The sequence below is a fragment of the Phocoena phocoena genome, chromosome 5 (genome assembly GCF_963924675.1).
Source record: "Phocoena phocoena chromosome 5, mPhoPho1.1, whole genome shotgun sequence".
Lineage (NCBI taxonomy): Eukaryota > Metazoa > Chordata > Mammalia > Artiodactyla > Phocoenidae > Phocoena > Phocoena phocoena.
This window is the reverse complement of record NC_089223.1, coordinates 109104262-109226894: the sequence shown is the minus strand read 5'-3', so window position 1 is coordinate 109226894 and position 122633 is coordinate 109104262. Positions and strand designations below refer to the sequence as shown.

The following is a 122633-nucleotide window of genomic DNA, read 5'->3' as shown; positions in this document are numbered from 1 at the left end:
AGTTAACAGAACAAGAAATTAAAGTGGAATAAATGGAAAAAGACCAGGGCCCAAGGTCCCAATTAGCGGGGAGGTCCAGGTAGGCTTGGGGTGAGGGTCAGGCTGACATCAGTGCACATGAATAACGGGAGGAGGAATGGCAGCTAGTCAAATGAAGAGGTGAGGATGTGTTTCTAGCAGAGGCTCCGGCATGTTCAAAGGCCCAGAGGCATAAGAATTCATAAGTCTCTCCTAATAAAGAGATTATCAGGTAGAAAGTTAAAACTTGATATCAAAGAAAACTTAGCATAACAATTTTGGCTCTCTGGTGAGCATCACATTTTGAAGTCTGGTGGTAGATGGATGTAATGGAAAAAGACCGCTTGCTTCTGTATATCCAGCAGTACTGGGTGGGCTGAAGCAAATATAAGTGTGGTTAACAAATGAATCCTAGGAAAAAGGGAGTTAAGGTGGCAGTAGCCAGCACTAAAACTTTTGGTCCTTCGTCTCAAGCAGGGAAGAATTTCAGTGAAGGTAGAAACTGGTAGGTACGAGGCAAACCGACACTGGTGATACGAGGGCAGAGAGCAGGCTCAACATGGGCAGAGCATTGCTACTATTACTGCTGGGCTGTGATTCTGCCAAGACGTTGACCTACATTTACTGAGTACTTACTGTATGTCAGTTGTTAATGTACAACTTTACACATTTGTTCCATATAAGTCTCACAAGACTCTTACCACAGAACTATCATCTCTAGGGACTTCCCTGGTGGTCCAGTGGTTAAGACTCCAAGCTCCCAATGCCGGGGGCTCAGGTTCAATCCCTGGTCAGGGAACTAAGATCCCACATACCACAACTAAACCCATGCACCACAACGAAGACCCAGCACAGCCTAAATAAATAAATATTTTTTAAAAATTAAAAAAAAATGATCATCTCTAGTGGGACTGTTAAGGCTCAGAAGAGTTTAGGGACTTGGCCCAGGTCACACAGCTAGCAGAGGGACTAGAGCTCAAATTGTGTTCTGTTTGGCTCTCAAACACTTCTTTCTACTGGAGGTGGTCTAATATGACATGACAGATACAGGGCTAGAATCGAGTTCTTCCTTTTCTCTCTCAAATTTGTTCACATTGCACCTCTCAGATCGTTTACCATTTTCTATTTAGCACGGTACAGGCTGTTGGTTGGCATTCTTTACCTAGTGGGAGACAGAAATCTTCATTTTTTGAAGAGTTTGAGTCATGTCATCAGTGACCCCTTCTTTTACTGGGTTACTGTAGTATTTTGTTAATTTTTTTTTTAAGCTGACATTCTTTTCTTGTTTTATTTATTTATTTATTTATGGCCACACGGTGCGGCTTGTGGGATCTTAGTTCCCCAAGCAGGGATCGAACCCGTGCCCCCTGCAGTGGAAGCATGGACTCCTAACCACTGGACCACCAGGGAATTCCCAGTGTTCCATTAATTTTGAATGTAGAAGTATTAAGAGGCAGTCTGGAAATTTCTATAGGTTCCAGATATAGTCCTCCCTACCCCATTATATGGCAGCAAATTAATTCCTATTCACAATCAGGATAAATCCCTTTCTGACTTATTGGCATAAGGAGCCCCAAGCAGTCAGCTGGTAGTCATAACTTCCAATTCAGTAGGAATGATATTGTGTCCCTCGGTGGAAGCTTGCTCCTTTGGGGAGTAAGACCCTAAAATTCTGTGAATAGGTTAAGATGGAATGCTGATCCCGTCTTGATTTTCAGGCCTGGCTATGGGAGAAAAATGCTGGTTTCGGAATCAAAGCATATGTTGCATCCTGTAGGACAGTACATCAAAAGTCACTCTGTGTCTTCACCTTTCTATCAGGCCAGCTGCTTTTGGGGGTGACAGGTCGTGGTAAGACCAGTGAATTCCCACTGCCACACTTCTTTTGCCGTGAAATGAGTTACTTGATCAGAAACATTGTGGAAATCCCATGGTAATTCTGTAAGCCCATAGATGGTGGTGTTGGCAGAAATGCTACAGGCAGGGTAGGAAAATCCATACCCAGACTGTGTGTCTATTCCACTGAGGACAAACTGCTCCATGGCGAAGGGTCCAATGTAATTAACCTGCTATCATGTGGTGCCTTGTTTCCCCAAGGAATAATGTCATATTGAGAAACCAAAGTAGGTCTCAGCTGAGGACAGGTTAGGAATACAGCAGTGCAGCCATTTCAGCCTTGGCGAGGGGATGCCCATAGTATTTAGCCCAAGCGTAGCTTCTATCCTCGCAAGTAAAGCAAATCTGTACACAGGCCATTGAGCAAATACTGGGGTGACTAAGGAAAGAGGCTGACGTTCACAGATGGCTCACCTGAATCAGGTGGGCAATTTCCACTGCAGATGCCCTGTGGTGTACGTTCACATGGAATACAAATATCTTCACAGCGTCACCCTGTGAAATCCATTCAAATACCTGTTCTCTAAACCTTTGTCACCAGTTTCCAATCCTGTTCCTTCCAAGTCCCTGGTCATTTAACTAGCCGTTAGCTACTTGCCTATGAAGCTGTGTAGGCCTATATCTCTTGGGAGTCTCATTGTCTAGACAAACGTATGGCTTGAAGTTCTGCCCACAAAGACTTCCCTTCACCACTAGACTAGTCCTACAGCAGTCCAGTTGGTGCCATAATTTTGTCTTAAAAGGAGGCTGGTTTTTTCTTCCTTCTTTAACTGATCAGAGGAAAATAGCCCATGAGGCCATGGATGTGAACTGAGGGAAGGTGGCCATGCAGCAGGAGTGGCCGTAAGAATCCGAGCCACCTGTTCATGCAGCTTGCTTCAGGACAGCTGAGGCTGGTACCTTACATCCTGTTCACATTTAGTGACAGACTGCTTCTGGGCATGTGCAATCTTATTACTCGCTTCGGGCATCCAACGTCTTGCAGTGCACAGCTCAGTAGCAGGCTAGGAGCTGTTCTCAAAGAGATAAAAGGTTTTTTTTGCAGAAGATATGGCTGTGCTCCCGAACCCTAGAGAGGTCTGTAATTTCCAGTTGAGCCCCGCATGGCATTCGCATTTGCCACAGACACTGCAGTTAGACTTGCTGGGTCAAAAGAGCCCTAGGGGCAGAGCGGTTTGCACCACAGCCTTCCTCGATGTAGAACCTTCTCTTGCTCTGACTGCACTGCAAATTGGCAGCCTTACCAGTCACTTGGTAAATGGGTCAGAGTGGCACAGTGAAATGGGGCGTATGTAGCTTCTAAGACCCCAAAAAGTCACCAAGCATTGTACGAGGTGTTGTGGAAGGTGACCTGGGGGGAGTGACTTGTCTTTCATTTTGGAGGCTATCTTGCAACATGCTCCAGACGCCTGAAGCTCCAGAAACCTGAGAGGTGGTTACACTCCTGAATTTTCATGGGGTTTATATCCACCTTCTGGCACTATTCCCATTGCATCCATCTGGTTTTTTTTCAATTTCCATCCAGCATGGTATAGTATGTTTCTTCTTTCATCCAAAAGAGACTGTTTCTTTACTTCTGTTTCCAGATCTTCAACTCATTTTATCTCTAACTTAGAATCATTTAAAACTGAATCAACAAACATTTGCTGAATGTCTATTATGTGCCAGGCATGGGTGTGGGAGGCACTTGCCTTAGTTTAAGAGAGAACATAGTTCCTGTGTTAAAGGAGAATGTCAATGATAATGCTGACAAGGGCTATGGCAGAGAAAAGTGGAAGGTGTTATGGAAACACACAGGAGGGGGAGTGGTCAGGAAAGGCTGCCAGAAAGAGGTGATCTTTAGGCTGAGTTCTAAGGATGAGTGGGGTTCAGTCAGTGAAGCCAGGAAGGGATCGAACGGGTTTCCAAGTAAGGGGAGAAGGACATGCAAAGCCTGGACATGGAGAAGGGCAGCCCCTATAGTGATGTACAATCAATCTTCTTTTACTTTCAGTTACCCTTCTGGTTCCTACCCATTCTCTATCCCACTTTGGTTCCCATTCCTTCCTAAACTATCACTCAAAAGATTGTGGTAAGTTCTATGAAGACAACTTAGGTTCACTAGATTTTGGGGAAAAACACCTTTTCAGACCCCTTATTTGCTTGGGGACATAGTACTCAGGGTCCTAATTAAATAACTCAGCTTTGGGCTTCCCTGGTGGTGCAGTGGTTGAGAGTCCGCCTGCCGATGCAGGGGACACGGGTTCGTGCCCCGGTCCTGGAGGATCCCACATGCCGCGGAGCGGCTGGGCCCGTGAGCCATGGCCGCTGAGCCTGTGCATCCGGAGCCTGTGCTCCACAACCGGAGAGGCCACAGCAGTGAGAGGCCCGCGTACCGCAAAAAAAAAAAAAAAACAACTCAGCTTTAAGCTTTGACCTTTCTTGCTTAAACATCTTATTCCTTCATCTCTCCGTCTCCCTGTTATTCTTGACTCTGCAAATAATTACCTATCAGTTTCTGATAATAAGAGTTAGTCTAGAGGCACAGTATCCTTCATTCTAGTAAAATCACTCAGGTTTCAATAGGACGCACATATTAATAGGTCTTTCCTATTGTTACTATGCAAGTCATAAAACATTAAGTCCCAAAAGAGCAGGATTTGAAAGAAATTGGAATATAGAAAAAATTCCATAAAAACGTCATTAAATATGGGACAGGCTTTCCAAACTAGTACAGTGTTTTACAGCTTTCCCAAGGGTCATTCTGAAATGACTCCACTGTAAGAAAGGCTAATAAGTTTTCCACTAAATTAACTTAACGTGTTTCTATTACGTAGCTATACAAGGACAGGAGCTTGGGGATATGTGAGTTGGGAGACAAGAAGTACTAAAAAGACTCAAGGTAAAATCCCTGACCTAAAGCAAATTTCAATGTAATAAAGAATTGAGAGAAACATATACAAATTGCTTTTTATTTATTTCTAAAGAGAATAGGCTTAACCATGATTTAATATTATAAAGCCATAGCCTATTAACTTTAAAAGAACCTAATAATTATATTTACAAATTACTTAAACTAGCACACATGTACCAGCCACATCATCAATAAAGTGTTACAAGCAAGGAAGAGGGGCTTCCTGGTGGTGCAGTGGATAAGACGCCACGCTCCCAGTGCAAGGGGCCCAGGTACGATCCCTTGTCGGGTAACTAGATCCCACATGCATGCCACAACTAAGGAGCCCACGTGCTGCAACTAAGACCGGATGCAGCCAAATAAATAAATAATATATATATTTTTAGAAAGTGAGTGTATAAGCAAGGTAGAAGGGTAGGTTATACATATTTCTGTTTTAACGATGAGAGTATAATCATTTTACGTCTACCAAAAAGTATATTTCAGAATCTAGTTTTAGACAATTATAGTGTAAAAATAAGCATACACATCACTACACCCTAATCAAATTATCAACAAATTAATTGGCTATTGAGCGAAAATAATAGGTACCTGAAAAACAAGAATAGTCACTTGACTAAAACCATGAACATGTCTGAGCAGTGATGATGCACTCATAAAAACTGACTGATCACCAGCTGTAGGGTAGTTTCTGTCCGTTGTCTGACAGACTGTCTGTGGCATAGCACCTGTCGCTGGAGGAGGCCATCAAAAAGACGTGACTGCCAGTTGACCCTGGCACCTGGAGGCTCCCCACCTGCTCCCCTAGCCTTGGATGCTGTATTCTGCTTGCTTTCCCTGCTCCCAGCAGCTGCTCCAAGGATCCAGTCTTGAAACACAAATACAGTGTTGAGGCTCCCTGGACTGTGTACGTGACTGAAGCCAGTTAAGGTCTCTATATAAACTTTTAAGATTCTGGCAGGTAGGTGTGGAGTCCTACTGGTTTTGTGGCCGCCCGAGACAAGCCTTGTAAGTAAGTTCCCTTGCTTATTAAAACTTCCACCTACCAATCTGGCGTGGCTGCCTCTTTCTTCGGCCTCTCCCTACCCTCTGCATATGTGGAGGCATGTTTCAGATTTCACCCAAGAAGCTCCCGAGGAGGTGGCAACCGAATTATCTGTATACACGCACTTCAGGGAGTTTTTGCAAAATTACAAACTTGCACAGGAACCAGGTTTCTTAGGAGAACAGAAGTAGAGTGTCAAGTAATCTTTAATAAAACAGTGATTTTCATTTGTGACTACCAATTTAGCAATCTGTAACAACTCATTTAGTGGGTTACTGGTAAGCAATGCTTTTTGGCCCCCAAATTGACATGAAAATCTACAAAACTGTTTATCGTTTACTAATGGGAACTAAAGAAAGGGCTTTCATTTTTGGATCAGCTCATGACCCATGAGAAGGCAATGCGTTAACAGCCTCTGTGTCTCCTAATCGAGGCTAACTTCTCTGCTGCTCATAGGTATTACAAGAAGGCAGGAGGAAGAGGATACCCAAGTTTTTGGTTGATGCAGATTCCATCTCTGAGTTTAGAGATAAAAGATGAGTGATTTGGGCTTCCCTGGAGGCGCAGTGACTGAGAGTCCGTCTGCCGATGCAGGGGACACGGGTTCGTGCCCCGGCCCGGGAAGATCCCACATGCCGTGGAGCGGCTGGCCCGTGAGCCATGGCCGCTGAGCCTGCACGTCCGGAGCCTGTGCTCCACAACGGGAGAGGCCGCAGCGGTGAGAGGCCCGCGTACCGCAAAAAAAAAAAAAAAAGATGAGTGATTCATAAAATATCTACCTACCATTTTTATTTTTCAGGATGTCTCTGTTTCATGTGCCAAAGAATAAGGTTTTGTTTTTTTTTAAATCTTAAACTGTCTTCTTTCAGTGATTAGCAATTCCACCTAAATAATATCTTCAGTGTTGTTTTCAGCTTCGTTAGTTTTCATCGTCTTTTGGCCTTTAAAAGTATTTTTAGTGTCTTCAAATGTTACTTTGAATAGAGGACTCATAGTTTTCTTAACAACACTTTGCTAATATGTGCATTTCATAGCCTCGTGGGTTGACTACAACAGATTCAAGCTATAAATGGCTTTCAAACAGGTTTTAGCACACAAATATACATTAATGTATAAATAAAAAATAGAATTCTTTTTCCATCAATGCTCTTGATTTGTGCTATGGATATATTCTTTAAGAGCAGTATGTAAACTATAAACCAAATTGTATGTTCCTATTAAACAACGGTTCTAGTAAGGGATTAGGAGATTTTCACATCACCTGGGATACTCTTAAACTGCCGACTTTAATGACAGTTTCAATTAGTTGAAAAGGGGCTCAGAGAACTCCTGGTAAGCATGCCCCTTCCTCTCGTCAACTTCCCGCCTCACAAAACAAATGGCCAGAGACTTGCTGCCCAGGAGGTGACGAGGATGGTTACCTGTATACTCCCCACAAGGATCGATCCCCTCAGGCCGATGTTCTTGCTGATGTCAGTCTTCACATTCTCTAACTGAAGTCTGGCCGTCTTCAGAGGACAAAGCCTTGCAAGGTGGCTGTTTCTGATCTCAAACCCGAGGTGGGCATCCCTCTGCTCCTCATTTGTAGACATCCAGATTAAACTTCCCTCAAATCTCAATTCCAAGCATCCCATATCCTGACCACCACTTCTTATCCTTCCAGCTCATTCCCTCTGGTATCCATACCCTAACAGCTCTCTGACCTCAACAGGACCTCCAAACTACTAAGCCCATGACCTTTTTCTATCCATCACTCAGTATGTGCCCCTTTCACTTAAATGACACAGTATCTTCCTTGTATACATCCTCAATTCCCTTGCTCTTCTGTTCCAACTTAAATCCAACTTTCCACCAGGTAGTGAATGTGGCTAGAAGGAAGAGGCATGCTAACTGGGTTCACTTGAAGTTCATGGCTCACATTGCAAGAAGGGCCCTCGGTGCTGCTTGACTGGTCAGTCGCATCTCTCACTCTCCTAGGCGACTATTTCTTGGAATCTCACACTCTTTCCCCTTTCGCAGCTGATAACTCCAATTGCTTCTTTTATAGGGAAAATCAGAGTGATCAGAAGCTAACTTCCACATTCACTCATTGCAAAGGTCCCCCCGGGACGGTTTCTTCCAGACAGCCACATGGCTTTAGGGCTCTGCTCAACTGTCACCTTTTCGGAAGGGCCTTCCCTAGTTACTATCAAAACCAGCATTCTTTTTTTTTTTTTTTAAGACAGTCATGTTTAATTACCTCACAACTGAAGCTGCCTTTGGGGCCAAGGGACAGGCTGTGAACCCAACACTCGAGCTGCACTCTAACCCTAGGTTTAGTCAACACGATTCTTTTCTCTACACAACAAGGTACAAACACAATATTATCTAAAATGCTACAAAGTTACAAAACTCCAAACAGAAAACGTATAGTACTGACTGTACAATAAAAGCCAAAAAAACAATGTACACGTTGCCAAGGTAACCTGCACGACCCACCATGTATACCAACACAACGCGGCGGGGGTCGGGGGGGGGGGGGTGTTCTGTGATGACCCGACAGACTCTCAAGTTACGAGTTTCAGAGAGAAAGGGAGACATGGGTGTGTGTGTGTGTGTGTGTGTGTGTGTGTGTGTGTGTGTGTACAACATAAGTACACGTGAAAAGAACCATTTTGGGTATTTGGCCCTAGAGGTCAGAAAAGGACTCATGCAGGGGAGCACGGCCAGGCTAACAAGAACGGCAGTTGCGTAAAAGCACACTTTTCCCGTGGGACCCTGCAGGCCACCAGATGGGCCCCAGGTCATCTGTGGAATGGGAAAACATGCTCCCAGGCTGGGGCTGTACCACCTCCTGGAGCCCCCTACTCCTCCCTGCGGCTCTGCCACTAAACTGCCTGTCAGGAACTAGAAATGCGTAAGCTTTAGCCAGAAGACTGGAGGGCATCTTTATAAGCACGCCCCCAAACCAATAACGCTCCTGCAGCCGGAACTCTGCCGCCAGGGGAAACGTGGCAATTACTGCCTTCACCTTCGAGGCCTGCCCGGGTAAGGGATTTCTTTCCAACCGATCCTCCTTCGTCTAGAAAAGTGACAAAAGTGAGTTGGCGGGAATACAAGTCACAGGGCAGAGCTTCGGTGGCCCTGCGCACCGGGAGGAGTTGAAGCTGGAGCAGCTCCTGGGACTGCGGCGGCTGGGGGACCTGAGCCGAGGGGGACGCGACCTTCTCCTCCTCCGTGGGGGGGGGGGGGGGGGGGCCTGCACCACATGGGAGGCGGTGGCGGCACTCTCCTTCCTGGGAGGGCTGAATCGCCTGGGGGGTGGCCGAGGCCAGGGGGCCAGCACAGCAGCGGCAGTGATCTGCTGGCCATCGATGTGTCCTCCGTCCGCGTGCTTCAGCACCTTCTCAGCTCCATCTGGATTCTCACACTCCACATATGCGTAGCCTGTAGACAGATGGGGGTGCATCCTTTCTACAGGCACGTCAATCATTTTAATTTTCCCGTAGGTGGAGAATATCTCCATATGATCCTCGGTCACATTCCTGGTGAGCCTTCCAGCGTGCACTTTGGTGGGTTTAGGGGAAGGGCTCCGCCGTTTCCTTTCCTTTTCATCTCTTTTGGGTGGTTTGGATTTGGAGCGGGAACGCCGCCTGCTGTCATGCCTGCGCCGAGAAGGGCTCGGAGAGCCAGGGGAGCTGCTGGAACTTCCGGAGTGGCTCGAGGCTGAAGAGGAGCTGCAGCCGCTGCTGGAGCCCGTGCTAAAACCAGCATTCTGGATTCCTTATCTGGCTTCATTTTTCTCCGTTACATTCACCACACCCGACATGTAAACGTACTGTCTTTCCCCCAGTCCTCCACAAGCTCACTCTGCAGTGTAAGCTCTGTGAAAGCAGGGATTTTATGTGTTTTGGGCCTAGAACAGTATCTAGCAAGGATTAGTACTTATAAATACTTATTAACTGAGGAACAAACTATCCAAAGACAAAACATTTCATCTTTCTTAAAGCAGAAACACGATACTTTGCGTTGTAAAATTACAGTACTCGGTTGCCCTTGGAGTACTGCAGTCGATCCTCGCGGCCCACAAGAGTCCCCTCCCGGATGCAGCACGGTGTGGGGACGGCTGGGAAAAGGTGGTGGGTGTGCAGAGCATCTGACGTCTACTATTGGCTCGGCCGCTAATTAGTAACGTCATCCGGGGTGAGTCATTTAACCTCTCATTTCTAGCAGGGAATGCGAGAGAGTACTTTTATTTTTATCCAAAGAAAAGAGGTCCACCAAACACAAACCGGTAGAAATCACTCACCACGCACATCGAGAGCCTTTTTCCTTCCAAAGTTCATCAATGGGACTTTCACAGTGTTTATAATAAAATTTTATTTACAAGCTAATGGATCATGAACAGTTTTTATATAGTAAATAAGCTGTTAGTAAATGAGTTTTTTTTTTCCATCAGAATAAAATCACTCTCAAAGTTCAAGATGGTAATCTTAAAGTCAATTCAACAGGATAGTCACAACGTTATAAAAATTTTCTTGCTATGCATGTGCAGGAAAAAAATGCCTAATTTAACCAAGAAAAACAAATTAAGGTTATGATTAGTCAATAATCATATGTGTTTTGAAAGTAGTGGTTTTTTAGAATACAAACAGAATAAGTACTTGATAATGTCCACAAATTAATGAAAACATATTCACATATATTACCTAGTGAAATGCGGTATCACTGCATTTCCCCAAGCAGTAAATTCAATACATCCTATATGTAAAAATACCACCAACACTCCCCGACCACAAACACACAAACACCAAGCCGTATTGTCAAGCAAAATATTTTTAATTAGTAGGCTGATCATAAATAAATCCACATAAAAGATTTAACAGAATTACAAAGAGTTTTGTGTTTCTTTTGTGGACTCAATTCGTAATATGCGTTAGTCAACCTCATTCTCTAACTGCCACCAAAAGAGTTGTCATCCAACAATGCAGCACAGTTTAAGCAATTCATATTCTGTAGTTACATTTTTACATTTTCTTTACAAATGTAACATTTATGTACATTATATATATATTGTTTTCTATAGTTCATGTACTGAAACTCTATTGTTTTTACAGGGAAAATACTGAATTCATTTAATGAATATGAATCATTCCTTGTTAAAAAGTAATTCATAGAAACAACACGGTACCACGGCCTTTTGGCATCTCTTGTCAGAGTTCAAGTCCAGAAATGTTATATTAATTATAAGAAAAGGGAATTTATCTAATATTACATTATGACATATCATCCCACGTAACTACGTAAGTTTGCCGGCTTGCAATGAACAGAGCACTGTACTGCTGCACTACTGCAAATGTGTGGAAACCAATTCAAAATATACTTCGCGAAACAGCATCATCTTTACCATTAATTTAGGATGAAGAAAATCTGTCAGGTTATTTCTTCCTCTTTACCTTTTGCCAAAGCCTCAGACCAGGTGCTATGCTACACATTGTCTCTTGTAACAACAAATGCCTACATTTCAACTCTCCTATGTGCTTCTCTGACAGATTACACTTTACCTAGGTTATAGACCATTTTCTTCTTATTCAATTTTATTCCACTTCACTTACAAATCTGCTGCTGAATGTGAAGCAAAAATTCATAGTAAGAGAATGCGGCTTCTGTCCGGTCTTCAATCAAATGTTGAAAAAATTCTGTTTTGGCAGGACTCTCATCTCTGAAGAAGAAAAAGGGGTTTTTATCTATAATGCATACTATTAAAAAGAATACTTATACATCAAAAAAAATGACTAATTCATAGGAACTTGAAAATGAATAGGGGATGTTAATCAAGTAATAGCATTCTACCACTGGAAGGTATTTTGATATTATTATTTAAAATTTGCTTTTGAAGACAAACAATTTCACAAAGACTGGACAGGATAAGACAATTTCATAATTACGTTATAGAAGTACTTACTTTACCACGTGAAGAATTGGGTTTAATGGTCTGTTGTCTCTAAGCCAGGTTATAAAGGATCTAGCTCTTTCTGATGAAAGGGTGTCTAGCTCTGGAAGATGTGTCTGGTAAAAAATGTAATTAGGAGATTATTTCCTTTCTCAGAGACTTAGGCAGTGTTAGGACTCAATCATGACTGCCACTATCACCAACCAACTGCCAGCACTCGACCCCCAGCCCAAACAGCAGCAACCAAACACGTGAAATTTACACTGTCGATACATCTGGTTATGTTTTTCTAAGTCACAGATACACGTACTGATAAGTATGTGACTGACATTTTACCTGAATACTATACTTTTTTCCAGACAAGTCAATAAAACATACACAATGATTAGTATCTCACATATATTGTTACACTTTGTATGTTTCTTCTAAAGGAAGTATTCAAGAGAAGGGGGCTATCACTAAGCTCCAATTTCACTTATAAACAACTATACATTATACCCTATTCTAATAATAGGCATTCTTAGGGAATTTTATGTTTTCTTTAGTTCTTAAAATTTAAGGGCAAGGAATTTTAAAGAATAGTGTGAATGTGTAAATATATTTAAACACTATATGCAAGACTATTTTAGATACCTAAAAAGTCTATTCTTTGCGCATTATTCTCTCTTCAGGTTGTATTCTTTTTAACAGATGCATAGATATTATTTATTTAATGCTACAAGTATATGTGTACATATAAATACTTCCATGAATATACCTATAGGATATATTCTTAGGAGTAAATAATTTACTGTTTTCTACACTGTGTGATTTTAATTTGAACAGATATTGTCAAACGATCCTCCAAAAGACTGTGTAAATGTAGAGTCCAATCAATAGTATTTGACAGGCCTGTTGACCTATTCCCTCTGCATTACTGCCTGTTATCAAATTTAAAAAAATTTTACCAGCTGGCAAAAATCTGATAAATGAAAGAAATGCTACACTGTTATTTTGTTTTCTTAATTACAAATGAAGTTGAACACTGTTTCATATGGCCACTACTGTATCTTCTGCCCATGAATTACCTGTTCAAATCATTCCTCATTTTTCTTTTCTTATTTGAGGGAGTGTGGGTGTCCTTTTCTTAAAGATTTGTAAGAGAACTTCTTATCCTAGAGAAATAAGCCCCTTCCCAGTCATATGAGTTACCGATAATCTTCTGATTTGGTTGTCTTTTGGCTTTATTTATTTTACCAGATAGAAATGTTTTATTTTTATGCTCTCAGATTCTTTAACCTTTTCTACCACTGACTTACAAAGGCCTTACCCATTTTAATATAATAAATATTATTTTTCTAATATTCCATTTTTTCAGTGATTTGAAATGCAATCTTTACCGCATTCTATTTTTCATGAATTAGATCCATTTCTGTACTCTGTTCTGTTCCACTGATATGTTTATTGTGCCAGTATTACAGTGCATAGATACAGCTATAAAATAAAGTTTACTATTTTATTTAGCAGGACCTGTTTTTCACATGATTTCCCCGTTGCTGATAGTATTCTCTCTTTTCAAACTTTTCCTTATTATCCTCATTTGTTGAGTCTTAGAAATGAACTCTGGGATTAATGTGTCAAATTAAAAAAAATAAATCAAACAGCAAATGTGGTAAGAATCACATTGACTTTATATTCATTTAGGAGAAAGGATATATTTACAATAAGGTAGGCCTTTTCCATTAAGTATAGAGAACTGCTTTCAGAATCATATTTCTTTGGTACTAACACACATACAGTAAAGGCCTACTGAAGAAATTATGTTTATTATCAGCAAAATAATTTCAATTAGAGAAGTTAAAGCTGTTGGAAAACAGTCTGGCAGTTGCTCAAAAAGTTAAACTTAGAGTTTACCATATGACCCGGCAATTCCACTCCTAGTTACATACCCAAGAAAGCTTGAAAACAGATGTTCACACAAACACTTCTACATGAACTGTTCATGGCAGCACTATTCACAACAGCCCCAGAGTAGAAATAACCTAAATGCCCATGAACAGATTACTGGATAAACAGAATGTGGTATATTCATACAATGGACTATTATTTAGTCATAAAAAAGAATGAACTACGGATACATACTACAACATGGATGAACCTTGAAAATACTGTGAGAAGTAAAAGAAGTCAAACACAAAAGGCTGCATATTGTGTGATTGCATGTACTGTATATGAATTGTCCAGAACAGGCAAATCCGTAGAGATAGAAAGTAAACTAGTGGTTGCCACGGGAAAACAGAAAGGAAGAACTGGGATTAGGAACCAAGATGGCAGAGTAGAAGGACGTGCTCTCACTCCCTCTTGCGAGAACACCAGAATCACAACTAGCTGCTGGACAATCATCGACAGGAAGACACGGGAACTCACCAAAAAAGGTACCCCACATCCAAAGACAAAGGAGACGCCACAGTGAGATGGTAGGAAGGGTGCAATCACAGTAAAATCAAATCCCATAACTGCTGGGTGGGTGACTCACAGACTGGAGAACACTCATACCACAAAAGTCCACCCACTGGAGTGAAGGTTCTGAGCCCCACGTCAGGCTTCCCAACCTGGGGTCCGGCAACGGGAGGAGAAATTCCTAGAGAATCAGACTTTGAAGGCTAGTGGGATTTGATTGCAGGACTTCAACAGGACTGGGGGAAATAGACACCACTCTTGGAGGGCACACAGAAAGTACTGTGTGCATCGGGACCCAGGGGAAGGAGCAGTGACCCCAGGGGAGACTGAACCAGACCTACCTGCTAGTGTTGGAGGGTCTCCTGCAGAGGCGGGGGGTGGCTGTGGCTAACCATGGAGACAAGGACACCGGCAGCAGAAGTTCTGGGAAGTACTCCTTGGCGTGAGCCCTCCCAGAGTCTGCCATTAGCCCCACCAAAGAGCCCAGGTAGGCTCCAGTGTTGGGTTGCCCCAGGCCAAATAACCAATAGGGAGGGAACCCAGCCCCACCCATCAGCAGTCAAGTGGATTAAAGTTTTACTGAGCTCTGCCCACCAGAGCAACAGTCAGCTCTACCCACCACCCATCCCTCCCATCAAGCCTCTTAGACAGCCTCATCCACGAGAGGGCAGACAGCAGGAGCAAGAAGAACTACAATCCTGCAGCCTGTGGAACAAAACCTACATTCACAGAAAGGTAGACAAGATGAAAAGGCAGAGGGCTATGTACCACATGAAGGAACAAGAAAAAACCCCAGAAAAACAACTAAATGAAGTGGAGATAGGCAACCTTCCAGAAAAAGAATTCAGAATAATGATAGTGAAGATGATCCAGGACCTCGGAAAAAGAATGGAGGCAAAGATCGAGAAGATGCAAGAAATGTTGCATCTAGAAGACCTAGAAGAATTAAAGAACAAACAAACAGAGATGAACAATACAATAACTGAAATTAAAACTACACTAGAAGAAATCAATAGCAGAATAACTGAGGCAGAAGAACGGATAAGTGACCTGGAAGACAGAATGGTGGAATTCACTGCTGTGGAACAGAATAAAGAAAAATGAATGAAAAGAAATGAAAACAGCCTAAGAGACCTCTGGGACAAAATTAAATGCAACATTCGCATTATAGGGGTCCCAGAAGGAGAAGAGACAGAGAAAGGACCCGAGAAAATATTTGAAGAGATTATAGTCAAAAACTTCCCTAACATGGGAAAGGAAACAGCCATCTAAGTCCAGGAAGCGCAGAGAGTCCCATACAGGATAAACCCAAGGAGAAGCACACAGAGACACACAGTAATCAACTTGGTAAAAATTACAGACACAGAAAAATTACTGAAAGCAGCAAGGGAAAAACGACAAATAACATACAAGGGAAATCCCATAAGGTTAACAGCCGATTTCACAGCACAAACTCTACAAGCAAGAATGGAGTGGCATGATACACTTAAAGTGATGCAAAGGAAGAAACTACAACAAAGATTACTCTACCCAGCAAGGATCTCATTCAGATTCGATGGGGAAATCAAAAGATTTACAGACAAGAAAAGCTAAGAGAATTCAGCACCACCAAACCAGCTCTACAACAAATGCTAAAGGAACTTCTCTAAGTGGGAGACACAGAGAAGAAAGAACCTACAAAAACAAACCCAAAACAATTAAGAAAATGGTCATAGGAACATACACATCAATAATTACCTTAAACATGAATGGATTAAATGCTCCAACCAAAAGACACAGGCTTGCTGAATGGATACAAAAACAATCTATATGCTGTCTACAAGAGACCCACTTCAGATCTAGGGACACATACAGACTGAAAGTGAGGGGTTGGAAAAAGATATTCCATGCAAATGGAAATCAAAAGAAAGCTGGAGTAGCAGTACTCATATCAGATAAAATAGACTTTAAAATAAAGAATGTTACAAGAGACAACGAAGGACACTACATAATGATCAAGGGATCAATCCAAGAAGAAGATATAACAATTATAAATATATATGCACCCAACATAGGAGCACCTCAATACGTAAGGCAACTGCTAACAGTTATAAAAGAGGAAATCGACAGTAACACAATAATAGTGGGGGACTTTAACACCTCACTTACACCAATGGACAGATCATCCAAAATGAAAATAAATAAGGAAACAGAAGCTTTAAATGACACAGTAGACCAGATAGATTTAATTGATATTTATAGGACATTCCATCCAAAAACAGCAGATTACACTTTCTTCTCAAGTGTGCACGGAACATTCTCCAGGATAGATCACATCTTGGGTTAGAAATCAAGCCACAGTAAATTTAAGAATACTGAAATCATATCAGGCATCTTTTCTGACCACAACGCTATGAGACTAGAAATGAATTACAGGGAAAAAAACGTAAAAAAACAAACACATGGAGGCTAAACAACATGTTACTAAATAACCAGGAGATCACTGAATACATCAAAGAGGAAATCAAAAAATACCTAGAGACAAATGAAAATGAAAACACGACAATCCAAAACCTATGGGATGCAGCAAAAGCATTTCTAAGAGGGAAGTTTATAGCTATTCAAGCCTACCTCAAGAAACAAGAAAAATCTCAAATAAACAATCTAACCTTACACCTAAAGGAAATAGAGAAAGAAGAACAAACAAAACCCGAAGTTAGCAGAAGGAAAGAAATCATAAATATCAGAGCAGAAATAAATGTAACAGAAACAAAGAAAACAATAGCAAAGATCAATAAAACTAAAAGCTGGTTCTTTGAGAAGATAAATAAAATTGATAAACCATTAGCCAGATTCATCAAGAAAAAGAGGGAGAGGACTCAAATCAATAAAATTAGAAATGAAAAAGTTACAACAGACACCGCAGAAATACAAAGCATCCTAAGAGACTACGACAAGCAATTCCATGCCAATAAAATGGACAACCTGGAAGAAATGGACAAATTCTTAGAAAGGTATAACCTTCCAAGACTGAACCAGGAAGAAATAGAAAATATGAACACACCAATCACAAGTAATGAAATTGAAACTGTGATTAAGAACCTTCTAACAAACAGAAGTCCAGGACCAGATGGCTTCACAGGTGAATTCTATCAAACACTTAGAGAAGAGCTAACACCTATCCTTCTCAAACTCTTCCAAAAAATTCCAGAGGAAGGAACACTCCCAAACTCATTCTATGAGGCCACCATCACCCTGATACCAAAAGTAGACAAAGATACTACAAAAAAAGAAAATTACAGACCAATATCACTGATGATTATAGATGCAAAAATCCTCAACAAAAACCTAGCAAACAGAATCCAACAACACATTAAAAGGACCATACACCATGATCAAGTAGGATTTATTCCAGGGATGCAAGGATTCTTCTATATACATAAATCAATCAATGTGATACACCATATTAACAAATTGAAGAATAAAAACCATATGATCATTCAACAGATGCAGATAAAGCTTTCGACACAATTCAACACCCATTTATGATAAAAACTCTTCAGAAAGTGGGCAGAGAGGGAACCTACCTCAACATAATAAAGGCCATATATGACAAACCCACAGCAAACATCATTCTCAATGGTGAAAAACTGAAAGCATTTCCTCTAAGATCAGGAACAAGACAAGGATTGTCCCCTCTTACCACTATGTAGTATTCAACATAGTTTTGGAAGTCCTAGCCTTGGTAATCAGAGAAGAAAAAGAAATAAAAGGAATACAAATTGGAAAAGAAGAAGTAAAACTGTCACTGTTTGCAGATGACATGATACTATACATAGAGAATCCTAAAGATGCCACCAGAAAACCACTAGAGCTAATCAGTGAAATTGGTAAAGTTGCAGGATACAAGATTAATGCACAGAAATCTCTTGCATTCCTATACACTAATGATGAAAAATCTGAAAGAGAAATTAAAGAAACACTCCCATTTATCATTGCAACAAAAAGATAAAATACCTAGGAATAAAACTACCTAGGGAGACAAAAGACCTGTACGCAGAAAACTATAAGACACTGATGAAAGAAATTAAAGATGATACCAACAGATGGAGAGATATACCATGTTCTTGGATTGGAAGAATCAATATTGTGAAAATGACTATACTACCCAAAGCAATCTACAGAATCTATGCAATCCCTATCAAAGTACCAGTGGTATTTTATATGGGACTAGAACAAAAAATCTTAAAATTTGTATGGAGACATAAAACACTCTGAAGAGCCAAAGCAGTCTTGAGGGAAAAAAATGGAGCTGGAGGAATCAGGCTCCCTGACTTCAAACTACACTACAAAGCTACAGTAATCAAGACAATATGGTACTGGCACAAAAACAGGAACATAGATCAATGGAACAAGATAGAAAGCCCAGAGAGAAACCCACGCTCCTATGGACAACTAACCTATGACAAAGGAGGCAAGGATATACAATGGAGAAAAGACAGTCTCTTCAATTAGTGGTGCTGGGAAAACTGGAGAGCCACATGTAAAAGAATGAAATTAGAACACTCCCTAACACCATACACAAAAATAAACTCAAAATGGATTAGGGACTTAAATGTAAAACTCTTAGAGGAAAACACAGGAAGAACACTCTGACATAAATCACAGCAAGATCTTTTTTGATCCACCTCCTAGAGTAATGGAAATAAAAACAAAAATAAACAAATGCCACCTAATGAAACTTAAAAGCTTTTGCACAGCAAAGGAAACCATAAACAAGATGAAAAGACTACTCTTAGGAGAAAATATTTGCAAACGAATCAACAAAGGATTGATCCCCAAAATATATAAACAGCTCATGTAGCTCAATATTAAAAAAAAAACAATCTAATCCAAAAATGGGCAGAAGACCTAAACAGACATTTCTCCAAAGAAGACATACAGATAGCCAAGAAGCACATGAAAAGCTGCTCAAGATCACTAACTATTAGAGAAATGCAAATCAAAACTACAATGAGATATCACCTCACACCAGGCAGAATGGGCATCTTCAGAAAATCTACAAACAACAAATGCTGGAAAGGGTGTGGAGAAAAGGGAACCCTCTTGCACTGTTGGTGGGAATGTAAATTGATACAGCCACTATGGAGAACAGTATGGAGGTTCCTTAAAAATCTGAAAAGAGAATTACCATATGACCCAGCAATCCCACTACTGGGCATATACCCAGAGAAAACCATAATTCAAAAAGACACATGAAACCCAATGTTCATTGCAGCACTATTTACAATAGCCAGGTCATGGAAGAAACCTAAATGCCCATTAACAGATGAATGGATAAAGAAGATGTGGTACATATATACCACGGAATATTAGTCATAAGAAGGAACGAAATTGGGTCATTTGTAGAGATGTGGATGGATCTAGAGACTGTCAAACAGAGTAAAGTAAGTCAGAAAGAGAAAAACAAATATCGTATATTAACACATGTATGTGGAATCTAGAAAAATGGTACAGATGAACCGGTTTGCAGGGCAGAAGTTGAGACACAGATGTAGAGAACAATCGTATGGACACCAAGTGGGAAAGTGGCGGGGTGGTGGTGGTGGTGGTGGTGGTGGTGGTATGAATTGGGCGATTGGGATGGACATGTATACACTGATGTGTATAAAATTGATGACTAATAAGAACCTGCTGTATAAAAAAATAAATAAAATTAAATTAAAAAAAAAGAAAGGATAACTGGGGGATATAGGTTTCTTTTTGAGGTGAATGCTCTGAAATTAGATACTGGAAATCGTTGTAAACATTGTGAATATACTAAAAACTAATGCCCTGTACACTTTAAAATGGTTAAAATGTGACTCATGGGAATTTTATCTCACAGAACAAATTTTAAACAAGTACACAAAATCCACTGACCATTTTCTGTGGTATTGATGCAAAATTCGGATACCCGAGCACATCCTCTATAAAGTTACTGTCACAGCTTTTTCCAATCCAAATGTAAAAAACCTAAAAATAACAATAACAAAATATTAAAACTCCCTAATCAGAAACCCAGTATAGCTACTTTTCTCAAAATTATCAAGCATAAAAGAGGCAAAGTATACTAACTCAAATCAAGTAGGAACAAACATGAAAGTAAAAAAGGAAACCTGTAACTGGCACATTTGGAATCTACATTCAGGAATCTAGAGTGGTTCATATCTTCTCTGCTTAAATGTCAAGGCTTCTCATAAAATATATTTTATTGCTTTCCTTACCTTTTTCCCAACAGGAATGTAATGCTTCAACCAGGATAACTGACTTTCTCTATATCCTACCCACTAGTTCCATCATTTCAATTACTGTCTCTGGACAGTAACTAATGCCTTCCACCCCTACCCTATTCCTGCCCCACCCCATACTGTGGCTATCAGAATCCCTTTCCTGCTCACAAGGCATCATTTATGAAGCCATCTTGCCCATTCTGACACGCTTCACCACCACCCTGTCCAATGACGTCTCCTGAACTCCTAATTATTAATGGCATTTCAGACAACGGATCAAGTTAAACTAGATAAATTCTTGAGATCCCTTTGAATTTTATGATTCTTGATGGTAAAATCGTTGAAGACAGGAATTTATCTCTTTACTTCTCTTAAATAAATTGACCACCTGTGCCAGTTACCAATTTACTGCCTTTGAGTTCCTAATCCACCTTTCATTGCCTGATCTGTGATAACAGAGCTGGACCCTCTAAGTGTTTCTCCTTTTGCCAGCTGGAAGTGTTAAGCTTTTGTCAGTAGTGGGTGCTTACAGAGCCACAGTCCATAAGGAAAGCACCGTCTCGTGTCAGTTTCTCTGCAGACAATTTCTGAAGAGGTGGCTGAGGTACCACTCTGTCATTAACATGTATTGCACCCTGAAAAGAAAAAGATGGAATGTGAATGTACTTACATTACTATTATTACAGGCTGGAAGCTAATGGCCACTAGCTCTTTATGAAATACTGAAAAATGATACTTGAGAACTTTGTAGGATGCAAAAAATTACAGCTGACCTTTGAACAACATGGGTTTGAACTACATGGGTCCACCTATATGCAGTTCTTTTCAATAAATAAATAAATAAATACTACAGTACTACATGATCTGCAGTTGGCTGAATACAGAACAGAGGACACAGAGGACTGACTATAAAGTTACACACGGATTTTCAGTTGCACAGGGGTTGGTGGCCCTAACCCCCTCGTTGTTCAAGGGTCAACTATATTGATAATACATTACCACCTTGGCTGTAGAATCAAGATGCTCAGATGTATTTAAATTAGAAGATTCTTGAATGTATTCAAATTTAAAAGATAAAAACATGAATAAGTAAATGACCTGTCCATTTCCTTCCCTTCTGGGATCAGGATATGTTAAAACTATGACTACTAAATCTGCTGCAAAGGACTTTTTTACATTCCTCCAGTAACAAAATACAGAGATGATTCCAAATAGCAGAGTTTTAACACAAGGAAGAAAAAAGACATTACAGATTTGCATATTAAAAATACTGTTGGGGCTTCCCTGGTGGCACAGTGGTTGAGAGTCCGCCTGCCAATGCAGGGGACATGGGTTTGTGCCCCGGTCCGGGAGGATCCCACATGCCGTGGAGCGGCTGGTCCCGTGAGCCATGGCCGCTGAGCCTGCGCGTCTGGAGCCTGTGCTCTGCAGCAGGTGAAGCCACGACAGTGAGAGGCCCACGTACCGCAAAAAAAAAAAAAAAAAATACTGTTGGATACCAGATTTGGTTTACAATAATATAATCAAAGTTTCACTCTGATCACATCAGAAACAGTCAATATCTTCAAAATATAGATGAAACTGCCCACTCTATAGCATACCTTTGCAGTAAATGTAAGCAAACCCACAAGGTGAATTACTTCCCATATGAAACTATTTTTGAAAACTCTGTAACTATGACAGTATCTAATAGTTCTATTGTCCAATCAAATCCATAGTTAGTGTCCTTATTTAATGTATTATTACCACAGGGGAAAAACAGATGGAAGAAATTGCTAATAATACATTACTACCTTAGCTGTAGAATCAAGACACCCAAATAAATTTAAATTAAAAAATTTCAAACACATTGAAAAAACAAATCATACCTCATCTGTCAGTCTGTCTATCCTGTATAAGTTGGGATGAATCATTTTCATTAGATGAACAAGTGGCTGACACTTTATCTGACACATGGCATATACACGATCATCCAGGCGTGTGCTTGTACCAGTTCTAAATGCTTTCTACATGGAAAAACGATACACATTTTTCAGTAAAACATAAATATAGTGGACAAATATTAAAACAAATATATACCATCAGTCATGGAAAAAGCACAGCCTTCAAAGCAGACAGGCTTGGATTCAATTTTCAACTCTGACATTCAATAGGTAGGTATGTGAGCAAGTAACTCAGCTTCTCAAAGCTATACTGTCATCATAAGAAAAACAGGGAAAATACTACTCACCTCTCTAGGCTGCTGTAAGGATTAAATAAGATGATGTATATATAACACCTATTGTGGTGCCTAAGACTTGGGAAGATGTTCAATGAACAGTAGGTCCTTTCCTTCAAGTCTCTTTCCAGGAGCACACACTACGAGTGCGCTATACGCACACCATTATTCAAGCTGCTCCCACATGTTAAACTGAGAGCATATGGCTGTATGAGACTCATCATGTATTTGTATACCGTCATTTCCCACTCACATTTTCCTGTTCAAAACTTTTCCAATGCTAAGCTGTGTAATTGGCTAATCAAATATTTAAAACCCCTCAGAAAACCTAGGTTTCATTTTTCACCTATGTATCAAGAATTTCAAAAGACTTTATTAAATCTAACAGTATATAGAGAACTACCTGTTTGAGAAGGGCCAAAACATAGAGAGGAAACAACTTGAGGGAGCTGGGTGCTATCAACCCAGAGTGCTGTAAATTTGAGACAGTTGAGCCGTATGCAGATAATGAATCCACCACAGCGTTCACTAAGGCGTCTCTTGCATCCGATAGACTTGATGAAATTGATCGATCCACAGCTATAAAGCAACCAAAATGAAAAAGAATTTAATCATTAGATGCCAATGAATACTATGAGATACAATTTACATGCAATATTTAAGAAAGCAACAAAAATTCCATTTTTAGGTTAGAAAAATACATTTCACTTGCTCCCTCAATTTAAAAGCATCTGGGCACTTCCCTAGCAGTCCAGTGGTTAAGACTTCCACTGCAGGGGGTGTGGGTTCAACCTCTGGCTGGGTAGCTAAGCTCATGTATATGCCGTGCAGTGCAGCCATTAAAAAAAAAAAAAAATCTACTCATTAGACAATTTTGGAACTAAATCTGAATAAATCTGACAATCAGAACAAATCTAGATTGTTTTGGACCTTTTTGTTTTAATCTTTTTAAGTCTAAAAACACTTAATTGCTATTGATATTAGAGAAGATGTACCATCCATCTACTTCTGAGAAAGCTCTGGGTATCTTTTCATTACTCAAACAATAGTCACGTGTATAAAGCATCGTTCTTTTCTGCATAAACAATGCAAGTTCTGCAATCTGAATTATCCCTTACGATCCTCTAATATCTTCTCTGTCAAAGCATTCCTTACTCAACAAAAAAAGAGGGCAAACTAAACACAGGTTCTCTAAATATAGACAATGAAGAGCCAGGTATCAGTGTGGAACTTATTTTCCTCCAGGTACATATTTTAGTAAAACAGAGATACAAATGCCCAAGTATTAAAAATAAAACAATTGTTGAAAAATAGTTATAGTATAATTAATTTGAAATATAGGATAAAAATGATAATTAAAATATTGGGATCCTTAGTAAATGTTATTAAACTTTTTCCCAAAATAAGTACTAATGTTTACCTTTCTCCAGGACTACATGGAAAATAACAAGGTTCATTTTACCTCTACATTCATCTAAAAGGTAAATTCATTAAAAACAAAACACTGTGTTATACTAATTCTCCAAAGGAGTTTTTTAAACTTACATATAATAAAATTTACTTTTCAGAGTGTCATATATGTATGTCAAATGCATAGCCATGTAATCACTGCCACAATCAAGATCCATCATTCTAAAAGTATCCCCTGTGGCTGCCCCTTTGTAGTGAAATCCTCCCCCTGCTACCAACCCTGATAATCACTATCTATTCTTCATTCCCATAATTCTCACTTTTCCAGAATGTCATATAAATGGAATCATACGTATGTAGTCTTTTGAGTCTAGTTTCTTTCACTTAGCATAATGCCTTTGAGAGTCACACCCATTCACATATCAACAGTTCGTTCCTTTTTATTGCCGAGTTATATTCCATTATACGGATGTACCATAATTTGTTCACGCATTCACCATTTGAAAAACGTCTGAGTTGTTACCAGTTATTAGTGATTATGAATCCCACACATAATTTTTAAACTAAAGAATTAATAAGAAATATAAGAACAGTCCAATTCACACTGTTGCAAATGAAAATGTAAAACATATACTTTTTTTTTTTTTTTTTTTTTGCGTTATGCGGGCCTCGCACTGTTGTGGCCTCTCCCGTTGCGGAGCACAGGCTCCGGACGCGCAGGCTCAGAGGCCATGGCTCACGGGCCTAGCCGCTCTGCAGCATGTGGGATCTTCCCGGACTGGGGCACGAACCCGTGTCCCCTGCATCGGCAGGCGGGCTCTCAACCACTGCGCCACCAGGGAAGTCCAAAACATATACTTTTTAAATAAGGGATTTCTAGGGTAAAAAAAATGCCCAGGTTTCAGTTTTTAGGACAGGAAAATATATTTCACCTGTTGCTTCACTTTTTTACTCACCCATGTTTGCCAGGAGGCAGATGGAAGCTTGTACATCAGCCCCTGCGTACACATCTGCTAGCGAACTGACCACTGGCAAGCAAAGTGTGTGCACTCTAATTCTCCGCTCACCTAATGAAAGGATGGATCCATGTCATTGCAAAATACATTAGACCAAGAAAGAAAGAAAGCAGACAGGTTAAAATATTATTCAAGCTATTGTTTTGATTGTATTAAATCACCATTTAATTTTGATTTTGAAACGCAAAAACAAAGTTTTACAATAAACATGTTTTAAAGAAAATTAAACATTCTCCAAATCTGAACAAAGACTATGAACATATATTTTTTATATAGTCGAACATTAGGTTCTGGTTTTATCTTAATATCACTCACTCTAAATTATACGCAACATAATAAAATGTCAGAAAACTTAGACTATGAAATAACAAATGTAGGCCTGAAGTGGCATGCAGAATTTCTTATGTTATGGGGAAAGAAAGAATGCTCAGGATGACACAGGTAGATTTAGTATGAGTTATTATAATAGCATGATCCTGGGAATACAAATCTTCCACAAGTCAAAAAAGATATCTTTAAAGATTCAAAAATGAATATAAAAAAAAGAATGGAACATATATTTGATTAACTAATACAAATTCCATTACTTCCCACTGGTGTTCATTCTTTCTCCCTATTCTCCCAGCACGTGAAAGGAGGGGAGAATTACTGTTGCAGGTTATATTTCATTTCTGTTAACATTACCCTTGCTTGATGTATATAACAGGGCTGTCTGAAAGCACACTAAGGAAGTATCCGTCAAACTTTCTTCAATTGACAGCTGTACTGCAAATCCAGCATCAGGATTGATGTTGGCGAGGGATAACAAGTCAGTGGAACGGACAAAGAAGTTTCCATGAAAAGTGTGCATGGAAAGACCTACAGAAGAGAAAACTTGTTATAAAAGATGAGGTAACATTAGTATCTTTACCTCAGGCTAAAGCTACTTTCTTTTTTTTTTTTTTTTTAATTGCAGTATGCGGGCCTCTCACTGCTGCGGCCTCTCCCGCTGCAGAGCACAGGCTCTGGATGCGCAGGCTCAGCGGTCATGGCTCACGGGCCCAGCCGCTCCGTGGCATGTGGGATCCTCCTGGACCGGGGCACAAACCTGTGTCCCCTGCATCGGCAGGTGGACTCCCAACTCCTGTGCCACGAGGGAAGCCCTAAAGCTACTGCTTAAAATAAAAAATATCTCTGATTTTGAATCAAAAGGATAACTGGGGAGTAGTATTGGATTGTTGGTGGAGGTTCTAAAATATCAATTCAAAAACACCAAGGCAGGTTATATAAAAGGAGGCTACACATTTAACTTGTATTGACGATCTTATAATATTTTCCTATAGGTAATTTGAAGTCAGACAAAAAAGACCTAACGTACAAAATTAAACAAATGATGGTTACTATACAACTTACTTAAGAATAAAAATAAGGGATGAGAATCCCTCCAGCAAACATTCACATAAAAGAGATAATGTAAATTGAAGACCATTTGAATGATTAGGAAGGCAAAGATTATTAATCTGACGATTTTCACTTAAGATCTTCCCTATTCCTCAAATTCTTCTGAAATCACCTCCAACGTGGACTTTCTCGTGGGTTCTTTCTAGTAAAGCAAAACATTACCTTTGCCCACTTATTCAAATTGCTTAAAAAATTGGGCAATTATTTAATAACTATATTTAAAACAGGGTATAGCTAACTGGACCAAGCAGAAAATCGTTTATGATTATTATAGGTAGTCAAAGGTCATCAGTATATGAATGCTTATTAATTTTGACAAAAGTATATAAATATAAAGTATAATTTATATAATTTCATACCTTTAGTACACCTTATTCTCATAACAGCTTCAAATCCAATTTTTCTTGTGAGGTATCGTTTTAGATCTTTTTGTAACTTTTCTGCTTGTGAAGGATTGTGAGTATAGTGGAAAGATGGGTAATAATAGATGCACCCTGCAGAATACTTGGACATGCAAGCTTTAGAAAGAAATATAAGTATTAGCTACAGAAACAATAATATTCTACTTGTCCAATAGCAGTGCACATTCTGTATTATGAAGAACTCTAACTCGTAGTGAAAAAAAAATAAAGTGGTCAAAATGGGGATAATACATGTATCTGAGAAACATAAACATTTGTAAAATATATAATAAATTTACTGTTGAGCAGAATGGTAAAGGAATTGTATTTGAAAAAAACAACAACAACCCATAATAGCATTTTATATGTGTATAGTGCTTTAAAGTTTACGGGTAATTTTCATAGACACTATCTAATTCACATCTTTCTCCCCAAACTATTGAGAACTCTTAGTAAAGAGTTTAGATTTAATTATATGCTAAAAATGTTTATGTAAACAGATAAACACAATGGTATCTCCTTACCTAGAGAAGCGAGATCAGAGTACTGTGAACTTAAAAGGAACAGATCCACTGCAGTCTGCTGCCCTGAGCAATCTAAAGCAAGTTTCTTATAAAAATCAGTTGCAGGGCCAAGATGCTGTACAACCTAAGTCAACAGGTCATAAAGTAAGAGCTAGAAACCTTGAATTATGCATATATTTCTGTCTGTTAAAATAAGAAGAGGATATCCTCTGTCCCCCTATCAAACTAAGGAGTTTTTAAAATGTCTAGGTAGTTGGCACAAATTTCCTATGAGGATAATAACAATCGCTAACATTTATAAAGCACTTATGTGCCAGCACAGATATTTAATATAGATTATTTAACCCTCATAATAACATATATCTCATAGAGTTACCAACATTTTACAGATGAAAGAACTGAGGCCAAAAAAATGATTATGTAACTCGACCAGTTACGTTGTCATTCAGTGGCAGATGCTGGAATATAATAAACCCAAGAAGTCTGGCTCCAGAGTGAGTGCTGTTACCCATTACTGTACGGATACTTTTACATAACAACATGAGAATAACAGATTAAGGAAAGTTTTTCCTGTTGGTATGAGGACACTTGAGTTGAGGAGGTGGCACCGGAGAAGAGTTAAGAATGCAAGAGCCGGGCTCCAAGTTCTTAATTACTATGCTACATTGCACAGCAAAATGTTTCAATCTTCTTAACTGTAGTGTATGACTATTATATCAGAGTTTAAAACGGAAGAGATACTTAAGCTTTTGAGTCCCAGGCAGATAGAGAACATTTCTAGAAGTTAAATGAGAAAAAAAACCCTAAAACTGTATCAAAGAATCAGTAAACACTTTGCTCTGTTCAAAACACCTCAGTATTTTGTAATGGATTACAATATAGTGCTATTCTTCTTTAGCAAATTGGTAAAGAATAAAAAAGCAACAATACTTAATGGTGGCTAGAAGATGAGTCCTTAAGAGTACAGGTTGATAAAACCCCCAGTAAGTAGAATACAATAGTAATTTAAATACAGTTTACACTCATTGATCCAATTATTTCACTTCTAGGAATTTATCTTATGGAAAAAACGAACACGTGGCTAAAGATTTATAACACTATTAAACGTGTTTACTTCATACTCATAACTAGTTGTAATGGCATTTTCATACATATATAATTTGAGGTCAGAAAAAACTTATGTACAGAACAAAAATGATTGTCCCAGTTCATTTATTATTTGAAATAGGGATTAAAATACCCTGACCAAATCTTCATGTAAAACCCTAGTAATATTCAGCCTCATATTCTTTTTCTTTTAATAGTGAAAACACTGGCGACAACTATTCAACAGCTAGCAGGCAATTAATTAAATCGAGTTTTTCACATTTACTAAAAAACATTTTTTAGGAGAATTTTTAGGGACCTCAGAAGATGCTATGTACTCTTCAATGAAAAAAGTCATTTAAAAATATAGAATAATGTATGATACCCAGTTATGCTTATTTGTATAACTAAATGCTATTATCCTGACAGTGAGATAATTGACTTATATTTGTTTCCACTTTCCAAGTTTTATACAATGATTTATATTACCTGTATAATAAAAAAGTTTGTTAGTATGTGCATGTTAAATTATAATATCTCAGATTTAGTAAGTATTATCACTTGTGAAATAGAAGTGGAGTCAGAAAATCAAGTCACATCTTTACCGTAAAATACTTAATAACTTTTGGCAAGACCATTTAATCTGTTTCCCCATTTGTAAAATGAAAGGGTTAGAGTAGATAATTTCTAAATTTCTATGACTTGTAAACAAAGTAATAAAAAGAACACACTGCAACACAAAAACAAAACAATAATTGAATTAAACTCTCTAAAAAGAAAACCAGTTTTATTATTATTTTTTTTTACTATCAATGAAGTAGAAAAATAGAAATAACAAACAATTACACAGTCTATAGACGTAGAAGACACGATCTTAAATATGACAGAGAAACTAATATAAAATACCTTTGTGCTTGATCTCTGATTAGGATCTTCTCTGGACTGCAGAAGTCCTGCCCCCAAGGAAGGTAACTGTGTCTGAAATACAGACACACGGCCACCTGTTGGAGACATTAATTTAAAGGCAGCCTGGAGCGCAGGACCCAGGGCACTGTGTGTTTCTCTTGTATTGGTGAACATATTTGGTAATGCATTCAATAAGTCTTTTATAAGCTGGGAAAACAAAGATTAAAAATTGAATTACTGAGAAGGCAAAGCAATATTATTCTTTAAAACATTCCAGAGTATAGTACGTGCCACTGCATTTTGGAGGACTGTAAAGTGAGTAGTCAACAGATATCTACCTACATTGTCTACTGCAATGTTAATATACACCAAGTAAACACATGTTCAGCATTTTAGTAATCAGTTGAAGTAAGAGAAATACTTTAAGAAAAAAATCAATCTCACCTCTTTACTTTCATACAGATTCACAAGTAAGCTATCCGGTGTAGGTAGAAAAACATCTATAGGGAAAACATATATTTTAACCAAATGATAAATAAGCCAAAAGAATTTTGAATTAAAAAATCTTAGTTTTTCTAAGGCCATACATGTTAACGGGTACCATAATATTGCTTTATTAAATATATATATACGCTGTATGTATTATATGTGTGTGTGTGCTCGAGCATGTGTAAGTACACACACATGGGTGTAAAAAACTTAGATCAAGTATTTTCCAGGAAAACAGTTATTTTAAAACAAATACCAAAGTAGGCTAAATTATCCATATAGCATTACGACAAGATGTACTGTAAAATAAAGTAGGCTTAATTCCAAAATTCTGTTTTATTAATAAACAGAGTTTTATTTTATTCACTGCTTACCATCTATATCAGATACAATCAACATCTGAGGCTGTGATAATCCTTCTTGTAAATTGTAGAAATGAATAGTGCTATCAAAGGTCATGAATCCTATTCTTGTTCGTGAATCTCCAGGAAGCCTAAAGAAAGAAATGTTAATTTTAAAAACTATTTTTCATTCCCAATTTTATCTTTTTGGCTTTGCATAGTCCATTGAATTCGCAGTCACTCATCTTTGTTGCACTGGCTCCTATTTCTAGGGCTATATTCTCATATACTTTTCCAGCAAGCTAACTCTTCAGTCTTAAAAACTGTTTCTTGGGGCTTCCCTGGTGGCGCAGTGGTTGAGAGTCCGCCTGCCGATGCAGGAGACACGGGTTCGTGCCCCGGTCCGGGAGGATCCCACATGCCGTGGAGTGGCTGGGCCCGTGAGCCATGGCGGCTGAGCCTGCGCATCCTGAGCCTGTCTTCCGCAACGGGAGAGGCCACAACAGTGAGAAGCCCGCGTACCGCAAAAAAAACAAAACTATTTCTTTGCAGAGGGTCTTCCATTGCCACACATGCTGAAGTTATGTCCGAATTAAGCACTTGAGACTTAAAAAAGGGCAAATGCTTCAATCAAGGATAAAAATATGAAAACTCCAAGTTACTAACAGAATCTAAAAGCAAATCATTTAATGTCTATGGATGTTTTTAATCTTGAATGTCTCAATGTTACCAGTTTATTCACAGGCCAAGATCAGTGATATGCAATTATGGTGGCTACAGCTAGCACTCAGTAGAGCAAGGACTCTCAAACTCAAATGGAAGATGGGGGAAAAGAACCTTTTGGAATAACCTAGTACTTCTGACAAAATATTCATACATAACCACCCCTACACCTCTACACATGTCAAGAATCACTGCAATAGGAAACTACTCTTACTAACAATCTTAAGTCATATTTCTTATGAATGTTGGAGTAGAAAGAGAAATGTATAAACAACTTTGTTTTCCAGAGATTTGGAAGGTTCATTTTTTAAGTTAGTTACGGGTCTCCTTCATGACTAATACTGGTAGACACACAGGTAGGAATTAAAGCCAAGTATAAGCACCCTATGCTATACTCTGTTTCCACTTCCACAATAAAGCTCCTTACTAATGTGCCTGTTCAGTTTCTGGTTTCTTGAAATATTCAGCACAAAATCAATTCCCTCCTTCCCTTTATTTGGCTCATTCTCTCATTAGCACATTTTAAACTATCTTATGAAAAACTCCTTGCTCAGGCATAAATTACAGCTAGATTTCTCTCATTTCTCTTGACACCCTGGCTAAGCTGAATTTTCTGAGTCCCAGTGCTCAGATCTGCTAAGTCAGAGGGATAGTTAGATGAGATCTAAATTCCTTACCAAGTATTAAAACTTTTATGGTTTTAAGAATCAGATATCAAGTCATAAATCATAATAATCTAAGTAGCAGGATCTTTATTCTAAAGTAGCCAGGACGTACTCTTTTAGTGACAAACGAATGAAATCAAACTTAATAAAAACCAACCCCATAAATAAATTGCTAATAAACACTTCATACACGCACACATACCACACACACACACACACACACACACACACACACACACACACACACAATGAGCAAAAAAAATTCTTACTTGTCTAGATTTTCTAACAGTGACTGGCACAAAATTGTCAAATATCCAGCTTCCACTGCATTATGAGACACATCTAAAACAAACAAGTAAACTGCTGGTTGAGGTGGACGAAGCTGAAAGGAATAGAAATAATGTAATTTATTTAGTAAGTATAATTTATTCTTTTTATATCACAACTACTACTGGATATTTACTGAGTGTATTCAGAAAAAAAAAAAAAAGAAGATATGCCAATCAAGAATCATATAGGTCATATGCTAAAAATTAAAGATTACTTCTTACTTCACCACTTCAATTAGACTGATTCCTAAGGAGCCAGAACAGAGTTGGGAATATAACAAGTTGTGAAGAAGAAGTTGAGAGTAAAAGTGACCATGAGTTAAAATGGAAAATATATTAATATGGAAATAGACAAGAAAACAGTAGTTGGGCAGATGTGAAATTGGACACAAAGGATCATAAAAAAATCACAGAAATAAAGAGGGAAATGGGTCAAGCACCAGGAACTTCATACACATTAGTTGTCCCTATTCACCTTTTCCCACTAGCAACATTTTACATTTATGCAGACAACAAAGGTTAGAAGTGAGGACACAGAAGAAATGCAAGTTATTATACAGATATTTTAAATGAGTAGAAATAATAAAGAAATGAGCAGAACTTAGGCGAAGAATTTGTTTTTGTAAGCAGAAAAGAAGAATGAGATCTGAAGAATCAGTATAATTAAAAAACAGGTAGAATTTTATGATGAAGTGGAAAGAGAAAAGTCAGATTCAAGTTAATATCCATTTATCTTGATATTTGTACTGGGTGAACCAGTGAGATGGTGATATCTTTAAGAGCCTGAAAATGGCAGTTTTTGGCAAAAACACGAGTTTTTCTGTTTAAGGAAAATTGTAAAAAGAATATTTATATTCATTCCACGCAAGTAATCAAATCAAAACGACAACAAACTGTAGATGCTAGTGCTCATCATGCAGCATTACCGATGTTTCTTAGTGATATAACTGCATTCTTCTAGGAGATCAAGTAATCTTTACAAAGAGCTTTCTGTTTATTAAGTATAAACTTTCAGCACTATTTCAAAAAATTCATACTATGGACAATTTGAAAATTTAGACAAGAATTCACTTAACAGCAAATTACAAATGACCAATACAATTGCATCCCACGACTAATTTTAACACTGAATAGTTACCATATAATCTGAAGAAGCAATGAACTCCACGGTTGAATTCTGAACTTCTGGCCGTTTATGAGGCTCTCCATAAGATCGGGTAAGGGGATTATACATAAATTCTTCAGGAACTAGATAAGATTAGGAATCCAGTACAAATTTAGTAACACATATACACGCCGAGAAATAAACTCCTCTATCATCAATATTTATGAGGTTTACAACAGTTCTGTGAAGATCTAATGATAAAAAGTAATGCCTTAAGCCCTCTTTAAAAAAATAAATCAGAAGGATAAAAAACTTATTTACTGAAATCTGATGAGAAAACCAGGATACAAGTAATCTTGCTTCTTAGGCTTGTGTCCTATTTCTTATATCACATGACATGGAAAAGAAATCAGACAGAAACACAGATTCGAAAGCAATTATACAAAGAGGACCTAAGAATAACTAAAGGGGACAACAGATACACATGCACACATGTGTTCACACATACTGGCAGAGATCCACACTGAGTTGAATGAACCAAATGTACAAACAGAAGACAACCTTAACTTGTCAGGGTCAAGCATAATTAGTCTGCATGATCTCATCTGCATGGCCTTCACTGCTGGCTTTACGATTTCTTTTTACTTTCCCCTCCCTGTCACTCTCCTCATTATCAATTATTCCCTTGGCCAGCCAAAACGAAGTGTCCCTAGCCTGTATTCTCTCCATTAAAAGTGGCATGGAAGTTTTTAAAGCAATGAGGAGAGAGAGACCAGATAACGGCAAAAATGTCAAAATGTTTAAAATATAAAACACACTTATTTTAAGAATCTGAAACTCACCATCATTAACTCTATAGCACAAATTGCATTTCCATCTACGTTGATCAATGAAGGATACAAAAGGGTTGATATATGTTCGACAAGATCGGCACCTCACAATGGTATTGGATGTTATCACTGGTAATTGCTAGGAAATAAAATAAAGCTGTTGTAGCAGAAAAAGCACTCCAGAGGAAAGTGGACCACACACTGCTCTGCTCCATATACAGAATAGAAACCACACTTGTGTTTTGAAACTGAAACATTTTAATAAAATCCAGTGGTGCACTGAGCAACACAAGCAGCTATCAAGTTTTCTCCCTCTTCTGTCGCAAACTATAAAATAACACTAAAATAAAGTCAAACCAAATGTAATGAAAGTTACTGGCAGACAAGAAAAGCCTGGTTGGCCAAGAAAATAGAATAACCTCAGCTATCAGCTGAACTCAAGGAACAAGAGTGAGAAAGAAACATGCACCATATAAAAATGCCTTTGTCTTTGTTGCTTGCCTGCACCTGGTAACAGACTCTCAAGACCCTGCTTGTTAGACAGCCACACAGTCCTGTTGGGGACTGTGGCCACGAGAAACCAAACACAATGTGCCTCAAACACTATACATCTCTTTATGCTTAGTTTGGGAAAGGAACTTTATATTCAATATAAGAAATTTAGAAAATATGTTACATATTATTCTACCTCCCTGAATTAACCCCTGATAACATTTTAGTATATTTCCTTCTGGCTTTTTTCCTCCCTATCCATACACAAACATTTATTTTTGTACTTAATTTTTTTCACAAAAATAATTTTTATTACGTAACTACATATCATTTGTGAAAAAAATCAGGAAATACGTTTAACTGAAAATAAAAAATTATCCAGAATTCTACATTCCAGAGGAAGTCATTGCTGCCAATTTAGTGTATATACTTCCAGAAGGTATCACATATGGAATATGTATTTAGACAAAAATTTTCGGGGACTTCCCCGGTGGCGCAGTGGTTAAGAATCTACCTGCTAATGCAGGGGACATGGGTTCGAGCCCTGGTCCAGAAAGATCCCACATGCTGCGGAGCAACTAAGCCCATGCTCCACAACTACTGAGCCTGCGCTCTAAAGCCCATGTGCCTAGAGACCATGCTCCGTAACAAGAGAAGCCACTGCAATGAGAAGAATGAGAAGCCCGCGTACTGCAACAAAAAGTAGCCCCCAGTCGCTGCAACTAGAGAAAGCCCGCGTGCAGCAACAAAGACGCAATGCAGCCACACACACACAAAAAATCACGTATGTATATGGGAAATTAACGATCTTGGTTTCGCGATAAAGGTTGCAATTTTATTACAGGTGATCAAATAGTATTTACTGAATGAATAAATTCAAGGTACTTATTGCATATTATAATTATTTTATTTTCTATTCACTTTGCTCCTTTCTATACATCCTAGTAGGAAAGAAAGCTCCATGAGGAAGCAATGACCTCTGTATCCTCAGCACCCAGCATGATAGGTAGTCAATAAATATTTTTTGGTTGAATGAGAGCAAAAGAAACTCAGTAGCGATGAACGTAGAAAACCACAGTCATAAACATGTGTGAGGGAGAAATGCAACTTAAAGTATAAATAGAATGTATCTGGATAAACGTTATTTCTGAAGTTTAGACATTTTAATTTAAATTCAACATATCTGCATGAAATACCAGAGGTATGTGTAAAAATCCAGCAAGCTAGGTAAAGTAAACTTTACTGTGGAAACTTTGAAAAGTAATGTTTTAATTCAATAGACTTGAAGCATTTAAACTTTATTATTACAGAGGTTATTTCATTAATACAGTTGGGAACAATCATATGGTTTTCCTCCCTAAATGCATATCATTGCTGGTGTTTCCTTTATGTTTAAAAAAGAACTCCTAAAGTTTATCTATCCTCTACGGCCTTTCCAACTTCTAAAACTACTAACCTTTCAAAATCCAGCTTAGATCTCATTACTTGTAGAAAAGTCTGCTACTGTACCCAGAGGAAATCCCTTCCAATACTATATGCACCACCTAAGTACTTCATAGAATTTGATTAGTTACATGTATTAGCTTTCCTGCACTGTAGTTATGTGTACTGTAATTATCTGGGATATCTTTGTCCCCTGTTAGATAAGAATTTCTTAGGGGCAACATCAGTGACTTAATTATCTTTGTATTTACCAGTGCTTAGTTTAGGGTCTGTCACAAAGCAGGTGACAGAAAATGTTTGCTGTATTGAAATTGACAGAAATGATTAATTCTAACTTCAAATGAAAGAAAATGAAAAAAATTCTAAGAAAATATACAATCTGAATACCTCGCACATAAGTACACAGGTCAGTACCCACTAATATTTTAAAATATGTTACTTTACCGTTAAGTCTCTGAAGGGATGTAACAACAATCCTAAAGGAAGCTTGGCTTTATTCAGTAAAGCCTGTGTCTGTGGAATATTTGTCAAAGTACACCGAAATGAACTGCAAAGATATAAACAACACAGACTACGTTAGCTATCAGAGATAAAGAACAATATTGACGTAGATAGTTGTAGATAACTAAACATTTAAGGGCATACATGAAAATCATTTGGGTATATTACATAACTATAATTAGGAGGGTCCTGATTACTTTAAATGGGCATATATGTAATTTATATGTCAAAAGGCTAAATTAAGGACTCAACATTTTCATGGTGAAAAAGTACAACACATTCAGGAACAAACAGTAACTCCATCATGACTATCAGGGCATGAACAGGAGGGAGCAGAAAACATGAGTGAAAAGGTACAGCTTTCATGATGCTGTTCTTGCTTTGCTGTCATTCTTCATCTGCTGAACTCCTAATCTTTCTATGAAACTCATCAAAGTTATAGCTTCCTGTGAAACCATCCTCACCCTTGATCGCAAGTCAGGAAGAAAGACTTCTTCCTCTGTGCTCTGAGATCTACTTATGCTTCTGTGTTATCAATTAGTCTGATCTGCTTTAGTTGGTTGTGTACTTTCTTTATCTTCTCCATTTGAGATTAGAGATCATTTTGTCCTTGTGTCACCCTAGCACTATTCCTCTCATAGAGTAAGTAACTTAAGGTCAGTAGACACAGAATCAATAAAGGAGCGACCAAAGAGATAAGAAGCATAGGAACTGGAAACCGTGACAGGAATTTTAAGGAGTGCTTGACAGTATGTAGAGATATCCAGTTATGGGTTGACTCCACGCTGGTGACGTTCCGTGAACACGCCAAGTTGGTTCTGGCTTCAGGACTTCTGCATTTGCTGTTCACGCAGCTTGGCACACTCTTTTTCCAGAGTCACATCCTGCTCTTTCATTTCATTCAGATCTCTATTCAAATGTTAATAACTCCTTGGGAAAACCCATCCCGACTCCTCAATTAAAAATAGTCACCCTCCACCCTTACTACTCCCTACTTCATAGTTATTCTCTGAAATTACATTTACATTATACACGCATTGGTCTGACTGTTCACAATGTGTCTTCCCTAATAGGATATTGGTTGTATGAGATTGAGAACTCTGTTTTGTTTACTGCTTCATTCCCAGCACCTAGAAACAGTGCCTGGCACTTTATTTAGAAGGCATTCAGTACATACTGAATGATTTATGTTAACATGTAGGCACAATTATTATTCCTGTTTTACAGTTGACAATACTGAGGTTTGAGAAGTTGAATAATTGGCAGCTTCACAGCTACTTATCAGTGGAACCATGGTATGAACCTACGTCTGTCAAACTCTAAAGCCTATACTCTAAAGCCTATTACTCTGCTTTGTTGTTTGGATAAGAGATATTTTCACAGGAAACACATAACTGAGTAGAAACACAGACACCGTTCCCTACCTATACGATCTCTTACACATATACATAGACTATATTTACCTACTTGGCGGATGCCTAACCATTCATAGTACAAGGCCATAATCCACATACTTATCGACCTGATGGCAAGTTACATTCAGAAGGACAGGCAGCTACTTTCAATCTAGAATCAATGATTATACATTTTTATAGAAATGATCTTGGCACTGCCTTCGGCACTGATGGGGGTGCTGGTGGTAGGGTGTGGTAGAAGAGGTGGAACCCTTGAAGCACCTCCATTTTCTGTTTCCTGTATTGGAAATCTATATAAGACTTTGGTTGAAAAAAAGAGGAACTTAGTTTTTTTAAAAGCTAGAAAACTACTGCCTTTAAAAAAAGAATATATATATATATATATATATATATATATATATATATATATATATATAGTCTCTAAAGAACACTAATCCTAATGCAAGGAAGAAATGTTGTCTGTGATGTTGTTGTGAATCAGAGTTGTTTGTGAATGTTGTCTGTGAATCATAGTTTACTTTTTGAGGAGAGATTCCACAAGCAGGAGGATGTCTGGGTGCAGAGGAATATCCTATTCTTAGGAGACAGAAGAAAGGAAAGCAGGTAATAACAGAGAACTTTTGGTTTTGGGGGCACTATGAGGTAAGTAACAGAGCTCATCCACCCAGACGATACACCAGGGGTTTGTGGCCACCAGATGGAGGCTGCCAGGTAAACTTCTCCATAAGGTGAGGAAATATTCAATAAAGAAAATCCAAATCTAAATTCAGGCTGGATAAATATGCCTGGGGGCAATGGTCTTCTCATTCTACACTGAATGGGAAAAGAAAATTCAGAGAAAAATTATTTATCTAAACCTGTTCTTGGGATTACACAAATGACGTTTGTATCCTTTTCAAGCAGAGACTGAAGTGCATAAAATTTTAAAGATTTCACCTTATTTAAAAGACATCAGAAGTTACTACTGGTGAAAAGTGAGGAAAAAGAAATTTAAGAAACAAAATGTAGTTAGATTTGGGTTCCTAAAACACTTCACTAAAATAGAAAAAAATTTTCCTAGCATTAGATGATAGGGAATGAGATTGGATGGCGACAGAGATGGGGACAGGATCCAATGACCTAAATTGAATTTTACATCTAGAATTTCTATACAAACTAATTTACAAGAGTTCACATTAACAAAACTTCCAATCAAGGAATTAATACCATAGTACTTTTACTATTTTTGAAAGTCATACAATGTTTTTGACAAGGTTTTACTTACTAAAGGTTATAAATTAAATACTTACTCTGGGCTACAGTTTAATTTTTTGAGGTCTAAATTCAAGTTAGGTACAGGAGCCCAAACAGGAGTCATGGGTAAAATATTTCTCTCCTGAGTAAGGTTTACAGGTCTCAAACTTTCTGGTTGTGAAGAACTCTGAAGACTCAAACCTCCCAGACTGGAGGACAGCTGGTTCATACCAGGATACTGCTGAAAAGGCAATTCAAAGCAAAACAAAAGAACAATGTTAACAAACATGAATAAAATTTATTATCTATATATAGGATGTTAACATACAGAAAAGCAAGAAGATAAAAAAAAATTTAAATCTGGCTTTGTAACAGTAAAATAACTTAATAGGACAGCTCAGTATAAAGCACTCCTGAAAAAACTCAAAGCAAAAATGTTGAATAAATTTAAACCTTATTTGCATGATTAAACTCCACAACAAAATTTAAATAATGCTTTTTTCAACATCAAGAATTTGGTTTCTCTGAATATCTTTCTTACTGGAAAAGCAGGGTAAATGCTTGTTTTTAAAGTTTTTTCAATTTTCAGAATGTGCTGATGCCATAGAAATGACAATGATGTTCAATGAGTTCTGCTTTGCTTATTTTTTGCTTTCCTTTACATTTTTAGTATTATTCTGAATTCATGCCTTTTATTAACTCAAAGTGACTTAACGAATTAGTTAGTATTCACTTTGATGGCCAAACTGCCCAATCTTTGGCCAGTGAGATCCCCTTAAAGCTGACCCCAGTGTCCTTTTGATATGAACCCATTGCCTTTGTTAGCTTCCTTGCTTTCTGGCATGACATTTTGTACCATTCCTCCTTCAGACTCCAAATTAATCATTTATCCAAAAAGGATTCTTGGTTCCTTTTAAGTAAGGATGGTACCTAGAGACCATAATCTGGATAATAAGGGTGTTTACTGCTAGTGTGCTGTTATTACTTCCAGACTTCTACAATACGTAGAGATAGAAAACATAATACATTTTTAAATAGAAGAAAAAGAATAATCAGTTCACATTGACATTTCCAATTCAAATTTAAGATGATGGTGTTTTAATTTAACTTTTTTGATTTTATGCCTGCATCTCTCTTCTCTTTTGCTGAAAATCTTGATTCCTAATGGTAACAGCCTTACTTATTTGTTTTATCCTACAATATATTAAAATAGTTCCAAAATGACAACACTAATATTATAAATGTAAAGTTATTAAAGATTTCTTTGTAGTTCTTTTTGTCCTTGGATTATTTCCCATTGAGAACATACAAAATACTGAGTTTTAAGATTAGTTAGAACAATACTTTTTTTTCTATATCAGAATGTATCCAACTTGATTAACTGGTTTGCTTGTTTTCGTTTGATTTTAATTTTTAAGGATTGCGTTTCATCTTTTTATCCACTTAATAATCTTTTTGAGTAAACAAAATTTACCTAATTCTAATGTCAAAACTTTACAATAATTCAGAGATATCTTGTTTCACTCTTGATCCCTCCCCCTAAATAACTATTTTTATTAGTTTTTGGTTTAATCTTCCATTGTCTGCATCTACAAATATAAACTAATATATACACTGCTCTAAATATGACCCCTTTTTTCACCTAAAAAAAAAAAGTCCTGGCAATAACTCTATGTCTGTATATAGAGATTTTCCACATTCTTTTTTGTAGTTATTGATCACTCCATTATGTGAATGTACTGCAGAATTCCAGCTAATCAGTGCAAAATGATAAAGTCAGGAAAATCACTATTTTACAACCCATATGGAAATAAATGATACAGGTAATGGTCATCTGGAATAGATGATAAACAGATATCAGTAGATGATAAAGCCACTGGATGAAAGCATAATGAGGAACCTCACAATAAAAAGATCAGGTTGTCACCATATGAACTCACTAATCAATCCTAACACCACTAAAAGTGAGACAACCAAGTATTATTATGATGTACACAGAACCAAAATATATTGTATTTTGACTTAGGGAAATAAATAAATGAAGTAATATACCTGACTATAATTGGGCCATTAGATCTAATTTCTAATACATAGAAAATGGAACAGAGGAATGAGTTAAATGACACCACAAGAAGCAATCAGCCAAATTCAGAATGTGGAACATTCTACAGGACAAGAGACCCAGGTTTTTCAAAGGTTCAAAGGCACAAAAAATGGGGGTGGAGCTTTGTTTTTAAATTAAAAAGAGAATTAAGAGGCAAATGCAATTAGTAAGTCTTGCTTAGCTCCTGATTTGAACAAACCAACTACAGAAGAGCAATACTGAAACAGTCGGGCAAATCTGAATATGGACTGAATTTTAAACAACATTTAGAAATTATTGTTAATTTTGTTGGATATGATAGTGGTATTGTGGTTTGCAAGAAATTATCTTTTCCATCTCCCTGCCTCCCCTTGCCCAGGATTAGCTTTAAAGCCCTCAGTAAGAAAAGGTAGGGGTGTGTGTGTATGTGTGTCTGTGTGTGTGTGTGTCTGTGTGTGTGTGTGTCTGTGTGTGTAGAGGATAGGTCAAATAAGTATAACAAACTGTTGACAGTAACTGAAGCTGATGATCCTAAGGAAAAACAACCAAAACTGTATAATACTAGAGATTCTTTCAGTTTTCAGTAGAGCTGTAAAGGAGGAGACAAAAATGATTACATGGATCAGTAACAGTGTATAAAAGAAAACCTCAAACAGACCCAAGTTTAAGATAAGAATTTAGAATATAAGAATTTAAATTTAAGAATTTAGGATACAAAATAAGGGTGGAATATTTAATCAATGAGGAAAGATAGATTATTTAATAAATGTCAGTGAAATTAGAGCTAACTATTGAATATATATGGGGGGGAGAAATGAGATTTATTGTTTACATTATGTACCAAAACAAAACCTTAAAAGATGCAAAAAAGTGAAATCACCAAAGTAAAAAAATATATAGAGAGGGAATTTTTCCCTAATCTTAAGATTGAAAAGACTTTTAAAAGATACAAAGGTAAATGGGCTTCCCTGGTGGCGCAGTGGTTGAGAGTCTGCCTGCCGATGCAGGGGACACGGGTTTGTGCCCCGGTCCGGGAAGATCCCACGTGCCGCGGAGCGGCTAGGCCCGTGAGCCATGGCCACTGAGCCTGCGCGTCTGCAGCCTGTGCTCCGCAACGGGAGAGGCCACAACAGTGAGAGGCCCGCGTATACCGCAAAAAAAAAAAAAAAAAAAAGATACAAAGTTAAAAACAAAAGAAATTATAATATGACTATAAAATTAAACATTTCTCCAATTAAGAAAAAAAACATTAAAATTAAAAACAAGTGTCAAGCTGGGGGAAAAAACTGCAATATATTATTAGACAAAAATGTTACAAACTAGAAGAACCTGAATAGAATAATGGTGAAAAAATATGAACAGGGATTTCAGTAAAGTAACACAAATAACTAATAATTATGAAAATAATATTTTTTCTTATAAAATATAATACTTGACATATTTAGTAATATGGAAAAGTAGGCAAAGACACTTTTGCTAGGAATATAAATTGGTACATTATTTCTCCATACCTGACCACCAAATACTGATCAACTAATGTCTACTATACATCTCCACTTGGATGTCTGTTAGGTATTCTAACTTAATATGGCCAATTCGATTCCTATTCCCAGAACTATTCCTCTGTCTTTACCATCTAAGTAAATACACTACCCTCTATCCAGATGCCCTGCCAAAAACCTAAGTGTTATCCTTGATGCTTCCTTTCTCTCACCCACCACATCCGATCCATCAATAAGTCAAAAGATATCCCTTATCCATCCACTTTTCACTACCTCTGCCAATACCACCTTAGAAGAAAGCACAATCATCTATTTCTGGGATGATGGCAAAGCTTCCATTTGTCCCCGTTTCCATTTTTATCTTTTCAAATACTCCCAGCCCTAATCCGTTCTTCACATAGTAGCCAAATGAGTCTCTAAATACATAAATCAGATTTTATTCCATTAAATAAAATCTCTTATGTTTTCCCTTTGCACTTGATGTAAAATCCAAGCTTCTGACTATGGTTCTTCCCTAGCTCTCTGATCTCATTCCTATTATTCTTCCCATTGCTGAGTTCCAGCCACACTGGGACTTTGGTCCTAGAACATGTTAAAGTTGCTCCTGCCTTAACGTTTCTGTATATATGTTTCCTTAGCCTGAAATCCTCTACCCCCAGATTTTTCCATGTCTGGCTTTTCCTGTCATTCAAATATTAAGTCAAACATAACTTCTATAATGAGGGCCTTCCTGACTGTTTACTCTTTATACCCAACCCCTGCAATTTCTTCCACTACTCTTGATTCATAGCACTTGTAACTATTTGAAATTAGCTTGTTTTTGTTTTTATTTTTTAAAGTCTTTATTGAATTTGTTACAATATTGCTTCTGTTTTATGTTTTGGTTTTTTGGCCACTAGGCATGGGGATCCTAGCTCCCTGACCAGGGATCGAACCCGCACCCACTGCACTAGAAGGCAAAGTCTTAACCACTGGACTGCCAGGGAAGTCCCTGAAACTAGTTTGTTAATTTATTGCTTTACTTACTTACTGTCCCATTGGCCCTGCCTTCCCACCAAGTTGCTTGAGAGAGGGAACTCTGTTTTGTTCACTTAGCTTCCTCTCGTAACCTCAGTGCCTAGAGTAGGGCTGCCACACAGTAGAAACTCAGTTAAGTTTTCACTGAATGAATAAGTAGAGAGAAATTCTAAAGACTGGTAAAATTAGGTGCTATGATTCACTAATTTCACCTGAAGAGATTTCATCTAAGGAAATAATGAGACAAAGGCACAAGATTTGTGCACAGGTGTATATTTTGATTTTGACACTCAAGTTATGCCCAATAGTGGCAGACTGGGTGATTATAAAATGTTATGCAGTTATCAGATGAAGGATATGTAATAATATAGAAAGGTTTCCTCTTATGCTGTTCAAGGATTTTAAAAAAATGCAAAACAATGCCCATATTTATCAGCTTATTTGTTTGTGTAAATAAATCATTTACATGACCAGCTTCTTTACTGGCTTTCTCCTGCAAATGCATACAGCAAGAAACCCAGAAGGATAGCCTCCAACTGTTACTTTTGTATCTTGATGGTGGGTGTATTGATTGATATTTATTTTCTTCTTTTTTGCTTATCTGCATTTTCCTACAGTTGATCATGCACATTTTTTTTTTTTTTTGGTTAAAAAAAAAGCCATACGGTATCTGTATCTGGTTTTTTACATATTCACTAAAATATTTTTCTATTTTTTATTTTCATTTTTAAACATCAACTTTTTACCTGTTTTTCTACCCTGAAAAACTAATTTTAAGTTTTTTTCTTCCTCAAAGGGGAGCCATTGGGGTTTCCCACTACTTAATAAAGGTCATCATAAATAAATGAACACAAAGAAAGCCCTTAGATTTCAGAACCCTCCCACTGGGGTTATACTAAATGCAACATTTAAAGGCATTTCAATTTTACTATAGAAAGCTGCTAAAAGTTAAATTAAAATATTCTAACTAGGATTCAAAAATAAATGGCTGCTTTTAAAATTAGCTTGTTAATGTTAAGATTAGATTAAAATCTATAACCTTTTTTTTAGTACACAGGTAAGAATTTAAAAGCACATCCTAGCTATGTGCTTAAATCATTATTGCTCAGTTACCCTGAAATAGTGGTGTTCCATCTGGACCAATAAAGTCATAAAGAAAATCTAACAAAATGGAAGGCAGGGAAATCTGTACTAACCAACCACATTTCTCCAGTGCCTCTCCCAGTTTCCTTCTTTCTTCTGTGCTTTAATTCTAAGATTAAATTCCAGAAACAAATGGTTTTCTTATTTCCCCTCTAATTTTCATCAGTTCACCACCAGATGAAATTTCTGTAAGGTGAGTCTACTATGAGCAGTTTTTTATTGTAAGTAGAATGCTTTTGCCATTTAAATCGTTTCCTTATATTTTATTTTTTTCCCAATAAATATAAATGTAAAATACTTATTGTCCTATTAAACTGATATGGTATTTAACAGGTAACTCCAAGAAGGGTCATATCAAAAGAGGTCATAGCAGTAATTATGAACAAATGTATTAATGAGCATGCATGTGTATGGAGGCTTTTACCAATTTCAGTTATATGTCACCGAGAGTTCTTCAAGTTAAGAACTGAGGCCAAAATCCCAAACCACACTTATACCATGTCATTTTTTGAAGAGAAAGCCAGCTTAGTAATACAGAATTTAAAATAACATTTACTTTAATCTCCCGATCATAAAATTAATACCTGTACATTGCAGAGCCCCTGAAAAATAGAAGTACAATGCAGAAAAGAAAAATCACAGTAATACCTTTTATCTTCTTCTATGTACGCATGCGCGTGCACGCGCGCACACACACACACACACACACACACACAAACTGGAATCAAATTCTATGTATGTTTGATCTAGACTTACCTGTATTCATACCTATGATCCATTTGAATCAACAGGGATTTGTCAGAATTGATAATAGTTTCACAATTTTTATATGATTTTCTTTTTATGACTAAATACATACCTGAGCATACTGCTGGAATCCAGAATACGCTGGGCTACCGGGCGGCACTCCGGAATTAAGTGGTGCTGCAGCATTCTGATATCCAGGCTGCAGAGCTGGATAACCATACCCAAATGGCTTGGCCATTTTTGAAGGCTGAGGAGCAGCTGGAGCTGGAGCAGGGGCAGGAGCGGGATCAGGAGCAGGGCTGCTTGCCGATGAGGAAAGCATGTCTAGCAAAGGGAAAAGCATGGTGTTGACAACTGAAAGTCGGGACTCCACAAATACTCTTGGCTGAGCCATAGCCTTTGGCATCTCCCTTTTTGTTAAAACTTTTTTATTATGAGAAATTTTGAACATACACAAAAGTAGAGAAAATAGAACAATAAACCCCATATATCCATTACTCAGCTTTAATATTCATCAGTATTTTGCTAATCATGTTTCACATGTTCCTACCCCATCTTTTTTTTTTAACACGTATTTACAAGAAAACCCCATTTTGTACCATTTCATTGACAATTACTTCAATTGGTATTTCTAACAGATAAGACCTTTATATTTATGCATATTAAATATATATACCACCACGTACCATATAATATAAATATATATTTATGTATATTAAAAATACAGTTATTTTTCCTTTTATTCTCTCAGCAGAAATGGCGCTAAGAAGCAGAAGACAAAGCAAAGCAATAAAAAGAGTGTCGGGCTTCCCTGGTGGCGCAGTGGATAAGAATCCGCCTGCCAATGCAGGGGACACTGGTTCGAGCCCTGGTCCAGGAAGATCCCACATGCTGCAGAGCAACTAAGCTCGTTCGCCACAACTACTGAGCCTGCGCTCTAGAGCCCACGAGCCACAGCTACTGAGCCTGCATGTCACAACTACTGAAGCCTGCATGCCTAGAGCCCGTGCTCCGCAACAAGAGAAGCCACCGCAATGCGAAGCCCGCACACCACAACAAAGAGTAGCCTCCGCTCGCTGCAACTAGAGAAAGCCCACGCACAGCAACAAAGACCCAATGCAGCCAAAAATAAATAAATAAAATAAATTAAAAAAAACAAAAAGAGTGTCAACTACTCTTTGCTCTAACTTGCCTTTTTATCTGACCCTGACATTTATTAAAAAAAAAAGTCCATGGAAGGAGTGGCATATTACCACAATCCCCTAGAAGTCTGCTTTATTGGCAGAGGCAAAAATGAAAGTATGAAAGACAGTCTAGAATAGTGTCCAGCTCCTAGAACAATGTCTGGTATGTAGTAGAGGCCAAATAAAATGTAATGAATGAATGTTCTTTCTTTATTTAAATTTAAAACAGAAACTAAAATTTGATTAAAACTGGGGCAAGAAAACTGTAGAAAATTTTATCACCATGTACAAGAATAACAACAACAAAAAGTCAAATCTAAAGTACATGTGTATTTTAATCTCTCATGTCACTGTATTTCACTGTATATTTTCATATAAAAATTATATTCTTCACCAGCAATCAGACTCTGCAAAAAGAAAATATGTTCTTAAAAGCATCTGACTTAAATTTATTTTTTCAAAGTTTATTGAGGAATCATCTTTCTACTGACTCTCTTCACTCTCATTTTGAAGAGACCTTCCTAGACATTCTGCTGTCTATTGTCTTGTGCTAATTAGGCAAGCACTGGCTTACTGGCTTTCTGGTAACTTCCCAGACTTCTTAAAAGGACTAGAGCGTCAATGCAGTGTCATATACTTAGATTTCCTGCTTGTCTCTCCTCACTGTGATGGGACTGTAAGTAGAAAGGTCTCTTAACATGACAACAGTCATCAGCTTAAGAAGTGAAGAACTGGAGTCCTAAACATGGGGGTCTAAAACTTTTCCCACCCTTTTTAGGAAAAGGACAGTATTTCATACATTTCTGTAGTCCCTAAGATCAACCTAGTACCTGACACATAGACTTAATTCAGTTAATCTTACTGTGATAGATGTTCATAGCTTTCCTTAATTTTGGTGCAGTATAAAATAGCTAGAAAATTTACCTAAGGTTATTCACTTACTGCCAAAGCACAGTTCATAACAAGATTAAGATTTGTTGATTAAATGAATACAGATAAACACAGCAAGGTCTAACTCCAAGGCCATCATCTTTTAACTATACCACATTAGATGTTTTATTTCAGGTTAATTTGAAGCTCATGAAATATGATAGTTGAATAAATAGTATTCATCTTTTAGTGAATGAAGTAACTCTTCTAGAATATTTTGACAATGGTAACTGCTTTTGGAATGGTCCACAACTTTTTACACACACACACACTCTCTCTCTCTCTCTCTCTCTCTCTCTCTCTCTCACACACACACACACACACACACACACACACACACACACACACAGAGATCCCTAGGGAAAGAACCCTTAACCACAAAAGACTGAGTAGCTTATTTAAGTATTCTTGAAATGTTAAAAGGGAACTCTGTACTAAGCTGAGAAGATTAAAGTTTTCTACTGACTCATAGAACAGTGATAGCAAGATGGTGTGTGAAGTCCAGCACACTCCAACTTCAATTAAGCTTCATCCTGGATAATTAACAACATGATAAGAAATAAAGCGAAGAGCAAAATTACTTGTTCTGTTAATCCTAAAGTTTGGAATCATTAGAAAGAAAAGACAAAGAAGGAGGTCAGGTGTGGTTGTCAGGCTGTTGGTGACAGGAGACAGGCAAATAAGGAAGATCACAGCACAAGATGCTATAATGAAATAACTAATCATTATAGAAGTTCAGTTCGTAATTTTTTAAAACACTATCCACCACTCCTGTTCCTACATATGACCAAAGTTACTTCCAGATATGGTTAAAAGTAATGCCTCCAAAACCTACCCCCAAGTTGGTTAATCTATTTACCTGGTGGAGGCAGCCAGGAGCCATAGGGGGAGTAAAGAGTCAAAGACTATTTATATTCAGAGGCTAGCTGGAAGAAATTCAAGGACCTAAGCATGAGAACAGAAATATAAAATTTATTTAAGGAATTATTAGCATAAAAAAGAAGGGAAAAGAAGAGAAAAATTATTCAGTATTAAGTCTTTTAGAAAGAGGAAAAAGATAAAGAGCATGGTAGCAAAAATCAAATAATAAATTTCCTTGGCCTCCCAAAAACAGCATCCACAGTTGTTATGTGACAATTACACCATTAAATTAAGGCTGAGAAAACCAGGAAAATGTCCCTTTTTTTCTGTTAAAAATATAGTCTGCTAATTATGTATAGTACATGTTCATGTTTGAAGTAATTGATGGTCAGTAACTTTTCAAATAAACATCAAATATGAACAAAACAAATTACCTGGATAGCTGCCTCCTTCTAGGGCATCATAACTGTTGGGCATTGGAGAAGCACTGCTTGTGGTAGAAGAGCTGTCAACACCTAAAAGGAAAACCAAAATATCTACTAAGTTTAAAATGACAACGTATCTTAAAGCAACCTTTGGCAATTTTGAAAAAGATGTTTTGCTGATCTAGGAAAATTCCTGATCCTAAAAACATGAAATGACTGATGTTTAATGACATTTAAAAAACCATACATAAATTCCTGATAATACAGGGGGTGAAAGTGGGAAGAATACGGAGCTGATAAAATTTAAGCAGACACACATGAAGGCATCTTAAAGAAAAGATACACAACTTTCAAAGTAGTCAAACACACAAACATCAATTTTAGATTGATAGAAATGTTAATAAAATCACATCTCAAACATTGGATCTACCAAATCACAAGCTATTAAATACCCTATATCACTATCACGTTATTTTAAGATAATTAAATCTTAATTACTTTTATAACTCAGCATAGCTGTATGAAACCTTCATAAGAGAGGAATCTATGGCTTGGGTTGCTACCTAGCATGTTACTAAGCTTTTCTATGCCTCGGTTTATTCATCTGCTCAATCAAGATTAAACAGTACCTGCCATATTTAATAAGGTAACAAAAATAAAAGGTACTCTAACAAATATGTGTTAGATTATAAGAATTTTTATTACATGTATTCGTTCAAAACTTGAAAGACTAACGGGAATATTCAGTGGCCATTTACGATAAAACGTAGTGGTGTCACACAGCTGGTAGAACATGTATTTCTCTCATTCATTCACTTAACAAATATTTTATTGAGAGCCTACAGTTAACATAGGTAGATACACTAGAGTATATACTAATGAATAAAACTGAAAACGGGGCTTCCCTGGTGGCGCAGTGGTTGAGAGTCCGCCTGCCGATGCAGGGAACACGGGTTCGTGCCCCGGTCCGGGAAGATCCCACATGCCGTGGAGCGGCTGGGCCCATGAGCCATGGCCGCTGAGCCTGTGCGTCCGGAGCCTGTGCTCCACAACGGGAGAGGCCACAACAGTGAGAGGCCCGTGTACCGCAAAAAAAAAACAAAAAAACAAAACCAACTGAAAACGCACACAGCCTCGCTCTTTTGTTAAAGATCTTGGTCTTTTTCACCAGAATATAAAATTCTGTAGTACAGAGGTTATCCCTGGCTCTTAACACCAATATTATAACCGGGTTTAAACTATATTTTAGGTAAATTTTCAACTGTGATATAGAAAGAATAGATATGCATAACTATCTTCCATTGAATAATTTTGGTTAACTACAAGAACTCAGTGTATTGACTCAGGGCATAATAGCTAAAATTTTTTGTGTAGAAACATTTTGTTATCAGTAACATGATCTGGAGGCAAACGGCTGTAGTTACATTAGACTCTGTCATTTAATTGCTAAATAACTTTGGGTAAGTGACAATCATCATAATACTCTCTCTCGCAAAATGAGAACAATTTTTAAAATGCCCTTTGTGTGCTTTTTAATGTTCTTGTGATGCTTAGATGAGACTGGTTATGAAGCAACTTACAAAACATGAAGGCTATAAAATAAATAATAGGTGAAAGACACTAATACATACCAAGTGCTTTCTTTGTGGTAAATAGAATATTGTTGCATATATAGGTCATTACTCTTAATTAAGAATGGGAAGTAATGGCTCTTCCTTTTCCTTGTATTTGTGAATTTATAACTAAAGAAGAATGCTGATACACAAGGTCAAAAGTCTTGAAGTAACAGCGTTAAAAAACAATACACCAAAACCCAAATATTCACCAAGAGATGAATGGATGAACAAAATGTGGTATATCTATACAATGGGATATTATTCAGCTATAAAAAGGAATTAAGTACTGATACAGGCTACAATATGAATGACCCTTGAAAACATGCTAAGCAAAAGAAGCCAGACACAAAAGGTCACACACTGAATGATTTGATTTATATGAAATATCCAGAATAGGTAAATCTCTGGAGATAGAAAGTAGATTGGTGGTTGCCAGGGGCCGAGAGGAGGGGGAAATGAGAAGTTACTGCTTAATGGGTATAGAGTTCTTTTCTAGGAAGATGAAAATGTTTAGTTTTATCAAGTTCACTACATTTACAAAGGTAGAACTAGACAGAAGTGGTGACTGCATGACAACCCAAATGACAGAATCAGAGACAGGTGGTGGCTGCACAACATAGTGAATATACTAAGTGCCACTGTGTGCTTTAAAATGTTTACTTTATGTTATGTAGATTTCACCTCAAAACAAAACCAAACCAATATGCCAAGACATCTCAATGGGGAAAGAATATTCCCTTCAACAAACTGTGCTGGAACAACTAGATATCCACATGCAGCAGAATGAAGTTAGACCCCTTCCTTACACCTTATGCTAAAATTAACTCAAAATGGATCATAGACCTAAATGTAAGTGCTAAAACTCTTAAAATATGGGAGTAAATCTTCATGACCTTCGGTTAGGCAATGGATTTTTAGATATGACACCAAAGGCACAAGCAACAAAAGAAAGAAATTAGATATACTGGACTTCATCAAATTAAAAACTTTTGTGTTCCAAAGATATCATTAAGAAAATAAAGAGATAACCCACAGAATGAGAGAATATATTTGCAAATCATGTATCTAGTTAATAAAGGTCTAATACGCAAAATATTTACAGAACTCTATGACTCAACAATAAAAAGACAAATAACCAAATTAAAATGAGTAAGGGATCTGAACAGACATTTCTACAAAAAAGATAAACCAATGGCCAATAAGCACATGAGAAGATGCTCAACATCACTAGCTATTCTGGAAATAAAAATCAAAACCACAGTGAGATACCATTTCACATCCACTAGGATGTCTGTAATTCAAAAGACAGATAACAGAAAGTTCTGGCAAGGATGTGGAGAAATGGAAGCCTCCACGAGATTGTAAAATGTTGTAGCCATGTTGAAAAACAGTCCGACAGCTTCTCAAAAGGCGCCAAACAGTTATCACATGACCTGGCAATTCCATTCAAGAGAAATGAAAACATACACCCCCACAAAGAGTTATGCATGAACGCTCACAGAAGCATTACGCATAACAGCCCAAAAGTGGAAACAACCCAGATGTCCAACAACTTACGAACAGGTAAATAAAATGTGATATATATCCACACAATAAGATATTATTTAGCAATAGAAAGGAACACAGGACTGATACATGCCATAACACGGATAAAACTTGAAAACATTATGCTGAGAAAGAAGCCAGTCACAAAAACCAAATAGTATATGATCTATTTATATGAAAGGTTCAAAACAGACAAATCTATAAAAACAAAAAGTAGATTAGTAGATTAGTGCGTGTATGTGTGCATGCGTGTATGAAGGGGGACAAGAATAGGAAGTGACTGCTAAAACATGGAGTTTCTACTTTGAGGTGAAGAAAATGTTCTAGAATTACACAGTGATGGTTGCAGAACTTTGTTTAAATTTAAATGAGTGAATTATATCTCAATAAAGTTATTATAAAAATACCATAGAGAACAAACGTATGGACACCAAGGAAGAAAGTGGCGGGGGTGGTGGTAGTGGTGGTGGGATGAACTGAGAGATTGGGATTGACATGTATACACTGATGTGTATAAAACTGATGACTAATAAGAACCTGCTGTATAAAAACATAAATAAAATAAAATTAAAAAATTAAAAAAAATACCATAGAAGCAAAAATAAACAAATGAGACCTAATCTAACTTAAACGCTTTTGCACAGCAAAGGAAAACACCAACAAAATGAAAAGACAATCTACAGAATGGGAGAAAAAAATTGGCAAACGATGAGACCAACACTAGGTTAAATATCCAAAATACACAAACAGCTCATATAACTCAGTACCAAAAAAAACCAAACAACCCAATCAAAAAAATGGGCAGAAGACCTAAATAGACATTTCACCAAAGAAGACATACAGATTATCAACAGGCACATGAAAAGATGTTCAACATTATTAATTATTAGAGAAATGCAAATCAAAACCACAATGAGGTATCACCTCACACTGGTCAGAATGGCCATCAATAAAACGTCTACAAATAAGAAATGCTGGGGAGGGTGTAGAGAAAAGAGAACCCTTATGCACTGTTGGTGGGAATGTAAATTGGTGCGACCACTATGGCGAACAGTATGGGGGTTCCTTAAAAAAGTAAAAATAGAGCTACCATATGATCCAGCAATCCCACTCTTGGGGGTATATATCCAGAAAAAATAAAAACTCTAATTTGAAAAGATATATGCACATCAATGTTCACAGCAGCACTATTTACAATAGCCAAGACATGGAAGCAACCCAAGTGCCCATCAACTGACAATTAGCTTAAGGACATGTAGAGTGAGTGAGTGAGTGAGTGTGTGTGTGTGTGTGTGTGTGTGTGTGCATTTATATATATATACACACACAGTAGAATATTACTCAGCCATAAAAAAAGAATGAAATATCGCCATTTACAGCAACATGGATGGACCTAGAGAAAATTATACTTAGTGAAGTCAGACAGAGAAAGACAAATACTATAAGATATCACTTATATGTGGAATCTAAAAAATAATACAAATGGATCTATATATAAAACAAAGCTTTTGCACAGCAAAGGAAACCATAAACAAGACGAAAAGACAACCCTCAGAATGGGAGAAAATATTTGCAAACAAATCAATGGACAAAGGGTTAATCTCCAAAATATATAAACAGCTCATGCAGCTCAGTATTAAAAAAACAAAAACAACCCAATCCAAAATGGACAGAAGACCTAAATAGACATTTCTCCAAAGAAGACATACAGATGGCCAAGAAGCACATGAAAAGCTGCTCAACATCACTAATTAGAGAAATGCAAATCAAAACTACAATGAGGTATCACCTCACACCAGTCAGAATGGGCATCAGCAGAAAATCTACAAATAACAAATGCTGGAGAGGGTGTGGAGAAAAGGGAATCCTCTTGCACTGTTGGTGGGAATGTAAATTGATACAGCCACTATGGAGAACAGTATGGAGGTTCCCTACAAAACTAAAAATAGAATTACCATATGATCCAGCAATCCCACTACTGGGCATATACCCAGAGAAAACCATAATTCAAAAAGACACATGCACTCCAATGTTCCCAATGTTCACTGCAGCACTATTTACAATAACCAGGTCATGGAAGCAACCTAAATGCCCATCGACAGACGAATGGATAAAGAAGATGTGGTACATATATACCATGGAATATTACTCAGCCATAAAAAGGAACGAAATTGGGTCATTTGTTGAGACGTGGATGGATCTAGAGACTGTCATACAGAGTGAAGTAAGTCAGAAAGAGAAAAACAAATACCGTATATCAACGCATATATGTGGAACCTAGAAAAATGGTACAGATGAACCAGTTTGCAGGGCAGAAATTGAGACACAGATGTAGAGAACAAACGTATGGACACCAAGGGGGGAAAGCGGCAGGGGTCTGGGGGTGGTGTGCTGAATTGGGTGACTGGGATTGACATGTATACACTGATGTGTATGAAACTGATGAGTAATAAGGACCTGCTGTATAAAAAAATATATAAAATTAAATTTAAAAATTAAAAAAAAAAAAACAAGAAAAAACCCCCAAAACAAAACAGACTCACAGACATAGAAAACAAACTTATGGTTACTAAAGGGGAGAAGGGAGTGGGACAAACTAGGAGTACAGGGTTAACAGGTACACAATACATACTACTTAATCATGCTGCTTAGCTTCTTCTTTCCATGTCAAATCAAATATTAATGCTTACAAATATTGCCCATTTAGATAATAATGCTATAGTAACAAACTTTAAAGTATTAATTTGATAGAAATATTCTATTTTATTTATTGGATAATTTGAAACCTGCTAGTTTAAAATTCACTTTCAGGGCTTCCCTGATGGCACAGGTTAAGAAACCGCTTGCCAACGCAGAGGACATGGGTTCGAGCCCTGGTCCAGGAAGATCCCACATGCCACGGATCAACTAAGCCCATGTGCCACAAGTACTGACCCTGCCCTCTAGAGCGCGCGAGCCCCAACTAGTAAGCCCGGTGCCACAACTACTGAAGCCCACGCACCTAGAGCCCGTGCTCTGCAACAAGAGAAGCCACCCAATAAGAAGCCCGCGCACTGCAACAAAGAGTAGCCCCCGCTCACCGCAACTAGAGAAAAGTCTGCACACAGCAACGATGACCCAATGCAGCCAAAAGTAAAAATAAATAAATAAACTAAAAATAAATAAATAAAAGAATAAAATAAAATTCACTTTCAGGGACTTCCCTGGTAGTCCAGTGGTTAAGAATCCACCTTCCAATGCAGGGGACACGGGTTCAATCCCTGGTCGGGGAACTAAGATTCCCACATGCTGTGGGGAAACCAAGCCCATGCGCTCTTGAGCCCGCGCACCACAACTGGAGAGCCTGCACACCTCGACTAGAGAGAAGTCTGAGCACAGCAACGAAGAACCTGTGCGCCACAACGAAGAGCCTGCGCGCTGCAACAAAAGATCCCACCGGCTGCAACTAAGACCCAATGCAGTTGAATAAATTTAAAAAGTTTTTAAAATTCACTTTCAGAAGAAAAGAACAAATGCAAATCTCTATTTTGAACTTGTTAAAATATCAAAGCAACAATAAAAGTTATAAATCCAGATGAAACACTAAACAGACTCAAACTTTGCTAAAACTTATTGTTCAGATTAATTCTAATTAGGTTACGCCATTACTGCCAATACAAATCAAAATGATTTTTTTTAAAAAGGTACATTATGAAACATGTCAATATTCTAAACATGCTTAAAAACACCTTCACTAGTTCCCCTACCATTTTATAGAATAAGGTCTAAATGCTTTTATACTGCCATAAAAAAAACTTCAAAATTTGTCTTCCACTTTCCTTGTCACCTCCATCTCCCACCTGTTCTTGTACCACCTTCCCTCTTTTACCTTATGACACAGTCACACCCAACTTCTCACTCTTCATCCCAATACACTATTTTTTGTGTTATGTACCGTACATATTGGTCTGTTAGCCTAGATTTTCTTTTTCCACATGGCAAATTCCTACTCATCCTTCAAATTTCAAACCCTTCCTAAAACCTTTCTGACATGCCAATGGAAATCATTTCTTCTCCTATATAGGGACATTTTCTTAACCCCGAATTACTGTACTTTTCAAGCTGTACTGTAATCACAGGTGATATCTGCTTCCCTGTCATATTATTAGTATATAGAGGCAGCTATGCTACTGTATTGATATTTGGAACAAAGATACCAAGCAAAATACTGCTTTCTAAATACGAGCTAGTTTTAGTCAAATGAGAAGCTTTGGTACTTGTCACCACTCTTAAAACCTCTGATAGGTCCAGTTTGCCTTAGTCACTTCACGGTACAATTAGTGATAACAAATATTCTGAGATCAAACGGAGGGTGAATATGAATGTAATACTTGGGAAACATTTTCCCTCATTCTTTTACTGGCTCTATGTCACAGGTTGAGAGAAGAAAAGGGGAAGTCAGAAAAGAGGGGGAGCTGAATCTGAGGAAGTAAGGAGTAAGGTCAAATGACTAGCTCAGAATCTGTGAAGTTGGGGGAAAAAAAACAGGATGCACTGAAGCCTTCTAAAAAAAACTTAAGCCATTCTCTCTCTATGGGTCAACAAAGTCTAATATAGTTACTTACTAGTATTGTTCAACTTGAAATTAACCAGGTAATTTGAGATTTCACTTCCTCATATCTTGTATAAAACAGGGAAAACTGTAAGTCAAATTCCATCTCTACCACTTACCAGTTGAGAGAAAATGGACCAGAATCCTAACATTTCTGAGCCATTCCTTATTTGTAAAAACAGATGTTATAACACCTACTCCACAGGCCTAATGTTAAGATTAAACAGCTATAACAGATATAAATTAAACAGATACTAGCCAGAGACTCAGGAAATGTTCTTTTTTTCTCTTCCCTCTTCCTATGCTAAAACAGTGCTACAAAAGAGGGGAAAAGAAAGACCAAGACAAGAACCTCCTGATGGATAAGGCTAATCGTTTGCTCTCAGACTTCAACCAAACTTTCCTTAACATTTATCACTGAGAACCAAGTTACTTTTGATTTGTAAAAACGGTTCTCTTCTTTCGGTAATACTCTGTTAATACTCTCCCCCGCCCTCCAATCTTCATTCTACCTTAGTCTAAGAACTCTTATTTCTCACTGGCTTATTCCAAAAGCTTCAAGCTCTAATCAATTTCTTCTGTAAATGCAAAATCAATTTGCATTTCCAAAATGCAAGTTTGGTTATGTTATTTTCTCATGTAAACTCCTTCAGTGACCTCTCACTACCTTCAAGATAAAATCCAAACTCCTTACTAGGAAACGCAAGGTTCTTAAAGATCTTACCCAGCCATCCTACTCACCCTCACTCAATTCTTCTTGCCACTGCTCTCTGCAAACCATAGGTCCCAAACTCACTAAAGTTCCCCAAACATGCTACCTTCTCTCAAGCGTCTTGCTTTGTTTCAAAAAGTGTCTCTGCCTTTCCCCAGATCCCTCACTTGCCCAATTCCAAGTTCTTTCAGATTCAGTTTAGGTTCCCCTGCCCCCACTCCAGGAGAATCCTCCCTGTCATCCCACCCTACATCTGGTTCCAAATTCTCCTATGTATTCCTATAAAACACTATGATTAACACAGGACTCACTATCATTTTGTTCTATATTCCAAATCAGACTGTGAGCTTCTTGGGTTTTTAATCAAGCTCACAAATAGGGCATTATTAATCTGTTTATAAATTGGTTGTTCAGAACTCAGAATACACTTTTTCAAAGAAATAATGAAATAACTGGTATTTATTATCCCAAGTTGTTTCATAAGCACTCTTAAAAAACCCATAATCCATATTATTGATTAAACACTATACATTTATGACAGGCTGGAAAAAATAAAGCATTTGCAAATGTTTAGTATTTCAGTTAATTAGTTTTAGGGCTAGCCTAGACATCCAATCACCATCCAATCACTATTTCTATTTGAAAGTGCCTTCTGAATTCTAACTCTGGACACTGGTACCAAATCTCCTTCTGCTATAGCCCTAATACTCTGCCCTCTTCCACTGCACAGAGTTGGAGTTTCCAGCTATAGCAATTATATATACATGATGTTTGCAAGCTAGAACAGGCATCATCTGCAAACATATGAGCACATTTTGTTTTCAATGTATATGAATACTGAAAACCCTGAAACTAATACTGTTCTTAATGGCATGGATATCTTTTTATATCCTTCACAGACCTAGGACATGTATTCAATTTCTAAAATTTAAAAAGTATACTAAATATGTATTGAATTTAGTTGAAAGATATTTATTTGTTAAAATAATCACATAGTATATCAGTTAAAGAGAAAGATAGATTTGAACCCTTTTAGGGATTTTCTTTGGCTGGGGGTAGGGGAGTGGTAGAAGAAAAGGGAAGATGTTGATCAAAGAGTACAATCTTCCAGCTATACATGTTCTAGGGATCTGGGGATCTAATGTATAGCATAATGATTGCAGTTAACAATACCATATTATATACTTGAATTAAGAAAAAAAGAATTTTCTGTGGAAGTTAGAGATAAGGCCAATACTGTGCTGTTATCTACAGGAGTTGACTTAATTTGTTCTGTATCAAAATACAACATTACCTTTTAAAATATCCAAGCAAACCATAAACATATTATTATCTTTGACATAGTACCTGGCACTGAATAATTACTATTAGCCTGTCTGAAAGTCAAATAAAAATTGACTAGCACCTTAAAATTCATTATGAAAAAATCAGAAGTTTTTTCCTAACGTCATTTATAAAATATAGAATCAAGCTGTCACATTACCAGAGCCATGGGAGAGAGCTTCCTGTTGTCCTCTGGCCTCTTCCTAACCTGAAAACTCCCGAGAGGAAAGGCACTGGGAGTATGGACAGCAGGTGACAGAACATTAGCTGACAGTGTCTCCCAGGGACTAGGGCTGATACTGATCTCTGATTTTTTACTCTCCCCTTTCACTTTATTTCACTGCTTACTCCCTTTCACTCCCATTTTCAAGTTAGTATTCCTTACTAGTATAGGTATGATGGTACTTGTCTTCAGTACTGAATCTAAAACTAATAAAAGGTCCACTCTAGCACTAACAACTGAAGGAGTGAATACCTGTGACTCAATAAACTTAGTGAGGAATTTAAGATATAACCATTATGGGAACCTGATAGCTTGCTATCTGCTCAAGTTTTAAGTTTATTCTCCAACAATTCTGAACTTTTAGAAGCTGCCAACAAAACATAAGACTGTCTCTAGTACAAAATCCTATTTTAGTTTCCAAGTGTGCATTTAATGAGGAAACCTTAAAAAGGAAGCCTATTTGTAGCATGTAATTTAAAAAAATATAATTAGATGGTTTAATGTAAAATCAGAACTGAAATCAAAATTTTCTTTTAAAACTGAAAGTTTTAGATAAATATCCGTGTACTTGACTCCTAGATAGACCCGCTGTCAAGGAAACCCTAAGCTTTAATAAATAAAAAGCTAAAATAAGAGGATAGTTACTTTAAATATAACTATAAAGAAGATTATCACTGATTTCCAAACCTGCTTGCTAGTTGATATTTCATTACTGCTTAATAAATTTTTCCAAAATTGGAGAATAATCCACATAAACTAAACACATAAAAATCTCATGATTACAGGGAATGAATACCACTGAAATGCTTAAAAAATAAAGCATTCCAAAATCTCTACTTGACAGATACACTTATATGTAATCTCCGTACCAATTTGAGGCATTCTTTTACCTTTTTACATATGAAAAAAATACTGTAACTGAGCAGGATTTAAAAAATAAAATAAAATTCATTTTAAAGCTAGATTTTCTTTCCATTTTTTCTTTCCCCTCACTTAGAATGTCCCTTTAATTTGCAATCAACAAAACTAGGACTTTTTTTTTTTTTTACAAACCATGAAGAGATAACACCAGGATCCTAGTAAAAATGTCCATAGTCCAGTCATTATTTTGCTGCGTAATAAAAAAGGCAAAGGAGGAAGACAACACGTAAGAAATGCCATGGTGACCACTGCCATGTGCCCTTTAGTTCCCACCTATTCCAGGGCTTTGTGTTCTCACTAGGAGATAAAGACTATCCTCTTCACACCTCTCTGCAGACAGACCTCGGTTTGAATCTCCGCTCTGCTACTTAGGAGTTGTGTGACCAGAGACAAATGTTACTGTACATGTTCAGATCATAGTCAACTCATCTGAAAAATGGAGCCAATTATCTCTGCCTTGCAGGATTGTTAAGAAGAAAAAATTGAGATAAAAACATGTTCTCAATGTTAGTAATGACACCTAATTTTTTTTTTTTTTTTTTTTTTTTTTGTGGTACGCGGGCCTCTCACTGTTGTGGTCTCTCCCGTTGCGGAGCACAGGCTCCGGACGCGCAGGCTCAGTGGCCATGGCTTACGGGCCCAGCCGCTCCACGGCATGTGGGATCTTCCCGGACTGGGGCACGAACCCGTGTCCCCTGCATCGGCAGGCGGACTCTCAACCACTGCGCCACCAGGGAAGCCCACACCTAATTTTTTTTTTTTGAGAGATTTTACCATTTGCCAGACACTGTTCTAAGCTCTTTACGAAGAATACCTTCAATCCTCAAAACGACCATATGTAATTGTTACTGTTATTATTCCTCATTTACAGATGAGTAAATTGAGACTCAATGAGTTTAAGAAGCTTGTCTAAGGTCACAAAACTAATAAGTGACAAAGTCAGGATCTGAATTTAGAAGAAATGACACAAAACCCCACAGCTTTTAGCTCTTTAGTGCTGCATCTGGCACACAGTAAGTATTCAAAAATGTTAGGTATTATTAAAATCTAAATGCTGTGAGTTAAGAATTTAGGGATTTTTAATCTGTAATATATTCAAGAAAAAAGTAGTAAAATAAGATAAGGTGATAGGAGAAAAGCCATTAATGCTAAATCTTTTTGATTTTCCAATTTTTTGTTCTGTCTAAGGAAAAGGGGTTTTTAACCACTGCACCTAATTGTAAGCAGAACAAAAACGGGAGTAATTTAGGCTGACAAATAACATTACGCAAAAAAAACATATTTTTGAAATGTGTAAAATAAGGATCATGAGATTAAAAAGTGAGACATATGTAGGATCTGAATAATATATACATTAAATAATAATAATAATTCAGGACCTGGGAGCAATGACCCATCATTAGCAATGACCACACATTACAATCACATCTTGGTTTCTAAAACACCCTTCTCTACTATACGCACCAGGACTAAAGGAAATGGTTTGTCCCAGGCTTGCAGCAGCCCAAATACAAGATGAGCTAGGAACATCTTATCGAGGACTTAAGGTACTTAAAATAAGTGCTTAAAGATTCATGGGAACATTTAAAAAAGACAGTTTGAAGGAGCTGCTACTGGCCAGGACAAGCTGCTATCAAAATAACTAATGACAGTAATGGATTATTACCCACTGAATAAAATAAGAATCCATGAGTCAATATGAACCCAAAGCAATCAACAAGGGAGAAGAGAAAGCTCTTCTTCACAATGAAACCTCAACTCATAAATATAGAAGGAACGTTGGAACTAGAAAATCGCCAATGAATGTTAAAACTAGTGAGTGATGGTTTAAAAAAAAGAACAGGAAATTTACGTAGTATCACAGAATTTCCCCACAAATCACTTATTAATTTCAATGGATAAAAGAAGTACCTTTACAGTTGAGAAACCTGGCAGACACCATCTTAATCAAGTGATCAAAGTTAACATCATCAATATGGGGGTAAATCAACAACATGTGCCTCGGACACAATGTACTGAGAATACAACATTACTTCAGTGGTAATCTTGCCAGAAAATGCATGATTTGAATCTAATCACAAGTACACACCAGATAACCCCAAACTGAGGGACATTCTACAAAATAACTGGCCTCTATTACTGGCCTCTATTATTCAAAAATGTCAAAGTCAAGAAAGAGAAAGAAAGGTTAAGGGACTGTTCTAGGTTGAAGGAATCTAAACAGAAATGACGACTAAATTCAGTGCATGACCCTGGGCCATGGAAACAGCTATAAAAGATCTTACTGAGACAACTGTTGAGATTTGACTATGGACTGTGTAACAGATATTATTGCAACAGTGCTCAATTTCTTGACAACTGTATTGTGTTTATGTTATGTAAGGCACTGTCCTTACAGTCAGGAAATACATACTGGAGTATTTAGAGGTAAAGGTTCATGATATCTCCACCTTCAAATGACGTAGGAAAAAATGTTTATAGAGAGAAGCAAATGCGGCAAAAATGGTAAAGTGTATACGGTAGTTTCTTTCACTCTTCTATAAGATTGAGATTATATAAAATAAAAAATTGCCCCAAATTCAGAAAGATAAATGGGTATGTAGATTTTTAAGGTAAGAAAAATTACTCTCCATCTGGAACCCTCTATTTTCAACCCACCACCTCAAATCATGCATAAGGATCTGAATATTTAAAAAACGCAAAGGAAGTGGAAACTTTTAGTTAAGCAGATTGTTTACAGAGCAAATCCTTCCACTCAATTATAAAGATAACAGGAAGAGAATCATGGTCATGTATAATAACCTGAAAGATCATCACTTATTGGTTCCGTCAAACCATTAGAATTAATGGACAAATTGAGTAGCTTAATACTCAACAGTTATACTTATCAAAGGCAGAAAAAGATATTAAACAGCCTGCAACACATAATCGCATGCACAGTTTCTTCACCTAGCATGATGTGAACTACTACTTCATGAAGCAGGAAGATAAGTAAAAATTTGGGGTCTTCTAAATAGATGACAGAAGAGGCCACAAGGACTTCAGAGGAACAATGTCCTATTTCTCTTTCACTTTTATGAAGTCCACATGATTCATTTTGATTACACTAAAGTAGCATGCAAAGCAGAAAATAAAACATTCCTAAAAGGAGTCCTAAAAGGGTGCTACAGCAATCATCAGCCAAAAGCTTCAGTCAGGACTCATTCTTTTGCATGTGGCACGAGAGAAAATGCGCTTCGGAAAGAAGAAAGCACTCTATCTTCGTGAAAAATGCATTGTTACTTACAAAACGGTAGAGGGGTCCAAAGGAGAAAACACAAAACAAATAAACATGCAAAACACCTCATTTCGAGTGACCCCAACCTTCTATAACTGAAACCAAGCTACTGAGCTAAATCTGCAAAGACACATTTTTTAAGGACCAGTAAGACTGTGGACATAAAAAGAAAACTCGAGCAGGGAAAGGTCAAGAACTGGTGTAAAGCTAAAGCAGACCTGCTTCCTCATCCTCCTCCTCCTCTTCCTCATCATCGGAAGTGGATGACAAGGGAGTTGGTGCGGAGCTAGCTTGATTATTAACATATTCACCATACTGCATGCCTGTAAAGTGGAAAGCACAAACACAAGAGTCAAACCAACAGGAGAGATGAGAAATAAAATTCTGACATTGCATTAAAAGTGAGAAAGAACTCTGACATTCCGAAGAACATCCCAGCATGCATATTAATATCAGCTAACTTATTATCAAAACTGAAACAAACCATTAGAAAATCTCTGCGAAGCAGTTTAGTAAAAGCAGCTTTAATATGAACTAATTGGTCTAAGTGTAAAAAAATAAAAAGGACCATGTCTGACACTGTTAATATTTAGAAAACTGCACTGATACTCTCTGAACATTTTACTGAGCTCTGTACATGTTTACCTTCTTTGACCTTGGGGCCCTTGTGGTATACTTCCTTTGGGACTGTGTATTCTTGGTAAGCAGTGATCGTTTCTACTGAAATGAATTTATACAGCACACAACACACGTACAGATACTTGGTACCTTCCTTCTGCTAATGCCACCCTGCTGGTACCTCAGTTCTCATAACGGAAAAACAATGACAGTTAAAGAAAAGAACTGTATTGAGCATAGTTCTCTGCTCAGAGTAGACGCTCAAAAAAAAAAAAAAAGGCTTATTACCTGTGGCCCTACAAGTGAGACAATTACAGAAAAGTAAATTTTCTGAGATGGCCAATCATCTCAGCATCAGACTAATGCCTACATGTGAGTCTGAAGTAGGTGAATGAGACTAGTCCTCAGTGTGAGATACAGCAAGAGAAAGCAGAGTCTGTGGAAAAGGCCCAACAACTGGTAACTGTATAGTACTTTCCTTTAAAAAAAAAAAGTTGATTGCATATTTTTATTATTTGATTAATCTAGCAAAATCAAGACAAAAAAATTAACATCCACAAAATTTCTAAGGGGGAAAATTTTTAAAACAATCAAAATGCAAACGCTTCATAAATAAAAATAAACATCCTTACAAAGAAAAATGTTATAGCTCAATTTGAAAAAACAGTAACATAGTGCGGATTTTCAAGAACATTTCACAATACTGGAAGCACAATGAAGCCCTGCCTCACCGAAAAAATCATGTGGTAGACCTTTGATGCTCTCTCCATTGTTTTTTTCAGATGAACTTATTTTTTTTTTTTGCGGTACGCAGGCCTCTCACTGCTGTGGCCTCTCCCGCTGCGGAGCACAGGCTCTGGACGCGCAGGCTCAGCGGCCATGGCTCACGGGCCCAGCTGCTCCGCGGCATGTGGGATCCTCCTGGACCGGGGCACGAACCCGTGTCCCCTGCATCGGCAGGTGGACTCTTAACCACTGCGCCACCAGGGAAGCCCCAGATGACCTTTTAAATTAGCATGGAGAAACATAACTCATGCCTATAGTAAGAAAAAAGCTATTAAAGAGTAAAATCTGAACTTAGAAGAGAGCAAAGGTTAAACTGTATATGAATGAAGCTTTGATCCTCATGACTAAAGAAGTCATGGAAAAATCTGCTAGCTTTGCTGAAACATTTTTAAATACAGATAAAATGGCAGTTATCACAAATTCATCTGAGAAAGTAAAAATCAATGTAAAATAAGTTCAGGCAACACAAAAAATAAGCTTGGTACCTTGAAAGACCAAATTCAGAGTGGCATGTTCCTCTAATAAAGGCCTAGTTAAAATGAAAATTTGACTAATATTAGACCTTAGGTTAAATATATTAAGAAGTTTATAACAGACATAAGTTAATAGTAAAAAAGATTTTATAGAAAAGAAATTCTTCAATTTAAGAACTTCTTTAAAAACGAAGTACTTTCCCAAAATGCCAATTAGCACTGCACTTTAAAAAGTACACATGTATGTATATAATAAGCAGAAATAAGAGAAAGAAGAAAAAAAAGAAATTACATTTACTGTGCTAAGCTAAGAGAGGCCAAAAAACAGGAAGAAAATCCATTCTTTTCATGACTGAATCATTCTGTAGACTGCTGACTCTAACTAATCAAAGAAGCCAAAGCATAGGGCAAACCTATAGGTATTATAAGACAAATATTTTCCTCTCTTTTTCCAGATTTACTGAATAAAAACAGATATCACATATTATTGGGAAAATATCCAATGCTTAATTGGAAGCAAATGAGATGGCTATCCAATGATTAAAGAAAAATTTATAGAGCAACTACTTAATGCACTGGAACAAACCTATAAATAAGAACAGAGTAATATTATTTATTACAATATCATTTTAGATTATACAGTGGTTGCCAACTTACTGTATTAACAGAATGTCACACAACATACTTAATTTTACTGTCCTACAAAAAAGATGCAATCCTTTTTGAGAAGTGCCGGAGATGAAAGTATCAAGATTTAAGCTCTTCCCAGCTGCGACTCAATATTTAAGGCTCAGAATTTAGCCTTCCTTTGCTCGTTTAAGTAAACTTTGTTAAAAGCTTGGGAATACTAACAGCAGAAGGATATATTTTAGTTAATCCACAGAAAAATGGTAAGAGCTCCAGAATAACAATCAATTCACATTTAAATGCCCTGCTCTAGGTTGTATACAGCATACTGTCGAAATGTCCTGGGGTACCTCCCACCCCAGCCATCACCACCAAACAAGGAAGGAATGCCACACCCTCAATTCATTCTGTCTTAAGCAGAGCTTCCAAGGTATGGATCTAGAAAACCAAGAGGCGGGACGCTATTTCACAGACTGAATGACATGATGAAGAGCCTGTTACTGACAGGGCCCCAATATTTTTAAAAAGACATTCTGTTTAAACTACCTATCATTAAAGTACCTTCAGGCCAAATTCTCCAGGAGAGTTGGAGTTGCTTAATAAAAGGCATCTTTAATGTTCCCTAGATACAGTTACACTGGGAATAAATAAAACTAGTCTTAAGAGAAAACAAATCCCTTGTGGAGGTTAGCTTTTTTAAATTCAAGAGTTCAGACTTTTGAGAAACTGTTACCTTTCCTAATCTGGTCTTCTAACTAGGTACACACACTAGAAGACTTTGCAAGGGTTCCCACGAAAGAAGGCTTTTAAGGGAATCACTCTCCACAGTACTCTCTTTCCTACATCTTATCCACCTAAGAAAGTACCTGTGTTAAGAACAGACTTTTTCTCACTTTACAAAGGAAACACATTACCTTAACTTATCCTAAATATTACTAGGAAAGCTTCCTCCTTCTTTAAATGATTGATCAAGGCACCTAAATCTACAGACTATCTTTTACCTTGCCATACATGCTGCAGTTAAAAATGAAACATATTAGAAATAGGGTTGGCTTTATTAATTCAGAAATAGTGAAAAGTAGGGTGGCGGCAGTAATGATAAATTTATTTAATGATTCTGCATGTGTGAAGGCCCCAACCACTACTGCCAAAGAATCCATTGCTTTTGAAAGAGTCACATGAGAACAAAGCAAAAACAGTAAGAAATACTGAACAGACAAGCAGCAGGACATTATGGATAAAGATGGGGTCTCTGGGTTCAATTCCAGGTAATACCACTTACTAGCTGTGTGTCCTTGGGCAAAATTACTAACCTCTCTGTTCTTCATCTATATCATCTGTAAGGTGGGGTAATAACTACCTCAAACAGCTGCTGGGAGGATTAAATGAATTAATATATTTTAAATCTTATTAGAATGGTGCCTGAAATATAGTAAATACTATACAAGTATTCACTACTATTACTTTTTGTTGTTGTTGTTGCGGTACGCAGGCCTCTCACTGTTGTGGCCTCTCCCGTTGCAGAGCACAGGCTCCAGACGCGCAGGCTCAGCAGCAATGGCTCATGGGGCCCAGCTGCTCCGCAGCATGTGGGATCTTCCCGGACCGGGGCACGAACCGGCATCCCCTGCATTAGCAGGCGGACTCTCAACCACTGCGCCACCAGGGAAGCCCACTACTATTACTATTGAACTTTAAAAACATATTTTTGTATATATTTGATTAAAAACAATTATTTTCAACTATTCTTAATACTTATCCCTAGGACAAGTCAGTAGTTAGAAAAAGAACCTTCTACCAACCTGAATAATATTCTTAGTAATGCTAGTTCTTTTAAAAATAAGTAGAACATTTTCTAGGACTATCAGTCTTTTTCAAGAGACACTGGATAAAACTCATAGGTAAAATTCTACATGTTTTTTTCAGAAGCTATGAGATGTTCAATAAAGTACTTTACAACCTATTTTATCATAAAATATTTATAATGGTTATAATCATTTCATATCCCCTTATACTTTATATAGTACTTAATGCTTTCTACCTCCTTTTAACCAAAACAAAACAAAACAAAACAAAAATTTACTAGCAGGTAAACCTATTAGTACTTTGTAGTGTATATATATATATATATATGTATATATATATATAAAATAAAATACATGGGAACATTTTTATAATGATGTATGATGAAATTAAGAGTTATTTCTAATTTTTATGCTTGATTCCTATTTAAATACTAAAAAAAGCCAAATAACAGTTTGATACACGCTATGCATATATTTACCACAGGAATACAATGCTTTTTAATATAATCCTTGCTTCACAAATAGCCTAATATTAGGTACATATTACAATGCTTTATTTCAAATTTGGCAATGAGAAACAGCATATTGACTCACTGCCTAGTTTTTATAACCTATACTATAAAAAAGAATAATCTTTGACATTTAAATTTGATTGCTCTTAGTAATTTGGCTTAGGAGATGTAGGATGCAATTTATTTCTCAGCGGAGTTTATGATACCCCTTGAAACTTTAGGAACACATTTCTTTGAATTAAAAAATTAAATCAGGCTTTCTGACAAAGGTTAAAATTTGTGTCACTGGTTTGAAAATGAGGACTGCCTTTGCCAATTAGGTTATATGGAGATGCCATCCGTGAGATAAATGACTTACGTCACAGCTTGAAGTTTTTGATAAAAATACATTAAAGTATGTGATATTATACTGGCTATGATATAATAAAATTCATAATATTTTGAAGAATTGCTAAGTCAGTAAAACAAACACTGGGTTTGGAAGCAGAAGATCTGCACTGGGTCTTGGTATCCCTTTTGGGAACTTCTATGTCTTTGGGCAAAACACCTAACCTCTCCAAACCTCAGTTTCCTCATCTATAAAATAAAGGTGTAATATGATATGTCTGCTTCACATGATGATCAAGTGAGATAATAAAACTTAAAGGTATTTTAAAATTGTAAACTGCTACATGAAATAATAATGCTACCAACTATCTACAATCTGGAAAATAAAATTCAACCAACAACAATAAAAATTTCTCACATGTAACTCAGAAGGTTAAAAAACTTTATAGAACAATATTGCTTTAATAAAACCCTTCCAATACCATTCCTATCTACTTTACATGAACAAAGTTTCTCAGTAATTATATATATGCAAATAAAAACTATGAATGAAATTTTTCTAACGTTTATTATTCTAATAATGAGTCATGCAATTCAGGTACAGAAACCTATGGTGGGACGAGGGAAAGCCATTTATCTCAATGAAAGATGTATTTCCAATAAAAACGTACTTTCCATTAAAAAAATACCAAAATTCACGACATTTATGTCGTTTTGACCCACTAGATACTGACAATAATTATATTGATAGAATAATCCAGAAGAAAAAATGTTAATGTTTAGACACTTATGGTTATAGACAATATTTTAAAATTTCAATTATATATAATGTTATTGTAGCAGAAAAGCATGATAAAAGAGTTTCTAGTTTAAGAATATATTATATTATTACTACATTCAAGGGAAACATTCAAGGGATGTTAAGAAGAAAAAGGAAAAATGTAAACTTTCTAAATGTTAAAGAAGGGCTAATTTTACTTTCTTTTTTTTTTTTTTTTTTTTAATCTTTTGGCCTCACTGCACAGCATGTGGGATCTTAGTTCCCCGACCAGGAACCAAACCTGCAGCCTCTGCACTGGAAGCACAGAATCATAACCAGTGGACTGCCAGGGAAGTCTCTTCACTATCTTTTAAAGGATGACAGGCTTCATTCCAGTGGATACACAGAAAAACATAACATCTTTTTTTTAAAAGTCAACATACGCAGTATGTTGAAAATTATATAACTGCAAGTATTTAAACTTTTGGTGAAAAATTTTAGATGTCAATCTAAAAATGTTCAAGTAGTTACAATTTTTTCAAAAAATTTTTAGGAGATAGATATGCAAGCAAAAATTTGAAGCCTCTCCTGTAAAAACCAGTAAAAAATGCTGAGAGAATAGCTCAGAAAGGGTCTTTGAAGCTGGGAATGTCAACTGAAAAAAAAAGCACAACCTAAAAGTTGAGAACTGTGTTATTTGGTGGACTTTCTGAGGAGTTCAAGCCCAGAAGACAGCCTCTCAGGCAGCTCTGAGGAATGGCTCCAAAGAGGTAAGGGAGGAGCTGGGACATACAGAGGTTTTGCAACAAAGACCAGGGAGTCGGAACATCAAAAGATGACCATTAATTAAAGAAAACCAGGTATCTCAAGTCAGTGAACTTAGCACTCTTCTGTGTATGGGAAGATGCAAGAGCCTGGGCTCACTGAAATGATTCCTTTCATAGGTACCATAGCTCTCTAGGGCGGTGTCCTGTTCTTTCCTATCCTGAGTCCCCTCGGGTGCACTGCTGCGGGGTTGGCTGCAGTGGCTCAGGGTTCTGCAGTTTGTCTCCATCCTGAGTTCCCTCGGGGCTCACTGCTGGCGGCAGCTTTGTAGTGGCTTGGTGGCTCAACATTCTTTGCTTTATGGCAGGCAACACTCTTCATCCACAGGAGAAAAAGACTAACCTCTTTTAAGTATCAATACTTTCTAGTCTTATCAGACCCACAGCACACCCTACACAGCCGTACCCTGCACACAAGGGGCGTCAGTCCTGTAAACTACAGTTTGCACAACGTACATGGGGCCATAACTCATACGCATCTCTGTATGTATCCAGATCTACCCAAAGGCAATGAGACCACTAAGTGACCAATCTCCTACTTCAGAAAACGGAACAATAAAAGCTGCAATTCAAAGGTCTCCAGCATTATCTTTCCTGTTACTTATTCAAGGAGTTTACCTTAGGTAAATCAAGAGTTTAACAGCCAACAAAAACAATAATTCAGCCTCATTTATAGAAAGAGCACAAAATAGAAAGGTTTGAGTTGAAAATCTTTCACTCTGGTGGCTTCCCCTGCGGTCCAGTGGTTAAGATGCTGTGCTTCCACTGCAGGGGGCACGTGTTCAATCCCTGGTCGGGGAACTAAGATCTCACATGCTGTGTGGTGTGGCCAAAAGAAGAAAGAAAAATCTTTTACTCTGCTATTTACTAATTTATAATCTTGGGCAAGTTACCTAATCTTTGTGAATGTCACTTTTCTCACCTGTAAAACCAAGATAATGCCTACCTAGTAGAATTGGTAAGGGGATTAAATGAGATAATAAATATGAAGTATCTGGCACATTGTAACTGCTCGATAAACGATAGTTCCTTCTCTTTTCAAATCTATCTTATTAGTAAGAAAAAGGAAACATAATAATCATAATTATTTAGTGGGAAAGTGGTTTACAAAATGATACAGTAAGATGATAGGATGGTATTTAAACTAAAATGGTCAAAAGAAAAATATAATAGGAAAAAATTAATTAGCGGGCGCAACGTAAAGGGCCAAAACAAGCAGTATATATATCTTAACATCTAGAAGGTAATCATCAATGTAGAGGAAAGACATCACTCATTTAGTTAGGGCTCCTATGTACCCCTAAGTTTCTTCTACACATGATAAGTACAACTTTCCTACCAGCCCCTCACTTTGAAAGTAAATGCTTATAATAACTAGATCCTATTCCTAATACACCCACTGGCTTGTTGGGAATCAGTGGACACTCTCTGGTGCTGCAGTTGGTTTTCCTAAAAAAAAAAAAACAAATAAGGAAATCTATAATGTATAATCTGATCAAAGGATAGAAAAGCCTCTGTTGACCACAGGAACACTCAGCAGATATAAGCAGTGAGATCAGCCTAAGGATTTATGTTGCTTTTTCCAAGTCTCAGAACATAAGAGAGTTCTTCATACTCAAGGTGAGGGGCCGTCACTACATAGTGAATATAGTCCCTAAAATATTACTAATGATCGTGCTGGAAATACAAACCACATTTTCCTAAAAACAGTTATCTCTCATCATATGAAAAATATAGTATATTAACCTGAAACATCAATAGATTTGGAATTTTAGCCAGAGAACAATCAAGAATACAACCAAAAGAAAAGGCAATGTGGGGAAATGGTCAAAACAACACATTTTAGTCACCTGTCACTTATTTAACACACGGAGAATATTAAACAAGCAAACAAATAAACCGTATTGTTTGTCAATGATGCAAGAGTGTGGCTTAATATTTCATTTTCATCCTCTCATTCTCAAAATTGGGTCAAAAGTTACTTTCCATTAATAATAATGACAAGCAAAGAAATCATCAAATAGGATATGGAAATTCACAAAACAAGGAAACCTTGGGTGCTTCATCCCCAAAGAAACTATAATAACCTTTAAAAAATAGAAAATAAATGGCCCATAATGGAGGGATAGAGTAGTAAATTATAATACAACGACACAATGAATTAGCCATGACTATAAAGCTGTACAGAGATATATGAAGAACTGCATAATTTAATAAATGTAAAAGCAAAATACAAAATGGTATGTAAACTATGATTGCAATGATATAAAATATATAACAGATTTAACAAAATTCTATAACATAATTATATAAAATCACAGAGACTGAAATATATTAAAAAAATAGTGTTTGAATTGAGATTATAAATTACTTTTTCTCATATTTTCCATAAATTATGCTTAATCAGTTTGACTTTTTAAATTCAGCTATTTGAATTACTGTGTGCGTATATATATGTACAATATATACAGTATAACAAATTTTTCAAATACCTTTCTGCTGTAATAGCTCTGACGGCCGTGCAACTGAGGCCAAAGGCTCAACTGGGCGACTTGCAGCAGGTGTTCTTGTTGACGAGGCTCCTGACAAAACAGCGGATACTACTGGGCTGGACTTGGGAGGCTGAACATTTTGCATTACAGAACAGGACAAAGTATCTGCAACTGAAAACAAGAAACTATTTCATCCACAGCAGTAAGCTTGAAATATATTAAAATACTAACAAAATACAGTTAATCTGAAGTTCTTGTAAGAAACTTCAGCAGCATCACATTTATCTACTATATCTATATCTAGAAAATAAGGGGTCCAAAGAAGTTATTTTCAAAAAAACGAAAAACTTACTCACTAAATGTTTTTAGAAGTCTTTAATGGCAATTTTCCTAAAACATTTCACAAGCTTCCATACCTTCTTAAACAAAATGAACCCCAAACAGCTTTTCTTTACTAATGATCACTATTATTAATACTAATTATTGTAGTGTGCAACGGTACCTTAGATAGATAAGATGAACAGAGGTTATTTGCTTCTGCAGTAATGTGACTCATGAATTATACAGATGTTTCTATTAGCTCAGATCCCATTTTGTATTGTAAACTGCCACTTTTCATTTGCTGTTTCTAATCAGATCCCATATCTCACAGGTAACTAAGTAAGGGCCTGACAGTAACATTAGGTTGGACCTCTGGAATAAAGTACATGTGATTCATAGTTGGCCTTTTTGATAGCTCAAACTGCCTGACCTACAGGATCATCTTCAGCCAACCAAGAGATAACTGAAAAACCTGTGATGACAACATAAGTGTCCACTGATGGATGAATGGACTTTAAAAATGTAGTGTACTTAAAAAAACAAACAAAAAACAAACAAACAAAAAAAAATGTAGTGTATACATTTATATATACATGTAGGTATGTATGTGTATGCATGTATCAATACATGCATGTGTGTATGTGTATATATACAGACATATATACAATGGATGAATGGATAAAGAAAATGTGGAAATAAAGAAAACACACACACACAATGGAATATCGTTCAGCCATAAAAAAGAAGGAAATCCTGCCATGTGACAATGTGAAGGGACTTTCAGGTTATTACACTAATTGAGGAAAATCAGACAAAGACAAATAACGCATGGTGTAATTTATATATGGAATCTAAAAAAGCCGAACTCACAGAAATAGAAAGTTTTGGTTGCCAGAAGCAGGGAAGCGGGGGAAATAGGGAGATATTGGTCAAAGAGTACAAACTCTCAGTTATAAGATGAGTAGGTTCTGGAGCTCTAATGTATAGCACAGTGACTACAGTTAACAATACTGTTATCATATACTTGGAAGCTGTTCAGACAGTAGATATTAAATATTCTCACCATATACACAAAAATGGTAATTATGAGAGATGAAGGATGTATTAACTAACCCTACTGTGGTCATCATTTTGCAATAAATATATATATCAAATCATCATGTTGCACATCTTAAACTTACACAATAGTATACATACACATATAGACATGTACATATGTGTATATATGTATGACATGTTCATATATATATATGAACAAAGTTAGGTCTAAGACCGAAACAAATGCAAGAATATAGTGACAGAACAAAATGTGATACATTTCCCAATAGTGTACAAATGATATAAATATGAGAATGGAGAAAGAAGGTGGAAGGTAGTCTAAATATGTTAATTGCCACATCATTTTTAGGAAGGACAAACATCATTGTGAGAGACTGAAAACACAGTCACAATATTTTGCAGTTCCCCTCATTGAGAAGTGGAATCTATTTTCCCACTCCCTGAATTGAGGCTAAACTTTCGACTAGCTTTAATCAACAGAATGTGGCAGAAGTAATGGTGTACAAGTCCAAGACCTCAGGTCTCAAGAGGTACTACAGCTTATGCCTTTCTGCTCTTGAAATGCTGCCCTGCGACCATCACAGAAGGCAACGGTCCCCAACCTTTTGGCACCAGGGACCGGTTTCGTGGAAGACAATTCTTCCAAGGCCTTGGGTGATGGGTGAATGGTTTAGGTGGTAATGCAAGCAATGGGGAGCGGTGGGGAGCCGCAGATGAAGCTTTGCTTGCTTGCCTGCCGCTCTCCTCCTGCCGTGTGGTCCGGTTCCTAACAGGCCGCGGACCAGTACCAGTACGCAGCCCGGGGGGTTGGGGACCTCTGACGTAAGGAAGCTAATCTAGTCACGTGGAGGAAAACCTAGGTGCCCCACTGAACGGTGTGCACCAACTGCTAGACATATGAGTGAAGTCTACGATTCTCCAGCCCAGCCAACTCTCCAGCTAAATGAAGTCACATGAGTCCAAGAAAACGGGCAGAGGAACTGTCCAAACAACCCACAGAACTATGAAAAATAATAAATAATTTTTGTTTTAAACCAGCATTAGATAACTGGTGAAATCATTAAAAATGCTAAAGTAACAGAGCGATGAATATATTTAACAGTACAAAGTAAAAAATTAAGATATAATCACCTAAAATTGAGTGATAAAAATAAGGAGAGGGGTGTGGAAGACAGTAAATATATTAACTTTACCTTTGCTCATAATAAGAAACTAAAAGACACTGTCTAAAAATATAGAAGATATTTCTGCCTCTGTTAATTCTAGAGGTAATCTAGGTAATTAGGATCAAACCTTCCACTAACGGTAACTTTAAAAACTGCACTTAAAAAGATCTTCTTAAAATAATCAAAGATCTAACATGATATTAATGAATCTCTGGGTGAAAATCTGTAAGAAATTGAAAACTCAGAGAAACAAGCCTAACACTCAGAGTTGCTTTCTCCCTGTGGTTATCTGTTGAAAACCTGATCTGCTGTTTTCTGTAGCCTTGCAGAGCATGGGAAGCAAGACATCTCCTACAGCACACCCAAGATGGGGCACCTGATTCAGCACCCCATACCTCCACTTTTAGGATAGTATCTGAAGGGTTATAACCTCGGGCTAAGGATAAACCAGGAAGCTAAGCCTTACAAAAGCCAGCAGCTTTGATTCAGAACATCTGCACAGTCCAGCACATCTAGACACTTGGACTTGGATGGATGTGATCACAGGCTGGCAGTACCTGGAGGAAACTGGCAGAAGGAAATATAAATCCTCTCTGGAGAACAATTCCATCACCCTAGGCCTTAAATTATTCCCACAAGTAATTTTTCAAAGACAATTCCAAGCACAAAGTCTAAGATAAGTAGTTCAGGTTTGAACACGGCCCTCTGTGTTCTCCAGTCTCCAGCCTGATACACGGCATCACCCTCCTTACAGTCCTTCAATAGTCTGCCAGTGGTTGAGGGTGAAGACAAAACATCTTACCCTGAACACTTCTTAACATGGTCAACGAGGCCCTGAATGATCCTGAGTTCCCAGCCTCCTCCTGGCCCATGGTTCTCCTCTAGCTTCACTGGTCTTTCAGTCCTTTGAACTTGCCATGCTCTCTCCCATTAAAGGGGAATACACTTGCTCCCCCTTAGATGTAATAAATTGTTTTCTTTAATAAAATAATTGATACAAATAAAAGGTGATACGTATATGTGTATGTATTTATAAAATCATAATAAAGAAACACCCATGAACTCAGCATCCAACTGTGAAAATAAAACATTTCCAATACTGTTGAAGCTCTTGGTGTACTCCTCACAGAAGGTATTCCCTTGCCTCCCTTCTGAACTGTGTTCCTTATTCTCTTGCTTTTGTTATTAGTTTACCACACAAATAAGTATCCCTAAACATTATTTTTGCTTGTTTTTTTAACTTTATAACAATAGCATACTGCATCTATTCTTCCATGAATCCTGTTACATTTCTGGGATTCATTTGTGTTAATGAGTATAGCTCTATTTCATCATTTTCACTGCTGGTCAGTAGCCCACTGGAAGGATATACTGATATCCATTCTATCATAAATGGACTTTTGGGTTCTAATTTTATGTTTTCACATACAGTACTACAGGAATATTCATGAACATGTCCCTGGTACACATGTGCTGGTTTCTCTGGGGGTGGAGCTTCTCAATGTGTGTGCCACAGCTCAAAAGTGTGTACGTAGCTGTACAGCAAGGGACGAGGATCCCCTCAGCCCCGGGGGGCCTGTGGGAAGTGAGTTCCTTGGCCTGGGGAACAGACTAGACCCTTTAGCTCAGAATCCCCCCCCGCAAAATGTTATTTTCTACAAGTACTACACATTTAAAGCAGGAAGTGGTGCTGTAGGGCCCTCTTATTCAAAGTGTACTCTATGGGCTAGCAACACTTTATACAGAAACTTGATAAAATCCTTAGGCCAGGCACTACTAGACCTGGTGAATCAGAACCTCCATTTTAACAAGGCCCCAGGTGATTCATACTCACAAAGTATGAGAAGGACTTCTCCAGAGCACACAGAAGTGGGATAGCTGTGTTTCAGGGTGTGGTTACCTTCAATCCCACTAACGCCAAACTTCCCTAAAATGTGGAACCAATAGGTCCTTCTACTAACACTGTCTAAGATTTTCCTGTTATTCCACATCCTTGCCATGCCTTGGTATAGTCGGTCTTTCAAAGTTTTACCATCCTGCCACTAGGTATAAGTAGATATCCCATTCTAGTTTTAAGTTGCTTTTCCCTGATTATTAATGAGACTGAGTATGTTTTCCTTTCATCTGTGAAATGCCTGTTCATGTATTTTTTTCTTGGGTTGCTGGTCTTTTCCTTATTGATCTTATGTGTTATTTGTATAATCTGGATAAAATACTATAAAATTTTTTTCTCCCTTTTCATGGCTTGTCTTTTTGTTCTCTTTATGTTGCCTTTCAATGAAAAAAAGTCCTTAATTAGATGATAGTAAACCTTATCATGCTTATTCTTTATGGCTAGCTAGCACTATGCGTGGTGTCCTTAAGAAATCTTTCCCAACTCCAAGGTTCTTCCGTATTTTCTCTCAAAAGTTTTAAAGTTTTGCCTTTTTGCATTTAAATATTTATTTCATCTGTAATTTATTTTATACATGGAGAATTCATTCTTATAAGTGGAGAATTCATTCTTCAGATTGCAGCTCACATATCAGAGATCAGGGAAAACTTCCTGAGTACACTATACCTAGAGTACTCTCACCAAGCACTATACATCTCTGCTTCATGATACTTAAATAATAGTAGCAATTTTACATGTATTTGTGTTTATTTGTGTTTATTTGGATAATGTTTGCCTCCCCAAGAAGATTACAAACTTCATGAAGATAAGGATCAAGTCTTTTTACTTGCTATTTTATCTCCCTGCACTAAAATAAACACCTGTCACATAGCTGGCTTTCAAGTATTTGTCAAATAAATGGAGACAAGTTCCACAAATATGAAGGACCACAGAAAACTGCCAGCCAAAAACAACAACAACAAAACTACCCCTTTCACAAAGAGAATTTGACAGATGAAACATGGTATACTTAGAGACAGAACCTACAATTCAAAAATAAATCATTTGTCTGTTTATCTATTTATTTATTTATTGGCATTAAGGTAGTTCCCCTGTTAGTTTTTAGTAGCTCCTTAGTAACTGTACATAAACTCTTTTGAAACTAGGAAGGTTAAGCAAATTCTCAACTAATAGCACCATTACCCATTCAAGTTGTTCAAACTAGAAAATTTAAGTCAACTTTTATTATTCCTTTTCCTTCATAAACCTTATCAATGAATTCTTGAAATCATCTCTTGCCATCTGTCTTCTGTATAAATAAATCTCAACCTGTGTCAGCATCCTTCATCTAGGTAATTGTAGTAATTCCTTCCTAGCTGGTCTTCCTGTCTCCAAGTTCTTCCTCCTCCAGTCCACCTACCACACTGCTCACAGAAGAAAGATCTGAAACACAAACCTGATAGCGTCACCCCCTTGCTTAAAAATTTCTGATGGCTGCTGATTACATACAGGACAGAGCTTATGTTTTTCCTTCAAGTCTTTTCCTCTCACCTCTCCAATGCCATAGCCCAGGAGAAAATGGGAAACTGAGATACAGAAAAGGGACAACTGATAAAGTCAACTTTTGAAGGAAGTGGTCACAAAGATGGACATCTCATCTTCTGAGCTTGAAGAAGGAGTAAATATAGAACAATTTACAGGTGGAAGGTATAAAGTTGAGTAAAGATGAAAAGGTTCAAGAGTAGCTTTGGAAAAACTGAAGGAGTACGAGTGTGAGGGAGCATAATTATTACTATCTCACAACTCTGCAATCTCATCACAAGTTTCCAAAGCTGAAAATAATCTCTTAACTGTACTATTTGTACCTCCAATGTAGTTTTCTAACTTACTTCTAACTCGTATTTCTTTATCCAGATAGTCACCTCCTATAGGGATCTATTCTGCTTTTCCTCAGGCACATCACCACCCTGAGATGATAGATGTATATTAACTTACCAGTGGTTATACCTTAGTGTCATGTATGTTGTGGATTTTTATATAAGGATTATATAAATGTTTATTATTATTATAAGTAGATTTTAAAGTGTTTTTTAATAAAATTGTACTCAGTATTATTCTACAATATGCTGTCAAGATGTGATCCTTACTGAAGTTGTATTACTCAGCCAACTTCATCTCAAACTAAGAAAGAGCTTCTGAACCTTGACAAATTTACCTATAGTGCCAGTTTAAAAAATTTTAATGGTATAATGACACCTTTTAAACACCAGCCAAAATTTCACTCTAAGTTAACTAAACATAGCCCCCCAAACATACATCACTATGTTTTTAATAAAGTAATCTGAAATTCTAGTGCTGAATTGTACTAACATGCTTTTCTAAAATAAAGAGGCAAATGGACTTCCCTGGCTGTGCAGTGGTTAAGAATCCGCCTGCCAATGCAGCAGACATGGGTTTGAGCCCTGGTCTGGGAAGATCCCACATGCCGCAGAGCAACTAAGCCCATGCGCCACAACTACTGAGCCTGCGCTCTAGAGCCCGCGAGCCACAACTACTGAGCCCGTGTACCCTACAGCCCGCGCACCACAACTACTGAGCCCGCGTGCTGCAACTGCTGAAGCCTGCATGCCTAGAGCCCATGCTCCACAACAAGAGAAGCCACTGCAGTGAGAAGCCCGCATGCTACAACGAAGGGTAGCCCCCGCTCGCTGCAACTAGAGAAAGCCCGAGTGCAGCAATGGAGACCCAACACAGCCAAATAAATAGAATTAAAAAATAATAAAAAATATAGGCAAATGAGATAACATTTACATGTCTCTTTTATTCTATGTTTCTGAATATGAACTCATCAACTGCCTAAAAGTAACAGCATGTATCAATCACTGTGTTTTTGATAATCACTTAAGTCAGGTTTATGCTTTTGGATCTTAACCCTTCACAAATTGCTTAAGAATTTTTACTATACTACCTGAAAATGAAACTAATATAACCAGGTAATAAAAATGCAATCATTCTTGTCAATTACTCAAAGATTGATTTTCACACAAAACTATGATTAATACCTAAGATTCTCATTTTAATACGACAATATAATTTTAAAATGTCCAAACCAATTAAATTGCTTGTCTTTCTAGAACATTAAAATCAGTATACCCATGGTTCCCAAACCTCGTAATTAGGCACCCAAGTTGCCCTCGCAACAAACTCACAGAGTTCCAAGGGATGTTTTAAATTTTCAAGAGAAACACAGAGACAGCTGTCAAAAAACCTTGTGAACTATTAATACTAAGTAGCTTGAGGCACTGGAAAAAATATTGAGAAACATCAGCTGAGAAAGTTTAGGAACTTCTGTAATATTTAAAGTACGTTTTAAAAGTAACCTCTTTATTTCTTTTGAAATGGTGACGAGCATGGGTCATACTAACCTGAGATACACTTAATTTGTCAACTTCTGAACTACAATTAAAAAGTCATTTACCAATCTAAAGGGAAAATATAAAGAAACCCACTTCTTAACAAATGAACTTCTAAAATTATATTTACTATGGCTTTCACAGTATAGTATCACAATTAAAAGAAAGGAAGTATACCCCCTTCTCTCTGCCTAACGGCCTAATTACTACTTATTCAAATAGAAGCTAATTATTCTTACTCTTTATTCAACATTTTCTTCAACGATAGGCCCTCCCCCACAGGTATTCTATTCCTTAGCCAAGTGGCCCTACATTTCCCTGATCCTACATCTCAGCATAAATTAGTTCTATTCAGTCCCATCTCAGAATAAGACAGCAATTAGCTGAATTTCTTCTTTTTTTGTCATGAAAGTCACAAAATCCTTCAGTCAGAGGGACCTTAGGATAAGCTGATGTGTAAAAGGACTGCTGAAAGAAGAAAGAAAGAAAACAGAATTTCTAGGGGACAGAAAGCCCTGGTTCTGAGAAGGGTAGACTGAGAGTCAGAAGAAACTGAGCTTCAGGACAAGCTCTGTTTCTAACATTAATGACTACAGGCTTTCCTCATTTGTTAAACAAAAGGACTACAGTAGAATATGGATCTGCTACCCGACATCACTCATGATCAAGTCAGAAATACAGATTTCCAAGGGAATTCCCTGGTGGTCCAGTGGTTAGGACTCTGCACTTTCACTGCTGAGGGCCCGGGTTCGATCCCTGGTCAGGGAACTAAGATCCCACAAATTGCGTGCCAAGACTACCCTGGAGATTGTATTCTAGCTCAGTAAGTTGGGTTTCAAGATCACAATCTGTGCAAGGGATTCTGGTGCACAGCCAGATTTGGGAATTGTGATAGATGCTTCAAGTTGACTTACCTAAAACCCAGTTAATGCTAAACCCCTTCTTTCTTGCCTGCCTCTATCATGAAGGCTACAAAGCTAAATATTCATTTTCTAGCCTTCCCTTAAATTAGAGATGGTCTTTTAAAACAGCTATGGCAAATGGTATGTAAAATGAAATGGGGTCAATGCCACGACCCCATCTTCTTTCCTCTCCCTTCTTTCTGCTTTTAACTTTGACTTGCTGTCTACAGGTACAGAAGTTATCTTGTTTCTATAAACGAACATACTAAGGATGGCAGAGTGGAAAGGGAAAAAAGACACTGAGGACATCTAGATCTACTGCATCTGCCTAGACTTCTTGTTATGTGAGAAAAATACCACCTTTCTTGTTTAAACCACTATTAGTTGCTTGTAGCCCAAAGTGTTTCTAAACAACATAGCAACGAAAGAATAGATGATCTCAAATGCACACTTCAGATCTAATATTCTAAAGTTCTAACTTTAAATAATCTAACTGTCCAGGGAATGATACTCTTCTACAACATCCTTGACATATGGCTATCTAGACTCTGATATACAATCTAAAGACATCATTCAGAAAACGATCACAGCTTTAACAATTCCCATCCTTTACATACCTTTTCATTCAGTTCAAGAGCAGATTTTGTTAAGTTCAAGTTCACAAGTTGAATTAAAGTGAATATATCCTATGCAAACCCCACACTAAAAAACTATATACCTTGCATACATAATTTTTAAACAAATAAATTTAACCACATCTTGGTTTAGGAAGGTAAGAAAAACTAATTACAAGGGTATTCTTCATGTATCTTTCTCCATCTTCCCTGTCCTTCATCCTAACTTACCAATCTGGGGCTGAGAAAACATCAACTTTAATGTATAGGAAATATATCTTCTGTGAAAGTCACTAATAGGGGTTCACCTAGAGAAACCAGTGTGGTATTGCAGGCCATCATTTTTTCTATAGTGAATAGGACTATGGCTGGAATAGTAACTGTCCCAAGGTTGAACTAATATAAAAAAGAAAGTATTAGCTATCAAAGCATATCCCCAAATAGACCCTTCCATTTTGCCTTATTCCTAACTCACATTAAAGACAACTACTGCAGAGGCATGAAAACACAGCAATAAATACCAACTGAGATCCCAATTATGGCAAGGAACCATGCTATACAAGGCAGATGGTTGGGTGGCTAATTGTGAATAGATGAAGGGGAAGGGTTCAAGAAGATGCTGCAAAATTCCACTATAAATAAAGCAAATAAATTGCAAAGGTGAGCTAATTTCCAATTTTTCTATTAGGCAGTATCATCTTTAACCTTCATGCAATAAAAGTCAGATTGGAAATGCACTGATTTTCAACCATGCTTTGGTGAACTTTTCATTCAACCTACCAGGATTTGTTGGGTTGTTGGCTGTAGCCAGGGAGGTGTGGTTTTGGATTAGATTGTCTTGGGTTGACGGAAGGCCTGAAGCTGACCACGCAAAAGTACTGTATCCTGAAAGACTCTGCTGCTGGTGGTACTGTTGTGATGGTGGAGGTGGAAGTGGTGATGGATGGCTGATAGCTGTATTTTGACCAGAAAATGAATTATCTCTAATTGGCCTGACAGTCGGAGCATTCTGTGAGGTAAACATTTGCTGCCCATATGGATCACCAGCAGGTAGAGAGGGATATGAAACACTAGGATATGCAGCATTAGAAACAGTTGACAAAGCATAGTGACCGCAAGTAGAGGGAAATCCCTGAGCAGCAACAGAAGAATTGTCAGAGTACATGGCTGGACTATTGTAATGATTCACAAAAGAGGAGTATGGCTGGGAGGCACTCGTATGCAAATGTGATGCTGATGACCCGGCACCTTGGAATGATCCCAGAGTGGATCCCACGACATGAGGGGCAGGAGGAACGCTGCCATACATCTGCTGTGCTCCTGGTTGTGGGCTTGCTGTGTTAGGAGTCACCACATTTTGTGTTGGTACCCTATAGAGACCAGAGTAGTAATCATCACACTGGCTATCCAATGGCAATGAGGTCATTTTCTCAGGTCCTTGAGAGTAATGTCCTGAGGGAGCAGTGTAGCTTTGAGGATGCAATCCATACCCAGATGGAACTTGCATTTGATTCTGTGCCGGACCTGAAAAAAAAAAGAGCAAATGTTTATAAGAATTAGTAAGAAGGTAACTAACTTTTAAGCACAGTTCCCACCTAAATGTTGCCCTAATTTACTTCTTCATAATCCCAAATTGTTACAAGAGATTATACCCTGATAGACCCACTGTGATAGCCTCCAAGATGGCCCCCAATGACTCCCACCCCCTGGTACTGACCCCCTCCCACAATATACCAGGAGTGGACTGTGTGACCAACAGCATATAGCAGAGGTAATGATATATCACTCCAAAGACCTGCCCAGTCTTGGGCGCTGGCACTCTCTTAGATCACTCACTCAGTGTGGAAGAACAAAGCTGTCAAGTTGTGAAGAGCCCTCTGGAGAAACCCATGCAGTGAGGAACTGAATCCTCCTGACCAACAGCTAGAGAGAAACTGAGGTCTGCCAACAATCACAGGAGTGAGCCTGGAAGCAGATCCTTCATACCAAGTAGAGTCTCTCTCTCTCTTTTTTTTTTTAATTGAGGCAAATTTATATAACATACACTCAACCATTTTAAAAGGTACAATTCAGTGGCATTTAGTACATTCACGCTCTTGTGCAACCATCACCTCTAATTTCAAAACACTTTCATCACCCTGAAAGGAAACCCATCCCCATTAAGCAGTTGCTCCTCACTCCTCCCTGGCAGCTACTAATCTGCTTTCCATCTTTGTGGATTTACCTATTTTGAGTATTTCATATAAATAGAATCACCCAGTATATGACCTTTTGTGTTCGGCCTCTTTCACTTGGCATAATGCTTTCAGGGTCAACCACATTGTAGCCTGTATCCGACCTTCATCCCTTTTTATGGCTGAGTCACATTCCATTGTATGGACAGACCACGATTTGTTTCTCCATTTATCAGTTGGTGGGCATTTGGCTGTGATGACAGTGCTGCCAAGGAGTAACTGGATATTAAACTTCCGACGTTACTTTTTTTTTTTAACATCTTTATTGGAGTAGAATTGCTTTACAATGGTGTGTTAGTTTCTGCTGTATAACAAAGTGAATCAGCTATGTGCATACATATACCCCCATATACTCTCTCCCTCTTGCGTCTCCCTCCCACCCTCCCTATCTCACCCCTCTAGGTGGTCACAAAGCACCAAGCTGATGTCCCCGTGAGATGCAGCTGTTTCCCACTAGCTATCTATTTTACATTTGGTAGTGTATATATGCCCATGCCACTCTCTCACTTCGTCCCAGCTTACCCTTCTCCCTCCCCGGGTCCTCAAGTCCATTCTCTACGTCTGCATCTTTATTCCTGCCCTGTCCCTAGGTTCTTCATAACCATTTTTTTTTCCTTTTTAGATTCCATTTATATGTGTTAGCTTACAGTATTTGTTTTTCTCTTTCTGACTTACTTCACTCTGTATAACAGTCTCTAGGTCCGTCCACCTCACTACAAATAACTCAATTTCGTTTCTTTTTATGGCTGAGTAATATTCCATTGTATATATAATCCATTTACATTTAAGGTAATTATCGATATGTATGTTCCTATTACCGTTTTCTTAATTATTTTGGGTTGGTTTTTGTAGGTCTTTTCCTTCTCTTGTGTTTCCTGCCTAGAGAAGTTCCTTTAGCATTTGTTGTAAAGCTGGTTTGGTGGTGCTGAATTCTCTTAGTTTTTGCTTGTTTGTAAAGGTTTTAATTTCTCCATCGAATGGGAATGAGATCCTTGCTGGGTAGAGTAATCTTGGTTGTAAGTTTACCCCTTTCATCACTAAATATGTCTTGCCACTCCCTTCCGGCTTGCAGAGTTTCTGCTGAAAGATCAGCTGTTATCCTTATGGGGATTCCCTTGTATGTTGTTTTTTGCTTTTCCCTTGCTGCTGTTAATATTTTTTCTTTGTATTTTTGATAGTTTGATTAATATGTGTCTTGGCGTGTTTCTCCTTGAATTTGTCCTGTATGGGACTCTCTGTGCTTCCTGGACTTGATTGACTATTTCCTTTCCCATGTTAGGGAACTTTTCAACTATAATCTCTTCAAATATTTTCTCAGACCTTTCTTTTTCTCTTCTTCTTCTGGGACCCCTATAATTCGAATGTTGGTGAGTTTAATGTTGTCCCAGAGGTCTCTGAGACTGTCCTCAATTCTTTTCATTCTTTTTTCTTCATTCTGCTCTGTGGTAGTTATTTCCACTGTTTTATCTTCCAGGTCACTTATCCATTCTTCCGCCTCAGTTATTCTGCTATTGATTCCTTCTAGAGAATTTTTAATTTCATTTATAGTGTTGTTCATCACTGTTTGTTTACTCTTTAGTTCTAGGTCCTTGTTAAACGTTTCTTATATTTTCTCCATTCTATTTCCAAGATTTTGGATCATCTTTACTGTCATTACTCTGAATTCTTTTTCAGGTAGACTGCCTATTTCCTCTTCATTTGTTTGGTCTGGTGGGTTTTTACCTTGCTCCTTCATCTGCTGCATATTTCTGTCTTCTCATTTTGTTTAACTGTGTTTGGGGGTCTCCTTTTCGCAGGCTGCAGGTTCATAGTTCCCGATGTTTTTGGTGTCTGCCCCCAGTGGGTGAGGTTGGTTCAGTGGCTTGTGTAGGCTTCCTGATGGAGGGAACTGGTGCCTGTGTTCTGGTGATGAGGCTGGATCTTGTCTTTCTGGTGGGCAGGGCTGCATCTGGCAGTGTGTTTTGGGGTGTCTGGGAACTCAGTATGATTTTAGGCAGCTTCTCTGCTAATGGGTGGCGTTGTGTTCCTGTCTTGCTAGTTGTTTGGCATGGGGCGCCCAGCACTGGAGCTTGCTGGCCATTGGGTGGAGCTGGGCCTTAGCATTGAGACGAAGATCTCTGGGGGAGCTCTCGTCGATTAATATTACATGGGGCCGGGAGGTCTCCAGTGGTCCAGTGTCCTCAACTCGGCTCTCCCACCTCAGAGGCTCAGCCCTGACACCAGACCAGAGCGCCAAGACCCTGTCGGCCACACGGCTCAGAAGACAGGGGAGCAAAAAAAAAAGAAATAAAAAAATAAATAATTAAAATGAAAAAAAAATAATAAAGAGAACCACCAACAAACAAATCCACCGATATAACAAGCACTAAAAATTATACTAAGATAAACATACAAATCAGAAACAAATCAGTCGCAGACAGCAAACCCCAAGTCTACAGGTGCTCCCAAAGTCCACCGCCTCGATTTAGGGATGATTCACTGTCTATTCAGGTATTCCACAGATGCAGGGTACATCAAGTTGATTGCGGGGATTTAATCCACTGCTCCTCAGGCTGCACAGAGAGATTTCCTTTTCTCCTCTTTGTTCGCACAGCTCCTGGGGTTCAGCTTTGGTTTTGGCCCCACCTCTGCGTGTAGGTCGCCCTCAGGCATCTGTTCCCTCCCAGACAGGACGGGGTTAAAGCAGCGGCTGATTAGGGGGCTCTTGCTCATTCATGCCGGCGGTAGAGGGGTGCGGTAGTTATAATTGGAATGTGGGGCGAGCCTGTGGTGGCAGAGGCTGGCGAGACGTTGCAACAGCCTGAGGTATGCTATGTGTTCTCCCGGGGAAGTTGTCCCTGGATCACAGGACCCTGGCAGTGGCGGGCTGCACAGGCTCCTGGGGACAAGGTGTGGACAGTGACCTGTGCTTGCACACAGGATTCTTGGTGGCTGCACTAGCAGCCTTAGCATTTCATGCCCGTCTCTGGGGTCTGAGCTGATAGCCGCAGCTCATGCCCGTCTCTGGAGCTCGTTTAGGCGGTGCTCTGCTTTCTGTGGGCAGACAGGGAAGGAATCCCCTCTCCTTGCGCACCCCGAAACAATGGTCTCTTGCCTCTTACGCAGGTCCAGACTTTTTCCCGGACTCCCTCCTGGCTAGCTGTGGCGCACGAGTCCCTTCAGGCTATGTTCACGCAGCCAACCCCAGTCCTCTCCTTGGGATCCGACCAAAGCCCGAGCCTCAGCTCCCAGCCCCCGCCCGCCCCGGTGGGTGAGCAGACAAGCCTCTCAGGCTGGTGAGTGCTGGTCGGCACCGATCCTCTGTGCGGGAATCTCTCCGCTTTGTCCTCCGCACCCCTGTTGCTGCGCTCTCCTCCGTGGCTCCGAAGCTTCCCCCCAACCCACCCCGTCTCTGCCAGTGAAGGGGCTTCCTAGTGTGTGGAAACTTTTCCTCCTTCACAGCTCCCTCCCAGAGGTGCAGGTCCCGTCCCTATTCTTTTGTCTCTGTTTTTTCTTTTGCCCTACCCACGTACGTGGGGATTTTCTTGCCTTTTGGGAAGTCCGAGGTCTTCTGCCAGCATTCAGTAGGTATTCTGTAGGAGTTGTTCCACATGTAGATGTGTTTTTGATGTATTTGTGGGGAGGAAGGTGATCTCCATGGCTTACTCCTCCGCCATCTTGAAGGTCCCCTCCCAAGTAGAATCTAACTAGAGTCCCAGCTGATAGCCTGACTACAATCTCATGAGACCCTAAACCAGAACCACCTAGCTAGGCTGCTTCATGTCCCTCAGAAACTATGAGATTAAATATTTGTTGTTTTAAGTTGATAAATTTTGGGGTATTTTGTTATGCAGCAATAGATAACAATATACCTAGCATGGAAGACGTTCAAACCTTTCTTACAGGCTTTTTTTTTTTTTTAAGTTATAAAAGTAACAATATATCCACTGTTAAAAGACATTCAAACAATGAAGAATATAAAGTGAAAAGTGCAAGTCCCCTTCTCTCCCTGGTAGCTTATGTCCTATGTCCCAGATGTAGCTACAGTTAATGGTTTCTTGTGTATCCTTTGTATACCTATATACACATATGTAATGTATATATAAGCATATATATTTAAACAGGCATAGATCATACTACAGTTTGACAACTTCATTTTTTTACCTAATATATCCTGGATCCCCTTCTGTGTTAGCATATACAAACTTCATTCTTCTTCTAAAAGAATCTATATGGTATTTCATTGTAGAAACATAACATTATTTACCAAATCCCCATTGATGAGTATTTATTCCAGGGAGAGAACTAATTTATGAAGTCAACTTCTTTGATGAATCTGCAGGGTAAGTTCCTAGAAGTGAAACTGGAGGTTCAAAGGGTTTGGGGGCTATTAAAATTGACCATTATTGCCAAATAACTCTCCAAAAATGTCTATCAATTTATACTGCTCAGCAGTAATGCTTAAGAATGCCTCATCTTCCCAACACTGAGCACCATTTTAATCTTTGCCAATCTAATAAGAGAGAAACATTTTAGTTTGCAATACTAGACTTTGAGTGATGCTCAGAATCCTTTCGAATGTTTCTCAGCCATTTGGGTATCTTTCTTTGTTATTTGCCCTTTTCCCACAGGATTGTGCTTCCCTTAATAATTTATAAATGTTCTTGTATGTTAAGAAATTTAACCGTATGTTATTATTATGTGCTGTCTATATTTTCCCTGTTATTGTTTGTCTTTTAACTTTGTTCATGTTGTCTCTTGCTATAGTTTCTCAATTATTATATAGTAAAATCTTTCATGCTTGATAAATTTTAAAATCATACTTAGTAGAGCCTGCCCCATTCCAATGTTATAAAGCTATATACCAATGTTTTCCTCTAGTGCTTTTAATACTTCCATTTTTATGTATTTATCTTTGATCACTATAGAATGTATTTATTTTATCAATACCATTAAAGTTAACAATAATATTAATATTATTAATAGTCTAAACATTACTAAACATTAGATTTTGTGCCGCTCACTGTTCTAAATGTTTTACATACATTCACTCCTTTAATCCTCACAGCCCCCTGAAGTAAACAGTATCATTATAACCGCTTTATAAATAAAATAAACGAGGCACAAAAGTTAAGTTGTTCAATACAGTCACATACTTAGGAAGTAAGAGGGCTGGGATTTGATTCAAATAATCTGGCTCAAGTCCGTGCTTTCAGACAATGATCTGCTGCCCCTCGCTACACTAAAATCCTGCTACCTTTCTTTAGCCAAGAAGAAGGTCAATTATCTCAAACAATGGAATTCTAGCTTTGCTTACAAGGGCAAATTTAATTATCCTAGAATCTAATTTTCTTGTCTTGTGGAATGAAATAGATTATCTGTATCATACCTCAAATGAAAAGATAATCAAAATATATATATATATTTCAAGCTGTTTCAAGTTCACTGACACAAAGAAAGTGCCACTGTATTCTTTGCCATAATAATGTATAAAAATAGAAAATAGACAATGTGTTTATAAAAGATATATGAATAATTTCCTTATTCTGTTTTCAATTCCTACTAAATAATGCAGTGGAATCTTAATCTTTGGTCATTTAAATACATACTCCATGGCAGATACAAACATAACTTACACAATCAAGCTGTAAAGAAAAAATAATGGCCACACTTCCAAGAAGCATACAGAGAACCAAAACTCAGGTAACACTGTTTTACTAGGTATATAATTTACTTTTCTTACAGGATATTCTACATGATCACAGTTCATTTAGAAGAATTTAACATGCTTAAAAAAAGTGTAAACTGTTCTCCTCCTTCTCTTCCTTAAATATATTTTAAAAATGGATTTGCTGGATATACATATAACTGATTCACTTTGCTGTACACCTGAAACTAATAAAACACTGTAAATCAACTATACTGCAATAAAAATTAAAAAAAAAAACAAAACACAGGATTTGCTACTCTTCATTACAGTCACAGAAAACCCAACACTGGTACAAATTGATCAATCAAGAGAAGAGCCAAGTCAGAGTTAGAGAAATCTGTTTAAATATCTACCCACTTCATGATCTGATTTGGTTCATCTATGCCACATGATGTGAAAACAGGAAAATCATCATCATCATGTCCAAGCTACTCAAATGCCATTCTTCTAAAAATAACAGGAAGGTTGTATCGGCTGAAATTTATCAGAAGTGAATTACCCACCCAAAAAATCCTATTTGCCTTTTCAGCCCATCAAAGAAAAGGAAGGTACTTACTTTGTGGGAGGGGGGGGGGACGCAAAGGTAGGAACAGCTAATTATATGTTGGTGCTTACCATTCCTTACACTATATCAAGATCTAAATGTTCCAAGTGTACCCCCCAAAATGTCTAATATAATTTAATCAAAATAATAAATGAATCAAGACTTCGTTGAAAGCAAAATGATTGTTTTAAATATTTTAAATCAACTTTTAAAGCCTGCAAGGGGGGAAAACCGCGGGGGCGTGGGGATGGTGGTGTGCTGAATTGGGCAACTGGGATTGACATGTATACACTGATGTGTATAAAATTGATGACTAATAAGAACCTGCTGTATAAAAAAATAAAAACTTTTAAAGCCTGCACTGAAAAAACAAAACAAACCATAAAGATCAGTTTAAATTGAAAAAAACTGGTATCTAGGACAAGCAAATATTTTTTAAAATTTTGTCTTACTGTGACCTAGCAAGGCATGCACTCTCTTTTCTTCAACCTTAAAATATATTAGATAACTCAACTTTCTCTTAGGGTATACTAGTATTAAAGTTTTATTTCTTCTGCATAAACTAAAAACTGAGCCTGGCAAATATCACAAATAAATCATTTATATACTCTTTAAAAAAAACACACACACACACTCTGTAAATTATGGGGTTTTTACTAGTATTAGCAGTTTCATTTGCTTATATTTCCTATAACTGCCTTAGCATCTGTGGCAGTTTTAAAACACAGTTCCCAAACTCTTTGATACTCTGCTGATTAAAGGGTAGGATCTGTCTACTCCTCTTGAATTTGAGCAGGCTTATAACAGCTTCCACTAATAAAGAATGGCAGAAGCAAAGCTGTGTGACTTCACAGGCTTGGTCATAGACAACTCAGCATCTGCACTGTTTGATGGAATATCTGCATATGGATCCCTAAGCAACTCCATAAGAAATCCATTTACTCCACAGCTGTCATGGTCTGAGGAAGAGAAACCACATAGAGAGGTCACCAGTAGGGACTCTGGTTTGAAGTCCCAGTCTCTGAGTTATTCTAGTCTAAGCGCCAGATGTGAGAATAAATAAGCCTTCAAGATCATCCCAATCTCCAGCCATCAAAATCATTTTAAGTCTTCCCCGCTGAGGCCCTAGACATCCCAGAGCAAAGCCATCTATGCCATGCCCTGTTCAAAGTCTTAGTTCAACACAGTCTGTGAGCATAATAAAATGGTTGCTTAACCATTGTTTTGTTGTAATTTACTATGTACTAATAGCAACTAGAGCAGCAATTACTGTTTTTAAAATTTCAGAATTCAGATTCTAAAACCAAAATACTATTTATAATAGCACACACACAAAAGGTAGTACTTAAAATACAAATCTAATGAAATATGTGAAGGATCTATATATAGAACTGATATACAGAACAAAACAAAACTATATATAGAACAAAACACTGATGAAAGAAATCAAGGATATGGAATGATATACCATGTTTGTGGACTGGAAGACTTGACATTAAGATGTAAATTATCTCGATTTTGATCTTTAGATTCAAACAATACCAATAAAAATACATGAAGGCTTTTTTATGGGTATCAACAAGCCGATTCTAAAATTTCTAGGAAAAGGCAAGGATACCAAAATAGCAAAAAACAAACAAAAAACTTTGAAAAAGAACAGTTGGAGGATTTGCATTACCCAAATTTCAAGACTTTATATACAACAATAATCAAGAAAGTGTGGTCCAGGGCTTCCCTGGTGGCGCAGTGGTTGAGAGTCAGCCTGCCGATGCAAGGGACACGGGTTCATGCCCCGGTCCGGGAAGATCCCACATGCCGCGGAGCGGCTGGGCCCGTGAGCCATGGCCGCTGAGCCTGTGCGTCCGGAGCCTGTGCTCCACAATGGGAGAGGTCATGGCAGTGAGAGGCCTGCATAGCACACACACACACACACACACACACAAAAAGAAAAAAAAAAAAGAAAGTGTGGTCTAGACAAAAGGCTAGACATACAGAAAATAATAAAAATAGAGCCACAAAAACACAGTCAACTGATTTTTTGACAATGGTGCCATGGCAATTCAATGGAGGAAAGACAGTTTTTTCAATTGACAGTACTTTTCAATCGATGCATAGTTCATATGCAAAAAAAAAATGAATCTCAACACATGTCTCAGATCTTAAACAAATATTAAGTCAAAACGAAGCATAGATTTAATGGAAAATTTTAAAACTTATAGGAGAAAATATAGAAGAATATCCAGGTGAATATGGGTTTAGCAATAAGTTCTTACCTATAACACTAAAAGCATGAAATATTGAAAAAGTGAATTTAATCAAATTAAAAACTTTTGCTCTGCAAAAACCACTAAGAGGATTAAAAGACAAGTAGCAGACTAGGAGAAAATATTTGCAAATCACATGCTCAGTAAAGAACTTGTATTCAGAATATATTAAGGACTCTTAAAATTCAACAGTGAGAAAACAGTCAACCCAACCAAAAACTGGTTAAAGATGTGAAAAGATAATCACCAAAGAAGATATATGGATGGCAAATGTATGCAAATATGCTCATCATTAGTCAGAGAAATGCAAATTAAAACCCCAATGAGATATCTCTATACACTCATTAGAATGACTGAAACAAAAACCCTGAAAATATCAAATGTTGGCAAAGATATAGTTTAACAGAAACTCTAATTTATTGTTGGAGCGAATGCAAAACAGTACACCTACCTTGGAAAATGGTTTGGTTGTTTCTTATAAAAGGTTAAACATACACTTACCATATGACCCAGCAGTCCCACTCCTACATATTTACCTAAGTGACCTGAAAACTAGTATTCACACAAACCCAGTGCCTGAATGTTTATAGCAGCTTTATTCATGATCACCAGAAGCTGGAAACAACCAAGATATTCAACAACGGAGGAATGGATAAACAATCCTGTTTATACATATACTAGAATACTATGCAGCAATAAAAGGGAACAGAACATTGTTTCATGCAACAGCATAGATGAACATGGTGAAAGAAACCAGACCCAAAAGATGATATATTTTATGGTTCCATTTATACAACACTCTGGAAAAGGTGAAGGAGAACAGCAATGGTTGCCAGGATTTGCAGAAGGGAGAGCTGTTAACTACAAAGGGACTGCATGAAGACATTTTTTTTATGGTGATGGAACTGTTCTGAATAGTATTGTGGTGGTTGATACTTGACTAGTACATGCATTCATCAAAACCCATAGAGCTGTACACTACAAAGAATGAATGAAATTTACTACATGCAAATTTTTGTAAAAAATCAACCAGATGTTGAGAAAATCTAGGATGGAATGCAGACTGTGACAAATCAGTCTAACTTTATTACAAATGTATGATAACCTAACAGAAGGATATTTAGGTAATACACATACAGATAAACAGGCAACAGATATAATTATATAAATAGGTTCACATACTTGGGTTCCTATACATATATATCCCCTAGCTCTGTCTGCTGAGAGAGCCTATAAACAGTGACACCACAGTAGCAATGAGCACATCCAAGGCCCAGTTTTTGGTTTCTTAACACCATGTCCCCAAAAAAGGAATCAGGGCTCCTTGGACGAAGAGCAGACTCTGGTGCTGCCATAGAGCAAGTAAAAGATGGAGCATCTGCTAATGCCAGAAAGTAAGGAAGTGCTCAAAAAACAAAAGGACGGTGGCCAAAGGACACAACAGCCAAACTGAAAGAGCTCCCAATGGCCAAAGCTGTAACAATTTGAGTAAAAATTTAAAATAATGATAGTATTGGCTTATAATCCAAAGAATAAAATAAATATTCTTAAGCCCATAATAATATAAATAAATGACTGAATAAGTTTTAAGATGGGAGAGAAAAGGGGGCAAGACTTCCTTACAGAAAAATTCCGAATAATATATGTAGAAAGAATGAGGGAAAAAGAAAATCACCATTAGAATTCCACAGCAATAATAACCACAGGCAAGAGCGAATGAGGAATGCTAAAGTTAGTACATGAAATTTTAAGCAGAGACAGGATAGTAACTTCAAAGTATCTCCCTAAGAATGTTTATTAATTACTGTGGTGATTTTAACATATGCCCACAAATTATTTGATACACCTCACTCCAGGAGGTAGGACATAATTCCCTTTCTGTTGAATGTAGGCTTGAGTTAAATGAGTTGCTCCCAACAGAGCAGGAAAAAATAAAAAATAGTAATTTTACAGTGGAGGAATCTGGCCAGAATGTGTCCCCCTCCAAATCCGTATGAAGCCCTAACCCCCAATTTGAAGGTATTAATAAGAGGTGGGGCTTTGGGGAAGTAATTAGGTTTAGATTAGGTCACGAGGGTAGGACCCTCATGAAGAATCAGTATCCTTATAAGAAGAAAACCATTCGAGCAGCGAGAAGATGGAGGTCTACAAGCCACGAAGAGGGTCTTCACCAGGACACAACTATGCTGGCACCCTGATCTTGAACTGCCAGCCTCTAAAACTGAGAAAATAAATGTCTGTGATTTAAGCCTCCTAGTCTATGGTATTTTGTCATAGTAGCCCAAACTAAGACATCTCTTCAATCAAGTGCACCCTGATCTTGAACTGCCAGCCTCTAAAACTGAGGAAATAAATGTCTGTGATTTAAGCCTCCTAGTCTATGGTATTTTGTCATAGTAGCCCAAACTAAGACATCTCTTCAATCAAGTGCCCAAGGTTAACATGATCAGTAATAAAACAAATTGATATCATGTAACCCCTGATATGACATGATAAGGGCACTTCAACTTCTGGGTATTCTTCCTAAAAAAATCATAACCCCAGTCTAATCATGGGAAAGCATCAGCAAACCCAAAGTGAGGAACTATCTACAAAATAACTTATCAGTCCTGTCAAAGTCCTAAAAAACAAAAAAAAGACTAAGAAATTGTCATAGACCAGAGGAGACTAAGGCAACACGACAATTAAATGCAACATGATATCCTGGATTGGATCCAGGAATGGAAAAAAAAAATACCGGAAAAACCGGTGAAATGTAAATAAAAATCTGTTGTTTAGTTAACTGTATTTCCCCAATGTTAATTTCCTAGTTTTGATAAAGGTACCATAGTTTTATAAGATGGTAAATCATGAGAGGAAGATGTTAATAAGACTTTAGAGGAAGCTAAGTGAAGGTTATTACATTTTCCGTACAGTGTATCACTTCCGCAAATCTAAAATTATTGCAAAATAACAAGTTTTTAAACCATCAATGAAAAAAGTGCTGGAAACGACCTACTAAATTGATAGACAAAATTTTTGAAACAAATGACTACACCAAACATAGCCACCAGAGTGATTTTCCTAAAAAAAAATCTGATTGTTACTTCCTTGTTTAAAGCTTTCTAAGGGTTTTTCTTGCCATCAAGGAAAAATACAAATTCTTTAACATGGCCTGTAAGATAGTGGAAGACAGAATATCCCTCCTTCATCCCATATGTCCATTTCCTAATCCCTGGAACCTGTGAATATGCTAGGTTACATGGCAAAGGGGAGGTAAGGTTACAGATAGCATTAGGGTTGTTAATCAGCTGATCTTAGAAGAGGGAGAATATCCTAGATAATCCAGGTGAGCTCAGTGTAATCATGAGAGTCCTTAAAAGTGGCAGAGGGGCTTCCCTGGTGGCGCAGTGGTTGAGAGTCCGCCTGCTGATGCACGGGACACAGGCTCGTGCCCCAGTCCGGGAAGATCCCACATGCCGCGGAGCGGCTAGGCCCGTGAGCCATGGCCGCTGAGCCTGTGCGTCCGGAGCCTGTGCTCTGCAACGGGAGAGGCTACAACAGTGAGAGGTCCGCGTACCGCAAAAAAAAAAAAAAGGTGGCAGAGGGAAGCAGAAGAGAGTCAGAGGGAGATGTGACTACAGAAGACTCCTCTGAGAGATGCAATGTTGCTGACTTTGAAGATGGAAAGAGTGGGCCACAAGCCAAGGAATGTGGGTAGCCTCTAGAAGCTGAAAAAGACCTTTGACTTTGCCTAGAGCCTCTAGAAGTGAATGCAGCCCTAATGACACCTTGATTTTAGCCCAGTTAGACTTCTAACCTACAGAAGATGAATTCATGTTGTTTTAAGCCACCAGTTTGTGGCAATTTGTTACATCAGCAAAGAGAAAACCAATGCAAAGACCCTTCATGATCTGACCCCTGCTTACCTCTCCCAACTCATTGCTTACCACTCCCCTTTCTCACAATGATTTCCTATAGGTATACCTTAATATACTGCGAGTCCTTACGTGGGTCCGCCAAAATTTGATCAATAAATAAAATGTAATTCTGCCACAACTCAGAATGCCTACTGTTATGATGAAGTGACACAGAATGCTGACCTGGTAGGAAGAGGTATAACTCGCCACGAGAAAAGCAAAGGAGCCACAGCACAACATCAGGTAAGGTTGTATGCTGGAGCTTTGCCTCAAAAGGCCATTGAAGAGGTTTAATTAGGGCAGAATATAACAGTTAAGTTGCCATATAAAGACTTCTGAAGAGGATCAAGTAAATTATGTGATATTTTTCTGAAACTTGCTTTTTAAAAATACAGGTATTCAAAGCTTAATTCTTTCAAGAATGCCACCAAACGCAGTGGTTAAGAATCCGCCTGCCAATGCAGAGGACACGGGTTCGATCCCTGGTCCGGGAAGATCCCACATGCCGCGGAGCAACTAAGTCCGTGCGCCACAACTACTTAGCCTGCTCTCTAGAGCCCACGAGCCACAGCTACTGAGCCCACGTGCCACAACTACTGAAGCCTGCGTGCCTAGAGCCCGTGCTCCGCGACAAAAGAAGCCACCCCAATGAGAAGCCCGTGCACTGCAACAAAGAGCAGCCTCCACTCGCTGCAACTAGAGAAAGCCCGTGCGCAGCAACAAAGACCCCACGCAGCCAAATAATAAATAAAAATAATTTAAAAAAAAAGAATGTCACCAAAAACTCTGGCACTAAAGTAGCCATGAGTGTGAAAAGGCTGAAAATCACTATTCCACACTCTCAAGTCATGCTTGTTCACCCCTGACTGTTCACACAGTCTCTTCCCTCTACCTGGAAACTTCAAAAACTCCCTCTACTCCCTTCATCTGACCAACTCTTACTCATTCTTCAGTTCTCAGCTCAGCTCTTCCTCTAGAAGACATTGTCTAACCCTACAAGCAGATGCCTGCTTAATGTTGTACTACAGTATTTTGGACAGTGCTTTCCACGTGGAACTCTAAGTGTACACTCTGTAAGTGAAAAACTTGGGCCTAGTTTGCTCTCAGCTCTATCATATCCTTAAGGCTTAGGATAGTGACTGGCTCATGGAATCCATTACTATATTTTGAAAAAAATTAAGCCCCATAAATAATCCTCAAATATTTCTGTATCAGGCATTTACCTCATCACAATTATCAACAAGAACTATATGATACTGAAAGAGAAAGATTCAAAACTTAATAGCTTCCACTATGTAAAGTCATTTATACGCTACTATGAGAACAAATATACAAGTCTGACTTTTTTTTTACCTTGGCATTCTACACTTTTTACTCTGTAGTAGTTCAAGTATAAGAACATTTGAAACAAAAGGAAAGTAAAAACCTACTGTATTTCATTACATCTAAAGTGTTTTGACACTGCCACTTTTTCTTCCCTTCTCACCAGATGTATGAGTTTCCTACTGCAAGTATAACAAATTATACAAATTCAATGGCTTGAAATAACACAAATTTATTCTTTTAGAGTTCTCGAAGTCAGAAATCCAAAGTCAGTTTCACTGGGCTAATATCAAGGTATCATGGGCAAAGCTGGTTCCTTCTGAGGCCTGAGGACAGAATCCATTTCTTTGCCTTTTTCAGCTTCTAGTAACCACCTGCATTCCTGAGCTCATGGCCCCTTCCTCCAACTTCAAAGCACAACATCCTAACCTCTGCTCTATGGTCACATTACTTTCTCTGCAGGCTGACTCCTCCAGTTTCTAATAAGGATGGTTGTAATTATATCAGGACTGCCCAGATCCAGGATAATCTCCCCAACTCTAATCACAGCTGCAGAGGTTTCAGCTGGTCAGCCTGACTGATATTATCATATACAAGCTAGATACAGCCTGATTTTCTATAAGCATCTATGCCCTCCTTAGCAAGAGTAAATTATCACAAGATCCACCCAAGGGATAGATCTGCCTCACTGACATAATCTCCTTTCAGAGATAAGAGTCTCACCAAAGGAAAACTCATTCTATTCCTGCTTTAAGCAAACTCGACATGAAAATCAAAATTTACCAATCAAGTATTTTATGGAAAGTCTAGTCACTATACAAAAACCCATAGGCTCTTAATGTTTTCTCATCCCCCCCCAGTCCCACAGAGAAGCAACATTTTTAATGTATTTTTGTTTCATTAGTCGTTTCCTGAATTGAATTTCCAACTTTTTAAAAAAGTCAGATGAAAAGTTTTCATTATCTTTAAAAGATAATGAAAGGTCATCGGAGTACAAACTCCTCTATCCTATTGAGATACAATTCGTCCTAATTGGGAGAAGGAGAATCAGATTTAAGAAGGTAATTCATTCATCACTGAGTAACCAAGAAGTCCGTCAATACTCAGCCAGTATGCACTTTAACAATCGTCCTCATCAAACTGTTAAAATGCTCTAGAACCAGCTGGTCAAAAGCCACAGTCCTGACCCTGACTCTCCGCTGCGCCCCACCATGCTGGCCCCTTGCCACACAGCCACTCACGACTTAGCAGCTAAAGGACTAATGCCTGGCACACTGCAGTCTGTCTGAATTCTGCTCTAGGGGCAAGGTTGGTATCCATTCAGGGGTCAGTACATGCAGTACTGAGTACTAAATAGTTTGAATATACTACCCCTACCAATAAAGTATCAATAATATTACTAAAATACATTTTTAGTGAGCATAAAATGTATACACACACATACACCTCTAAAGAAATCTGCAATTAGAAACTCCAGTTATTTAAAAACTGGGGAGTCTCAATCACATCTGATTCCCCTGGATTATTCCTCCTGATGGAGGGCTAATAGCTACAAAGGTAACTGTTCCAGTCACTGCTGGCAGACACAGCCTATGCAACCATTTGGATGAAATCTCACTGCACTAAGTATAGGTTATTCCTGCCACTACATCAGTTGTCCTCTTTGGATGTCATGATAATGAGTGCTAAGAGTGAAGGGGCCAAAAGAAAATCAATATTGTTTGAAAACCTACTATATGCCAGGTACTTTACTTTCCTATATATAATCTTATATAATTCTCTCAAGTCCTGTGAAGTACCACTATTGTCATTTTACAAACAAACAAACAGGGACAGGAAAGGTCACTAATTCATACAATTTCAAATAGTTGGGAAGTAGTGAAGAAGCCAGGTATTGCAGGTTCCAAAGCCCATTTCACAGAAATACTAGGAAAAACAAGCAAGTTAGGACCTGGCCACTGCCTAGGCAAGGCATTTTACTAGTCCCTCCCCCCTCCCTACTTCATCTGCTTTTTCCTCAGTTCCTCTTACAGGCAGCTTTCAGCACACAATTTTAGAAAACTTAAAACCGATGAAACCCCTCTTCCCGCAAACCAGCTAGCAGAGGTAGTGGCCTATTAGAGGAAACCTTCCAAGAGCAGATTCGTGGGAGGGAGTGTAAAAAAATAACAGACAAGTTCACTTACTCCATTGAGTGCCTACTGCATGCTGCCACGGAATGTGATGAGGAAAACTCACACGGTATCTGCCACATGAAGAATTTATATCCCGGTATTTTGAAGGGGACCCTCATTTGCTAAGCGTCTCATTTTGCTAAGCACCAGGTACTTTACAAAATAGTACCTCATTTAATGTAATCTTCTCAACAACCCTACGAGGGAGGTATTATTATCCCCTGAAGTCCAGAGATGTTAAGTAATTTTCTCCACAAAACCCTGGGCTGTAACAGAGCCTACAGCCTTTTCACTAGCCCTGAGCTGTAACAGAGCCTACAGCCTTTTCACTAGCCCTGGGCTGTAACAGAGCCTACAGCCTTTTCACTAGCCCTGGGCTGTAACAGAGCCTACAGCCTTTTCACTAGCCCTGGGCTGTAACAGAGCCTACAGCCTTTTCACTAGCCCTGGGCTGTAACAGAGCCTACAGCCTTTTCACTAGCCCTGGGCTGTAACAGAGCCTACAGCCTTTTCACTAGCCCTGGGCTGTAACAGAGCCTACAGCCTTTTCACTAGCCCTGGGCTGTAACAGAGCCTACAGCCTTTTCACTAGCCCTGGGCTGTAACAGAGCCTACAGCCTTTTCACTAGCCCTGGGCTGTAACAGAGCCTACAGCCTTTTCACTAGCCCTGGGCTGTAACAGAGCCTACAGCCTTTTCACTAGCCCTGGGCTGTAACAGAGCCTACAGCCTTTTCACTAGCCCTGGGCTGTAACAGAGCCTACAGCCTTTTCACTAGCCCTGGGCTGTAACAGAGCCTACAGCCTTTTCACTAGCCCTGGGCTGTAACAGAGCCTACAGCCTTTTCACTAGCCCTGGGCTGTAACAGAGCCTACAGCCTTTTCACTAGCCCTGGGCTGTAACAGAGCCTACAGCCTTTTCACTAGCCCTGGGTTGTAACAGAGCCTACAGCCTTTTCACTAGCCCTGGGCTGTAACAGAGCCTACAGCCTTTTCACTAGCCCTGGGCTGTAACAGAGCCTACAGCCTTTTCACTAGCCCTGGGCTGTAACAGAGCCTACAGCCTTTTCACTAGCCCTGGGCTGTAACAGAGCCTACAGCCTTTTCACTAGCCCTGGGTTGTAACAGAGCCTACAGCCTTTTCACTAGCCCTGGGCTGTAACAGAGCCTACAGCCTTTTCACTAGCCCTGGGCTGTAACAGAGCCTACAGCCTTTTCACTAGCCCACACTTCCTGACAATTCTGAGTATGCTTAGCCTACTGGAAATAATAGTGGCTTCCCCAGGGCTGAATATAACATGATCTGCTCTAACACGCAGTGCTGACTGTGAAGATACTCTCATTTCTAGGAAAGTCTGCTGAAGATTGGCTCAAAATCTGTTCTATTTCAACGTCTTTAGCATCTAATAAATACTTCAGGGTTTACAGGTGAATCAGAAAGATGGAAGTTAGCTGAAATACTAGGATCAGTAGCAATGAATGTGATTTACAAAAATCAGTACAGATATAACCTCAGAAACTGAGGGGGAGGGAGTGGCATGGGAATGAAAATACAATAAAAATAACCAAAGCAATACAGCAACAACAATAAAAACTAAACCCAGATAAAAGACACTTGTTTATATATTTTTTAAGTTCCTTGAGATATCTATTAATCAACCTAGGGGGAAATTATGTGTGCAGAAAGCTATGTTATACCATGGCAGTATCTTCATGAGAGGACTTGATGCTTCTGGTTAGCTAGAAAGGAAGACTAGAAACCTGAGACACAGATACTGCTCTGATCAAAAGAAACTTACTTCAGACACACTAGGGAGATTTGTATCATTTTAAATTTTGCATGTGCTCTCAAAGTTGAAGGGTTTCCTATAACCTACCAGACAGTATTGCTGAGTGAATGGTATATTTATTTATAGCTTCCATAATGAATTCTCATAATTCCCATTACTATCTCATCTTCCTTGCATTATTAACGATTAAAATGATAAAACTGCCAGTAGTATCATTCTTGGAAAAGGCACATGGAAGGAAGAAAACACATTTTCATTTGAAAATGAGCACCACTTGCTTCCTAAACGTAGAATTAAAAAGCAGTGTTTTACTGGTAAATTTGGGTGACCCACCGCCCCCCAAAATTCTAAAAAGACCTCTTTCAATTTAAGTCGATTGGGGGAAATTATAGGGTTATGCCATCATTACCAGGATATTATTCACTCAGTCTTCCCTTGTTTGAGGACTCAGTTTTGGAAGGACTCTCAAAAGGCAGAGTAAAAGTTGAAAAATATTCAACTAATACTTCATATGAAAATACAAATAATTCTAAACCGCCCACACGGTGCTCAATGAAAAACTAAAGTACAGAAATATAACTTCAAGGGAGGAAGTTTAAAAAGAAATATTTCAAAGACTCAAAGAAGTCAAATTCTATCTTCAAATAAATGGGGGAAAGCATGTTAACAATTAAACATAGAAAATAAGGAAAAGTAATAATGAAGGCCCGATTTCTGCCTCCCTACCCTTTCCAATATCAAAGTTTCTAATAAGAGACTTCTTAGAGTCTGGTAATGGAAAGAGATTGGACTTGGAACTAGAAGACTGTATTAGACTTCATTTAAGAAATGTTTAATGAGACTATAACTTGTTCTAGGCCCTGAATATACAGCAGTGAACAGGAGGCAGGCTGCTACCCTCAAGAAGCTCATACGGGCATTGGTGAAAAACACCCACCCAAAACTTTCTGGATCTGTTCAATTAGAGAAGTGAACTAGGTGTTTTACAGACTGTGTTCCCAAAACACCTGGACCTCCATCTCTATTTTAACCACAACAGCTCTGCTTTTTTCTGATTTCTATAGCAGGGCTCTGCAGGAAAACAAATCTGTTTTTAAAAATGTTTGATAACCGCTAAACTAAGTGATCTCTAAGTACCATTCCAGTTTTACAACTCTGTCTTCTGTGATGCTTCAAACTCATACTTCTGACCTATTTCTTTTTCACCGTGCTGGAATTCCACAGAGATATAGTAAAAGGCAAACTAGTTTACGTGGGGCTAAAGAATCAACCACAAACCTGAATGTCTGCTTAATCGTTATCTATGGGTGCCAAATACCATATAGCAAAAATTACTTTTTTCTAAGATTAACAAACAAAACAAAAACAAATTTGATCTTGTTATTTACCTACTTAAGCTACTTACTTTTACAAAAACAAACAAAAATTAACTCTACTTCTTTATCTTAATTTCTAAATTCCTTAGCATTTAAGGCCTTTCTGTAACTTGGCCCCTTTTAGGTATTCTTGGGTTTTCCCTCTCACCCAACACCCTTTCTGCCTCTTAGTTTCTAAATTTTGAGACTTCTGTTCATGTCCTTGAGACAGCCCTCCTCTCCTATCCATCCCTGTCAAATCCCTCAAGGTCATAACCAACTCAAATGTCACCAAAATACACGTCAATTTACAAGAAAGGCAGGGATTCTGTCTTTTCTACTAGGCTAACCTTGAGTTCCCAACTGGCAAGCATGCAAAAAATGTTGAAATGAATTATGTCAAAGTAACGATTATAAACAGCAGAAATCAAGCATCATCTATTTTCGGCTTCTAAATGTATTAACTGATTTGTTTTTACATATTTAACAGCCTGATCACAACTGATATCCTGCCATTCCTTGAGCGTTCACAAAATTTGTTAAGGCTGAGGTAAATACTTGCCACTCTAAAAACTGTACACTAAGACAATAATGCATACTCAGAAAATCAAGACACAATCCTTGGATCACTATTAATCATGGATTTAAAATATTCTAAAAGACTTGGGATCACTTCCTAAATTATCATGTTCTAGTTCCTCCACACACAAAGCTATTCTAAAAACAAAACAAAAACAAGAATTTATATCAAGTTTACAAGAACAAAACCTGCTCACAAATAATATCTTCATGTATGTTCAGGACAGAAGTACAAAACCTACTACACTGTTCACATTCAAAACCCACAGAGTAAACAATGACCAGTTAAAGTAAAGCATGTAATACTGACAAGTATGGCTGATCCAAAGGATAAGGCTAAGCCATCACGTTTGACTTATGAAAAAAATTCAACTTCTGGTTCTCAGGATAAACGATAAACTGCAAGCTTGAAAAGCATCAGTTATAAAATTTAGATGCTGGCTGAACTGGTTTATAAAGTCTAGTAAGTTTTCATATCACAGATTGGATAAAATAGGTCAGTCCAACAACCATTTTTAAAGAGTACCAGCAGACCTTGTTCTCTTTTACAGAGAACCAGACATATTCTTAAGTATTCAGTCCATCACTTTCGAGAGTTCTCATCTAAAATGTTATCGTCTATAAAGGGAGGCCCCCTCTCCCCCGGCCCCAGCCACGAACACTCCAAATTTCAAGATGAGGGAATACTAGAGCCGATCATTTTTCAGCTGAAACTCGCGCATCCCCAAAGCCCGCGACCTTAGTATGAAAGCGCTTTCACGGTGCATTGGCTGCTGCCGGTATGAAGGCCTTGCCTCAAACAGGGCCAACTCTGGCACGTTTTTGTGTTTTTGAAAGTGAAGCTGGGGGGGGGGGGGGGGCGGGGGGGGGGGAAACACCCAGATCTAAAAGTATTCGTTTAAATCCGTTTGACACCTGCTCCCTTTCAAACACGACCAGCAAACCAAACGCTCGAGTAGCGGCCGCAGCAGCAATGACAGATCTTGAGGCCGAACTGGGTCAGGGTTACAGTTACACTTGTGTTGCATCTTTACACCCTTTGTCTACAAACTTGGGCACTAACTTCAGTTCCCTTCCAGGCAGCGTGCTCGCCGGGCCTCAGAAATCAGAGCAATTTTCCTGAGACAGGAAGGGCACAACCCTCCCAGCTCCATGGCTACACCAGCCTTCCACGGACCACGCACTCTGCGGCCTCGGCTTTTCGCCCGGTATCTGGGCGAAGGGGTCGCCCGTGGAAACTCCCCTGCGCCCGGGCTGGATAAAAGGGATTTCACGCGGTGTCTGGTCTCCCCCTTTTCTATGGCCCCTACTCGTCCCCGTGGTTTCGGGCCCGGGGTCACACTACAGAGACAGCCCTGCTCCCTGATTCCCCGGGCCGGCCCCCACGCCGGGCCGCCCCTCCCCCCCCAGCCCCCCGAAACCCCCCGGGGCCGACCCCCGCCGCGTGCCGCCCGCCACCCCGCCCCGGCAGCCGCCCGCCCTCCCACCGCCCTCCCTCCCGCCCCGCCCGATTCGGCCGCGCAGGCTGCCCCGCCAGCACTAGGCCCCGCGCTCCGCCCCGGCCGCCCTCCTCACCGTTCTGCTGGTGAGGCCCCGGGCCCGGGCCCGCGGGCGCGGCGGCTCCTGAGGCGGCGGCTCCGCCAAGCTTGGGCGGGATCCGGGAACTGGCGGCCGGATGAGGTGACCCGGCGGGGGCCGACATGACGGCACTGCGGGCGGCGGCCGCGGCTCCGCTTCGGGTAGTTGGGCGGAGGGAAGGGAAGGGAAGGCGGAGCCGGAGCGGCGAGAGGAAGAGGAAAGAACGCGCCCGGCGTCACCGACGGAGTCGCCCGGGACCGTGGCTGGAGTGCTCGCGCTCCGCCCTGGAGCCTAGCTCGGCCGCTGCGGGCGCCGGAACCCCTCCCGGCCCTGCCCCGCCGCCGCCTCGAGCCCCGAGACGCGGGACTCCCACCCCGCGGGTCGCTCCCGGCAGGCGCTGACTGTGCGAGCCGCAGCGCCCCCTGCAGGCGGAGCCCGGCGCGCCCAGGCCGGAGGCGGGGCGCGGGGCGGCAGCCTCCCAGCCAGCCCTGCGACCTCGGGCCCAGGCGAACCTGCTGTCGCCTCGGGGCGAAAGGGGTGGACCAGGATAGACGGCGCTGGGCCCGCTCCCACGTGGGGCGGAGGCAGGAGCGCGGCGGGCCTGGGCCGGGCGGTGCGGTGCGGGGACGGGGTTCCAGAGCTGCGGGGTGACCTCCGGAGACCAAGGCAGCGCCTGGCCGGACTGACCCAGCTCACCCTTCCTCCGAAGAGGAACCCTGGGTTTGGCTTTTTTTTTTTTTTAATCTTGAGGTGTTTTCCCCCTTAATATTAAATCCTAAAGGAAATAGACATTCAAGCTCCCTGTCCGTAGGGAATTATAATCCTGGGCAAAAGAAAAGGAAATATTTCTCTATGATAAACACAGTATCTCAATAAGAATTGAGAACTTTTCCCACTGACTTAAATCCTGGGAAAGGAAAGGGGGAAATGGAGTATAAGGGAAGCTGAAAGGCAAACTTTATCGTCCTCATGATTTTTGCCAAGAGTTGGCTCATCCTATTGATGTTCAGAAGAGAAGCTGTAACACCCAAAGCAAGAACTCAGCGTGGTTTGTCTACGCTAGTGAAATCGTTGAATCTCTGGCCTGTCCCAGCATGTTAACTGGTAAGCAAGCCCTGGCAAGCAAGTCATTTTGCCATCTTGGAATCCTGAGTATGCCACAGTCATTCTGTGTTTGTTAGAAATGAAATTGTTCAAAAGCGTCGAATTCCGAATGGGATGTTGCAAGGTTTTATTTCTGGAGCGATGTCTAATTACTGAATGATTATGCCAAACATAAAGTGTGTTGTAGTCCTAGAATAATGCGAAGCTTCCCTTTAGTTGCTGCCGTGAATTAATGATACTTGGTGCTTTAATGCACCAAATGAATTACAAATAGGATTTCAGTAGTTGGATTTGTACTTTTGTTTTTGGAATTTATCTTTATTCTTATTTCCATAATTCTGATTAATTTTTCCTTTCCATTTTATACGCTACACTAGTAAGCAACCCAAGCAATACTTTTACATTACAATATCCAGAAGCTAAAATATACTAGTTCCTGCATGTGAAAGAGGCATTAAGCCAAATTCTTAGGTTTAAAAGCCAATAATTTTGTTAAATGTAAATTTTCAGAATCTTTAGAGAAAATTACACTGTACAGATATTATAACACAATCCTGTCCTAGAAAGCAATATCCCATTAATAAAACTACTTGAATTTTTTAACATTTTAGGTAGATAATTTCAAAGAAATACAAAGTAAGAGAAAGTAGTATAATGGACCATATATACTCATCAGCCAGCGTCAACATTTGTCAGTTCAGGGCTAATCTTGCTTATCTATACTGGCACCAACATCCACTCTCCCGAGATTAAGTTTTTTTCTTTTTGGCTGCTCTGTGCAGCATATGAGATCTTAATTCCCCGACCAGGGATCAGTTCCACGGCCCCCTGCAGTGGAAGTGTGGAGTCTTAACCACTGGACAGCCAGGGAAGTACCTTCTGAGATTATTTTGAAATGAATTTCAGACATATCATTTTATCAGTAGGTATTCAACATGTATCTCTAAATGTATAACATAAACACAATACCGTTATTATACCTAAAGTCATTAAAAATAATTCATCAGTATCATCAAATATACAGTCCACAATTGTCTTTTGTAATAGTTTGTACTTTCTGAGTTTTAGGATTTTCAACAATACATCATCCATCTACACAAAATGGGCAAGCACTTTTCTACAGCATTTCCAGCTTTTCCGCAAAAACCTAAGCCCCCACATAAGCAAAAGACCACACTCTGCTTCATCGAGAAGATTACACGATTACAGATTCCAGTGCTGCCTTTGAAAAATGGCTCAGAGAAAAGCCCTGTATTAAGGGCTGATATTTTAAGGGTAAGGGAATAACGAGCCAATTGGCTTTCTGTCCTTGGAATGTATCCTCTTGGGCAGGGGTCCCCAACCCCCAAACCACGGACTGGTACCTGCCACTCCCCATCGCTCGCATTACCGCCTGAACCATCCCCCCGACCCGCTGCCTCGTCCGTGGAAAAATTGTCTTCCACGAAACTGGTCCCTGGTGCCAAAAAGGTTGGGGACCGCTGCTTTGGGGTATAAGAAGCCCATTTTAATCACAGGTATATGGACTGAAATTGAGCCCCGTCTCTTTAAGGGAGACTCCTGAAGAAGGAGGACGGGGACTCTGTGTTTTGACTCATCTTCCCCACAGTCTTTATCACCTAAACTCTTTCCACCTGTCCGCTAATTCACCGTGGTATTTTCTAGCATGCTTGTAAGAATCTTTTGCATGACAGATCCTACAACCTTTATGAAGATAGGTTATTTCACTCTACTGCTTTAAGTCCCACGACTGCTCTCAGTGAAGAAAATGAGGAATAGGATGAAGGATTGAATGACTGCTTACCATGTACCAGGCACTGTGCTAGTCACTTTAGATATATTCCCCCCCCCCATTTAGTCCTCACAATAACTCTATTGGATATTTTTCTTATCCCCATTTTACCAGAGGAAACTAAGGCTTATATAGAGTTCAAGTAATCTTAGTAAAAATCATGAACCTGTAAATGGCAGAACCAGAGCTCAAACCAAAATCTGTTTAGCTCCAAAGTCTTTGCTCTATTCAATACGTAGTATACTTGATTAATTTACATTTTTCTTCATAAAGCTATGCTAATTATTATGTACTATTTTGCTTGTCAAAGGATTTTCAGTTTTACATATTTAGAATTTGTTCCAGTGACATTTAGAATGGCAAATCTCAAAGTGTTTGAAATGCAAGTTCTCAGGTCCCACCACAGACCTACTGAACTCTGGAGATGCGACCCAATAGCAAGCTTTCCTGGTGTTTCTGATGCACAAGAAAATTTGAGGACCACTGCTTTGAATCGCAAAGTTAAGCTGAATTGGTTCATTCTTTTCAACATCAGGAAACGATGGTCCTTTTCTTCAGGACATTTCTCCAATCTTTTGCCAGTCATTAGAAGTGATACTTTGTTCCAGGAGTGTCAAATATGGTAGCGTCAATCTTAATTGTTTTGATGGGCAATGTGAAGATAAATGCTGTTGCCCAGTTTGTGTTCAATGGGAAAAAGTGCTATAATTGAAAATAAGCCCTGCCACAGGTGCAGGAGGGACATTTTTGCTGAATGTCAAATTCTGACACACGTGCCACTATTTGTCACCCCCAATTTAGGACTCACATTCTCTGTAACAGAAGTTGTGAGAGTCTTGAACAACTGAACACCTATTTTTATCTCAAAAAATGCTAATCCAGGTCCCTCTCTGTTGTACCTGGCTTCCCATCTTCCTCAGCTTTTTTTTTTTTTTCTCTAGTTTTTAAATTACATGTGACCTTTGTAGAATACCTTTCCTCTTTCAGTGGCATTCCCTATTAGATGTCCCTCTCCCAATATGAAGACATGATTTTCTTCTTTCCTCTCCTTTTTCTGATCTCTTTACACATTTATTGCATTTTTAGTAGGCCAGGTATTGGGGATACAAAGATTAATAGGATGTAATGTGTCCCTGAAGATCCTATGCAGGATCCTTTACATATAATCCTACTTTCTTATATTTATTTCTTGATTTTTTTCCTACAAACTTGTGTTATTTTTTTCTCACGTTCCTTGTGAATCTTTGTTTCTCCTTTTTATTAGGGCCAGCTGTCCCCAACCTTTTTGGCACCAGAGACCAGTTTCGTGGAAGATAGTTTTTCCACAGACAGGGTGGGGGCGATGGGGGATGGTTCAGGCGGTAATGCAAGCAATGGGGAGGGATGGGGAGGGATGGGGAGGGACGGGGAGGGACGGGGAGGGACGGGGAGCGGCAGATGAAGCTTCACTCACTCACCCGCTGCTCACCGCCTGCTCTGCGACCCGGTTCCCAGCAGGCCGTGGACCGGTACTGGGCTGTGGCCCGGGAGTTGGGGACCCCTGATTAGGGCATTCTAAGTTGAGTTCCAGGACATATTATGATGGGAAGAAATAATTTCTCTGATGTTCATATCTTTTGATCACTTATGTTGATGTAATTTAGCTATCATTTAAGTCTCAACTGTCTAAGACAAACTAAGATCCTAAAAGAAAGGTGGGATTTTTAGGCAAATAATTACCACATAGTCAGCCTACGTGCAAAAGTGCACTTACAGAAAATTCTCTCAAGTTCTCACTTAGAATATTTGGCTATTATTTTAGCTATACCGTAATTTCTGTAGTTATCCACTTATCCAGCCCCCAGCAGGTTAGAAACAATGAATCACGAGGCAGGAGAAGGAAACACTTGATATAGGCGCAGTGAGAGCAGCAATTACCAGTAGAATATTGAAAAAATGGAAGAACTTAAATGCACAGCAGTCTGGGGCAATTAGTTAAATTGAACAACCCTGTATATTACACTGAGAATATGATAAACATAGCCCACAGGTCTCTACCATCTGAGAATTTCTAACCTGGTATTCTGAAGGGCATTGACAGCAGGGATATACAACCCATTTTTAGAACCTTATAAACTCTTTTACATATGAACAGGTTAGGTTCCCAAAGTTCCTTGTTCACAAGTCCCAATATTCACAAATCCAGGGTAAACTCTCCTAGGCCACAAATGTATTTCCACCAAACAGAAAAGTGAGCTTTTTTTTCCCCCCCTTTTTCCTTTTTTTTTTCTGGCTGTGCCACACAGCTTGCAGGATCTTAGTTCCCCGACCAGGGATTGAACCCAGGCCTCCAGCTGTGGAAGTTTAGAGTCCTAACCACTGGACTGCCACTTTTGGGAATTCCCAAAAGTGAGCTTCTTTGAAGCTTTAGAACCAAGCTTACTCTTCTCTTTTTGTTTTGCTGATATAAGATGTAAAGTGATGCTTCTCAAAATTTAAAGTGCCTATGAATCACTCAAGGGTCTTGTTAAAATGCAAATTCTGATTTGGTAGGTTTGGGAAGGCCTGAGATTCTGAAATTCTGGCCAGCTCCCAGGTGATGCTGATGCTTTTGGTCCTGGACCACACTTTGAGCAGCAAGGTTCCAAAGGGCATCTTTTCATTTACATTTGAAAGTCCATTGAGGGAAGGAATGCCCCTCTTTACAATCCTAAGGGAACCTCTTAGTAGCTATAGTGTATTCCCACCGTTCCTGTTGATGAGGTACAGATTAAAATGGGTCTGGAATTTCCCTGGCTTTCTACACCAGCAGTACTTTCTTAGGCCTTTAAGATACTGAAACACCTCCTAATGGGTTAATGGGTGCCTGATGTTGACACTGATCATCTTGCCACCCATTCAACAATGTTTCCATTTTGCCAATTACTTTTCCTCTTGCCGGTTATTGTTTGTTGTAGAAAGATGGTGTATTAGCTCAGGCGGCCATAACAAAATACCATAGCCTGGGTAGCTCAACCAACAGAAATTTATTCTCTCACAGTTCTGGAAGCTGGAAGTCTGAGATCAGGGTGCCAGCATGGTCAGGTTCTGGTGAGAGCCCTCTTCCTGGCTTGCAGACCTCCACCTTCTCATTGTGTTTTCACACGGTGAAGGGAGAGCTATCTCTCTGGTGTCTCTTCTGTTTTTTTTTTTTTTAATTTTTATTCATTTATTTATTTATTGTTGGCTGCGTTGGGTCTTCGTTGCTGTGCGTGGGCTTTCTCTAGTTGCGGCGAGCAGAGGCTACTCTTTGTTGTGGTGCATGGGCTTCTCATTGCGGTGGCTTCTCTTGTTGCAGAGCACGGGCTGTAGGCACGCGGGCTTCAGTAGCTGTGACTCACGGGCTCAATAGTTGTGGCTCACAGGCTCTAGAGCGCAGGCTGAGGCTTAGTTGCTCCACGTCATGTGGGATCTTCCTGGACCAGTGATCAAACCCGTGTCCCCCACGTTGGCAGGCAGATTCTCAATCACTGCGCCACCAGGGACTTCCCTTCTTACAGGGGCACCAGTTCTATCAGATCAGGGTTCTACCCTTCTGACCTCATTTAACCTTAATCACCTCCTCAAAGACCCTGTTTCCATTACGGGCACATGAGGGTTGGTGGTGGTTAGGGCTTCAACATATGAATGTAGAATCAACACAGTTCAGAACCAGAGGGGGCCTTTAGGTGACCCCCGATGCACCTCTTCTTCGGCTGCAACACACTGTTTACTTATCCAGGAAAAAATACTCTTATTTTCCAGCTCTGCTATGACATGAAAGGGCTGGGAAGCTCTACCCTAGACGAAAATTACTTTGTACAATCTTTAGTGCCATCTGCTGGAAGCAGGTGAAGTTGATATACTGTTGCTCAGTATTTAAAAAAAAAAAGGCTGATTTTTTTAAATGAAACTTTGTAAGTTAAAATATCATAAGAAGGAGTGTTTCTGTTTTACAGAAGATTAAGTTAATTTTTATGTTACTACTTGAAAGGATAAGCTTCAATTATGTGAAAAAAATCAGTTGTGTGAAACGCAATTCCCTATTCAAAAAATGCCAGATTAAAAACATGTCGAAGATACCAATTCATTTAGAGAGCCATACTTTTAAAAAACACTATGACGGCAAGATGTCTAAAAAGCTTGCCATATAAAAAATGTCCAGGAATTTGGTGGGTTTGGACTAGAGAAGACAAGACCAGGCAAAATGATAAACTTCCTAAAAGCTTTGAAAGCTTTCTTCTGAAGAGTGGTAAGCCTGTTGCTTCAGATGTCAGAACAAGGACAAATGAGTTGAATTTTGATACATGAAATACTTTCAAGCACAGATCCTGGGAATCCTGGAGAAGGTATCCCCACACTGGGAGGGAGGTTTAGCTACTTTCTCCTAATTCCAGATTCCATAGCCTGTCATTCTATTTGTCATTTGGATTTCATTTAGTTTGATATTTTCAGTAATTAAAAAACCTTTATTAATATCCTTAAAGTCTTCAAAGGCATATACAACTCTAATTCCAGTAAAATTCAAATATCTGTCATGGGCTACATTGCATCCCCTCATAATTCATATGTTGAAGTTCTAACCCCTGATAACTCAGAATGTGACTGTATTTGGAGATAGGACCTTTAAAGAGGTAATTAAGGTAAAATGAGGTCATATGAATGGGCCCTAATCCAATCTGGCTGGTGTCCTTATAAGAAGATGAAAGATCACGTGAGGACACACAGAGGGAAGATACTATCTGCAAACCAAGGAGAGAGGCCTCAAAAGAAACCCACCCTGCTGAAACCTTGATCTTGGACATCTAGTTTCCAGAACTATGAGAAAATACATTTTTATTGTTTTAAGTTACCCAGTCTGTGGTATTTTTGTCATGGCAGCCCTAGTAAACTAAACAATGTCCTTCCTGTGAGGTCCTTCCTTTCCTCTATATTATATTCAGGTACTGAAGTAGAGTTTCTTTACTTTCTTGGTTCATAGTCTCTTTCAAAAAGGTTTTTTTTTTTTCTTATAATAGCCTTCTTCTTCACTAATGAAAAGTAGAAATCAAGTAGATTCCTATGCACAGTTGCTGTGTGATAGACTAAAATAACCCTTATCACATGCTAGCAAGCATAGAATATAGGGCTTAAGCTACAGGAAACTTGGTACAAGAGAGTTATTTTGAACAAGAATTTCTCCCATGAAATTTTCTCCTTTTAAATATAACAAGGTAGGGAATGTAGGCAAACATTCAGGAAAAGAGAAATACACATTCCAGGGGATGCCACATGCTTCTTACCAAGAAGAGAAGAATAACCAGGAGACCTCCAGCCGTCCTCTGGGTGTAGCTGGTACACAGGGACACTGGAACCCACGGCTTCTCACTTTTACATCGTGTGGGAAGAAGGTAGTGAACAAAGTGGAAGCAAAGTCCCTCTGAGGGACTGGGGGATTGAAAGAGCAGTAGGAGATTTTAGCTATCATGAATAAGGAACTTCGGAGAGAGGAAATATATACAGAGGTATTGTAGGAAGCTTTCCTTTCTGCTTTTTCAGTGAAAGGCCTCTGTATTACATCTCTAAGGAAACTTATAATAATAAAGATCTTTATTATTCATCAAAACTAGTGCCATTATCTTCTAATGAGACTCCCCACAGACACTGGATCACATGGTACCCGGCTGTAGATTGAACAAGCTTAATCCAAAAAGGATCTCTAGGCCTAGCTGTTCTTATTTCCTGAGATTTATGATATATGAGTAAAGTGGGGATTTCCTGTCTAGTTTCCAAGACAAAAAAAGTTCTTACTTTGTTTTCCATGAAACTCCAATGGAGCTATAAGTTGCATAACTGAAGCATAAGATCCATATACTTTCTCCATAACTAAGAGCTAGAGAACCAGCGGTTCTGAGATCTATTAGTTTCTTCCCCCTCATCTGAAGTTTGGAAAATATGTGCTTTGAGACACACTCTGAGCTGAGGTGACATTTCTTCTGTGTGCGTGTGTGTGTACTATGTTGTTGTATTCAGCCTACCAGGCTAAAGAAACCAAAAATCGTAACGGCTGCAAATACATGAGTTCCTGAGTTCTTTGTAGACATAAAATATGTAAATTTTGATAGTTAACCTGCACACATAAACCACAGGCACAGTCATAATTCTGTTGCAAGAATTCTGTTGCATTTATCATGAGGCAAAAATGATAACACTATACAACTCACTATGGTTAATAAGTCACATGTTCACTTTCAAAATAAGGTAGAAATTGGAGGCAAAAATAATCATTGTTGCTATAGTTTGAGCACCTACCAAGAGCCAGGCATTGTTTTAGGTTCATTAAAATATTATTTCCACAAAATAGCAGACATTTAAAAAATAATTTTCAGGTTGAGAAATATGAAACTCAAAATGATTAAGAAACTCCCCCCAAGCTCACAATTATCCCAATAATTCAGTGAGTGGGATGAGACATGGGGGAAGTCATAGAGGAAGAAGGGATGGTTGCCTGAAAGACTCCAGAATCCAAGTGCAAAAGTAGCTGACCCAGTTTCCAGCTTTTGATGAGGTCTGTGAAGAGGATATTCTCTCGTGTGCCTTAGTTGGGTGAGAAAAAGCATAAGAGATTTCAAGCATATAGAAGAACGCCACTTTCTACTCCTCTCCCAGCCAAACATTTCAATGAGCAGATTACTGAGAACTTAAAAAATATATCTTAGCAAACTTTACCCAAGCAGTGATGTTCAGTACCATTTTGTTTCATTGAAAAAAATCACCAGAAAATGTAATCTAGTTAGAGTACTAAAAACACTGTCGTTAACATATCTTTCTAAAAGTTTTCTTTTTTTTTTTTTTTTTTTTTTTTTTGCGGTACACGGGCCTCTCACTGCTGTGGCCTCTCCCACTGCGGAGCACAGGCTCCAGACGCGCAGGCTCAGCGGCCATGGCCCACGGGCCCAGCCACTCCACGGCATGTGGGACCTTCTCGGACCGGGGCACGAACCCGCGTCCCCTGCATCGGCAGGCAGACTCTCAACCACTGCGCCACCAGGGAAGCCCTAAAAATTTTCTTTTTAATTAGGCTTTTTAAAAAGCCCAATATCTAAGGCTCTAAAATGCAACAACCCTCCTCCATTTAACAATTAGGTTTAAAAAAGATAGAAAGCAACCTCCCCCCAGCCCTTTGTCTTGATGGTATAAACTGTTGGTGGGCTTCCATTGCCATCTGGTGGACAATATGTAGGTGTGCCTAGAGAGATGTGATTAATAAGAAGAGTTTTGTGTTTCGTGCAGTTGATCTGAAAGGAATGCACAGAAATAAAAAAACTAGATGGATAAAAAATGGTTTATTTCTTTGTAGAAAGGGGAACAGTTTTTAGGTGTTGGATTACAAATTAGGATGATACGGAACCAAAGTAATTAAAATATTCTTTAACTAATTTTGCTAGACTCCTTCAACTCTACACTCCATAGTATAAAACACCGTGGACCAACTTAAAGATGTTTATACAGCGATCTCATCTGAAAGGACAGGAAATTCTGTATCTACATCCATTTCTATTTCTACAACCTCACTTCTCCTACACCTAAAATTTCTGATAATTGTTTTATTTCTTTTAGTTTAAAAATGCAGATAACCCTTACAGGTGTAACACATCTGTAAAGGGCTAGGGCAGAGATGTGGTTGGGGAATGTTTGTAGCAGAGGAAAAGCAATGGGTCATGCTAGTCCTGGAGCAGTTCCAGCTCTGCCTTTAAACAACACATGGTCAGATTTCACTTGGTGGTAGGTTGGCCCTGGGGCCCATTCTGGTCAATGAGTTATGAGTTAAGATTTTTTTAAAAGTCCATATGATTTTAAGAAAGTAGTTAACAGTTGATACGAGGCAGCAGAGTTGATGATCAAATCCATAAAATTCAGTGGGTTTTGTTTTTTTTTTTGGTTAATTTCCTTTGTCATTTTTCCATTAGTAAAACAAATGAGACATTAAATATATAGCTTGCTCAATGTCATCCTCTCCTATAATAAATATAGGGCAAGTGGTATGAGATGTGATAAACTATACATACTTACAAGAACATATTTAGCTACATAAAAACTGCTGCCTTTCAAAGTGGTCAGTTTGGATAATGATATGCTGCTAGATGCAAAACACACTAGAAATCATAAGCCTCCATTGTCCCCAGCTCCAGTGCCTTCACCTGCAGGCCAGCCTTCACCAATTGGTCAGACATAAATGAGCAAGATGGGAGCTACCGAAGGAGCTGCTGAAGGAGCCTCTGCCCCGTAAGTGGCCGTATCTGATGTGACTAGGGATGGGATCTAGGCCCTTCGTGTCCACCGAGTCACATCAGACCTGACCCTACACTGCCTACATTGGACTGCTGACCATTAAATCTAGGGCCAACGCTATAGTTGTTTAGGATCCTTCCTCCCCCTGAGACATGGTTTCCTCCTCTTAAACTCTGACCTGGGTGGGTTGTGTAGTGGATAATGTAGTAGGTTCTTTCTGTCTAGTTCTTTAGTTTCCTATCCTTTCTAACCTCTATCCCCTACTGATCCATTGCTGCAGTTACAGGGATAACTCTTAGCCATGCTTTTGCTGCAAGACCCTGCAGTTGAGTGGACCAGGAGTAGGCACTTGACACAAACTGGGTAAATCAAAGTCCCTTCGCTCTCAGTGTGGGGCTGGATAAAATAATTCAATCTCAGTTTGGAACCTCTCTTGAATGGAGGATCTGTAAATTCTGGAGCTGTAGGAGGCCATTGCCAACCTTAGGGAAAGGCTTTTGTTTTTTGGTTTTTTTGGCCTCATGGCTTGTGAGATCGTAGTTTCCCTACCGGGGATCCAACCCTCACCCCCTGCACTGGAAGCTCGGAGTCCTAACAACCGGACCTCCAGGGAAGGAATTCCCAGGAATGCTTTTCAACAGCATTTCCCTCCCTCACCTTGTGATTCCATCATTGTTATCAGGGAAGAAAAGAAAGGAAGAAAAGGATGAAGGAATGAATGAAAGGCCACTGTGAGTGGGAGGATGGAAGCAGAGGATGTGCAGGAGGGTAGGAACAGAGAATGCTCTTGCCTGCAATGAAGGGCCTGATTCCAGCTCACTCCAGAGTTTCCACAGCAGCCCCACTCCTAATAGGAAGAAACTTCCCCCATTTCCATTTAAGCTAATTTGCTTCATGTAGTCAAATGAGTTTAAAACAGTACTCCCCCAGGTTCTTGCATGCCTCCTGATAAAGTTATAAAAGGAAATGTCTTCAGACACAGTTCAAAAGCCAATCCTGAAACAGTCTAACTATAGTTTAATCACCTTTTATGAGTTTGGTGACATTTTATATAGCAAATATTTAGAAAATGCTTACTCTGCAATACACAGTGCTTGTCAATCATAGTAGTAGGAGCTAATGGTTTCTTGGGGAGAGGAAATAACACACAAAAATAATAATAGGTAATAAGTGCCTTGACGGAAGTATAACAAAAGTGATTTGGGACAGAGAAAAGAGCAATTTATTAAGATGAAAAAAATTTATCAAATGCTGAAATGCTAACAATGTGCTGAGAAGTGTGTTATGATCCGGAGATACGGTGAGGAATAAAACATAATCTCATAGTTTAAGGAGCTTAAATTTTATCACAAGGATAAGTGCAAATGCATTTAGCGGCCAAAGGAGCACCTAACCATGTGTTTAAGGGGCAGATTTGAGAAGGCACCCAGAAGAGGAGATATCTAAATTGATATTGAAAGGTATAAATGTTAAGTAGGATTAGATGAAGATGGGTTAGAAGAAAAAACCTCATAGAGGAAATTTGCAAATACAAAAAGCTGGTGTTGAGACAGTTCTCTTAGCAGCACCAGTCATTGACTCTCAGATTCTGTTACCTCCCACCTTTCTGTTTTTCCTCTTACCTGTCTGACTCCTTTTTTTTTTTTTGAGATATAGTTGATGCACAATATCATATAAGTTACAGGTGTACAACATAGTGTTTCACAATTTTTAAAGGTTATACTCCATTTATAGTTATTATAAAATATTGGCTGTATTTGTGTGTTGTACAATATCCTTGTAGCTTATTTATTTTATACGTAGTAGTTTGTGCCTCTTAATCCCATACCCCTCTCTTGCCCTTCCCCTCTTCCCTCTCCCCATTGGAAACCACTAGTTTGTTCTCTATACCTGAGTCTATTTCCTTTTTGTTATATTTACGAGTTTACTGTATTTTTTTGGATTCCACATATAAGTGATATCATAGAGTATTTGTCTTTCTCTCTCTGACTTATTTCACTTAGCATAATGCCCTCCATAATACCTTTTCCTCTTACCTGTCTGGCTCCTTCTCAGTCTTCTTGGTCCTGAGTTCCTTTCCCTTCTCTTTCCTCACTCCCTTGCTAGGAGCATTTTGACTAACAAGTCCACATCTTGAGACCTGAGCTGTGGTCAGTGAGTCCTGTTGACCAGCTGAGGTCTGTGCCCTCCATCAAGTTCTGTGTCACCCAGTGGTGGGGCTGCTGTGGCTCATGTCCTGTAGCAGTTCCGTTGCCACGAGAAGGTTGAAGGTTCCTGTGGCAGCCACACATCTCCTTGGAGTTATGCATCTCAACCTTGGTGTGGGAAGCCTCTAAATTTTGAATTTTCCTTCCTTATTCACTTTCCACTAATGTTAAAGGTGGTAGCTGCTATCTGCAGGTGCCATTTCTGTACCTCTTAGAATCCTCTTTTATCTCCTTTAGTAGCTCACTACATTTTACTACTTTACAGTCGTTTATACTAAACTTTTCCATTTAATAACTGATATAGTTTTTGTCTCCTGATTGGACCTTGGATGATAGAATGTGGCAGCTCAGGGGTCCCCAACCCCTGGGCCATGGACCAGTACTGGGCTATGGAACCAGGCCTCACAGCAGAAGGTGAGCGGCAGGCCAGTGAGCAAAGCTTCATCTGTATTTATAGCTACTCCCCATCACTTGCATTACCGCCTGAGCTCCACCTCCTGTCAGATCAGCGGTGGTGTTAGATTCTTATAAGAGTGCGAACCCTACTGTGAAATACACATGCAAGGGATCTAGGTTGTGCATTCCTTATGATAATCTAATGCCTGATGATCTGAGGTGGAGCTGAGGCAGTGATGCTAACATGCTGGGGAGCGGCTGCAAATACAGATTATCATTAGCAGAGAGGGTTGACTGCACAGAGAACATAATAAATCAATCGCTTTCAGACTCATATTAAAACCCTATCAGTGGGGACTTCCCTGGGGGTGCAATGGTTAACAATCCACCTGCCAATGCAAAGGACACGGGTTCGATCCCTGGGAAGATCCCACATGCTGCGGAGCAACTAAGCCCATGCACCACAACTACTGAGCCTGCGCTCTAGAGCCCATGTGCCACAACTACTGAGCCCGTGTGCCACAACTACTGAAGCCCATGTGCCTAGAGCCCGTGCTCCACAACAAGAGAAGCCCCTGCAATGATAAGCCCTCATACTGCAATGAAGAGTAGCCCCTGCTCTCCGCAACTAGAGAAAGCCTGTGAGCAGCAATGAAGACCCAACACAGCCATAAATAAATAAATAAATATATTTAAAAAAATACAAAACCCATCAGTAACTGGAGCTTCAAGATGGCGGAGGAGTAAGACGTGGAGATCACCTTCCTCTCCACAAATACATCAAAAATACATCTGCATGAGGTACAGCTACTACAGAACACGTACTGACGCTGGCAGAAGACCTCAGACTTCCCAAAAGGCAAGAAACTCCCCACGTACCTGGGTAGGGCAAAAGAAAAAAGAAAAAATAGAGACAAAAGAATAGGGATGGGACCTGCACCTCTGGGAGGGAGCTGTGAAGGAGGAAAAGTTTCCACACACTAGGAAGCCCCTTCACTGGTGGAAACAGCGGGTGGGTGGGGGGGAAGCTTCGGAGCCACAGAGGAGAGCACAGCAACAGGGGTGCAGAGGGCAATGCGGAGAGATTCCCGCACAGAGGATCAGTGCCGACCAGCACTCACCAGCCTGAGAGGCTTGTCTGCTCACCTGACAGGGCGGGTGGGGCCTGAGAGCTGAGGCTCAGGCTTCGGAGGTCGGATCCCAGGGAGAGGACTGGGGTTGGCTGCATGAACACAGCCTGAAGGGGGCTAGTGCCCCACAGCTAGCTGGGAGGGAGTCCCGGAACAAGTCTGGAACTTCCTAAGAGGCAAGACACCATTGTTTTTGGGTGCGCGAGGAGAGGGGATTCAGAGCACCGTCTAAATGAGCTCCAGAGACAGGCGTGAGCCGCAGCTATCAGCGCGGACCCCAGAGTCGGGCATGAAACGCCAAGGCTGCTGCTACTGCCACCAAGAAGCCCGTGTGTAAACACAGGTCACTATCCACACTTCCCCTCCCGGGAGCCTGCGCAGCCCGCCACTGCCAGGGCCCCATGATCCAGGGACAACTTCCGCGGAGAACACACGTTGTATCTCAGGCTGTTGCAACATCAGGCTGGCCTCTGTCGCTGCAGGCTCTACCCGCATCTCATACCCCTGCCTCCCCGGCGGCCTGAATGAGCCAGAGTCACCTAATCAGCTGCTACTTTAACTCCATCCTGTCTGGGCAGGGAACAGACGGCCTCAGGTGACCTACACACAGAGGCAGGACCAAATCCAAAGCTGAACCCGAGGAGCTGTGCAAACAAAGGAGAGAAAGGGAAATCTCCCCCAGCAGCCTCAGGAGCAGCGAATTAAATCTCCACAATCAACTTGATGTACTCTGCATCTGTGGAATACCTGAACAGGCAACAAATCATCCCAAAATTGAGGCAGTGGACTTTGGGAGCAACTGTAGACTTGGGGTTTGCTTTCTGCATCTAATTTGTTTCTGGTTGTATGTTTATCTTAGTTTAGTATTTAGAGCTTCGTAGATTTATTTATTTAGTTGCTCTCTTCCTTTTTTTTGTATATATATTTTATCTTTTTCTCCTTTTGTGAGTGTGTATGTGTACACCTGTTTGTGTGATTTTGTCTGTACAGCTTTGCTTTTACCATTTGTCCAGTGTTCTGTCTGTCCGTTTTTTTTTTTCTTTTTAGTATAGTTTTTAGCGCTTTTTATCGTTGGTGGATTTGTTTTTTTGGTTTGGTTGCTCTCTTCTTTCTTTCTTTCTTTCTTTCTTTCTTTCTTTCTTTCTTTTCCCTCCCTTTTCTTCTGAGCCATGTGGGTGACAGGGCCGTGGTGCTCTGGCTGGGTGTCAGGCCTGAGCCTCGGAGGCGGGACATCTGAGTGCAGGACATTGGTCCACCAGAGGCCTTCCAGCCCCACGTAATATCAAATGGAAAAAGCTCTCTCAGAGATCTCCATCCCAACACAAAGACCCAGCTCCAGTCAACAATCAGCAAGCTACAGTGTTGGACACCCTATGCCAAACAACTAGCAAGACAGGAACACAACCACACCCATTAGCATAGAAGCTGCCTAAAATCATAGTAAATTCACAGACACCCCAAAACACACCACCAGACGTGGACCTGCCCACCAGAAAGACAAGATCCAGGCTCATCCACCAGAACACAGGCACCAGTCCCCTCCACCAGGAAGCCTACACAACCCACCGAACCAACCTTACCCACAGGGGCAGACACCAAAAACAACAAGAACTATGAACCTGCAGTTGGGAAAAGCAGACCCCAAACACAGTAAGTTAAACAAAATGAGAAGACAGAGAAATATGCAGCAGATGAAGGAGCAAGGTAAAAACCCACCAGACCAAACAAATGAAAAGGAAATAGACAGTCTACCTGAAAAAAATTCAGAATACTGATAGTAAAGATGATCCAAAATCTTAGAAATGGAATGGAGAAATTACAAGAAACGTTTAACAAACACCTAGAAGAAAAACAGCAAACAAGCAATGATGAATGACACAATAAATGCAATTTAAAATTCTCTAGGAGGAATCAATAGCAGAATAACTGAGGCAGAAGAACGGATAAGTGACCTGGAAGATAAAACAGTGGAAATAACTACCACAAAGCAGAATAAAGAAAAAAGAATTGAGGACAGCCTCACAGACCTCTGGAACAACATTGAACGCACCAACATTTGAATTATAGGGGTCCCAGAAGAAGAAGAGAAAAGAAAAGGGACTGAGAAAATATTTGAAGACATTATAGTTGAAAAGTTCCCTGACATGAGAGAGAAAATGGTCAGTCAAGTCCAGGAAGCACAGAGAGTCCCATACAGGATATATCCAAGGAGAAACACACCAAGACACATATGGATCAAACTATCAAAAACTAAATACAGGGCTTTCCTGGTGGCACAGTGGTTGAGAGTCCGCCTGCCGATGCAGGGGACACGGGTTCGTGCCCCGGTCCGGGAAGATCCCATATGCTGCGGAGGGGCTAGGCCCGTGAGCCATGGCCACTGAGCCTGTGCTCCACAATGGGAGAGGCCACAACAGTGAGACGCCCGCATACCGCAAAAAAACAAACAAAAAAACCTAAATACAAAGAAAAAATATTAAAATCATCAAGGGAAAAGCAACAAATAACATACAAGGGAATCCCCATAAGATTAACAGCTGATCTTTTGGCAGAAACTTTGCAAGCCACAAGGGAGTGTGAGAACATATTTAAAGTG

General features: G+C 38.9%; 1 protein-coding gene and 1 non-coding gene across 4 annotated transcripts; one reads left to right on the top strand and one right to left on the bottom strand.

The window, feature by feature from the left end:
- Window positions 1–11438: 11438 nt before the first annotated feature.
- Window positions 11439–105264, bottom strand: SEC24B (SEC24 homolog B, COPII coat complex component). Of its 3 annotated transcripts, XM_065877346.1 has the most exons (24): window positions 105138–105264; window positions 82494–83237; window positions 72366–72536; window positions 63360–63464; window positions 48943–49023; window positions 45646–45857; window positions 39098–39282; window positions 36337–36439; window positions 33970–34096; window positions 33161–33270; window positions 31963–32075; window positions 30339–30457; window positions 29920–29975; window positions 29476–29682; window positions 27484–27607; window positions 26918–27076; window positions 25803–25976; window positions 25059–25169; window positions 23096–23271; window positions 22343–22480; window positions 21005–21109; window positions 20125–20217; window positions 11797–11900; window positions 11439–11553 (listed from the first exon to the last, which is right to left on the bottom strand). In XM_065877346.1, the coding sequence occupies exons 1-24, from the start codon at window positions 105262–105264 to the stop codon at window positions 11439–11441; spliced, it is 3759 nt and encodes a 1252-aa protein (XP_065733418.1). The 3 variants fall into 3 exon arrangements, with proteins under 3 accessions (XP_065733418.1, XP_065733419.1, XP_065733420.1); XM_065877347.1 differs by lacking the exon at window positions 63360–63464; XM_065877348.1 differs by lacking the exons at window positions 63360–63464; window positions 105138–105264 and having other exon boundaries at window positions 39098–39279; window positions 82494–83229.
- TRNAE-UUC (transfer RNA glutamic acid (anticodon UUC)) lies at window positions 80893–80965 on the top strand. The gene has a single exon. It is a non-coding gene; the product is annotated as a tRNA-Glu (tRNA).
- Window positions 105265–122633: the final 17369 nt, after the last annotated feature.

Bases quoted from the DNA above. Each gene is read 5' to 3' on its own strand.
- SEC24B (XM_065877346.1), bottom strand. From the start codon at position 105,264: ATGTCGGCCCCCGCCGGGTCACCTCATCCGGCCGCCAGTTCCCGGATC. The intron at 72,537-82,493 runs GTAGGTTGAATG...TCTTGTTTTCAG, and splicing joins CAACAACCCAACAAATCCTG to TTGCAGATACTTTGTCCTGT. The intron at 27,077-27,483 runs GTAAGGAGATAC...TTCTTTCTAAAG, and splicing joins CTCTGATCTCGCTTCTCTAG to CTTGCATGTCCAAGTATTCT.